Below are 144,179 nucleotides of genomic sequence, written 5' to 3'. Positions count from 1 at the left end.
TCCATATTATGGTATGTGTTATTTAGATCGTATATAAACCAACCAGTGAAAAAAGATAACAAGACAAGGTTACCAAATTAATGCAAGATGATATAAGCAACATACCATGCTACAGAAGATCCAATGTTGTACATACTGGTGTCTGGAATGCTGCTAATAGCATTCAAGTGTAGGATACATACCTCTGGAGAAAGTGTGTGTAAACAGATCTCTACATTAGGTCATTGGGAACTAATATACCAGTAGTGGGTTGCCCCTGGTTTGGACTGGTTTATAGAACTGGTAGTAAAATTAGTGGGAGGCTCTGCCCACTGACCTAAACATCATCAAAACTCTTCTGCACATGCGCGAGCACGATGCGAACCAGTAGTAAAGGTAAGTAGAACCCACCCCTGTAACATACATACAGGGAACACCTGTTGTCGTGTCCCACTCCCACTCTGACGCACGAGTCAAAGAAGTCCGTAACAGACTTGGCAACGAAGTCTTTGCAGCTTGCCAAGTTCCTTCGAGGTTTATCAGGGCAGGCAGGAGTCCAAGTTGTGACTTCAGCAAGAGAGTCCGATATCAGCAAACTAGCTAAGACTTTGCTTGACTCAAGGTTGGAAAAGCAGGTCCTTTATATAGGCTGTGGGGTGTGGCTCCATGACTCAGCATTTATCCAGGCCTGCCCCACCCCTCCTTCTGCTGGCGTCACCTCTCAGATCTCCGGAAGCGAGGGTCCTCCCACACTGAATTGTCTTCAGCTGGATCTGCTGTCACTAATTCCAGCACCTGGCTGGCTTCCTCTGATGGCTGAGCCAAATGAACACACGCTGTAGGAGTGAAGTTTATCGGGCTTGTCCGTTCACTCCTGGAATCCTCTCTGGGCATGGGGCCAGGGCCGGGGGCTGGAGGCATGACAGGCCGATCATCTTCATTATCAGACTTTAAGTCTGATAACAGGCACAGTTGGAGATGGGAGGGGCCCAGCTGAGGAGAGTAGGGAGGACGAGTCACAACACCTGTTTTCACCAATACAGCCTGCCTCTTTCTCTCTTTCTCACTCTCTTTTTATAACAAAACAAAAAGAACTGGTCACACAGTGTAAGGAGTTTAAAGAAGTTTAAAAATTCACCCTGCAACTCCAGAGCTAATATTCTGAATAACATGTGCAGAATCCAATCTGGAAAAATACAGCAATTTAATGGTAAATTAAATAGACAATTTTAGGTTCAAATGCTGCATTAGTAGATTACCAGGTTTTCTTAAAGCCTTTTGCGAAGGAGAGCTACAAACACTCTCAATGAACATACGGGCACTACCAGATTAATGCCTGGATGGGAAAAGTCATTAGTCACCTAATTAATTTTAGCTCTGTATCTGAATAAGGCTTAAGTTTTCCACAAAATAGACAAAAAGCATTTTAAGTACCCAGCGTTGAAAATCACCAAAATTCACATTGCTTTAAATGGAAAAATAAGCATAACTTAAGAAATACAATCTCTTTGAGTTTCTCATCTCAGTGAGATGAAATTCAATAAAGTTCTTGGAATAATTTTTGGTTACTGCGTTGCATATATTTCTATGGAGAAATTGAATTGATTAAATGTTATGATGATACTATACTATAAGATGTTTAACCAGGTAATAATTCAAATGAATATTCAGTCATTCCTGATCAAAGTGCTGACATATGGAGGAAGTAACTATTAAAATTTGATGCACAGTTTGTAGAAACAGCTGGTATTGAAAATTGCCAGAGAAAAATTCAGGAGTTATTTAGTTTTAACTTGTTAAAAGTACATTTATTAGTGGGAGGGAAAAAATGGATGAAAACTGGAAAGTATATGTGATAATTATATTATCACATACTGTATACTTTCTGGTTTTAATCCAAATATCACATAATGTATAATAATTGTACATTGTATTGTACATTGTACAATAAGGAATAATTTCAAAATTACATTTTTTTACTCTATTGTAAATTGTGTAAGATAAAGTGCATTTAAATTCAGTTTACTTATTGTTGATTTCATGGATATACCAATGCATTTTGTTTGTCAACAGAATGGAAGCAGTTTTTTATTGTCTTTTACTAGGATTTTTGGTGACTTTCCAATTTAGTGTACAGCTTTGATATTTCCTCATAATTTCCCATCTAAATACTGGCCCAGCCTCAGCCCAATTAGCTTCTGAGCTAAGGTAAAGTCAGCCAAGGGCTACAACATATAGAAGCTTCAAATGCTATAAAATTAATTTGCTCCAATTGGAGCTTACAACTTTTTTCCCCCAGTAAAGGACACAAAGAATTACGCAGTCCAGCACTGTCATTAATAGAAGAAATTATTTGGACTTCTATTATAAATATTTTGAGGTTTTTTTCTCCTATAACGATACTGTCCATCCCAGTTTCAGATAAAACATTCCAGGAGGCATGAACCAGCGGAGTTTCTAACAAGTGTTACCTATTCAGTTAACCCAAAATCTAAAATACAGGTTTTTCAAAGCTGTTCAGTTGCAAGCAAGTACAAATGTGTCCAAACAAAACTGCTTATTTTTTTATAATGTCAGGTCTGAACCTAAAGATTGCAAAAATCATAAAATTATGTGTTCTTCCTTAATTTTGGAGGAAATTCTTCCATTTTATGGGAAGCAGTACAGTGTTTTAAATGAGAGAACAATTTTGAATGATACAATTTATGGCTATGGAGCACTGAATTTGAAATATCTTCCTATTATTTCTATTCAGGCATTTCACTGAATTATTCCCCCCCCCCCCCAAGGCTTATGTTTAATGTGGCTGTAAAATGGTTTAAACGGTAATTACTCATTCTTTGTAATTGCCAAGGAGGCTATGAGGCATCTTTACTCAAAGTGTAGCAGTTTCATGTAATCCATTGATGAAAGATTTACTATAAGTCTCTGGTAATATTGAACTATGATGGCAATCACAACATTTTGTCTTCCCAATAGGAAACACATACCCAATGAATACACAAAGAGAATCACATTCTTACTGCTTTACAAGTGATGAAAATAAAGTAGTACTTAAAATAGTAAATAGAAACAAGCCATTAAGTGAGCTTTGGTAATTAATTCTACACAAACCAGACAATTTCCCTTTAATGCTACCTATCACTTCAACTTCATGAAAATACATTGTGTAAGAATTGGTTCTAAATCTGATCAATGTTTGGGAAATTGTTCAGTAAAGAGCAAGATGCAGAAACCATTCACCATGTTTTATGTCAATTGATTCCTCTAATATAACATTGTTCTAGGATGATAGAAAAGGTCAAAGTAGATTATCATTCTTAATTGTATCCATGCTATATTCTTACCTATTTTATGTACTCAGATTGGGTACATTTTTGTGTTTGTCATAAGCTTGGTTTTACCCTAAGCATGCTTTTTATAAAGTAGTATCTCTAAACAACAATTATCACTTGTTATTTGTAGCTTATGATTAATGATTGCAACTATAATTTATGATCTATGACCTATCACTTAGTTGTATGTGTGTACGCTGAGACCTGATGCACCAGAAACAAATTCCTTGTGTGTCCAATGACACTTGGCCAATAAAGAATGCTATTCTATTCTATTCTATTCTATTCTATTCTATTCTAGTCTAGTCTAGTCTAGTCTAGTCTAGTCTAGTCTAGTCTAGTCTAGTCTAGTCTAGTCTAGTCTAGTCTATTCCTATCTTGCATAATAATATACTGTTGCCCATATCTCACCAGGTTGGGGAAATACGTAGTGTATTGACACGTACCACAATAATGTTGCTTGCATCATTTCTATTAAAGTTCCTAGACCAGAATTTCTATTTGCATGGGTGCATCCAGAAATCTGTTCTTTGCAAAAGACAAAAAATGTAGAAAATTCTGGAATAATTCTATCATAAGAGAAGACATTGTACTGGAGATCCAATTGAGAAAAAGGTATTGAAAATGTTCTACATTATTAAAATAAAATAATAAAGAAAATAAAGATTTTCAGACCAATATTAATAAACACAATCAACCCTCCATCTGTTTATATTACAAAATGAAGCATATAACCAATTTACTTTAAAAAGTCAGTGAATTCTCTCATAAACGGTGTCGTCACTGTATAGGGTTAAAAGTGCCCTATACTATTAAATGGAAGATTTTCAAGACAATATTAATAAATACACTCTGCCTTCAGTTGGTTTACTGATTTAGATGGGGATATGTCTATCTGCATTTGGGATTCAATTCTACTACTTACTGATGTCTCCATACACAAGTTCTACAATCTCTGCAAAAGCTATTACACAGTAAAATGGTGTGTGTGTGTGTGTGTGTGTGTGTGTGTGTGTGTGTGTAATTGAAACAATAAATTCAGAAACAATTAAAATTTCAGAGACATTTTTCATTGCCTTGCTATTTTTGTTCTTAATACGATTTTTAAAACTTTACTTTTGTTCACAGAAATATGAAGGCAAATGGCTAGATTTATTAATACAAAAAATTATAGGGCGCTCTTAATCAAATGATTTCAATATCCAGTTAATTAACAATTAAAATATATTTCTGGTGGAATAATTTGCCTACTTTAAAAATGAAAAATATCCTTTTAAATAGGGTTAAACAACTATAAAATACAAAAGGAAACTGGAATTATAATCACCCCTAATTGGTATTAAGGGCTATTGAATTCAATGGAACTTACTTCTGAGACTCCACACTATGCGGTACAAAGTTATTATGATATACCACATACAATATTATTATTTTTTTGTTTACATTTATACCCCGCCCTTCTCCGAAGACTCAGGGCGGCTTACAGTGTATAAGGCAATAGTCTCATTCTATTTGTATATTTTTACAAAGTCAACTTATTGCCCCCACAACAATCTGGGTCCTCATTTTACCTACCTTATAAAGGATGGAAGGCTGAGTCAACCTTGGGCCGGGCTCGAACCTGCAGTAATTGCAGGCTTTGTGTTCTTAATAACAGGCTTTGTGTTCTTAATAACAGGCATTACCAGCCTGCGCTATTCACCGGCCCCTGAAAACTGCATATACAAGCATTATTTGTCCAGAAAGATTATGGAAACTACATATTGATATGTGTGCAACTATAAGTACATTTATTGACTTCTTAATTTCATTATCTGAGATTTCTCTGATACGTCAACCAGCCATTCTCAATTGATTTAAGAGACCTCTCTGACATTATGTACAAATTTTCCCCAGGTTTTCTTTTCTGGGTCAAAACGATTTAATATTTAATTGACAGACTCATAACAAGAAGTTTAAAATTAATGTACAAGATAATTGGATTTCTGTACAAAATTGCCAGCAGTCTAGTTTGATTTCAAGCACAAGCAGTGTATTTTTGAAATCTACTTAAAATTTATTTGAACAGACTTTGAATATTTTAGTGACTTGTAAGAACATAGGTCAATGTCTTTACCATCACTGCTAAAATAGCTTCTATTATTCAGCAAAAAATTAATAGATTTACCTGCATGGAAGTTGCATTCAGCAATATAACATTCTTTAACCTTGTAGGAGGATGTCAAGTTTTATTAGTAGCTTTATGACAATTTACTTATTCCTTAAATGACACCATATGCTGAAAGATATTTGCTATAAATCATTATTACATATACTGAACTGAATAACAAATTTTGAGATATGTTTGAACAATCACTCTGTTCTAATTCATGGAATTTGATCATGGTCCAGTAGTTTCACCTTCTTTGATATAAGCGGACAATCTAGCATAAAACTAGCCACTTTTGTTTTTCTGAGATATACAGTAGTGGCCAAAATTTTGAAAACCTCTTTAGAAAGTGTATTTTCTAAAACTAGCTAATAACACCACTTTCTTTTGAAGTAGTACCATAAAATTATATATCAATGGAAAGATAATTTAACCAAGAATGTAATGCAATAACTTTTATGAAGGATTTGCTATTAGAATAGCAGTTACAGTATAAAGCAGAAAAATGAAACACGTAGAAAAAAACGAAATATACAAAAATTATCATGTCAGTTAATACTTAGTTGGGTAACCTTTAGCATGAATTACGGCCTTACAACATCTTCCTATGGAGTGAACCAAGTCTTTTAGTTCTGCAGCTGTTATAATGTGAAACCAAGATTGAATGATTGCTGCTATTAACTGGGTTTTATTGCTTGGTCGCTTCTGACTAACAAGTTTCTTTGGTCGGCTCCATAGATTTTCAATTGGGTTAAGGTCTGGGCTGTTCCCAGGCCATTCCAGCAGTGGAATATGATTATCTTGAAACTCAAAAAAAAAAGTGGTGTTATTAGCCATTAAACCTCAAAAATACACTTTCCCCAAAAGGTTTCCACAATTTTTGGCCGCTACTGTACTGTTTGGATATTACACATAGAATCAAAGTGTTGGAAGGGGCAACTTCCAACACTTCAGGATTTACAATTAGCACCAGAAGTCACTTCAGGATTTACAGCTCTGACAAATATTTTTCTAGCCTCTGAAGACTTCTAGCAAATTAGAACTCACCACCTCATGCGTGGCAATCTTTTTGAACTGGTTGACAATTCCTTCCTTCTATAATACACTAAAATTGTATGAAAACTATGTGTAAACTTCAGTTATATTGTTTCCTGCTCTACTCCCATGCAGATATGGAGGTATCTATTTGATATTTTAAAATCAACCAAAAATTGTTTTGTGTCAGAATCAAGATAATCATCCATGGCAACATTTAAAATGGTTGTGCATTAGGAATTAGGGCCAAGGGATGCTAGGAACTTGTAGCCTTGAAAATAATGCTTGTAAATGCCCAAATTAAACAACTTAATTAATGCAAATGAATGTAATTGGCTGAGTTCTCACATGAGAATCTTAACATCTTGTAAATTGTGTGAAAAGGCCCAAATGTCAGTCAAAAAATTGCTAGTCCATGGCATTTCTCTGCGAGATTTGGCGATCTGCCAAGAAAACCTGAACCTGAAGTCCAAGCACTTGGAACATCAAAAGCTGTCAATCTCTGATTTCTGGAGAGGAAAAAACACCCCCAAAACAAAGCAAGATCACACTGTTATTAAACTTCAAAACTCATGTTTTGTTAGAGGATTAGAAAGAAGACAGCACTTTGGCCATCTTTATTCCTGTAATTTGAATCCATGAATTTGGAAAAGAGCAATCATTTAATACAGTGTACAACGCTACAACCTAGATATTTTTGATGCTATAATAATAATACAATTATTTTTACAATAATAATAATTGTAAAATAACCAGTAAATCAAATCATATGAAATATAGCCTGAGAAGTAACAAACACTTCTTCAAAACTGAACCACTCTAAATTTGTCAATTTCATGTTTGATAAAACGAGACATCTCTGTTTTAAACCTCAGATTGGTTTTGGAGGGCCTGCCTAACACCAGAATAGATTAGGTTTGAGTGCAAGGAGTGTTGGTGGGAGGATGAAAACTATTCATTTAACATTGATATATATAATTTGATGCAGCACGGTGTATGAAATCTGAACACTCTCCTGAAAGTAGAGTTTGACTATTACTTTCTAGAGTCAGATTTCCATTTTGTTTTTTTGGCAACAATTTGGAAATGGCTTACACTTCTTCCTTCTGGGATGTTTACTTAACTTCTTAGTTTAACCTTTAGACCTAGGATTTCTTGAGAGTTGTTCCCCCAAATAACAACTAACTATGATATTGTTTAGCTTTATTGAGAACAGCCAAGGTCAACTTACCGGAGGAGGGGTGACTTGGCGCAGGACGACTTCGGGGGGCGTTGGGAGGAGCCCCGGAGCGTCCTGCTGCAGCGGTGATCATGGCGGCTTGCCGGGCGGCTTGCCGGCTTGCCGGGCGGCCGCGGCTTGCCACCGGCCTTTTCGGCGGTCTGGCGGCGGCGGCAGCGGCAGCGACGGCGACAGGGGGTCTCTGATGTTCAGGGCTCCCTTGGATCCCGCCCGTGGGAGGAAGCAGTGGCGGCCCTGGCAGCTAGCCGGGCGGCTTACTGGGCGGCCTGCGGCTTGCCGGGCTGCCGCCGGCCCTTTTTGGCATTCTGGCGGTGGCGGCGGCGGCGGCGGCGGCGGCCTCTGACACCTTGGGCCCCCTTAGATCCCCGCCCTGATGGAGGAGGCTTCAGTCGTGGAGGAAGATGGATGACGGGCGACTTCGGGGGCGAGGGGAGGAGCCCCGGAGGAGTTGCGCCCAGTGGAGATCTGGAGGGCCTACCGGGCCCCCGTCGGCCTTGTTGGCTTTCTGGCGGCGGTGGCGGCCTGGCTTCTTCGTCTGGCGCTGGCGTCGGTGGAGTGACTGGCGTCCCTTCCTAGATGGGGGGGATGTCGGTGGCCTCATGCGGCGGCGATGGGACGCTTTTGGTGGCGACGGCCGGGCGGAGGTGGCCGGTGGCGGCGGCCTGCCTCGGCGCTTCAAGGCGGCGGACGGCCTGTTTAACATCTCTACCATCGGTCCGTCCCCCCCTCCTTCTTCCTTAGTCCACCCCTGACTATTTATAGGGGGTGGTGAACTGACTGAATGAGTGGTTTTGTTTTCTACCCCACGAGGATCACTATTGACTGCTTCCCATCAGGACTGACTGACAGACTGGTTGTGGTCACTGTATCATCTGTTACCATCTTGACCGGCCCAGGATGGGCCTCCTGCCGGACTTTCTTGGTGATGCGAACGCCACGGCGGCTGACCTTCTTGCCCTGCGAGATGCCCTCTCTCGCGGGTTTGGCCTCCATACTATCGAGGCCCACCTTGAGGACGGGCTTTGGAGCCCGAGGTGGCATGCTAAAAATAGGAGGCTTAGGGCTTTTAATTAGTTGTTTTAAGAGATTTTTAAGGGAGTTTTAATGGGGATTTTAAGGGTTGGGAGGGAGGGATTCACGGGTAGGGGAGAGAACCCGTCGGGAGGGGTGGGAGGTTAGGGCGGGTATTGGGAGTAGCCCGCGGGTGGGGAGCCAGTCCTTGCGCGTGCTCGTGGCGGTTCAGTAATGGGTTCGGAGGTTATAGGGGGGGATTGCGTTCCTTTTGGTGAGGGTGGTTCCATTTGCACGGTAAGTGGGAGGGGCAGATATGGCGGAAGGGGGGGACCGTATCGTTCTGGGGGGGCGCGCGCTCGATGTCTGCAGGCGATCGCGCGCCCCGGTCCCCCCCCCCTCTCCCCTTCCCCCGGTGGGCAAGACCCCCAGAGCCTGGGCCTTCGTCTGATGTTATGCAACGCACGGTCCGTGGCCAATAAGGCCCCCCTAATACATGATCTGATTCAGGGGGGTGCCGCGGATATTATAGGCGTTACGGAGACCTGGTTGGGCACTGAAGGGGGCGTGCCCCTGGTCGAGATGTGCCCACCGGGTTTCCGTGCATTCCATCAGCCGAGGGCCCAGGGTAGGGGTGGGGGTGGCAGTTGTTATTAAAGAGAGTCTAGAGCCGAGGAGACCACTGTACCTCAGATTGCGGGTGTGAATCCTCTTTGTGAGGTGGGGTCATAGGTGTCAGATGGGCTTGCTGGTCACGTACCTGGCTCCTTGCTGCGTGACAGCCGCCCTGCCCGAGCTCCTGGAGGTGCTGGCTGGGGTGGCAGTTGAGACCCCCAGACTTTTAGTCATGGGGGACTTTAACTTGCCATCTTCCGGCTCGTCATCGACGGCAGCTCGGGAGTTCATGGCTTCCATGACGGCCTTGGACCTGACCCAAGTAGTTGATGGCCCTACTCACATTGGGGGTGGCACTCTGGACCTGGTTTTTCTCTGGTCAGTGGTTGAGAGATCTGGACTTAAAGGAAATAGTCACTGAACCTTTGTCATGGTCAGATCACTCTCTTCTTCGCCTGGACTTTCTGACCGCCATTCACCACCACAGGGAGACGGAGCCGATACGTTGGTTCCGTCCCAGGCGCCTGATGGACCCGGATGGGTTCCGGACGGAGCTTGGGCCATTTCCTGAGGGTCTGGCTCACGGCTCGGCTGAGGAACTTGTTGCGGCCTGGGAACAGGCGCGCGGGGCCTTAGACCGTGTCGTGCCTTTGCGCCTCTGACCCGGCGCAGGTCCCAACCGGCTCCTTGGTTCTCCGAGGAGCTGAGAGGATGAAGCGCCGGAGAAGACGCCTAGAGAGTTCCTGGAGGTTCAGCCGCTCGAAGCTGATCGGACACTAGTGAAGTCCTATACTAGGACTTACCTAGTGGCATTGAGGAAGCGAGGCGTAGCTACGCCTCCTCCCTCATTGCATCGGCAGATAACCGCCCAGCCGCCCTGTTTGGTGACTCGCTCCCTCCTACACCAGGGGAGCGGATGACCCGCTGCAGGGACGTGCTGAGGAGTTTAACGGTTATCTATACGATAAAATCGTTCAGCTTCGGGATGGTCTGGACCAAGATTGCGGTGACGCGGGTGAGATGCTCGAGGGTGGTCTTGGCGATATTGTTTGGGATGAGTTTGACCCTGTGGCTCCCGAGGACATGGACAGGTTGTTGGGTAGGCTGAATGCCACCACGTGTTTACTGGACCCGTGCCCCTCCTGGCTGGTGCTGGCCACTCGGGAGGTGACACGAGGCTGGCAGCCGCCCTGCCTTTCTGGACCGGGATGCCCTATGCACGGTCACCCACGCACTCGTGACGTCTCGCCTGGATTACTGCAATGCTCTCTACATGGGGCTCCCCTTGAAGGGCATCCGGAGGCTACAGTTAGTCCAGAATGCGGCTGCGCGGGTGATAGATGGAGCCCCTCATGGCTCCCGCATGACACCCATCCTGCGCAGACTGCACTGGCTACCTGTGGCCTTCCGGGTGCGCTTCAAGGTTTTGGTGACCACCTTTAAAGCGCTCCATGGCATTGGGCCGGGTTATTTACGGGACCGCCTACTGCTACCGAATACCTCTCACCGACCCGTGCGCTCTCATAGAGGGTCTCCTCAGGGTGCCGTCAGCGAGGCAATGTCGTCTGGCGACGCCCAGGGGAAGGGCCTTCTCTGTGGGGGCTCCCACCCTCTGGAACGAACTACCCCCCGGACTTCGTCAGCTTTCGGACCTTCGGACCTTCCGCCGCGGGTTTAAAACATACCTATTTAATTGTGCAGGACTGAGCTAGATTTTAAATTTATGGGTTTTAATTGGGTTTTATTTTTATATTTTAATAACGGGCTTATAGAATAAGTTTTTTAATTGTTTTTATATTGTATTTATGTGTTTATATGTTTTTTAAGTGCCTGTAAACCGCCCTGAGTCCTTCGGGAGATAGGGCGGTATATAAATATGATTAAATAAATAAATAAATAATAAATAAACTAAGGTGTTGCAATGGCTGTGACAGATAATAGTATGAACTGAAGAAGATATTGGGGTAGAGGTGGTATTCAGCCGGTTCATACCAGTTCTGGCGAACCAGTAGTGGCGACCTGTGTGGTCATGTGCAATCTGTCCTATACCGCTGTGTTTTTGATGCTGCACAGATGCATGGACGGCGTGCGCAAGCAAATTGCCGTGTTGTTTGACATCGCATGCATCAGAGGTGGGTTTCAGCAGGTTCTGATCAGTTCTGGAGAACCGGTAGCAGAGTAGTTCGGAGAACCGGTAGTAAAAAATCTGACTGGCTCCGCCCCATCTATTCTCTGCCTCCCAAGTTCCAGCTGATCGGGAGGGAATAGGGATTTTGCAGTATCCTTCCCCCGCAGTGGGGAGGGAATGGAGATTTTACAGTATCCTTCCCCTGGATTGGGGTAGGAATGGAGATTTTACAGTATCCTTCCCCTGCCATGCCCACCAAGCCAAGCCCACCAAGCCATCCACGCCCACCAAGCCACACCCACAGAACAGGTGGTAAAAAAAATTGAAACCCACTACTGGCATGCATGTGTGGATGGCACATGGTCACATTTCTGGTGCTGGGTGAACCAGTTGCTACAGTATGTGTATTTGAGAATGTTACAGAAATGTCTGCTTTCCCTCCCCATCCCTGAAATTAATGTAATACTGTATGATATACATGAAGGACTAGGAATCAAAGCAAATGTTTGGAAACATCCATAGAGTAATTTTTAATTAGGCCAAAAATTTCAGGGACAGAGATCAGAAATGAGTTAGGAATATAAGCTAAATTTCTGCTACTGAACCTGAGCTTGCTGCTTTGATAACAAAAGCAGAAGGAATAGTACCTGCTACTTTGCCAAGTAAAAACCAAACACAGTTATTGAGAATCTTCAGGTAACAATATTGCACAATATTGTTCCTTTTTCATGAACAGGCATAAAAGAACTATAGCTTTTAAATAAAAAAATAAATGAAAAACCACATGACAACATTTCTTAACTGAGCATATTTTTAATCATTGGAGCAGATCAGGGAAACGGTGGAAGTTTCAAAGGTGCTTTTTCAAGAGGCTACAGGATTTTCTGCTTTTTCTTTGAAGATGTTTTGCTTCTTATCCAAGAAGCTGAAGAAACTTCTTGGATAAGAAGTGAAATGTCTTCAAAGAAAAAGCAGAAAATCCTTTTGAAAAAGCACCTTTGGGACAACCCTTACCTGGATGACTGAGAATCTCCATAGATATATGGACATTTCACAATATGTATATTTTTCCCAATATTTCTTCTGAGAAAGAGAATCAGTTTAGTTTACTTCACTATCTGAAACTGTAGATCATGAGCTACAAATAGAAAAACCTCTATCTCTATATAGTCTTGATCCTGATTTAGATCCATGATTTCTTTCCAGTGATTAAAGGATTATTGGCAATGTCTTATGATCCTGTAGGGAGTCCCTGGGGCAGACCTAATTTATTATTTTTTATTCTTTAAAATAAATACATATTTTATATCAGAGGTGAAATCTAGCAGGTTCTGACAGGTTCTGGAGAACCGGTAGTGGAAATTTTGAGGTTCGGAGAACCAGCAAATACCACCACTGGATGGCCCCAGAGTGGGGAGGGAGTGGGAATTTTCTGAAGTGGGGTGGGAATGGAGATTTCACAGTATCCTTCCCCTGCCACGTCCACCAAGCCAGGCCTACCAAGCCACACCACACCCACCAAGTCACACCCACAGAACTGGTAGTAAAAAAAATTTAGATTTCACCACTGTTTTATATATTGCAAAATCTGAAATTGTAAAATGGTTTGCATTTTGTGAAATCTAGCACTCTTGCCCAAGCATCCCAGTATTTCAACAGAAAATCTAACATCTTGTGAGAGTCATATTTTTTTAAAGTAATGCTTTAAAAAAATTAATGCAATTGCTTGAGAAATAGTGACAAGACAGTAAATAGTTCTCATTTTAGCTCCACTTTGTTGATCAGCAAGGGTAGTAATATAGTTCATAGGTGAATTGTCTGAAAATTATTTAAGAATGGGTTTTTGTTTCAATTCTGTTTAAAGTCCTAATGTTGTCTACTAATGCAACATGCAGCTTGATCTCCTCTATATATAATCTGTATGTCTCAAAGTGAAATATAATTCTCTTCAGATTTTTTTAGAAATGTCTAGATAATTGTTTCTTGTAATCTGAAAAATCAGCAGAACAATGTTTCTTTTCTGTTGTTATTTAACTATGGCCCTAAAATGTTACCCAGTTCCTGAAATCTGGCCATTTCCTGCTAAAGCTTTCCAAAATCTCATCTAATGAAAATTATGTAAAATAGCTACAGACTAACTAGATAATTTTAGTCCTAAAGCAGCCAACAGTACAATGCTATCTCACAGCTGGTATTCTGATGGCATTCATATGGGCCTATAATAAAGCATAAAACATTAAAGGCTTTGAAATTACTGATAAAACTATTGATGGCTAATAGAAAAAAAGAATAGAAAAGAAGAATAGAAAGCATGTCTTGTGTTTACAAATTAATGAAAAAGAAAAGAAATATATCCATAAATATCATTACCTGTCATTTTTCTCATTTATTGAATAAATTTAACCTTTTTCAATTCATGCTTAGAACTTGAATAATGATTCTGAATGAAGAAAACAGAAAAATAGACAATAGTTCCTCAATTCCCTTCCCCCAATCAATCAATTACTTATCTATTAAAAGGTAAAGGTTCCCCTCGCACATATGTGCTAGTTGTTCCTGACTCTAGAGGGAGATACTCATCTCCGTTTCAAAGATGAAGAGCCAGCACTGTCTGAAGACGTCTCCATGATCATGTGGCCGGCATGACTAAACGCCAAAGGTGCATGGAACGCTGTTACCAAAGGTGGTCCCTATTTTTCTACTTGCATTTTTTACATGCTTTCGAACTACTAGGTTGGCAGAAGCTGGGACAAGTAATGGGAGCTCACTCTGTTACACAGCCCTAGGGATTCGAATCGCTGAACTGCCAATCTTTCAATCAACAATACTTATCTATTATCTATCTTCAAATTCTGAATACACAAAGAGATGGTGTCATTCTTCTTCCACTCCTAGATGATTTGAATCGAATAATCAGCACTTTCTTGTTACAGAGCTTCTAAGCACCTCCAGAAAAATCTAGGAATGAAAGATCAAGCTGTTTCTTATTGATGGAAGAGAATATATGTAGCCCAAGGTTGAACTGTGGGTACTTTGGTGCTCTCTGAGCTTGCATATTTGCTTACAGATGTGTTCTGTCCCCCCCCCACTTCAGTCCGGGAGACACATGAACTGACTCAATTAGCCAACAATTTAGTCCACGGCAGCTATTAGCTCTGGCAGCAGACCAGCGAACGTCTGCCAAGGTTTTCTTTATCTTCCCTGATGTTACCGGAGCAACCAGGAAGTCAGGAACAAACATCAATCCAGGCCAAATGCTCAGTCAAATAGTTCAGCTCAAGTTTTCTCCAGTCAGTTTGTTTTGTTCGTCATGAAGTAGTAGAGCAGCCCCTCCTGCTTTTATACCCTGTGGGGTGTGGCTCCGTGACTCAGCACTCTCTAGGCCTGCCCCACCCCTTCTTTTATTGTTCCTGCCTCTCTTGTCTACAAAACCTGGGATCTAACCAGGATTGATTGTCCACAGCTGGGTCTGGAAGCGTTGCTTGGGTGGGGGGAGATACAGGAGACAGAGGCCTCATCACCTTCTCCACCTGGCCTGCCTATGGCTCCTGGAGCTGAGCCAGAGAGACCGGCCCTGCAGAGGGGAGCCCCGACAGCCCTTCCCCCTCACTGTCTGAGTCACTTTCTGGCAGGCGGCCAGGCCCGGGGGGCGGGCCTGGAGCCACAACAAGATGTTTCACTACCAGACTAGGTAACATCTTCAGTGCAAAGTTTGCTCTCTGTTTAAATTCAGTGGCTTGCCTCAGGGTTGGTGGGAGTTCTCCTTGGTAGTTCCCTGATTAGGTTGTTATTTACTGCCTGATTATTTGTCTGAGTTGGTTGTTCCTTAATTAGGGTTACTTCTTGATTGGTTGGCGTTAATACAGGTATATTCCCTGTTTATCCAGGTGTTGATTGCTGGAGAGATGGTGTTCTGGTCTTTTTATTTCCTTTATAAGCTTTATTTATTGTCTCTTTTGAATAGTACATAAACACAGGTAATTTTTATTCCTATGTAAAAGTCTTCATGGTTTTATATACTATTATGTTTTTATAATAACATTTTATTAAACTTATCAGTGTATAAAATACAAATATACATATTATGTTTGTGTGTGTACAAAAATACACACACATATAGAGCAAGACATATACACAAATAATATACAAATGCAAAATGGTTCAAAAGTGATAAAATATTTTTGTTTTTGTTTTTACTCCTTTTTTTCTTTTTCACAATTTTCCTGTTTTTTACAAGCATTTCAATAATGCATCATTTTACCATTTGCCCAGGTACCTAATGCAGAAAGACATCCTTCAGACAGCTACTTGGAAACTGAAGGTGAATTCCTCCTATATCAGGTATCTAGAAAAATTGAAACTTCACTGTGTTTTTTTTAAAGAAAAGAGGAATATAAACCATAGGAAACTTAATTAACTGAATTTGGGTTTTGCTTTCAGTTGTTTTTCAGTCCTGAGGAGCACATTTCCACAAAAATGAACCTAATTTATACATACTTTTTCATCTTTAAAACCAATATTCCAATAATATGAACAATATTACAAAATTTTATCTGTGGTTTAACTGTTTGGCTACCATGCATTAATAAATGCCCTAGTCCCATGTTCCTATGCATAAAAATGGATTCAGAAATACAATATATTTGTGATCTATCCCATGAAAAATTGTTTTTTTCCAATATGATCTCTCCTCAACCAACTCTTTTAGGTCTCTCAGAGATACATTACTTGCCTTTGGAATTTTTTCTCCCTCTTCCTCTTCCTCCTCCTCCTCCTCCTCCTTCTCCTTTTCCTCTTTTCCCTCTTCCATTGGACATAATATATCCAAACTAAGAATTGAACCTAATTATTTGTGCCTTGACTGAGAACTCTGATTTTATTTGTTCTATAATTGGTCTACATTCTTCACAAAGAATTTTTCTTCCGCATAGAGGAACAATCATGTTAAACTATCATACAGCCATACAGCTGTAGACAAACCATATGCATATTTTAGCATTTCTCCAGTTACACCATTTACATCTTCCTAGATGACTTCCAGTTCATCAGTTTTTCTTCAACATTATTATTTAAATTATGTTCTTCAACATATGACATTCATTCCCACACCTCCCCAAATCACTACAATACTCCTTATAGTTTTTCTTTAGTTTTATTCCAAACAATTCCACAGCTTCTGTCCTTAATTCTATTCACTCGGTTGGAGGTATCTTATTTTGCTTTTTTTACCCACTTCACAATCAGTGTCTTTTTTCCCCATCAAAACCACTCAGAACTTTTTGTACCTCTTTATAATTGAACCATTTTCTTTTAGTGACTGCATTCTTTGCGATTATAATTTATTATCTATGCACATTAAATCATAATCTTCTCTCACAATTTTTTCTCCCTCTTCCTCTTCCTCCTCCTCCTCCTCCTCCTTCTCCTTTTCCTCTTTTCCCTCTTCCATTGGACATAATATATCCAAACTAAGAATTGAACCTAATTATTTGTGCCTTGACTGAGAACTCTGATTTTATTTGTTCTATAATTGGTCTACATTCTTCACAAAGAATTTTTCTTCCGCATAGAGGAACAATCATGTTAAACTATCATACAGCCATACAGCTGTAGACAAACCATATGCATATTTTAGCATTTCTCCAGTTACACCATTTACATCTTCCTAGATGACTTCCAGTTCATCAGTTTTTCTTCAACATTATTATTTAAATTATGTTCTTCAACATATGACATTCATTCCCACACCTCCCCAAATCACTACAATACTCCTTATAGTTTTTCTTTAGTTTTATTCCAAACAATTCCACAGCTTCTGTCCTTAATTCTATTCACTCGGTTGGAGGTATCTTATTTTGCTTTTTTTACCCACTTCACAATCAGTGTCTTTTTTCCCCATCAAAACCACTCAGAACTTTTTGTACCTCTTTATAATTGAACCATTTTCTTTTAGTGACTGCATTCTTTGCGATTATAATTTATTATCTATGCACATTAAATCATAATCTTCTCTCACAATTTTTTTCTTGTTAATTTTCCCCTCATCCATCCATTCATTTTTCATTCCATCAAACACCCCTTTTCATTAGAATAGCTCCACCCATTTCAGCAGCTCTTTGTAATATTCTTTTCATTCTCAGCTTCTGCAGGATCTTCCATTATAACCAGTTTTTCATTTATTCTGCTGGGAGACCTTTTAATCTATCATCTATACTTTTTCATACAGGACTGATACTTACTCATCTTGAAATCATTCTACTTTCATTCTACTTTCTTTCATTTTTCTTCACTTTTTTTTTTAAAAAACCCTCCATTCTGACATTGCCAGAAAAACACCAATCCTCCTTCTTACAGAAGTTCTCATTACTCTTCACTAATTCTTTCATTCTCTCACCAGACGCAGCAAAAATATTCATTTAAATTCATTCTATTAAACATTTTTTTAAAAAGTCCTTTCCCTAAACCAGTGATGGCTAACCTTTTGGGTTCAGCATGTCAAAAAATTGGAAAATTTATTTATGTTATTTGTCAAGAACGCATTAGGTAATATATATAAGTATAAGCATGAATCAAATACATAAAATAGATACAAATAGAGAAAACATTAGGACAGGGATGGTAGGCATGCTGGTGCGCTTATGCACACCCCTTACAGACCACTTAGGAATGGGGTAAAGTCAACAGTAGACAGTCTTGGATTAAAATTTTTGGGGTTTGGGGAAGAAACCACAGAGTCAGGTAGTGCATTCCAGGCATTGACCACTCTGTTGCTGAAATTATATTTTCTGCAATTGAGTTTGGAGTGGTTCACTTTAAGTTTGCATCTATTGTGTGCTCATGTATTGTTGTGGTTGAAGCTGAAGTAGTCATTGACAGGTAGGACATTGTAGCAGATAATTTTATGAGCTACACTTAGGTCATACTTAGGCAGTGTAGTTCTAAGTTTTCTAAGCCCAGAATTTCAAGTCTGGTGGCATAAGGTATTTTGTTACGAGCAGAGGAGTGAAGGTCTCTTCTTATGAAATATTTCTGGACACGTTCAATTGTATTAATGTCCGATATGCAGTACGGGTCCCAGACAGATGAGCTGTATTTGAGAATTAGTCTAGTAAATGTTTTGTATGTTCTGTTAGTAGTGTGATATTACTGGAGAAGAAGCTACTCAAGATTAGGATTACAAATCTTAATACCTTTTTGGCAATGTTATTACAGTGGGATTTGGCACTTAGATCATTAGATATGAGTACTCCAAGGTCCTTGACAGAGTGAGGATCAACAACAAGGTTGTGTCCACTCAGCTTCTATTTTGTGTTCTGGTTCTTTTTGCCAATGTGTGGAGAATCACCTGGTTCCTGGGAGACTGGCCAGAAGTCTGTTGGGCTCGGGCTTGGCAGGCTGGGTGGCTGGCGAGGCAGTGGTGGCCACCGGACTGGTTCTGGGATTGCCGCTCGGGATGAAGCTGGGCCTGGATATGGCGGGTTGCCCTCACTTCCTTAAATTAGAAGTGGTTCTTTGTGAAGGATCTGTGAAAGTTTTGGAATATTGCAATAAGGCCCAAGAAAAAAAAATAAAGCAGAAAAAATTCATTAAAAGAGAAGAGAAAGAATGGTAAGACATCCACTGACTGCTTTGAAAATGCCTTTCAAATTTGTTTTCACTTATAAAAAAGGATTGGAAATATTTGCTTGACTATATGCTTTAATGTTCAAAAAGAATAATCTTTATCAGTATAAGCAGATATGTATTTTTCAAGCTTTAGTGTGTTTTGCGAAAATCATTGTAGTAACTGAATGCCATTGTACAACATAATTTCTCACCAAAAATGCAATTTAATGGAGAATAAAGTAAGATTTTACGCTTAGGGAAGAAAAAAACCAAATCCACAGGTATAGAATAGGTGGTGCCTGGCTCACCTGAGAGTAACTGTGAGATAGATCTGTGAGATGGAAATTTATCAAACAAATCCAAAGTAGAAATAAAAGACATTTCCTGACAGTGAAATTAATCAGAGGAATGGGATGCCTCCAGAAGTTGTGGGTATATCGTCACTGGAGGTTTTTAAGAAGAAATTTGTCCATAATAGTATAGGGTCTCATGATTGAGCAGGGGTTGGACTAGAAAATCTCCAAGGTCCCTTCCAAGTCTGTTATTTTTTATAAATCTCTCCATTCAGTCTTACCAAGAGAATGGGGGTAAACAATACTTGGAAATGTACATCAGGTCTTCTGATAATAAAATCTTATCTTAGTGGCTAGTATCAAGGGGAAGATGACTTTGAAAAAGCTTCCTCTCTCACCATTACATGCAAGACACGGTGAGGACTGGCTGCAAAGGGAAAGTGAGTGAGTGAGTGACATTGAGTTGACCACGCCCACCCAGTCACATGACCACCAAGCCACGCCCACAGAATAGGTTGTTAAAAATTTGAATCCCATCATACATAGGATTTTTATGAGAGAATACATGATACCTTTGAACTTTTTCCACCTTTAAACCGTGAGGCTTCTCTTAAAAATCTATCATGTTTCTATTTAAATTCTCTGCATTTTCTCAGTTCCTTCCATTTAATTTGCAACTTTCTCTGAATCATGCTGTTAAATATTCTTGGAATGGGCTGCAGGTTTTACTCACACCCCCTTGGTGTGTCTCAAATTGCCTAACGGTTCGACTGGCAGCTGCTCCTGTTTTGTAAGTGGCTGCTGAGTGGGATGAGCTCTCTTTTAATCAACCTACATGCTGTTCACTTACACATGAAATCCAAAATGGAAATAAGCACATGCAAGTATTGAACAAAGGGAAGAAAACAAAACTAGTTGTAGAATTGTCATTAAAAGTTAATGCAAACTGTAATTTAATTATGCTTCACACAGCAGCTTGTAATGCCAAGAAATATGCCTTTAATGCACAGACTGCATCTTAACACACACAGTAGCAGCTCACAGTTAAACAGTATTTTTTTTTCTCCAACAACTTTAGGAAAATGTTTGTGTATGAAAAAACATTAATTTGTGCTCACGTGTTTAAACCTTAGAAGGAAATGGCATTGTAAGCACCATTTGCAGATGGCCCAAGAGACATCTTTCTTCACTGTAATTCTAAGACACAATAATTATTATATATGTGGAAGTTCTCCTTCATCAAAAAGATAAACCTTTAATCATAAAGAACACCAAAGGGTAGGATTTTTTTGCTGAAGGTACACTGACTGGCAAATGCATGGATTTCACTTTTCACTATGGGTATTTTACTGGGTAATCTAAAATATGTCAGTTTTGAAGGACAGGTATATTTTGGAAGTCTCTCACAGGAATTAAAATGAATTATAACAAGACGGGCCAGTTTTTTGCTAACCTATTGCAATATATAGCATCTTGACAAAGATGAAGAAACATACAGTAGCCCAGATGTTCCAAGGAGGAAGAACTAAACGATGGGTACCCATCTTGGAAGTGAGAAAGACTGGTATCTAATGTCTCCCATTGCTACCCAGACTGGGGAAAAGCAATAAATTAGAGCTAAGGGTTGAGGAAGGGTGATGGTGTGGTAACAAGATCAGGCACCAGAGTTTGGCTAGAGTTTGATGGCTGGGAGGAGAATGGACGAGACCAGGGGTGTCAAACTCGTGTCACCTTGCCGTCACATGACATATCGTGATGTTTTTCCCTTTGTGGAACTCAGGTGGTTGTGGCCTGCAAGTGATGCATCTGGTCCCCAGGCTCCCAGTTTTACACCCCTGGTCTAGACCAGGGGTCTCCAACCTTGGACCCTTTAAGACTTCAACTCCCGGAGTCCCTCAGCCAGCAAAGCAGCAAAGCAACTCTGGGAGTTGAAGTCCACAAGTCTTAAAGGGTCCAAGGTTGGAAACCCCTGGTCTAGACTGATCTTTTGGCAAGTCCAAAGATCCTTCAATGGTCTTGTGGATAGCCAAAGAGCCCAGAATGCTATTAGCTTCCCACCAAAGTGGTACCTATTTATTTACTTGCATTTGCATGCTTTCAAATTGCTAAGGTTGCAGGAGCTGAGGCAAGGAATGGGAGCTCACCCCATTGTACAGCATTTGAGTCTCAAATCCAAGCTGTCAGGTGTCTAGCTGAAAAGCTCAGCATCTTTAACTGCTGAGCCATCACAGACCTTCTTAGTATTAGAATGGGCATTGATCCTAAAAGACCATAGAGATCCAAATGTAAGAAACCACTCTTTTTTTTTTTTTTAAATAGCATGCTTTGGCACTTAAGGAAAAAAAGCAGCAACAGCAACAGCAACAATTAACATGGCATAAACATAAGCACAAAATCTATTAGAGTGTAAAGATGACTTTGTTTCCTGCAAAAGGTTAATGGATGTTTCTGAAATTCAATATACTCCTTTTTCTGTCCTTGTAGCATCTTTGAGAGATATGTAGGGTGGTAACATATAGTGGATCACAAGCTTCCTAACAAACAGGAAGCAGCAGGTGAAGCGAAGCAAGATCACATCAAATACCTGTACAATTAGCACAGGGGCCCCCCAAGGCTGTGTGCTCTCCCCGCTTCTCTTCTCTCTGTATACCAATGACTGCATCTCCAATGATCCATCTGTTAAGTTACTGAAGTTCGCAGATGACACAACAGTGATTGGTCTCATTCGAGACAATGACGAATCCGCATATAGCCGAGAGGTCGAACGACTAGCCTTGTGGTGCAACCAAAACAATCTGGAACGGAACACACTCAAAACCGTAGAAATGGTGGTAGACTTTAGGAGAAGCCCTTCCATACTTCCACCTCTCACAATACTAGACAACACAGTATCAACAGTAGAAACCTTCAAATTTCTGGGTTCTATCATATCGCAAGATCTCAAATGGACAGCTAACATCAAAACATCATCAAAAAAGGACAACAAAGAATGTTCTTTCTGCGCCAACTCAGTAAGCTCAAACTGCCCAAGGAGCTGCTGATTCAGTTCTACAGAGGAATTATTGAGTCTGTCATTTGCACCTCTATAACTGTCTGGTTCGGTTCTGCAACCCAACAAGAAAAACACAGACTTCAGAGGATAATTAGAACTGCAGAAAAAATAATTGCTACCAACCTGCCTTCCATTGAGAACCTGTATACTGCACGAATCAAGAAGAGGGCCGTGAAAATATTTGCAGATCCCTCGCATCCTGGACATAAACTGTTTCAACTCCTACCCTCAAAACGACGCTATAGAGCACTGCACACCAGAACAACTAGACACAAGAACAGTTTTTTCCCGAAGGCCATCACTCTGCTAAACAAATAATTCCATCAACACTGTCAAACTATGTACTGAATCTGCACTACAATTAATTGTCTCATAGTTCCCATCACCAATCTCTTTCCACTTATGACTGTATGACTATAACTTGTTGCTGGCAATCCTTATGATTTATATTGATATATTGACCATCAATTGTGTTGTAAATGTTGTACCTTGATGAACGTATCTTTTCTTTTATGTACACTGAGAGCATATGCACCAAGACAAATTCCTTGTGTGTCCAATCACACTTGGCCAATAAAAATTCTAGTAGTAGGTTATATAGCACGGATATTATGTATCAGCACTCCAATTTTCTTTTCTAACCTTACTTGAGAATCCTGTCACTCTTGCCTTTTGTGTCTTTGTAACTAGTGAGAAACAACAACTCAATAAAATACCAGTTTGCTCTAATCACCCCTACGATAGTTTAATTGCTTCTTCTTTTTTATCAGTTCTACAACTCAGCAGAAGAGAGGCCATTCTGATTTTATTACAGATCGGGACCAAGGTGAGGAGCAACAGTTTTTTGTGACTAAGCTAGGATTTATTTTATGGGCCTTTCCCCCCCACCACCACCAAGCTATATTATTTGATTTTGTTACCACTTAGGGTAATTTGTCCTTTTAATGCTTTCTATAAATCTTCTCATTAGCTTTTTTTTATATTTCTTTTGAATAACATTTGAATGACTGCTTTCCCCAATACTAAACCTAGCTGGATTCTGCTGAAAATGTTAGGGCTATCAGATCTAGACTGCAACATCTTGCAGAAGGATTCCAGGGTAGCAAAGATGTATGGAAAACACTTTGTTGCTACCTAGTGATTATCCAGAAAGTTGCAGCCCAAACAGGATAGGCCTGCAACTGTTTTCTTTCCAAATAAGTTCACGTGCTGCAGTGTTTGCACGTTCTGTACATATAAGACTAAAGCCAGTTGAAGATGTTTTACAGATGGCACCTCCCGCTAGCAAGGCTCGCTAAGATGTTCCCAAACAGCTCACCAATTTGCTGGAAGTGTAACAAAGTTTATGGAACATATTACCATCTTTGGTGGACATGTCCGGCCACAAAAAAAGTATTGGGCCAAAATTAAGAAATGGTTGCAAAAAATAACAGATCAACCTATTGATTGGAAACCAGAGACATTTTTGTTAGGAATATGCGCTAGAAATTATACCAAAGAAATAAAATACTTAATCTTACATATGATAACAGTTGCAAGAATATCATATGCACAAAATTGGAAAAAAGAAAATACACCAACAGAGGAAGAATTGATAAAGAAAATCTTATTGTGCCGAGATGGACAAATTAACAAAGGAAATTAAAGAAAAGGAAGACACAGAATATTATGCAATATGGGATAAATGGTACAACTGGCTGGAGATTAGAAATAGTGAACAATAATGAAAGGGGAGAAATCATAAGTGTATAATGTTTGTAAGATAGTGTATAAAACGTATAAATTTAATATTATGAGTGATAGAAATGATAGAATAATAAGGGATAATGGGACAAGAAGGATATAAATATTATAAGGGGAAATGGCAGAAAATGTAAATATTAGAAGATTACCGCTACGAAACAGTTGTAATAAGGGAATATATGTTATATGTTATATGTTATGTTGTGTTATGTTTTATATATATATATATACATACATACATATGGGGGCTTATATATATATATATATACATACATACATATGGGGGCTTGGTTGTGCTCAATCTAGTCTGTGCTGCAGGGGGATTTGAGCTGGTGAGCTGCATAGCTGTTGTTTGGCTTTGTGGTCGTGCTACATCTTCATAGTGGGTGTCAGTCTGCTGCATGAATGGATTGGAGGGGTTTGAAATGGCTAATGTTGCAGCTGCGGTCTGGCTTCTGGTCCTTGGTCGTGCTTCATGATCAGTGTGGGTTTGGGTCTGCTTTCTGGGTGGATGTGCGGTGGTGACATCCTGTGTGGACCTTGTGAGTGTGGGTCTGGTGTCATTCCTCGTGTTAGGGACTCATTTGTCAATAAGGGCGGGTTTCCAAATGGCTGGTAGGCGGGAGGTGTCATCTCGTTTGTTCATGCTGTGGGCGTTATATATATATATATATATATATATATATATATATATATATATATATATATATATATATATATATATATATATATATATATATATATATATATCTATATATAACATAACATAACATAACATAACATAACATAACATAACATAACATAACATAACATAACATAACATAACATAACATCAGAGTTGGAAGGGACCTTGGAGGCCTTCTAGTCCAACCCCCTGCCCAGGCAGGAAACCCTACACCATCTCAGTCAGATGGTTATCCAACATTTTCTTAAAATTTCCACTGTTGGAGCATTCACAACTTCTGAAGGCAAGTCGTTCCACTTATTAATTGTTCTAACTGTCAGGAAATTTCTCCTTAGTTCTAAGTTGCTTCTTTCTTTGATCAGTTTCCACCCATTGCTTCTTGTTCTACCCTCAGGTGCTTTGGTGAACAGCCTGACTCCCTCTTCTTTGTGGCAGCCCCTGAGATATTGGAACACAGCTATCATGTCTCCCTAGTCCTTCTTTTTGTTAAACTAGACATACCCAGTTCCTGCAACCGTTCTTCATATGTTTTATCCTCCAGTCCCTAATCATCTTTGTTGCTCTTCTCTGCACTCTTTCTAGAGTCTCAACATCTTTTTTACATCGTGGCGACCAAAACTGGATGCAATATTCCAAGTGTGGCCTTACCAAGGCATTATAAAGTGGGTACTAACACTTCACGTGATCTTGATTCTATCCTCTGTTTATGCAGCCCAGAACTGTGTTGGCTTTTTTAACAGCTGCTGCACACTTCTGGCTCATATCTAAATGGTTATCCACTAGGACTCCAAGATCCCTCTCACAGGTACTACTATTGAGCAAGGTACCACATATACGGTACTGGTGCATTTTGTTTTTTGGCCTAAATGTAGAACCTTACTTTTTCACTGTTGAATTTCATTTTGTTAGATAGCCCAATGTTCAAGTCTGTCAAGATCTTTCTGTAACTTGAGCCTATCTTCTGGAGTGTTGGCTATTCCTGCCAGCTTGGTGTCATCTGCAAATTTGATGAGTTCCCATCTATCCCCTCGTCCAAGTCATTGATGAAGATGTTGAAGAGTACTGGGCCTAAAACAGAGCCTTGGGGTACTCCACTGCATACTTTCCTCCATGTGGATGTAGTTCCGTTGAGGACTACACGTTGAGTGCGGTTGGTCAGCCAGTTACGAATCCATCTGGTGGTGGTGCTGTCTAACCCACATTTTTCTACTTTATCTAGTAGTAGGTTATGGTCTACTTTATCAAATGCTTTACTGAAGTCCAAGTAAATTATATCGACAGCATTCCTCTGGTCTACTAATTTTGTCATTTTGTCAAAGAATGCGATAAGATTAGTCTGGCATGATCTGTTTTTGACAAACCCATGTTGGCTTTTGGTTATTACTTTGTTTGCTTCTAGGTGTTCGGTGATTCGTTGCTTGATTATCTTTTCCAGAATCTTCCCCGGTATTGAGGTCAGACTGATAGGTCTGTAGTTTCCTGGATCTGTTTTTTTTCCTTTTTTGAAGATGGGAATTACATCAGCTCTTTTCCAGAGGACTTTATATATATATAAAGACTAAAGCCACAGACCTCGATATATGACTTGGCTGTTTGAAGGATTACCTATCTAGTGAACCTGGTGAAATCGGTCATGTTGTATACATTTAGGGTCCCTCTAACCATGCCATATATTGTTACCTAGGAATTGTATTTTCTTTATCTCCTGCTGAAATAGCGTCATTTCCCCCCTACTCCAAAACAATCCATACAGTTCCCACCGTGATGATGTTCAGAAAGTCATCGAAAACTTGGCTTTCCTCCCAGGTTTTGGTCACAATGATGGTTGAGCCCCTCAAGGGCATTTGTTCTTACATAGAGCCTTCTGGATACTTATGCTCTTTTTTTCTTCTTTAATTGTACTTATCTTTTTTTTTTTAATTGTAAGCTTGCCAGATCCTTCTAGAGTTGGGCAGTCTCTAAACTATATCAAATCAATAATAAAGCCAACACTGCATTAAATGGATTATATAACTTATTTATTTATTTATTTATTTATTTATTTAATTAATTAATTAATTAATTAAACTTTTATACCGACCTTCTCCCGAAGGACTCAGGGCGATGTACAGCCTTCATTTAAAACAATTAATATACACACTAAAATAACAATTAAAAAGCTTATTCAATAAAAGGCCGAAATTAAAACCGTCCAATTGACCATATAAAATACCCAATAAAATTACAATTGAAAAATTTAAAATTTAAAATTTAGAGTTTAAAAATCAGGCCAGTCCCGCTTGGATAAATAAATAAGTTTTCAGTTCCCGGCGAAAGGTCCGAAGGTCAGGCAATTGGCGTAAACCGGGGGGAAGTTCGTTCCAGAGGTAGTGCTCACAGAGAAGGACCTTCTGGGGGCCGCCAGCCGACACTGGTTGGCGGACGACACCCTGAGAAGACCCTCTCTGTGAGCGTTTGAGTCTACTCTCTGGGATTGCAGTTAGACAGAGTCCTTACTTCTTCTGCCCTCTTTAATAATGATAATGTTAAAGAACTATGTGAATTAATAGTGTTAATATTACTGTTAACATTTTATGAACATTATAAACATTGTTTATGAATATATGAAATTAAGTCTCTGTCAGAAATAATTCATGCTGACTTAAATGTTTTGACCACAAGTATAGAGATAATTGGTCAGCCAAAGGTTTGCTGAATGAAAATTAGTAAAAGCAACAGAATGCTAGAAGAAAACGGGAGGTCGATCTACACAATGTTTCATGGTGATCTTTTTTATTTCTTTCTCAGCCATGACTACATTGTGGAAGAAGATGTTTTAGTGACCATACTCTACAATTCTTGAACCCCTTTACTAAGAACTGTTTACTTTCTTGTCTAGTTTATCTTTATCTTTAAAATATTTTGATTTGGATAAGCTTCAAACTATTGAGTTTTTTATTGCTAGCTTGGCAGCCTGGCTGGGAGGTGGGAAACTGGGATAGCTTGACTTGTGTAAGCAGTGGGTTGGCGCACCCACATGTGAGTACTTACTGGCCTACTGCTCATGCATGTTGAGTTGTGCACGTGCTCCGCCAGCCACTCACACGACCCAATTCGGAATAGGCCACAGTCCAGTAATGGGCCTCGCCCAGGGGTTGGGGATCCCTATTCTAGGGCACCATTGTGTGAAAAAGCAGAATTCTTCTTTCTTATTCACTGTATCTGAGAAAAGAAAGCATTAGGTATTAGAAAGTGCTTTTATATCACCTGGCTTTACTGATATTTATCTCATTATTATTGTAATGAAAAGGCTCATGGGGTCAGTTTTATATAAAGTAGGTAATCTGTATTTTAGCTGACCCATTATGATTAGTAGTCAGAGGTGATGCGAGTTACAATTCAAGATCATCCCACTTGCATGATAGACAATTAACTATATGTATATTACTTAAATATAATATGCCCATCTGCATCCAGGAAAATTAATATCTTTGCTCTGGGATGGGGTTGAACTACTCCATGCATAATCTTGGGATTCTACTAGACTCACAGCTCCTGCTGAAAAATTAGGTGGCTAGGGCATCCTTTGCTCAACTTTGTATTGTGCGCCAGTTATACCCTTTTTTGGATGCGGAGGCTTTTCACTCGGTCATTTATGCCCCAGTCATCTCCTATTTGGACTGTTTCAATGCACATTACATAGGCCTACCCTTGAAAAGTAGATGGTTAGTACAAAGTAAGACCAATCGAACAATTTGGGCTTCCCAAAGATTGGCACGTGTAATATAAGCTCAGGCACATGAGCTGCAGCCCAGTCTGCTTCTGGGTTCAATTCAAGGTGTTGGTTATGATCTACATGACATGAAGTCAGAACCATTCATTACATCATCCTGTCCCAACCAGTCAGACAGGGACAATATGTTGTGGGCCCCTTCAATCCAATCCAATCCAATCCAATCCAATCCAATCCAATCCAGAATTAAAATACATTTATAAAACAACTAGTATCTTATAAGTGAGATCTAGGATGTAGCCTATTTTAAAAATTATATTAAGTATGATATCTGAAATTACAATGAAGTAAAGTAATTCAGAAAGAAAGCGTTCTGTGCAGTTGCCCCAGAGGTGAGTGCTCACAGAGAAGGACCTTCCCCTGGGGGCCGCCAGCCGACACTGCTTGGCGGACGGCACCCTGAGAAGACCCTCTCTGTGAGAGCGTACGGGTCGGTCAAAACTTAAATGAGTTTTGAGTCTACTCTCTGGGATTGCAGTTAGACAGAGTCCTTACTTCTTCTGCTCTCTTTAATAATGATAATGTTAAAGAACTATGTGAATTAATAGTGTTAATATTACTGTTAACATTTTATGAACATTATAAACGTTTATGAATATATGAAATTAAGTCTCTCTCAGAAATAATTCATGCTGACTTAAATGTTTTGACCACAAGTATAGAGATAATTGGTCAGCCAAAGGTTTGCTGAATGAAAATTAGTAAAAGCAACAGAATGCTAGAAGAAAAAGGGAGGTCGATCTACACAATGTTTCATGGTGATCTTTTTTATTTCTTTCTCAGCCGTGACTACATTGTGGAAGAAGATATTTTAGTGGCCATACTCTACAATTCTTGAACCCCTTTACTAAGAACTGTTTACTTTCTTGTATAGTTTATCTTTCAGGATGAGCTTAAAATATTTTGATTTGGATAAGCTTCAAACTATTGAGTTTTTTATTGCTAGCTTGGCAGCCTGACTGGGAGGTGGGAAACTGGGATAGCTTGACTTGTGTAAGCAGCGAGTTGGCGCACCCACATGTGAGTACCTACTGGCCTACTGCTCATGCATGTTGAGTTGTGCACGTGCTCCGCCAGCCACTCACATGACCCAATTCGGAATAGGCCACAGTCCAGTAATGGGCCTCGCCCAGGGGTTGGGGATCCCTATTCTAGGGCACCATTGTGTGAAAAAGCAGAATTCTTCTTTCTTATTCACTGTATCTGAGAAAAGAAAGCATTAGGTATTAGAAAGTGCTTTTATATCACCTGGCTTTACTGATATTTATCTCATTATTATTGTAATGAAAAGGCTCATGGGGTCAGTTTTAGATAAAGTAGGTAATCTGTATTTTAGCTGACCCATTATGATTAGTAGTCAGAGGTGATGCGAGTTACAATTCAAGATCATCCCACTTGCATGATAGACTATTAACTATATGTATATTACTTAAATATAATATGCCCATCTGCATCCAGGAAAATTAATATCTTTGCTCTGGGATGGGGTTGAACTACTCCATGCATAATCTTGGGATTCTACTAGACTCACAGCTCCTGCTGAAAAATTAGGTGGCTAGGGCATCCTTTGCTCAACTTTGTATTGTGCGCCAGTTATACCCTTTTTTGGATATGGAGGCTTTTCACTCGGTTATTTATGCCCCAGTCATCTCCTATTTGGACTGTTTCAATGCACGTTACATAGGCCTACCCTTGAAAAGTAGATGGTTGGTACAAAGTAAGACCAATCGAACAATTTGGGCTTCCCAAAGATTGGCACGTGTAATATCAGCTCAGGCACATGAGCTGCAGCCCAGTCTGCTTCTGGGTTCAATTCAAGGTGTTGGTTATGATCTACATGACATGAAGTCAGAACCATTCATTACATCATCCTGTCCCAACCAGTCAGACAGGGACAATATGTTGTGGGCCCCTTCAATCCAATCCAATCCAATCCAATCCAATCCAATCCAATCCAGAATTAAAATACATTTATAAAACAACTAGTATCTTATAAGTGAGATCTAGGATGTAGCCTATTTTAAAAATTATATTAAGTATGATATCTGAAATTACAATGAAGTAAAGTAATTCAGAAAGAAAGCGTTCTGTGCAGTTGCCCCAGAGGTGAGGCAGGTTCCCACTCTACTGGCCATTCGGAAGGGCATAAAAACATGGCTCTGCAGCCTTGCTTGGCACTCACAGGGGTGCAGGCAGATATTTGTATGACATTTTTCTTTTGTTTTTCTTTTGTTTGTTTTGGCACCTCTGAGTCATTTTTTGACTAATTGTGACTGCCTGGACAAATCCCTGCAGATTTCTTGGCAAAGTGGCTTGCCATTGCCTCCTTCTCACAGCTGGGACTGGGAGGATGACTGGCATAGGATCACTCAACTGGCTTTGTGCCTAAGGAGGAAATAGAACTCATGATCTTCCAGTTTCTAGCCTGATACCTTAACCATTACATCAAACTGGCTCTCAATTCATAATTAACATTGTATTAACAATGTTATTAATCCTTGAGACAGAATTGTCCATAAGGAGATGAAAACAATGTCACGTAGATGGTAGTTTTGATTGAGATCAGGGGTGTCAAACTCAATTTCACTGAGGGCTGCATCAGGGCTGTGGTCGACCTCGGGGGCCCTGGGTGGCCATGGCCAACTGGGTGGGCGTGGCCATCTTGACACAAGTCCCCAAACTGCTGGCATCTTTCCTCTTTGCATTGGGTAGACCGGGCTGAAGCCACACTAGCACGATGTTTCCTCTTTGCATTGGGTAGACTGTGATGAAGCCACACTGGCCCAATGTTTCCTATTCATATTGGGTAGACTGGGCCGAAGCAACGCAGGTAGGCTGCAGGCTGAAGCGAGAGGGCCAAGTCCCTTACATTTTCCAGGACAGCCCCATGGGTTGAATCCAACCACATCGCTGGCTGAATCCGGCCTGTGGGCCTTGAGTTTGACACCCCTGATCTAGATTATTGCCATCAACTTGAATTTCTGACTTTTCCCCAGAAAAGTCAGAAAAACCAGGAAGCAAACAGGATTATTGGGTGTTCATAACATTGTACTGATGTTACAAAACTAAATGGCCTAAATCTAATGAAGGTTTGCTCCCACCCTGCAAATCAATAATGCTCACACCCTAGGAGGAAAAGGAGAGGTAACCTTTAAGTTCTCTGAGGTATTTAAAGAAATAAGAGGCTGCATGCTTTTTAGAAATATTTGGGTTCCTGATGCATTCACTACAAATATAATTCAGAGAAGCCCTGAAGTTGCAACTTGCTTAGCTTTTGTCTAAATCCAGCTTTGACTTCACTGATACAGACAAATGATATTCTTGGCATAGTCTATAATAGATTTGCAAGTGCTTCCTTTCAGAATGATTTTCATCTTCCTAGCCTAATTTACAGCTCTGGTATCTCGTGGTAATTGCTCAGCCAAGTACCAACCAGGTAATCCTATTAAGTCTATGCTCAGTGAGTGTGATTCCATGGATATTTCAGCAAGTCAGAGGTATGGCTAATATTTGTAAATGTAAATATAGCAAAGTTGCTTTTAAATATGTAAAATAGCAAAATTTCTTGCTTTCCAGATCCCTTTCTGCTTCTGAACCAGTCCCCCATTTAGCTGCCTTTATTTTCAGCCTTTCACACCCAGATGGAAGAGAGAAGCCACACAACCCGTTTAGTTCTTTTTCTTGTACAACTTAAAGTTGTACAGTAGTTCTTTGCAAAGAAACCATCACTCCAAAACCGGTCCTACCTACAAATTCTGTGATTAACTGCACTCTCCTGCAGGAAATTTTCAGACAAATCTTGTCTTTCGCTCCAGTTCTAATGATATTGTTGGAGTAAGGGGGGGAAGGGAGAAATCTTGACGTTGTTACATTTGTAGAAGTTGGTGGAGCTGCCTGTGGTGACAGCTGGGGCTGAATTTGGGGAAAAAACATCCTCCAAAAAGGCAACCCGCAGACACAAAATGAAAGTGCCTTGAAACAGTAGGTCTTAAGAAAAGAGCAGTTTGGTTGCAGAGAATTCGGGCAAGAAGTCCTCGCCAAGCCGACATGATAAGCTCTGATCTTTTCTTGTACCTGCTTGGGCATCATTGCAGACAGCGTGGATCCTACAATCGCTATGACTAAGCGCCTGGCTCCCGTTAACGCATTGGGTAATTCCACCGGAGGCGTGAATATTAGTCCCAGCTCCCAATAAGAACATCGTCGGTTGAGGCTTCTCGCCTTTGTGTTTAGAAATAGCCACAAGCCCTGTGTCTCATCAAAAGCGAAAAGCAGATTAAGCGGCTCACTTTCCTTAGAAGAAAAGGATTTGGGAGCCCAGCGGGAACTAAAAACTCCAATCCGTTTGAGGCGGCATCGGGCTGCAAGCCTAACTTTGGCAGTGATCGGAAAATTGCAAACAAGCGGATCTGGGACCGGGAATTCTAAGTCACTGGGCTACTTGTCCTAAAATCCACGAATTTCATATCACCAGGTTAGCTGTGACTGGAGTTGGACGTTTTTGCAGAGGCTCACAAAGCCCGGGCAAGAAGTGAGATCTATACATAATGCATCTTTTTGCGTTCCCCTTATTTCTGTTTCAAGAAATCTGTTTTTCCTATCCTCGGATCGCAGCTGTCGGGCTCCTGGTTTGGAGAAGTGGCTTTTGTCGTTTGTGACTTCTTGATTCTCAAAGACACCCCTCCCCCTCCTTTAGAAAACGCTCCTGCAAGGCACTGCATGGGATCCGTCGTGACATTATTTTTGGACCACGCTGAAAATGATCATTTGGATGAGGCTTCGCGTATTACTGCCAAGGCGCCTGACTTTTGGCTTACTTGGGAATCTCCGCCGTAACTGGTGGGGCTAAATCAAACGACAGTCGTCGCCTCTTCTTCTTTTTGTCCAGCTCGACTCCGGGTGATATATTTTCTTTGCAACAAATACGGAAGTCATTTAGGATTTCTTCTTCTTCCAGAACACTTTTGTTTTTTCCATTTTTCTAGCCGCCTTGGGGTTTTCTGACTATCTGCCATCTAAATATTTCAACGCCGCAGAGCTTCCCAATGAAAAGCAAATAGATCTGCCCACTGGCTTCGTGGGGAACGCTGCAAAAGGTCTGGTAAACTTCCCACTGGATTTTTGTTTTTTTAAACCTATAGATTCGACTTTTACCGGAGAGGAGGTTGCGCAACTGGACTTTCTTAGCTTGTATATATCTCTCTCTTTTCCTTCGGGCAGCACCTTCGCAAGCAGCAGGTGGGGGAGGATAATCAACACCACTCGCAGAAGCTACGGTTAGATTTCTCCCACCCATCCCTCCTTCCCGGCCCAGCGGCTATTTCTCCTCGCTCACCCCGCCCCCTCCTCTCCCCCTCCCCACGCGGCTCTTCTTTTTGCGTGGATGCCACTGACGGCGCGCGCGAGAAGAAGCGGCGGCTGCAGGCTGGGAAATCCCTGTGTGTGAAAAAGCAGCCGCTATTGCGGACTTTGTCCTTTTGGCGCGGCTGCGGTGGGGGGGACGGGGACTGAGTGAGAAAAAAAAAAGAGGAGAGTTGAATCCGTTTCAAGGGAATCTGCCTCTTTCCCGCTGCTGGGCTTAGGATCGCCATCCCGGCTCCGCCTCCCCTTCTCCTAGGCGATCTCTCTTCGCAGCCGAGTCTCGGATGGTGCCTTGAAGGGTGGAAGGAAAAAAGGGATCTTACTCGAGAAGAAGAGGAACCCGGAGGAGGTCTATTCCCTCTGCTACCTCCGGACGGAGGGAAAGAGATAATTCGCTGCCGCCGGCCTGACACTAAACTTTTATTGCAGTGTCTCCAGCCCGCCCCACTCTTGCTCTTGGACCCAGAAAGACTGCAGCGCGCAGAGCAAAGATTCTTCGCAGGTTGGCCACGCAGGAGGAGGGCGAGGGTGGAAAAGACGCCATCTCTTGCTTGGGGCAGACACTGAAGGGCGCTTGGGAGGCGGAGGCAGAGACGGCGGCGACACCGCCAAGACTGCGCGGCCCTGCGGGGTCTCGCTCCGGATCGCTGCTTGAGAGATTCTCCCGGGTTAAATTGCTTCTGGTCTGAATTGTGATTTCTTTTCTCTCCCCCACCCCTCTCTCCTTTCCTGGTTCTACTACCCCGGCCGGAGGAGACGCACTTTTATTTCGGCTTGATGTGCTGCCACGAAGCGGGCGACGTGAGCTTAGCTGACTTTAAACGGCTTCGCCTTTAATAATAAGGATTGCGCGGCGGGCCCCCAAAGATGACTAAATCCCCCACAGGGTGAGCCCATTTTTGCCCTCTGCCCCCTTCCCTTGTTCTTTCCACCCCTTCTCCCCCGCCGCTCCCCGGAGAAGCCTTTTCTTCCCACTTTGGGGGCCTCACCCCACCTCGTCCCACCCGGGAACCGATGACAGGCCCACCCGGCTTCTTCCCTTCTGTGCGCCGTAATAACTCTAAAAGGCCGGACGAGCTCGGCCTCCAAATTCTCTCCGAAAGACTGGTTGCTGTGTGGGAAACTGGCGATTAAAGCGGGAGGAGAGAAGCCCGCCTCCCTCCCGCGCCGGAGCCTGGGAGCTCCCTGTTGGCGGCCGTTTGCCGTCGCCCGGAGTCGAGCTTTTGCGTCTCTTCTTCCTCTCTCGCTTTTCTTGGCCGGTTATGCAGACTCCCGGCGGCTGCGGCGGCCGCTGCTAGCTGGCTGCTCTGGAGCCGAGCGGTGGAAATGGTCGCTCCTTGCCAAACGGCGGGGCGAGAGCGCGAGCGAGTGCAGAGGGGGACGTCGAGCTTCTGGGCTGAGCGTGTGCCGCGCGCGTGGGCTCCCGGCTGCTCGGCTCTCCACCGTGGAAGCCCTCCCGTCTCTAGATGGAATTAGTGGAGAGCGAAGCCCCTTGTGTAAGGAACAGACATGATCCATGGACGCAGCTTGTTTCACAGTGAGTACCGCTTCCCCCGCGCCCGCCTTGGATTGAGACTTGAACGCGCTCTGCCGGGCACTTGCGTCGGCCAACCCCTTCTCCCTCCTCCTTCCCCCCTCCCTCCGGCGAAAGGTTGTTGCAAACTAGGAGAAGGAGATCAGTTGCGGAAAAAAATGTGAATGGCGTAGGTGTAAATCTTTCCCCTGCCGCCGCCTCAGGCGCTTCCCCCTCCCCCCTCCCCCCACGGAATCGCGAAACGAGGGACCGGACACCCTGAAACCTTGAACTATCGCCGTGAGGAAACTCCTCGCTCGTAGATCCGGCTTGCGATCTAGTCTAGGAGAATCCAGTTGGGGGCAAATCTGCCCCACAAACCCATATGTGGAAGGGGAGAAGGGCGGAAGGGACCGGGAGACCTTGCCCGCTAAAACTCTCTTCACTTTTTTTTTTTTAAAAAACCCTTATAACAGTTAAGCCAGCAGAGATTTTAAAACCGCGCAGAAGTCGGTACATTCTGGAATTTGGCCAATTCCGGTGGGGTGGCGGGTGGGGGGGGGCGCTTCAGCCTGTTATTTGCTCTCGTTGGGAATCCGGTTCTCTGAAATTCACTGGAACTTACTTCTGGGTAACCAGGTTCAAAATCAGAATGGCTCTGTGTCCCTTCTCCTCATCTTCAGTTCCAGGTTGTGTATGTAGATTTGAGTCCCAGGTAGGCTTGAGGATGAGATTTTCACCGAATGAATGGCAAATATCCGTCCCTGGAGCCAGCTGTCTAAATTAATCCAAACTCATTAATTACTGACATTATTCAGGATTAAAACAAAGGCTGCTGAGTTTTGAGTAGTTCTTCCTCTTTCAGGAAGCCCTGTTATTACATTTAAGTCAGTGGCTGGAGATTACTCTTAAATCTTAAAGTTACAGTTTTCCTTAGGTTTCTTTCAGTATTTAAAATTCTCAAGTCGTATGTATAAATCTACATGCTTTCACAAATACTAGTGGAACTGGGAGAATTTTTTTTCATTTAATAGTACTTATATGTCTAATTCCATAACAATTTACTAAACAAATTCAGAAATATTATTTTTATTTAAATAATGAATTTAATAATGAGGTTAAATAATGAATTTAAATATGTTCAAGCATAATAGACATCTCAGCAAACCTAGTACAAAACTGCCTCTAATACCTGATTTATTTGATTAAAAAGATCAATTTCTTTTGAAGGGTCAGTGATGGGCCCTAGATAAATTGGTTTTCAGCTTATTTTTTTCTGTTCTGACTGGATACAGTGTACACAAGCATTAGTATCTTGAAGGAGGCTGTGAATCAAAAAGCTTAATGGGATGTGAAAATGGAGACAGTACTATTCTTAATTTTGGCTTTAAAAGAAAACTGCTTTCTTTCAAAGTATAGTGAATGGATTTTTTTTGAGTCAGGATGGTAGTAGATAAAATGTTCCTTTTCTCCTATCCTATTTATTTGATGGAGGTCATAGAAAATAATCAGATGAAAGGAAAAGGGATTTAGCATTAATTCATTTCTAGTCAAGTGAATAATTTAATTTAAAAAGTTATTTGTAGTTAAAATCATCTGGTTAATATTCAAGTGCTCAGTAGCTAATAAGATGCATAATTTCTCCAATAATGTGCAAATAGATTCATACATTAAACAATATTAAGCTCATTTGATTACTATTAAATAATTCTGCCATTAAATTTAATGGGGTGTGTCCATATCTTTTAATTTATATCATATCAATAGTCATATAAAGTGTATGGGTTATTACTATGTCCATTTTTTTCAGAAGTAGATGAAGCTGAGGAATATCTTCCTGGTTTTGAATTATTATAGTTATTTCAGTAATTCTAAGTCAGGAATTTGGGTTAAATTCTGTTAACTTTGGAATAAATATGGTAGAACATTCTGCAACATAAACCTGCAAAGAATATTATGGTATGATTATGAATATATAGTACATGATTCAATAGTAAAGTACTCATCAGCTTTTCTTATGAACATCTAAACAAATCTTATGTCATTTATATACACTGAATGGTCTTTCACTATACAAACATAAACCTTCATCTAAATATCCATTAAAGTAGGCAAACAGATATTCTCTGGATGTTTTGGACTACAAATCCATAATGCTTATTGCTGATCAGGTTTCAAAACATTAAGAATGTAACAGGTTGACTACATGGTTTACAGTGTCAATTTGATTCATATCAGTGAATGGAGTTAGGCATGAAAAACCACTGGTTTCCTACTTTAGTATAGAGGGATGCATATTTTAATATTGTTTATGATTATTTTCAGAAAGTAGCTTGAGTTTCAATAAGGATGTTTCCAGATAAGATTTCTGGTTTATAATTATAGAATTTTTGTTTGTGACTTTCCTTTCTCATCTCAACTTCCTTCCTTTTCTTGCCACAAATCATTCACTAAAGAGAGAGAAGCAGAAGGGAGTAGGAAAACTCAATGACTTTTGATTGGTAATAGTTCTCTGTTTGAAGTCCCCCAGTTCATAGTATAAATGTCAGAATCTGTCTTTGAAAGAACAACATATAAATCATGGTTTTCTCTTTCTTGTTTTGGAATTGTGGAAATATCATATGCTCAGTCTGCCTATTTAAAAATAAAATTTAAATACTTAGTATATTCCATGGTGGCAGCTATTGTTTAGGAACAAGAAAATAAAATGACAACAATAGACTTCAAGTATATATTCCCTCCCCTACAGCCTCTATCTAACTACACAATTTTTCTCCTTCCTCTGTTTCTTAAATGTACTGATATAATTCCAAAAGCCTGAAATTTCTTTAAAGTGTTTTGGAAATCCAAGATGAATAATGCATTTAGTTAATAGCAGAGTTTCTCTTCACAGTATTTCTTACTAAATACATTTTTGACAGGACAGAAACCTTTTTGTTCAATCAATTTATTATACAGTGGTGTTTGTCTCAGAATATATTGCTGACTTCCAAAACAAAACTTTTGTTTCAAAGGAAAGTGGGTTATGTTGGTGTTATGAAATATAAAATACCGGTAAACAATATTTAACTCAGAATATCATGTTCTCAACTAAGTTCTTTAACCGCTAACAAGCTATGTACATTGATTTGGGCACATATGGGCAATGCCACAATATGAGGCTAAAAGCTCAAGGAATAGCTTGACGTTGGCTGGGCTTCAAACTTGTGAGTATCAAACTCACACGGTCAGGTTGTAAAGTCAACCAATGGCCACTACGGGGAAACAGATTTTAGAACTCTGGTGTTCCAGTCCAAGAATAGTAACAATAGTGATTATTTCTCTAGTTTATTCATACATTGTCTTAATCCTAGAATACAATGGAAAATCCTTTTGTTCTCCAAACCACATTTGGCAACAGGCTGGAAGTGGTATCTGTGTACAGGCATTTCTTATCTGCACGGTTTATTATCTTTTTATAACTCTTACAATACCAAGGTAGGATTATGAAGCAGAATTAAAAGCCCAAGAACTGTGCATGGCAAAATGCTGTGATTCCATCACTTTAAGAGGAGGATAATAAATAAAATAACAAGATAGCAGGTAATATTAAAAATTACTGAGGACCTTATGTAGACCAGAATTGACCAAGCATAAACTAAGTCTGTTTTAAAATAGAAAACTACTTCAGATGTTATGCTACTATTAGAAGGCAAGGAAATTTGAAGCTTTAGAGTATAAGATAGCAAGACAGAAATTGTTAGAATCCTAGAAGTATCCACAGTGGTTTTAGGAAAAATGTGAAGAGTAGCTAGTTAAGGGACTATCTGTCAGGCCTCAGGACTTCTTCAGAACCAAAGCAACGTATCTTTGAAACAGTTCAGAAGGGACATTGGAGGTGTTCTAGTCCAGCCGCTTGTCCAAGGAAGAGATTATACCAAATGACTGTCCATCTCTTCTTAAACACTTCCAGTGATGGAGCAACCACAACTTCTGAAGGCAAGCCATTCCACTGATTAATTGTTCTCACTGACAGGAAATTTCTCCTTAGTTCTAGGTTGGTTGTCCTCTTGACAAGTTTCATCTAGTACTCCTTGTCATGTCCTAAAGTGCTTTGGAGAATACGTTGATCCTCTCTTCTTAGTGATTTATCTTTTAATATTACAAATGGAGGAATTTGTAAGTTTTATAGTACTATCAAGTTTCAATTCAGCCTTATTCGTAACAATTACTAGTGGAAAGTGAATCAATGTAACAAGTTTCCAATGACAAATATTTGTAAATGCTAATGGAATTAGTGAAGTGCCTACTATGGCCATACAGAATCAATTATATAAGATCTGGTTGACTCACCCTTCTATCCTTCCGAGGTCGGTAAAATGTCCCAGATTGTTGGGGGCAATATGCTGACTCAGTAAACCACTTAGAGAGGGTTGTAAAGCACTATGAAGTGGTATATAAGTCTAAGTGCTTTTGCTATCTGAATATTGCTTTATCCTCCTTTTTCTTAGTGGTTTTTAAATAATGTTTGCTGACCTGTTGCAAGACACCCTGAGACGAAAATCTAGGAAAAAGTGGTAATGGGATTCTAAGATTGTAACTAAAGAAAATTCATAAATGATACATTTAAGTTCCCAATAGTTATGGGGCAGCTAATTCTATGAAGCCACTAATGGATACATAGGGGAAGAAATTCTGCAAGTTATTTTTCTCTAGGATTTTCTTAAATTATTGCTTTTAAGTAGCTTGCATGCATCAAAAATAAAAAATGCTATGATCCTAAGATGTACAGATCATTAGATATAAGTTTTGAACTTTAGCAGCATATACCGTATTTTGTACTAAGTGCACATATTTCTTGATTGGCATACCTGTATAAATGGGGAAAGGAGAAAATTATGCTCAATGAAGACACAACAGAGTTGGTGTAACAATGTCAGTGGACTCTAGATGTTAGAACTGAATAGGTGCATTATTATTATTCACCTAATTTTCTAAATACCCAGCTTGATTCTGCTGTAAATATATGAAATAATGTTTCTTGGTGCCTGCAGAAAATGGAATGCAACAACACAGAAACTTTTAAGACAAGTATTCCTTAATGGTATTCAAAAGCCTACTAGCTGGATGAAAGAGAATTCAAAGGGCTATTTATTAAATTCATTCATTGGATGACCTTGAAGAAATACTAAATACCAAAATGCAAACTATAGAAAGAGTTAATCCATTCATGGGATTATTACAAATTATGATTGTAGGAAACTATAATGAATGCTTTGTATGAATGACCAGTTTTTAAAGCGCTCAAACCAAAGCTGGCATTGGTTCTCAATAATTGAAGCTCTGTTTTAAAATGCAAATGGCATGCAATAGTGCTTTCAATAAGGATAAAATTTAACATTTCTTTTCACGTAAAATACATATTGGTAAATGGGCAACTTTACAGCACTTGCATTTCAAATTGTAATAGCTTGTAGCTTAGTAACTCCCATTCACTGCAACAAAAAGGCCTTAAGAGTTGTAAACCTAATCTTGCATAGCTTCTTCTCCAAAAACACTACACTACTAACCAGAGCATATAAAACATTCGCTAGACCAATTCTTGAATACAGATAAACTGTCTGGAACCCATACCACATTTCTGACATCGATACAATTGAACGTGTCCAGAAATATTTTACAAGAAGAGTTCTCCACTCCTCTGTAACCAACAAAGTACCTTATGCCACCAGATTTGAAATCCTGGGTTCAGAAAATTTAGAACTCGCCGCCTTCGACATGACCTGAGTTTAACTCATCGAATCATCTATTACAATGTCCTTCCTGTCAAAGACTACTTCAGCTTCAATTGCAACAATACACAAGCACACAATAGATTTAAGCTTAATGTTAATCTTGATTGCAGAAAATATGACTTCAGTAACAGAGTTGTTAATGCTTGGAATACACTACCTGACTCTGTGGTCTCTTCCCAAAATCCCCAAAGCTTCAACCAAAAACTGTCTACTATTGACCTCACCCCATTCTGAAGAGGTCTGTAAGGGGCGTGCATAAGAGCACAAGCGTGCCTACCGTTCCTGTCCTATTGTTTCCTTTCGTTATATCCAATTAATATAGTCATTACATACTCATACTTATATATATGCTTATATATTGTATAGTTATTTCATGCTTATGCTTATATATACTGTGTGACAAAATAAATAAAATAAATAAGTTCATCTTTGAAGAACATACAGACAATCCTTCTATATACAAAGAATGCAAGTATCATTTGTACATTGTATATTCTAATGCAAATGATACTCAGTAAGCAGCTATTTGGTGCAAACGACTCTTTGAATATAATATCAAAAGACATACCAGTCTACAGAAATGGTGCTTATGCAACCATTACTTGTTCCCCTTATCAAGTATTGTCTTTCCTAAGCTTTGCTAGCTTCCTACCTCAACTTGATTTCTTCTAAGTGTATGTTCATTATAGGGCTACCAGATCTGAGCTTCAAAACTCTGAGTACTACTAGGTGAGAGTAAGGAAACAGAGAAAACAAGAAACATTAACTTTCCATTTATAGTTAAGTCTAGTTCAGAAGGCTGGATGCAAAACAATTTACCCTTATGCATTAATCTGACTTCAGAGCAGAAGAAAATGAAGGTAGTACAGATGCTTAATAGCCAGTGTAAAATAATTAGAAAGGGCCAGGTATGTGAAATTATTGTTACTAGTACTGTTGATTTATTTCAGTGGAAAATTAAACAATTTCTGAATTGGTAGTTAATGTACAAAATAGCTAATTTGCCAAAATAGTTTCAACAGAACTTAAAAGAGTTGAAAATGCTGTGCAAACATTCAAAGGGAAACTTCACTTGTAAGCAGCAGTACATATGAGACAACATACATGCCCAACAGACCAAGTCACATTAGATCTTCAAGTTACCTGATTGTGCCAAGGAGTGGATTTTGAAGGACTTAAAGTGTCCTCCCAGATATTCAGAATGTTTTGTCATTATGAGACTAGCCAAACTATCTAAAAATATTTGTTTTTTAAAAAACAATATTAAAGACAGATAACACTGGAGAATAAGACTGAAGTCTACATTAAGATTTTAAATCAACTGATAACATGCTAGCTTGGAAAGCTCAGTATTAGGACTCCAGTTATTATTAGATTGCAACTTCCAGTCATAGATATTTGTAGGAGAGGTAATAGTGAATTGTATCAACTGGAAAGCAGAATTCTGTACCAACTGAGTCTTCTAGATAGTCTTCAAGGATAGTCTAATATAAAGCAAATGTTGAATAAAATGGAGGAGAGGGTTATCCCTATACTGAAGTGCCTCATGGAACAATCTCTTTCTTATAGCCCCCAACTAGATTGGAACTACTCTTAAGTAAAATGGTGTCTTCCTACTGCTAACTACTGCTGATAGCCTAGAAGTACCATGGAGAGCTACTCAGATTTTCTGCAGGACAAATATATTGTGATATTGGATAGGAACATCATCCAAGATTTGCCATAATGAGTCATGTCCCATAACAGCTTGGTTTCATATTTCATGGGGTCCAGATAATTTCTTCCAGAGTTCTCTGTAACTGATGCTCCATCAGCTTCTTACAATCTTCTTCCAAAAGGGAGATTGAAGAAAAGGTCTTAGTGGTCCTAATTTACTGAGTCCAGAGCAGAAGGCAAACCATTGCCTTTATAAAAACAGCTGTTATCTCCCATCCCTACAGTGAGGTATTGATTATTCCCTAGAGTCAGGTCCCTGTCTCCTCCTTGGAAGATTTTGCCAGCTTGGAGAAATAGGGATGAAATCTTCAGATGGTGGAGATGGTCTCACAGGAAGCCCTATCTACTGCTTTTAGATACATAGCCTCATAAACCTCCCACACAACATTCCAAGACATTACCTCTGCCATCTTAGAACTTGGCCCTCATTTTGTAATCTTGACAAGATTTGAGTGAGATTATCCAAAATGTGTTGGGCTACATGGCCATAACAGTTGATGGAATCATGATGGCAATAATGCAACTGGTTTACTTGTGTCAGATATTGGAATGAAAACTTGTAAAAATGGAGTTTGTCTCATTATATCATTGTTTGTGTGTTGTCAGTTTGACACAGACTTGGTTTGCTGCAGGTGCTTATGCTCTCAACAGTCTGGTCAACTTTTATCAGTGGTATCAGATGGCTGAGAATTGTATAGCAGAAACATCTGAGGGAGGACAGATTGCCTGGCTGTCCAACAATATACTATTATTCAATATTCCTGTGGCTAGTTAAATGTCATCTATCACTAACTATAACCATAACTATAATTACTATAACTATCTGGTGTGCACATAACTGACATAGTTAATACGAAAAGCTCATAAAATATCTTCCAGTTTTTTTTCCTTTCAAATCTGTATGGTAGATTTATGCAGAAGTAAGTTCCACTGATTTTCTTGAGACTTATTCCATGAAAATAGCATAGGATTGCAGCTCTGGCTATATACAGTATTTAAATGGTGTCTCCTCAATGTATCTTTTACTAAATTCTGAGCATTCATGTATCAAAATGTTTCATGCTTAAAAGATAAGTCCATTTATTCCTGTTGCTGTGTGGCTTTTACTATCAATATGTAGCCAGTCTGTTTAGAATTACTATGTTCTTATAAAAAATAAATGCAGCCAAACAACATATACTGTTTGTTCTTTCTTTAGCATTTCCTACTTTGGGTTAAAGTTAACGATAGAAATAGCCCTAACTAATTTCTCATTTCAACTAATATGTTTTTCTTTTCCAGTTGTAGCAAGTTTTATCATCCTACACTGGATTGGGGCAACAAAAAAAGGAGCAGGTATGTTTTTAGAAGAAAATAATCCTATGAACTGGTTTTGTTTAAAAATGTTTAAAACTTAAAATGATTCATGTTTCTCTCAAACAATTTAGTAAGGGGGGATTGTAGTGCTTAGTGTTCTGAACAGGTTTAAAATAGTTTAAAATAAAGCAGACTGTGACATTTAATATTGAAAACACATGTCTTATTTCCAAATGTAGATCAGCACTGAAACATGTTAACCAAAAATTAATGAATAAATTTTCTGAATTTTAATGCAGTTGCAGGTCTAGCATATTTCTGTTTGAATCAGGAGGCCAAAACAGGTAAAATAAGATTGGATCCTAAAATAAGAGTAACATTTCAATCACATCCTGGCCAACAATTATATTATAGTTGGTAAATTTAGAAACGAATGATTACATTTATGGAATCAATGAATTTCAAGCTCAGAAGTCATAGAAAGTGATCTAGTACCAATAGAAGAGAATATTTGAAGCTTATGGTTCAGCTATGTAGTCTTTGGTACTGTCTGAGCTTGGATATTTGCTTGCAGACATTTCTGTAAAAAGATGGATTGGTGACATTGCAAACATTTATGCTTCTTGGCTTGGAAATATGAATGAACAGGTGCTGCTGCTACTTTCAAATGCAAAACAAGCATTTCATCTCCAACAGTTCCTTTCTCGCTAAGAATACAAATGAAATTCCTAACTCACAGATAACTTTTTTTTAAAAAAAGTGCTTATTAGTAGTCAACTGGAATATAAAGTAATAGTAACAAGAATTTTCTGATCTGATTCACAAATTTAACTGAGCCAAATCTTGTTCCACCAAAGTTTATGGAGGAAACAACTGACTGGTTTAAAAGATATGTTCAGCTATAAAGCCTACTTTTACAAAGTCTGGGTTTACAAATCACAAAGAAAAGTAACCCTACCATATTCTGGATTAATGTGATATGTGAACACAGGCAACTTTAACTATTAATTACTATGCATCCAGTATTGCCTATCAGCTCATCTAAAAGATGGATTCCTAAAGATATAGAATTGCTGAAAAATGATTCTGACAGAATTAAAAATGGCAAACATAACACGGATTTGAAGCTTTCTTAACATGTAATAGAAAAAAAATAATTTACATGTTTGATGCTATTTTAGTACATTTGGAATCCTAAATATCCAATGTAATTCTAATCTGATATAATTTATAGGTCTATGAAATACAGCTAGTCAAATTTCTATCTCAGCCCAAAAAACTTCTTAATAAGTAAATAGCTATAGGTTGTCTTCAGAATGCAACAGCAATTAGAACTAGGACTGCTGTTGCTAAGTGATCCATTAGTAAGTGTGAGTCATTTGACTTCACCACCTAGCGACAAAAGTCCCAGCATCTGGTTGCCATCATTAAGCAAGGACTTCATGTAAACGAAATTTCCTGCCAGCTTCTTTGTTGGCTTTGCTTGTGGGAAACTGGCAAGTAATGTCAGAAATTGAGACATAACCCATGAGGTTGGTGTTGAAGGCTCAGATCACAATTACATCACCTGGGGATGGTGTGACAGCCAGAACTTCAAAGATAAGTCCCCCTTGTGTTCAGTGCTGTCACAAGTTTGAATGGTCATTGAATGAGCGGTCATAACTCAAGGACCACTTGTATAAAGCTTGAGAGTAAGTAAACTCATCCTCCTTCCAGTCTACAGATATGGATTACAGCAAGAAACTAGGAGGTATAAATTACTTTCAATACTTTTGCCTGAGCATATTTTGAGTCCTTTTTTTGCCTATATGTAATTTATCTAGTGGGACGTGGTGGCTAGGATGTTGAGCTTGTCGATTGAAAGTTTGGCAGCTCAGCGGTTCGAATCCCTAGTGCTGCCGTGTAACGGGGTGAACTCCTGTTACTTGTCCCAGCTTTTGCCAACCTAGCAGTTTCGAAAGCACGTAAAAATGCAAGTAGAAAAAATAGGGACCACCTTTGGTGGGAAGGTAAGAGCGTTCCGTGTGCCTTTGGCGTTGAGTCATGCCAGCCACATGACCATGGAGATGTCTTCGGACAGCGCTGGCTCTTCGGCTTTGAAATGGAGATAAGCACCGCCCCCTAGAGTGCAACGACTAGCACGTATGTGCGAGGGGAACCTTTACCTTTACTTTAATTTATCTAGTACTATTGCCACACATAACGGAGTTAACTAGCTTATTAGTCAGAGTATTGTTAGGTACTTTATAAAATGTTTTATTGAATTAAAGATATATTATGTCCTCAGCTTTAACCTGATAGGCTTTATTTTTGACAGTCCATGTTTCCTGTACAATTTCTAAGAATTATGTGCCGCAGAGTTTTCCAACCCTACTGACATAAAATTTACAGATCTACCAATATCCCGGATCTTCTCTGTTTCACTCTTTTTGAAGACAGGGATAATTTCTTTTTCCTTTCTTTGGCTTCTGACATTTCATGTTTTGCAGGTTTTCCTAAATTCAAAATGCAGTCTGAGAATCTTATGAGCAAGATTCCTTCAGCGCCTAGGAAGTAACAAAAGAAATGAACTTCATTGAAAAGTTCTTAGATACTCCCTGAGATTTTTTCTGTCATTTTGAAGTTTTTGGCCTGCCCCTGCAACCACCTCATCATGCTTGCTTAATAGAAACAGATCCTTTTCTGAGGAAAAAAAATTACATTACCTCTGAACAATTTGTCAGTTTCCTACACAATCAGTTTTCTGCTCCTTTTTTAATTGCTTGTATGTAAAGACAACTTTTTCTGGCCATCACTTTTAATCTTTGCAATTCTGGGTTTCTTGTATCTGCCCTTCTTTCATAATTAGTCTTTCCTGTCCCTTCTATATGTGTCCTTTCTCATTTTTTTGATTGCTTATGAGCTTTTTGTGCAGCTGCATGGACTTCCTTTATTTCCCCTTTTCCTTTCTAATTGGATTTTTTTATGATTGCATATTTAATATTTCCTTTTTTAGAAACTTCCATTAATATCAAACTTTTACTCTATTAATTTTTCATGCAAGAACAGTCTATTATCATTGTTCTGAGTTTATTCAAATCACCTTTCCTTGCAGCCCAAGGAATATTTTTTTCACTTGTTTTTATATTTCTTAAGTCACATACTCTACCATCATATGGTTGCCTCCTCCAATAAATCCTTTCATATTACTAACTTTTTTTCCTATTGGTTAAATCACATTACATCAAATCAAAGAAGTCCAATTGCTTTCCTCTTTTTATAAAATCTTGTAACCAAAATCAAACAGGAATTTCCTGGAAATCCATATGTAGCAATTGCATCTTACCAGATAACATTGTGATTAAATCTGCTCATTACCATTACAACATTCTCTAATTTGATTTTGGAAAATGTCATCCATAGCTTTTCCTGATTGGATGGTTGGTAATCAGATCAGATCCTTTCAGCTGTGTTGCCATGCTATTTGCGAGGGGGGGGGAATTGTATATAGGTAGAGATACATTTTTTTATTTATAATGCAATTCCTTCTTTAACATACAGTACAATGGAGTTTCTGGAGTATGATGAAATCTTGATACTTTGTTATATGTGAGAGTATCATTAGTTATTTTTTCTAGAAATATCATAACTTTGCATTGGTTATACATACACGCTATGTTATTTTCAGGCAGAAAAATAAGACTATAACTATATAGCATCCTATCCTGCTGTGTTCTGTTCTTGCAGATTCTGCCATTGTTGTTATTGTTTTAAAATTCTGTTTGATATTTTGTATTTCTTTATAGCTTTATAGAAGAAAATATTTGTTAAACTGAGGGGTCCTTGGTGCTCTCTGAGCTTGGTGGTTTTCTTGAGACATTTCATTACCAAACTAGGTAACATCATCAGTGTATAGGCACTGTGCTAGCACTGATGATGTTACCTAGTTTCATAATGAAACATCTGCAAGAAAACAACCAAGCTCAGAGAGCACCAAGTACCCCATTTTCCTTTGAAGTGCCCTTTCTGGTAGTCAGGATAATTTTGACTGCCCTATCAGGCTCTACTAACAAACTCCTGTTTAATGTCCCAAAGCATTTCCAAAAGTTTACACTTGGATTTTCTTCCCTCTTGTGTAACTATGCAAAAAGAAGATCTCATCTTTGAGGTTGGATTAATAAACACAGACCCTGATCCTATGGTGTAAGTAGAAAGTTGTAGCAGATTACAGGTGAAAGCAAGTGATTGCATATCATCTCATCTTCCTTTTTCTCCTTCTTTTCCAGAAAAGCAAAGCAGTTCAGAAGGACAAAAGACAGTTCAGTGTGGAGTGTGGACAAAATACGCAGAAGGAGGTATTTTCACTTCCCCGAATTACCCCAACAAATATCCTCCTGACAGAGAATGTATCTATATTATAGAAGGTAATCTAAGACATTCCTTTCTCTCTCTCTCTTTTAATTGTTCTACTTATGATTATTAAACTTAACCGAGTTTAATAAGCTCAAAAACAAGAGCTTAATCTATCTAGTAAGAATGTATAAATGTTCATTTTTGGAGAGGGACATCGTACGAAAAATTTTTATTCATAGAAAATGCATATGTTTCTGAAAGACTCTGCAGAAGCTTGCAAGCTGATAATCAAATAGAAAGCATTCTCTTCCATTTTTAGACTCAGTAATTTGACAATAAGATTAATGCTGTTACACATCACTCTAATTTTTTGTGGTTGTTTTTGCGTTATAAGAAATGGGATGTTTCATAATATGGTTAGACTTTTGGCAATATTTCAGAATTATTGGCAGCAAATCCAGGTCAGTCACAAAGTGTATCAAGAAAGTTGTAGCCAAATCGTTCTTTGTAAGAAATATGTTTGCATGATGTTCACATTAGATAGTTCCAGGGTTGCTAAAACATTTAAAGTATTTTTTAAAATGTGATACGTAGCATTATTTTTCCCTACATAGACAGCTTTAAACTCCTTATACTGATTTCATTACAAAATAGAGGCCCCTAATAGATTGGAAGCTATATATAATTAATATATATAATTAGCAGAAAATCATGTTTTTACAGTACTTATTCTTTTACTTTTGTGGACATCATGATGGAGGTTTGCTGATCTAAATACACATATATAAAATTATTTACTTAAATGATAAATTATTTACTTCATTCTTCTCACATATAAAGGGAGAAATAAACTTTATTTGAAACAAAGATTAGTTTGGCTCCTATTGTTCAATTACATTTTTTAAAAAAGTATATATTTGATAATTGTTACAGGTAGTTCCTGAGCCCAAAATTTCAGCCCAAAACTTCTATTGCTAACAACAGCGTTATTAAGTGAGTTATGGCCCATTTTATGTCCTTTTTTTGCCATGGTTCAATGAGTCACTTTGCAGTTGTTAGGTGGCTCATGAGGTTGTTAAGTAAATCTGGTTTTCCCCATTGACTTTTCTTGTCAGAAGCCAGCTGGGAAAGTTATAAATGGTGATCACATGACACCCCTGAGCAGTGCAACTGTCATAAATATATGTCAGTTACCAAGCACCCAAATTGCGAATGTGTGATTGTAGGGATACTGCAACAGTTGTAAGTATAAAAACCAGTCATAAGTCAGTTTTCAGTGTGGCACTGTAGCAATAGAAATAGCACTTAGGTTTATATACTGCTTCACTGTGCTTTACAGCCCTCTCTAAGCGGTTTATAGAGTCAGCATATTGTCCCTAACAATCTGGGTCCTCAATTTACTGACCTCAGAAAGGTGGAAGGCTGAGTCAACTTTGAGCCGGTCAGGATCAAACTCTTGGCAGTGAGCAGTGTGTTAGCCTGCAATACTGCATTCTAGCCTGCAATACTGCATTCTAGCCTGCAATACTGCATTCTAGCCTGCTCCAATACTGCATTCTAACCAAGACCGCCACCACGGGTCTTAACTTGTAACTTTGAGTGGTCACTAAATAATGGTTGTAAGTCAAGGACTATAACTGTAGGATACAGTCAGTTCCATTATCCATATAGTAACTTTGAAGATGTACATATTTTTATTTTTTTATTAGCAAAGGTTCTGAATTTCTTTAGGAAGTAGATACCTTGACTATTAGAAAAAGATACAAAATTGTTCCAAAGTATATTGGACAAATCTTATTCACTATGGTTGTAATTCATAAATTACATTTTTCACAAAGGGTTAGGATTCACCTTTTAATAGTACTGATTCTCTCCTTTATTTCTGTAGTTGGGCTTGAACAACTTCAGCCAAAGAACTTCAGCCCTTTATAACAAATACATTAATTCTCTGCTTTGAGGCTATGAGTTCTAGTTCCATCTTAGCCAGAAAGCTGGCTGGCTGACTTTGGGCTAGTTGCTCACTCTCAGTCCAACCTGCCTGAGTTGTTGTGGGGAAATAGGATGAGGGAGTATGTTTACCAGCTTGAGTTATGTATGAAGTAATAAATATAGAATTAAAAAAGTAATAAATAAATAATTTTAAAAGTCCTAGCTGAAATATTGGTGGTGATTTAGTGTTTTGTTCTCAGTCATATCTATATAAAGACAGCAGTATATTACAATAACATCATACATTCTAAAAAAAGTTTTCATTTTTTAATACAATGTGAAATAATGTGTAATATAAAGAAATAACTTGGTCTAGGATGCTTTTTTTAATATTTTGGGAATAAAGAAAATAGGGCTCCTGAAAAATTATCTTTATTTCAGTTTAACTCCTAATTGTATTTCCAATACTTTAATCTTTCACTGTTAACCAGTTCAAAGTTTAGTAGCAGTCTATATAATTTTGCTGTAATACCCACATGTAATACTGAATAAAAATTTAACATTTGCTTAAAATGCATTAAAAATCAAAGAGCTTTGGTTCTAACTTCAGACTGTTGCAAAAAAAAAAAAAGGAGAATTTAATTCTGTCCATTGTAGCTAATCTAAATTGTGTCAAATGGATGTTTATTGCCGTTTTAGATTTTGAGATTCATTTAGCAATGAAGTATTTTAAATTATAAATTCCTTTTATTAGGTTGCTCACTGCTGACTAATGGGAGATATCAAGAATTATTCCAATCCATTTGTGTTATACAGGCTCCCAGTTATGCAGGAAAGATGTTTAGATCAATCTTTCATTTCTAGCCTTTCTGTTAAAATGAAATAGATTTTTTTTTTTTTTGCTTAGCTTCAGCTGTCAGCTACATGAAATTACAGGCTGGTAAAATTAAAGCCTTAATTGTATGGCCCTCTTTCATTGCATCTATTCCTCTGCTTCTTGTTAGAACCCCAAGTCTTTTTAAGCAGATGTAAAACCTCAAGGCAGCAGTTCTATAAGATAATTAGATGAAAAAGATGACAAGACATGCAGGCATTAAGCAATCTTTTCCATGTTATTAGGACTCTTTGAAGAAAGGTAATTAGAACCTAAATTAAAAAGATTGCTAAGAGTTCAAGTAGTAAAAGCTCATTGCAGAACAGCTGTACCACACAACCACTGTAGTTTGCAGCATTTTCTTGCCTATTTGCTTTTACTATTGCTAGAGAGATAAAGAAAGAAGAAACGATCACATATCTTTTTTCTGAGATGACACTTACAATATGGGCTGGTGAAATGAATGAATAAATATGAATAGATAAATATTTGTGTAGGTGTGTGTTTGTAGGTGTGTGTATGTACTGGCCCATATTACAGATGTGTGCAAATATCTACAGTGATTTTCCTTCAGTGTGGTAAAATTGCTCTTGGAGAGCTAGAGATGATGGTTAGAAAAGATCAGGGAGTAAAACCTGGCAAGATTTCTTGGGATAGTCTACTGTACCTGAACTGCAAAATCAGCATAATAACTAAAATGCATTAAATGCCAACTTTGCTGCAATCAACTAACTACTGAAGATTTTGCATTAATCATCACATAATTATTTTGAGCCTAGTATTATTTTGCATAAAAAGAAGAAAAATGATCGTCCTCATTAAAATAGACATCCTTTTTGTGATTTTTTTTAAAAAACTCCAAATTCGAGTGATAAAGAGAAAGCTTTCTAGAACAAATCTGATATTATCTGTTTCCTACTTTTCATTTGGTGTGTGAACCTATTCCTTGACTGAAAGGGTGGAAGGTTCTTAGTGTTTCACAGTAATTCAATCTGTTTTGTTTATCCAGTTTTTAATGAACAGATTCTACACATGAAAGTTGAAATACTTTGATAGTTAACATCTCAAGAATGCAGCTCTGTGCATGCAGCTCAATGAACACTAGCATGTGCAGTATGTCTGCTTTGGTTTATCTGTCAGAGATACAATCCTGGAAATTAAAATGCATTTTTAACTTGAAGTATTAAATGCAAACCTTGTTTCCATTGGCGGAAATTCTTCCTGAACAGTACTTAAGATCTTCCAGAATACTTAAGATGACATGAAACTAGTATGAAGCTTCCACATCCTGCTAGTTGCTAGTAGGTGCCCAATGACACTGACTGTGCCTTGCTGTTCTAGAGGGTTTCCTAATTCTCAAGAACAAATGGGTTACAAAAGGAAGCAGGAGAATGAGGAGAACAAATGGCATTTCCATATATGGACATCTTCCATTGTTTGAAAATTATTCTATTGTTAGCGCAGCACATTTGTGTGATTCATTAGTGACTCCAAATGTCAGTGCATTTACTTTGTTTTTCATTACCAAATAGATTGCAAAAGCCAGATCATAAAGAATGTAATCTGGTTTTGGCTTCTGCATTTGACAAATGACAGATGTAACCTGTATATGGGAATAGGATGCAACCAGTTCAAAAAAATAGATGTTGCTTTTCACATTAAACTTTAGATAAAGGGAAGAATTCTCTACAAGTCCCCAGCAGAAATCGAGCATAAATCTAATCTACAATGTTACCAAGTTAACATCTCTTTAATCACTTTTAATGTTTCCATTTGGTTAAACATGAAAGCATGCAAATTTGTGAAAGCAAGCTCGTTAGGCAGCTATATTTGGGCTACAAAATTAAAAAAGAAAGAAAGAAAGCTAGAGAGCCAGTATTTGAGTTTTCTTTCAATATTACTTCTGCTTTACCATCATAGAATAGGATTTCGATTCCTATGCTTTTTTAATGGATCAGAAATTACGCTGAAAATTCTGTAAATTGGAAAATTTCAACAGTGTTTGACAGAACAGTGCTGCACTGTTATATGGTGGTAGCATATATTTATATGAGAAGAGCAGAGTTTATGAACCTTTTAGAACTATTTGAAATTTAGTAAAAACATGGCACCATAATGGGTAGTTTTGGGTCTTGTTTGTTTAACCGGAATATCTTATGTATGAATGAGATTTAGATGAGGTTCAAGATCACACTGAAGGTCACAGTACAGCAAGACTAAAGGTAGGTCTAAAAGGTTCACAAACTGATTTATCATTGTAGGACTACTGCTACAACAAAAACATAAACATAGATGTTGCTGAATGTAGTTGCTACTTAGGACAGCCATTACAAATAACATTAGCAATATCACTTATACCGCTTCACAGAGCTTTACAGCCCTTTCTAAGCAGTTTACAGAGTCAACATATTGCCCCCAACAATCTGGGTCCTCATTTTACCGACCTTGAGCCTGTCAGAATTGAACTCCTGGCAATGGACAGAGTTAGCCTGCAATACTGCTGCGCCGCCACAGCTCTTCTAATCCCTGTGCCACCACAGCTCTTCAAATAAACAAATATGCATTTTCTTTGCTTTGTTTTTAAAGAAAAAATGATAATTGCAGGAAAAGAAGAAGCAAAGGAATACTTGGATGCCTATGCATATTTTTTAGCAACTAGTCTATACTCTTATTTGTCCTACAATGCAGAATCCAAGTTAAAAAAAAAGTAAGTTTAGTAGGAAAGCCAACTGACATGATTATTGAAATGCATTCTGCTTATGCTTAGTAATACTACCTCTGAGTAGAGTAAGTTACTTTGCTTGAACAAGACCTCATAAAATACTGCAGTACAGAGGTTTAAAAACAGCCCATTTGGAAGCAAATGCATAAAATTACGGAAAGGCTTTGTTTTATTTTTCAGCTGCCCCAAGACAATGTATTGAATTGCACTTTGATGAGAAATATTCCATAGAGCCTTCTTGGGAGTGTAAATTTGATCATATTGAAGTGCGAGATGGACCTTTTGGATTTTCTCCCATAATTGGCCGTTTCTGTGGACAGCAAAATCCACCTAAAATAAAATCCAGTGGCAGATTCCTGTGGATTAAATTTTTTGCTGATGGTGAACTTGAATCTGTAGGATTTTCTGCACAGTACAATTTTACACCTGGTAAGTAAATTTTTAAAATAATTTTAGAGGAAAATATTTTAATATTTATAATGATAGACTTCAGAACTATTATAAAGTTATGCAATAAAATTAAAATGCCAAACTTTTAATATATTGGTAATGGGGAATGGAAACAAAATGCTTTTTTTCCCTCCCCAGAAAACAGATGCTTCTTTTTTCAGAATTCAATCTGCGCATTGCATTTATACCGAGTGATTTTATTTAGTTAACTGGATGTTTATAAATAATTATTTATTTTATTTAGTTAACTGATATATTTATGAATCATCCCACTCATGGTGATATATATATCATGATACAAAAAATAAATAAAGCAATAAAGCAAAATAAAACTACAAAAATAGGAGCCAAAGGTTTCATTACAAGAAAAGTCTTTTTTAAAACCCGCAATTATGATGCCTAATGAAGCATAATAAAGGAAGTATTGTTGTGACCCCAATCTAGGAAGTGATTTTATAACTGCAGCGTTCCTAACAATGTTGAAATCCTGGATGCACAGATGTTAGAAATAAAGTTGCCGTGATGGGTCCAAAACTTCTCAGGCTGGTAATGATCATTATGTCAACAAATCTCAGGTTTTTTTATGACCTTGAAGACAACAGCCAAAGTACCATTAACTTGGAAAGACAGGAAAAAAAAGCTTCACATTTAATCCTTGCAGCACAGGGATATATAGGCCGTGATTGCTCCCTCCTACAACAAGGAGGTGGTTTATTTATTTATTTATTTATTTTTGTAGTTGGCTTCATTCTTCTCTGCAATAAAGTATCTACACTGGCTAAGTGGTGCCAATTCTAGAATAAGGGAAGATTTTGGATTTGGAATTGTGCCAGGCTGAATCATGGCAGTAGAAATTTCCAATGATAGTTACAAATTCTGGGCAAGTAGTATAAGATGAGATAATTATCTAGGCTGTTGCAGTAACCTAAGAGAGGACCTGGCGACTGGAATTAAAAACAAAACAAAAAGCAAAACAGAAGCCTACAATAACATTTTGATTTAATGAACCATTGAGATGGAGGGATATCTATTGATTCTAGTTGTCCATTAAATACAAATGTAAGTGATTTAGATAATTACATAATTGGTATAAAAAGCATCATTTGCAGTAAAATGTCCATTTAACAAGCAGATTGTCAATTCAAACATATATTTTAGTGGGATTGGGAAACACATGAAAAACATGAATCCTACACCTGTTAAGCCATGGTGCATTGAAGCAAGTTTAACTGTACTATGATTTTGTCTGGGTAGTAATCATTAATGGAGTGAAATATATATATATATATTTATGCTGGGAGAATTATGATTACACAGAAGGAAAATAATTGAAATGTTCACTATGTATTGGTTCTTGTCATAACATATTCATTTTGTATATGTAGATCTTGTCAGCATCACAGTCAGCTAGGAAGTTATAAATGCAATTAATTATATGAATGTATTTTCAGTAATATTCCCTGCATAAGAAGTGGAAATACGTTTTAACATCTCAAGAAAATGTTGTACATTCTACTAAGAAAAAAATGGATTTCAGCTCCTGTTCTTTTTTCCTTTAAACATTGTCTTTTATTAAAAACAAAAAACTATTGCCGTGATTCCCCCCCACCCATCTTTTAAACTGCAAATTGTTTTGCCAGTGGAATCCAAGATCCAAAGCATGGGACGCATTCAATTAAGAGTTCTGTGAAACCATCTTAATTGCTGTCTTTCAATTCTGCCTTTCATCAAATTGTCTGATTTTATTTCTGAAAGCCAAATGAGTATCTGCAATCAGGTTTGCGATGAAAGTTTGCAGTAACTATCAGAGATTTCTAAAAGATTCATTGTATGGAATGAGTAGTGCTGCATTCTGAATGTATGTCAATATCCTCCATATATCTCCATATATTTCAGTTGGAAAACGGTGAGCATCAATATGCTGACTTCCAAGGTGGTATCTAGAATAAAGATTGTAGCTTGCATAGAATAGATTTACTTATAAGGAGTAAGGCTGGATTTTCATTCCAGTTGTAGCCAAAATGACTAATATTCCTTAATGTATATGGGATGGGTATCATTAAGATTGATAATCTAGTATATACCTTTTCCGTTTTATTAGAAGGCATACATTTGAAAGCCTCAATTTTATCAATGCCACAGAAGATGGTAGACAGCAATAAATTACTGATTTTTTTTTAAAAAGTATGTTGACTGTGAAACTGAGAAAAAGAAGAGGTGCAATAGAGCTAAATAAAGATGGAGTTAATAAATACAAGCAGAGAAGTGAAGCTAGAGGTTTAACCATGACTAAAAGTGTTGAAAGATATGTCAGAAAATATGAATGGCTATAATTATTGTGGATGAGAATGAAGGTAGAATCCGTAGGTTGGTGATACTTTCATTTAAATTCCAGTGAATTGTTACAATGAAAAATTCGGGTGGGGTGGAACCAAGGATGAATGGATGGGACGGGGATGAATGGATGGGACAACATTCTGAATGAATTTGAACCAAGGGAAAAAGTGTTTTTTGTTAGCTGAACTGAATGAGAAAAGACTGTATAAAAAATGACTAGGCTATTTTGACACCCAATAATGAATGTCTGATGATTTGGTATATATTGGCTTTAAGAAAAAGTGTCCTTGGAATACATGGTTAAACTTTAAGCCTGTTGATAACCTACACGTGAAAAAGGAATGCTTTGAAAAGCATGGTATATTTTAGTTTATGATAAAAGACTAAAAGACTTAATAACGGACACCAGGGCGAGAGGTTCTAACAATTTTTGCACAAATTTGACATCTAAGAGAAGAAAAGATGTTATAGAATCTAGAATAAAATAAGACTGCAAGAAGAGAAAGTGTAAATCTGCAAAGAACAAAGACAATTAGATTAATATCACAATAAGTGGAAGTAGACATAAGGAAAGAACATGTAGAAGTTACTTGGAAAAGAATAAAAGAAAAGTTACAGACTGTCACAACAGTCTGCTGGAAGATGAAGTGGATATGACTATGATTGAGGAAAAAAAGAACATAGATAGAAAAATGATGGGTGCAAAAATGACAAGGAAATATATTGTACAATGTGTATAGAAAGAAAAATGTACTTCCAAAGAACGTAGTCAAAGTAAACCAGAACCAAAATGCAGAGCAATATCGATAGAAGGAAAATTGTTTTGGAATTTGGTGAGAGAACTAAATAAGGAGCCTCCAGTAGAGTGAATTGAATCAAGAATAAAAGTGGTGAAATAATTTAGGATGAAACTGAAATAATTTAGGATGAAACTGAAATAACTCTGAAAAGAGAATTTTATTAGGGAACAATAGTGGTACATTGCTGGGTGAAACCATAACAATTTTTTTTAAGATAATAACTAAATGAAGAAGTTCTAAATTCTGTGAGAATATTGAAAATGGTAAGTCTGCAGATGCATGTTAAGAAGCGTTGGAATTTATTTGCTTCTGGAGCAGTTGTGTTCTTTAATAGTATATGGAATGCTTAGTAACCACTAACAAGGAATTAGTAACAATGAACAAGGAATAAATATATTTATAGCTAAGTGTATAATGAATATTAATGATGATCAGATATTGAAATAAGTATGTTCAGATAGTTTAGTCATATGCAGAGAAAGAATGATGACAGAACTTCCAAACAACCATATGATGTAGAAATGAAAGGATTGTGAAAAATAAAAGACAGAGAAGCCATAGCTAGTTGGAGTTGATGGCATCCTCAAATGTGAGAGTTGAGAGGTTTAAAGAAGAAAAAGAATGTATGAACTGGTAAATAGAACGGTAGAGAATGGTTGCTAGGATAGAAAGGTATGGAGAAATAAAATGAATAGTAATGATGCAACTAAATTTGTTTATATTTCGTTTAATCTATTTGGCTTATTGTTTATTACTTCTTTGTACAGTGTTACTTACCATGAAACAATGTGGGTTAGATGAGTATATATGAATAGTACGTACTTATATGAATAATATGTGCTATTCTTTGTTTGGTAGAAAAATACTTTTGACAATGTATGCTATTTTTATAAAATTTTGATTCATTGCTTTTCCATTGAAGAACCATGTGTTATCGTTAGGCTTATTTTAGCTATAATTTTGATAATTACTAGGTATTTTTTCATCTACCACTATGAAGTACAGATTATGTATCATTCTTTTTTTTATTTATTTTGTCACAACAGTAGACATAAACATTGTCATAGTAAAAAAAACATATCATGATATATATATATATATATATATATATATATATATATATATATATATATATATATATATATATATATATATATATTTGTTTTCTGAGGTTTTCACGGTGTTTGTATATAGGTCTTTGGTTGTTCGGTTTTCTCCGTGTAAAATTGGAAGTGTCTTGGCGGCGTTTGACGAAGTCTCATTCGTCATCTTCAGGCTTCAGCTTCGTGCTTCTGGGAGCGCCCAGAAGCAACGTTGAAGCCTGAAGATGACGAATGAGACTTCGAAACGTCGCCAAGACACTTCCAATTTTACACGGATATATATATATATATATATATATATATATATATATATATATATATATATATATATATATATATATATATATATATATATAGGATATGCATAGCTATATTAATTAGATATAATAAAGAGAACAATAGGACAGGAACTATATTTCATTATCATGTTATTACCTCTCTTTCTATCCCTCCCTTTCTGGACTAAGTCCTTCAGTTACCTTGGTAAGATTTTCAGAATCGTTTGCTATTGCCTTCTTTCTAAAACTGAGAGGGACTAACTCACCCAAGATCACCCAACTGGCTTTGTGCCTAAAGTAGGACTAGGTTTCCTGTTGGTGCCTTAACGACTACACAAATACCTCTTCCCCTCCTTCCCTTTGTGCATCTCTCACTCCCTCTCTCTCCCCTTCTCTCTTTGTCTCTCTCTGATGTGAAATAAGGATATGTAATGTCAACCAAATTTCTGAATGCCAGATATTCCTGTACATTGGCAGTATTGTGTGGCCAGATTAGCTTTAGTTTAAATAATTTATGCATCTGGCATTAACGCTCAAAATATAAAATGTTCTGGAAATTGCTCCTAATAAGATCGACTTGTAAATAAATTCAGAATTAGGAAATCTAGTTTCAGTGCATTATGACCAGTTGGTCCTGACCAGTCTCATTGGATATAATATAGTGAGTCATGATTGCTGTGATATTTCACAAGTGGATTGGACTTTAATTCTCATAATTCTAAAATGACAATTAGCAAGTAAAGGAGTTCACTTAGGTGAGTGTAAGTAGGTGAGAAGCTTCAATTTGTTCCATATTCTGTACATGGTACACCTACAAGTACAGTAGCAAATAATTACAGTGTTAGTTACTGCAGATGTAGATTAAAATAGGATAGTTTATTTTTCCCAATTAGCACCAATAATTTGATTTTTTTTGTTTCCCATCCATGGGAAACATTGGAATCCCTACATCCCTGTTGTTTTCTCCATTTTTTTAAAAAAATGTTGCTTCTGTGAGCGCTCGTACGCTGTAATATCTGACAGCAGGGCTGAGAGAAACTTTGAAAGTGTGCTTCCTTTCGATGAACTGAACCTTGAATCCTTTTGAATCTGTTTCATGCAACAAACACGATCCTTTCACTTCTAAGAGGAATTTCCTCTTAGGAAATCTTCCTTTCACTTCTAAGAGGAGTTTGCTGTCCCCACTCTGCATTGGAGCTCTTCGCAGCTTCTCTTCAGAATTCGCAATATGGAAGAAGGCCAAAATGGAAGCATTCGGTACCCTAGGCACATGCTGAACACTAGTCAGGCTGGCCATCCACGATATGGATCATTGGCTGTCTTGAGTGGCTTAATTCAGGTGGTTTCTTTGCTTTGGAAAAACAAAATCAGTGTTTTGACTGATTATTGTATGAACATGTATTCTATGTTGTAAGCATATGGATTTCCTAAAGAAACCATGTCTTTTATTGTGTGTGTGAAATAATGGACGCAAGTATGATATGCCTCTCTTTCACAATAGGAATTGGAGTACTGACTCTGTACATTTCTGAATTGTCTCCTGTTCCTTTGTAAAAAATTTACAGAAACAGATTATTAGTTTGATAATAATAGTAGGCATGGTAGATTAACTTTGAGCAGAATTTCATGACATGATACATAATATTTGCAGATCCCTTGCATCCTGGACATAAACTGTTTCAACTCCTACCCTCAAAACGAAGCTATAGAGCACTGCACACCAGAACAACTAGACACAAGAACAGTTTTTTCCCGAAGACCATCACTCTGCTAAACAAATAATTCCATCAACACTGTCAGACTATTTACTGAATCTGCATTACTATTAATCGTCTCATAGTTCCCATCACCAATCTCTTTCCACTTATGACTGTATGACTATAACTTGTTGCTGGCAATCCTTATGATTTATATTGATATATTGACCATCAATTGTGTTGTAAATGTTGTACCTTGATGAACGTATCTTTTCTTTTATGTACACTGAGAGCATATGCACCAAGACAAATTCCTTGTGTGTCCAATCACACATGGCCAATAAAATTCTATTCTATTCTATTCTATTCTATTCTATTCTATTCTATTCTATTCTATTCTATTCTAGTATCCCTTTCACTTTTGTAAATTTCCTTTTTTTTAAAAAAATGGTATTATGTCATCCATTTGAAATACTTGAGGAATGATATAGCTGATTCAGTTTTCCCACATCTTGGGGGGAAATGGCTCATTGGTGAGATGTTTAAAAAATTTATTTAGTAAGTTTCTACTTTTAATGGTATGGAATGCTATTTTTTCCTAACTACACAAAGAACTGGTTAGAGGGCGTCTGTTGCTCAGAGCTGAATCAATTTTGTAGTACTGCAGACAGAGGGCCAGACAGAATAAGCTGTGCTTTAAGCTGATCATTTTGATTCATCTGGAATAATCAGATTTCTTTTTATCTTGGTTTTTTCCTCTTGGAATCTGTAAGACTGTGGCCTCAGATGGCACACTATTAAATTCAGTTCTATTCAGTGGTGGAAACCATCTGTGTTTGCATTTGGCTTCATTGATATGAATGACAACAATGTACGCTCTGCCTTCGAAAACAAAAACAGTGTGTGGCACACAAGGAGCAGGAAGGTGGGAGGAATAATTTCTAGGAAATTGCGTGAACATAAACACATATTCTGCCTTTGTGTGTGTGCATACATTCTGTATGTAAAAAGATAATGAGACAAGACATAAGTAGCTTGCAGTATGTTTAAAAAAGAAAATATGTATCTCTATATTCCCATCTTCTGCATTTTGTACTTTTTTAAAATTCAACTTAGAATAGTTTTAGCTAGTTAATTCTGCAGATGAGGCAGAATTATTCATTCTACTTTCCTGCCTTTCAGATATTCAAAGACCACTATGTTGCTGTTACATTAGATATCGTGCCTTGTAAGAAATCAGACTAATAGCAGTGTTGTTCTTGTATTTGTGCCTGCAGTGAGTATGCTATGGTATTTGTTTTGTATTTTGGAATCTCCTGTAGAAGTTTGGAGCAGCAGCCATTCATTTAACATTTTTATTCAAAACTTTTTTATAGTTAATCACTTTGGGTCATAGTCATGTTCTTCTGAATAAAAATAATTCTATAGCATTGAATCTTCTATTTGTATTAATTAATGAATTGATTGGTTTTTTATTTAAATATGTTCTACAGCCATCCATTTTGCTGCAGTGTCTGTGGGCAGTAAATAAATAAATAAAACCAGAAAATAGTAGACTAACTCAGTTAATGAAAACATTTTAACCATAATCAGTATAACATTTCCGAAAAACTATTGCATTGTACAGCCAGTAAACAAAGCAACAACCACAAACCAATCTTAACAGCCTGCTCCAAAAATTTGAAGGAACAACCAGCTTTGGTGAGGATCCTATCTGAGATGTTATGCACTGTTTGTTTCATGTGTTGCTGTGAGGGTGGAGGGTTTGTTTCTGGCGTTCTTGTAGTCTTCGGAGTTTGTTGGTGTGCGTGTCTGTCTTGAGGGTGGTCTGTGTTTCGCCTCCAGACGGCAAGTTGTTTGGATTTGTCCCAAAGTGCAGGGTGCATCTTGTTGCTGAGTTTGAGGTGAAGTGTGAGGAGATCTTTGTTGATTTGATCTAGGAGGAATCTTTTTGTGTGAAGTTCATTTCTGATTAAGGCCAATTCTGTTCTTTTTAGGATGCGTTTGGTGGCTGCAGAGTTGGAGTGGAATTTCAATTGGAAGCATTTGGGGATTAAATTTTGATCGCGGCAGTTTCGTAGGAATGCGAGGTCACATAAAATGGAAGCTCTTTGGACTTCTAGTTTTTCATAGGTCCTGGTCAGATGGTGGATTTCCTCCCCGTAGAGGTGCAATATTTGTTTTCTGAGGTTTTCACGGGTGTAAAATTGGAAGTGTCTTGGCGACGTTTCGACGAAGTCTCATTCGTCATCTTCAGGCTTCAGCTTCGTGCTTCTGGGAGCAATGTGTGATCGCAGCTGTTTCTTCCTTTTAACTGCTAGTGGGGGTTTGAACTGATTGGGTGGGAGCTTGGCTGTGCTCTGATTGGATGGGGTTGTTTCTGTGCTCTGATTGGCTGGGGTGTGTCCTGTGTTGGTGGGGGCTTGGTTGTGCTCAGTCGTGTCTGTGCGGGGGGGGGTTTTGAGCTGGTGAGCTGCATAGCTGTTGTTTGGCTTTGTGGTCGTGCTACATCTTCATAGTGGGTGTCAGTCTGCTGCATGTATGGATTGGAGGGGTTTGAAATGGCTAATGTTGCAGCTGCGGTCTGGCTTCTGGTCCTTGGTCGTGCTTCATGATCAGTGTGGGTTTGGGTCTGCTTTCTGGGTGGATGTGGTGGTGACATCCTGTGTGGACCTCGTGAGTGTGGGTCTGGTGTCATTCCTCGTGTTAGGGACTCGTTTGTCAATAAGGGCGGGTTTCCAAATGGCTGGTAGGCGGAGGTGTCATCTCGTTTGTTCATGCTGTGTGGCGTTTTCTATCTCAATGGCTTCTCTGATTATTCTGTTGTTAAAGTGTTCAGTTTTGGCGATAGTTCTGGTCTTTTTAAAGTCAATATCATGTCCTGTGACTTTAAAGTGTTGGACCAGGGAAGAAGTTGGTTCCTCTTTTTTGAATGAGTTCTTGTGTTCTTCAATGCGTGCACTTATTCTTCTGTTGGTTTGTCCAATGTATGTGGTGGGGCAGGCGGTGCATGGGATTTCATATACTCCTTGATTTTCTAACTCAATTTTGTCTTTGGGGTTTCTTAGGATGGTGGATATTTTTCTGTTTGTGCAGAATGCTGTCTTGATGTTGTGTTTGTGGAGGATCTTGCTGATTCTGTCTGTGGTGCCTTTTATATATGGGAGGAGGGCTGTGCCGTTTTCTTGTTCTCTGTCTTGGATTTTAGTGGGGGGTTCTTTATATATAGGTCTTTGGTTGTTCGGGTTTTTGGAATCTTTGGAATATATATATAGGATATGCATAGCTATATTAATTAGATATAATAAAGAGAACAATAGGACAGGAACTATATTTCATTATCATGTTATTACCTCTCTTTCTATCCCTCCCTTTCTGGACTAAGTCCTTCAGTTACCTTGGTAAGATTTTCAGAATCGTTTGCTATTGCCTTCTTTCTAAAACTGAGAGGGACTAACTCACCCAAGATCACCCAACTGGCTTTGTGCCTAAAGTAGGACTAGGTTTCCTGTTGGTGCCTTAACGACTACACAAATACCTCTTCCCCTCCTTCCCTTTGTGCATCTCTCACTCCCTCTCTCTCCCCTTCTCTCTTTGTCTCTCTCTGATGTGAAATAAGGATATGTAATGTCAACCAAATTTCTGAATGCCAGATATTCCTGTACATAGGCAGTATTGTGTGGCCAGATTAGCTTTAGTTTAAATAATTTATGCATCTGGCATTAACGCTCAAAATATAAAATGTTCTGGAAATTGCTCCCAATAAGATCGACTTGTAAATAAATTCAGAATTAGGAAATCTAGTTTCAGTGCATTATGACCAGTTGGTCCTAACCAGTCTCATTGGATATAATATAGTGAGTCATGATTGCTGTGATATTTCACAAGTGGATTGGACTTTAATTCTCATAATTCTAAAATAACAATTAGCAAGTAAAGGAGTTCACTTAGGTGAGTGTAAGTAGGTGAGAAGCTTCAACTTGTTCCATATTCTGTACATGGCACCTACAAGTACAGTAGCAAATAATTACAGTGTTAGTTACTGCAGATGTAGATTAAAATAGGATACTTTATTTTTCCCAATTAGCACCAATAATTTGATTTTTTTTTGTTTCCCATCCATGGGAAACATTGGAATCCCTATATCCCTGTTGTTTTCTCCATTTTTTTAAAAAAATGTTGCTTCTGTGAGCGCTCGTACTCTGTAATATCTGACAGCAGGGCTGAGAGAAACTTTGAAAGTGTGCTTCCTTTCGATGAACTGAACCTTTAATCCTTTTGAATCTGTTTCATGCAACAACACGATCCTTTCACTTCTAAGAGGAATTTCCTCTTAGGAAATCTTCCTTTCACTTCTAAGAGGAGTTTGCTCTCCCCACTCTGCATTGGAGCTCTTCGCAGCTTCTCTTCAGAATTCGCAATATGGAAGAAGGCCAAAATGGAAGCATTCGGTACCCTAGGCACATGCTGAACACTAGTCAGGCTGGCCATCCACGATATGGATCATTGGCTGTCTTGAGTGGCTTAATTCAGGTGGTTTCTTTGCTTTGGAAAAACAAAATCAGTGTTTTCACTGATTATTGTATGAACATGTATTCTATGTTGTAAGCATATGGATTTCCTAAAGAAACCATGTCTTTTATTGTGTGTGTGAAATAATGGACGCAAGTATGATATGCCTCTCTTTCACAATAGGAATTGGAGTACTGACTCTGTACATTTCTGAATTGTCTCCTGTTCCTTTGTAAAAAATTTACAGAAACAGATTATTAGTTTGATAATAATAGTAGGCATGGTGGATTAACTTTGAGCAGAATTTCATGACGATACATAATATTTGCAGATCCCTTGCATCCTGGACATAAACTGTTTCAACTCCTACCCTCAAAACGACACTATAGAGCACTGCACACCAGAACAACTAGACACAAGAACAGTTTTTTCCCCGAAGACCATCACTCTGCTAAACAAATAATTCCATCAACACTGTCAGACTATTTACTGAATCTGCATTACTATTAATCGTCTCATAGTTCCCATCACCAATCTCTTTCCACTTATGACTGTATGACTATAACTTGTTGCTGGCAATCCTTATGATTTATATTGATATATTGACCATCAATTGTGTTGTAAATGTTGTACCTTGATGAACGTATCTTTTCTTTTATGTACACTGAGAGCATATGCACCAAGACAAATTCCTTGTGTGTCCAATCACACTTGGCCAATAAAATTCTATTCTATTCTATTCTATTCTATTCTATTCTATTCTATTCTATTCTATTCTATTCTATTCTAGTATCCCTTTCACTTTTGTAATTTCCTTTTTTTAAAAAAAATGGTATTATGTCATCCATTTGAAATATTTGAGGAATGATATAGCTGATTCAGTTTTCCCACATCTTGGGGGGAAATGGCTCATTGGTGAGATGTTTAAAAAATTTATTTAGTGAGTTTCTACTTTTAATGGTATGGAATGCTATTTTTTCCTAACTACACAAAGAACTAGTTAGAGGGCGTCTGTTGCTCAGAGCTGAATCAATTTTGTAGTACTGCAGACAGAGGGCCAGACAGAATAAGCTGTGCTTTAAGCTGATCATTTTGATTCATCTGGAATAATCAGATTTCTTTTTATCTTGGTTTTCTCCTCTTGGAATCTGTAAGACTGTGGCCTCAGATGGCACACTATTAAATTCAGTTCTATTCAGTGGTGGAAACCATCTGTGTTTGCATTTGGCTTCATTGATATGAATGACAACAATGTACGCTCTGCCTTCGAAAACAAAAACAGTGTGTGGCACACAAGGAGCAGGAAGGTGGGAGGAATAATTTCTAGGAAATTGCGTGAACATAAACACATATTCTGCCTTTGTGTGTGTGCATACATTCTGTATGTAAAAAGATAATGAGACAAGACATAAGTAGCTTGCAGAATGTTTAAAAAAGAAAATATGTATCTCTATATTCCCATCTTCTGCATTTTGTACTTTTTTAAAATTCAACTTAGAATAGTTTTAGCTAGTTAATTCTGCAGATGAGGCAGAATTATTCATTCTACTTTCCTGGCCATGAGTTCAGATATTCAAAGACCACTATGTTGCTGTTACATTAGATATCGTGCCTTGTAAGAAATCAGACTAATAGCAGTGTTATTCTTGTATTTGTGCCTGCAGTGAGTATGCTATGGTATTTGTTTTGTATTTTGGAATCTCCTGTAGAAATTTGGAGCAGCAGCCATTCATTTAACATTTTTATTCAAAACTTTTTTTATAGTTAATCACTTTGGGTCATGGTCATGTTCTTCTGAATAAAAATAATTCTATAGCATTGAATCTTCTATTTGTATTAATTAATGAATTGATTGGTTTTTTATTTAAATATGTTCTACAGCCATCCATTTTGCTGCAGTGTCTGTGGGCAGTAAATAAATAAATAAAACCAGAAAATAATAGACTAACTCAGTTAATGAAAACATTTTAACCATAATCAGTATAACATTTCCGAAAAACTATTGCATTGTACAGCCAGTAAACAAAGCAACAACCACAAACCAATCTTAACAGCCTGCTCCAAAAATTTGAAGGAACAACCAGATATTTAGCAGATTTCTAGTAATGACATCACAACAGAGAAGACACTACTCTCGGGTCCCCGAAGTTGGCATTGATTAATGGACTTGGAATATGCCCATCCTGTCGGTTTTGGTTGGGTAAGCGGAAACAATTGGAGACCGGCAGTCCTGTAAATTACCTGGCCCTGTGCCACGTAGGGTTCTACAGATGAAAACCGCCACCATGAATTGCATCTGGTTCACTGGAAGCCAATGCAGCTTGCAGAACAGTGGTATTATATGGGTGTGTTATGGAACACCTAAAAACTCCCCATACTGGACAAGTTGAAGCTTCTGAACGTTTCTTAGAGCAGCCCATATAGACCAGATTATAGAATGCAGCCCCAGAGCTTGGCAGTTCTGAGGCTTCTTGCCCCTCTTCCAGACAGGGCAGCAGGAGGCCAAAATGACGTTTATGGGTGGAGACACAGGTGGGGGAGGGGAATTGAAGTTTGGTCGTAAGTCTGAATGGGTTGCCAAGCATCCAAATTTTGATCATATGACCACAGGGACACTGCAACTGCCATAACTTTAGGCACAGATAGCAAGTCCATTTTTTTTCAACAGCACGGTAATTCTGAATGGCCACTGAATGAATACAGTGAATGAATATTAAACTAGACACTGAATGTCTAGCTTAATGAAAAGAAGGACTAGGGGAGACATGATAGCAGTGTTCCAATATCTCAGGGGCTGCCACAAAGAAGAGGGAGTCAAGCTATTCGCCAAAGCACCTGAGGGTAGAACAAAAAGCAATGGGTGGAAACTGATAAGGAAAGAAGCAACTTAGAACTAAGGATTAATTTCCTGACAGTTAGAACAATAAGTGGAACGACTTGCCTGCAGAAGTTGTGAATGCTCCAACACTGGAAATTTTTAAGAAAATGTTGGATAGCCATTTGTCTGAAATGGTGTAGGGTTTCCTGCCTGGGCACGGGGTTGGAGTAGAAGATCTCCAAGGTCCCTTCCAACTCTGTTATTATGTTATGTTAATAGCTGTAAGTCAAGGACTAGCTGTATAGATTTTTTCCAAGAGACAGAAAAAAAATGCATGTGTGTTTTTGGTTTGGATGATAAGAAAAGAATTGTAGAAATAGTAGAAAAAAGTGATCTTTTTTAGTATAAATTTCTGAATAATACTGCAGTTGCAGTTGTTGGAATTCTCAGAAGAATGTTGATAGTGAACCTGGGAAACAGCTGAAATTCAGTAAATTAAAAAAAATGTAATTTGGGTTATATTGCAGAAAACAACTCACATATGTGGTTTAGGAATAATCCTGTGCTAATTTTTACATGGGACTGGAATATAAAACTGTTAATATTTCTAAGTGCAATGATTATTGAAATTATTCCATGTGCATCTGGAACTAGATTACAGATATCATTGTTTATATCTAGCTGTTTTGTGCATTTACTTCTTAGGCTTGTTATTGCATGTTGGGTATTTAAATAACTGCTTTACTTTGTTTTGATTTGCTTTTCCAAAGCTGATATTTGTTTAGGATTATTGGATTAACTGCTTGTGGGATATAAACTCATTCATTTTTATTCACATCTGTCTTGGGATTCTCTTAGTGACATATTTCTGTCATACTAATTCATGTGCAAAATCCCTTAGGTATTTGATAAGTGGATTGTGGTTTTGCTTCTATAGGTTTTAGAATACATCAAACACATCAGAGAGCAGAGATTTTTTTTAAAAAAAAGATCATTCTTTTTACATATAATTCCATTGAGCAAAATCAAAAAGATACGTTAAGTCATTATTTTTGCTCTTTTAAACTGCTTAATTTGTGATACAACTTTGGTTGTTAAGCAGATTAGAAATGTAACAAAAGGGGGAAAAAAGAGGATAAGAACAGGTTATTTGTCCTTGATTACTTAATCTTAATTAAACAATAGTATCATACTGGTGTAATTAGAGGAAATGTTTCTGTGGATCTATGATAGCTTCTGTAACACTCCTTTTGCATCTTTGCAAATGTTCCAAGGGTATATTTCTGTTCTATTTCATATTTGAAAGGGTGCTGATGATGCAAAAGTGATATCCATGATCTTTTGTTCTAGGCTGCTTCCCAAGCAAGTTTGCAGAAAAAATATATATCCTTACTGCTTATGGCAACGGTACTGCATGAGAAAATCTGTAGCAGTAAATTTGTCATTAAATGTAAAGATGCAAGAGGCTTGAGAACATTTTCTACTTTCCTGTTGAAAAAAATACACATTGACATGTTAGGAATAACATATACTTCCAGCATTATTCAAGGCAAAAAGTAGATAATAGCAAACTGTAGCAAACACTGATAGTCTGCTGGCCACCACTTTGCCAACGTTCATATAATTCTAAGATTATTTTCAGTCCTCCCCCACTCCCCAAATGTCCACATAGGATACACATTAGAACATGCACATTTATTTTTACTGTAATAGGTAGCATATTAAATATAAAAATGGAGTTAGTAATGGTCACACATATAAAATTATAAATAGCAATAGCACTTAGACTCATATACCGTTTTACAGTGCTTTATAGCCCTTTCTAAGCAGTTTACAGAGTCAGCCTCTTGGCCTCCCCCAACAGTCTGGGGCCTCATTTTACCGACATTGAACTGGTCAGAACCGAACTCCTGGTAGTGGACAGCATTTATATATCAATAAATTTATATTTATATATTTATATATATATTTAAATATTTATATTTATATATTTATATATCAATAAATTCTAGAGAAATAAGTTAATACATTCAGAAAGATAGATGCAATAATATGTGGAACTTAACTCTGCTATGGAGAATACTATTGACAGCCAAGAAAAGAAACCAATGGATCATTCAGCAGATTGACCCACAAGTCACTTGATCAGACTCAAATTATGCCACTTTGGATACATTATGTGGACACCTAGGTCTCTAGAGAAGGTTACAGTGATGGGAAAGATGAGAAGAAAGATGAGAAAAGGACAGCTTCAATAAAGAAGAATATTTATAGCTCAGAGTTGAAATGAGGGCTCCTTGATGCTCTCTGAACTTGGTTGTTTTCTTGCAGATGTTCCATTACCCAAATGATGTTAGGTAGTTTGGTTAATGAAACATCTGCAAGAAAACAACCAAGTTCAGAGAGCACCAAGGACCCCTCAGGATGGAGTCAATTACAGCGGTGATAGGTGTACCATTAGAAGATATGAAGGACTGGGTCAGGTCTAGATCATCATAAGTTTGGTGTAGTGGTGTAGGTTAGTGGAGCCATTTGGTGTAGTGGTTAAGGCTAGAAATTGAGAGACTAGTTTTAATTCCATCTTGGGCAAAAAGTCAGTTGTGTGCCCTTGGGTCAGGCACTCTCTCTTAGTCCTAATAGAAGCAGTAGCAAATCACTTCGGAATTATTGTCAAGAAAACTTCAGGGACTTGCTGAAGAAGTTTCCAGGAGCCAACACTATCTTGTAGGCATACAGAGTAATAATAGTGACACATTTTCCATCTGTCAATTCCAAAAGGCCCACTGTTTGGATCTGCTGATTCTATATTACTGACGATGCTATGTTACTGATGATATATTACAACAATTTTATTATTAATTTATCTGTTTATTTGTGAAGGAACCACTGCATATGAAAGCCAACACCAGCTCAAGATGTGGTAGCTGCATTTTCATATTTTTGTGTATATAGTAATATCAATTATTAGACACCTCTGGCAGATTAGTAACATCAGAATATGGTTTGTTTTGTTTCTGCAGTTTGGAGAATGAAATTCTGTAAGAAAAAAAAAAGCTGAAATTTCAGGATGATTTTTTGAAAAGCTTGTAATTTTTCCAGGCCATGCAATAATAGAATCAGTAACTCTGTTTACAGATGCAAAAGCCTGCCTCTCTTATCATTTCGCTCCAGCCACATCCTTTTTTTAAAAGGCCTTTGTGTTTTCAGTGCAAACATCTGCATCTGAGAAACCTCTAATATAACCCTTGTATTGGTCATGTAAAAGGTACAACAAATGCAACATGAAATTTGGTTCCAGAAAACATTGAAATATGAGCTTAATTTTCTACAGATAAATTCATTTTAAATCACTGTAGCAGGAACTTCCAACCTAAGCATAATTATTGGGAATTAATCCTCATTCATCCTAATGAGATTGGCTCCTGAATTGGGTCAAACTCCAAGAAATATGCTTGCTGAAAGTATAAATGTGATTATATCTTCAGAAATGTTCATCTGTTAATTTCTATGATAGCTTTATTGAACTATTTTAATCAATGCTGAAGTTTCTCAAACACAAATACAGTGACGTTTAAAGGATGTCATTAGCACTTGAAGTCTGTATTAATTCATATACTGTTGTTTCAGAACACTGCTCGTCTCCCTGGGACACCCTCCCTCTTTGTGTGTGTGTGTGTGTGTGTGTGTGTGTGTGTGTGTGTATGCTACTCTTCAGTGCAAATTATGCCTCAAAATATACTATAAAGATATTTGCCTTTCTTTTTTCCATCTAATCATCCAAACTAGCAACATTTATTTGCTCATCATTTTTGTAAACTAAAATGCAGAAGCTTTATGGAATATTAAAAGATTTTTTAAATCCTTCTGTGAGAAATACATCCTCAGCCCTTTTATTACTGGATTATGCCATATCTGCTGGGTAATTTGAAGGTGATAATTATTAAGGGCTGACATTTTAAGAAAAAGACATCATTTATATCTATGGCACCTCCATTGTTAATGATTCACATCTTGACTTCAAGCCTAGACTGATTAGAATGATAGAATTACTGAATGTATGATTGGAAGGAAAATTGCAGGGATTATATCCAACTCGCTACTCAATGCAGGAATCCACTGAAGCATTCCTGACAGATGGTCATCTGGATCTATTTGAAAAGATTCAAATTATAGATTCTAAGAAGAGTGTTTCATTATTTAATATTAGGGAATCCGTCCTAATATTCAACCCAAATCTCATTTCATATATTTTCTCTATTTGGACATTGTCCTGCCTTAGTCACAAAAAGAATAGCTATATTCTAGATATCTGTAAACTGCTATATCTTCCGTCAGTCTTCTTTTTGCAAGCTGGAGATGCCCAACCCTTTTAACCATTTGTCATAGAGTTTGGTTACTGGGTTCCTTTTCCTCTGTGTTGAATTCAGCTTCTCGTTTCCCTTTTTAATATGTAGCATTTAGGAAAAAAACCCAGTATAATCAGTCTGGGTAACCCAAAACACAATAGAAATAGTACCCTTACTGATCTGAGTGCAAACCTTTGATAAATTAATTCAAGATTTTATTGGCATTTTTAGTTGCTGTTCGACCACAGAGATCTCTAGATTTTGCTCATGTGAACCAATGCCAAAGGAGGTTTCTTCAGGCTTGAAACTATGCGTTTTGTTTTTCTTACTAATTGCAGACTCTTGCACACTGAATACGAACACCTTGGAGTTCAATGATCAATTTTGTCCAGATCACGTTGAAATTATTTTGAAAAGCTTCCTGTTATATGGCCATCTCTTCATGCAAAGTTGTTGAGTAACACAAGTTCTAATTGATTCTTCTCTCTGGGTCAGCCCAGAACTAAAGTTCAAGTATCATATGGATCCAATTGCTCAACCAGCTGTGAATCAATTGAATCAAATTATCCTCTAATGTGTCAACTTATGAAGCTTTCCTGACCTGGTCCCAAGTTGCCTTAGGCAGGGGGATGGAAAATCGCGCCTCACAGCTGCACCGAGGAATTCACACATCAGTCAAAATAAAACATCCTAGCTGCCCGAAATCAAGGCCATCTCCATGGAGACCTGCAATGGCCGGAGGGAGTGACTTCTACGACCTGCAAAATTGCTTTGTTGGGGACTCTGACTGGTGACACACGTTGGGGGAAGGGGCAACAGGGTCAGAAGCAAGGCGTGAACTGGGTGAAGTCAGAATTTTCTTAGTTCGTGCCGACATGGCACTTCTAATAAACAACTGGATTTTTCTTGATAAATGTCTCAGGGCTCCTGCTTTTAGTAGGGCATCGGTCAGAACCTTGACATAATGCACATTTATTCATAGTCCCTCCAAAAATACCATAAGAAACTTTCTTGTATTCCTTAAACTACCAAGTATTCATTCAGTCATAAAAATAAATAAGGTTAGTTTGAAAGGACTTGCTCTTGATAAAACATTGCTGATACCTGGAAATAGTAGCAATATTGTCTAAGTAGTCACAGACGTGATGTTTGACATGTCCAGGATAACTTCATCTTTTTTTTTTTAATAGCACATTTTGAAAAACAAAATTGGCAGTTAGAGTGATAGAATAGAATAGAATAGAATAGAATAGAATTTTATTGGCCAAGTGTGATTGGACACACAAGGAATTTTCTTGGTGCATATGCTCTCAGTGTACATAAAAGAAAAGATACGTTCATCAAGGTACAACATTTACAACACAATTGATGGTCAATATATCAATATAAATCATAAGGATTGCCAGCAACAAGTTATAGTCATACAGTCATAAATGGAAAGAGATTGGTGATGGGAACTATGAAACGATTAATAGTAGTGCAGATTCAGTAAATAGTCTGACAGTGTTGAGGGAATTATTTGTTTAGCAGAGTGATGGCCTTCGGGAAAAAACTGTTCTTGTGTCTAGTTTTGTGCAGTGCTCTATAGCGTCGTTTTGAGGGTAGGAGTTGAAACAGTTTATGTCCAGGATGCGAGGGATCTGCAAATATTTTCACGGCCCTCTTCTTGATTCGTGCAGTATACAGGTCCTCAATGGAAGGCAGGTTGGTAGCAATTATTTTTTCTGCAGTTCTAATTATCCTCTGAAGTCTGTGTTTTTCTTGTTGGGTTGCAGAACCGAACCAGACAGTTATAGAGGTGCAAATGACAGACTCAATAATTCCTCTGTAGAATTGGATCAGTAGCTCCTTGTTAGTCAGTTAGACTTCCTACTTTGGGGAAAAAGAAAAACTTAGCAAGTATTGAAGTCTCCTATTAGTATAGCTTGCTCTTTTGAGAATTTGGTGAGTTAATGTAGGAAAATATACCTAGGAGGGTTTCCAGCAGCTAGTTCAGTAACATATAGTAAGCTGAACAATGGTATTGATTTTTTTTATCCGCATGCTTTCAAAAGGTTACTATATTTATAGATTTCTTCATAGATGTAAGGTCTTTTGATATTTAGTGCTACATTAACTCTATTTTTTTTAAATTCTATCTATATCTTGGATTTTGTGTTCTAGTTCCAACTCATTCAATCAGACCTCTATGATTCAAATAGTCCACAACTTACAACCATTAATTTAATGACTTTTCAATCTTATGACAGTACTGGAAAAGTGACTTATAACTAGTCCTCAGCTTTACAACCATTGCAGCATCCTCACAATCATATGATCAAAATTGGGGTAATTGGCATGTATTTAGGATGGTTCAGCATCCCAACATCATGTGACCACCATATGCTACCTTCTCAGGGAATTTCGGACAAGTAAAGTCAATGGGACAAGCCAGATTCACTTAGTGACTGTGTGATTTGCTTAACGATTGTGGCAAAAAGGTAGTAAAATAGGACACAACTCCCTTAATGAGTCCATCACTTAGTGATGGGAGTTTTTGTTCGGTTCTCTTTAAGTGAAGGACTACCTGTATCATCAGATCATATGTGATGCCCAGTGTTAGTATTTCTAGTCCCCCCTGTTCGTTGTTCAGACAGTGTGCATTAGTACTCAGCCATTGGCGTCTGGACATTTGCTGGTTTCCTATCAATATGTTGGGAATTTCCCATGACCCTTACTTGCCTTGTACTGACTTAGTTCCCAATATCCAAGTTTTTTCTACCTGAGACTGTGCTTTCATCACCTTTCCTGTGATTTAATTTAGTGGAGAATTCTTTAAAATCTTATACAGGACCTTTTTTGTGCTATCCACTATCTAATAAAGCAATCACAAGTTTTAGTAATGAATCCAAACCTGAACTGAAAGCAGGTTTTGGTGTTAGAACTTTATACAATTGGAGTGATTTAAAAGGATCTTTCATTGCACATAACTTTCTAGCTATGTTGACCCTCAGAGTAAGTACAAGCTGCAAGTAGATGAGTTAACCTTCTGCCCTAATTGCTTACTAAAGGCTTGTATCTACTTAGTTTGTATAAAAGATATAACATCTCCCTCAAGTTGAACATGATATGGTATGATCACATATGTGCATCTTCATTTTCTGGCAACAATATGGAAGGATTTGCTGTTGCTTTCATCTGTGTTTTATTTTTTCTAACTTCCCAATCTGGCCTGTATCACTGGAATCTCTTGATGGTCCATCTTATCAGAAGAATAAATTCGATTAAATTGTATCTATTTCTAATGCTTGGTAACTATATGGTGTACAACTAACATTGGGCATTAATAGGTTGTATCTGACAGAACAGGAACCATCCCATCTGCCATTGTGTAGTGAAAAAGAAGTGCTAGCTTTTTCGGACAACTGCTACTAGAAAATCCAGTCTTTTTTCTCCTGATTCTTATACTACATGGATGTGGGTAGGAAATTTTAATACTATTGTTTCTGTTCTGCTTCCAAGACCAGCAGTCTCCTGAATACAGTAGCAACTCTGCTGTGTCAGGGAAATAAATCAAAGCATCATTATATGTCTATGATAAGATAAAAAGATTATTAAATTTGATAATTTGTACAGAACAAGTATTTTCTTACTGTGATATATTGGTATGCCGCAGCCAAAGCAAAATCTCTAGAACCATTGATTCAGCATGTAATATTTAAACAGATTTCTCCTTAGTGTCGAAAGAAGTTCATTGTACATTAAAAGGTCTGAACTGTGTGAAGTTTCTGTGCTGTTCTTGTAAAGAAGAGAGACTGACCTCTTCAACTTTCTTCATCTGTATGGATCTTCTGTTCACATTATTAATTCAGTGGTTTTAGCAAAGGAAAGTGTTACTGGAGAATTTATCCTTTTTTGGAGAAATTGTCCAACCGCAAGTTGCAATGCCAACATAAATCAGGAATTAAGCTTTATAAGGAACTTATCTTCTCTTATAAATAACTTCTCTTCAGCACATATAATTATCGTTTCCATTTCTGTGACTCCTAGTATTATTGTGAATACATGCATACTTAGTTTCTTAGCCTAGCTTTAGAAGTGTTTGAATCATCGGGCTGTTTTAAAGAAATAAGGTAGGCCTCTTTCTTTCATTTTTAGAATTTTTCCATGAATCATTATGACACAAAACATGAGTCAAGCACAAGCAAGTTGTGTGCTATCACGAGTGGGTTCAATTCCATTGGGCAATGTATCACTGCAGTAGCATTTCCAGTAATGAATTTGGCTCCACTACATTTTTATTTTTAGAATGGGGTGGGGAGCATATAAAGAAGAATGAATGAAAAAGATCTTCCATGTGGTTTATGTGCTTTCATTTTATCTGTGAGCCCATTCATGTGTTAAATGCTCATCTATTCTTGCCTGTCAGAAATATTTCTATACCGGTTAGCAGTCTATAATGCACCGGGCTATCCATATGGCTTCATTCAGAAGTATTAGAGGTACGTACAAACAGATCTTGCAATATTGCTGTCAATGGAACTATTCTTGAGCTTGGAAAGCAGAGGCAACAGATTTTTGCTATGATTAACATGCTTATCAATAGCAATCCAGCAAATATTTGTTCTTATTTGTAGTTCCACTCATTTTGTACTTATCCAGATTCTGAAGACTAAACTTATTTATATCAAAATTGAAATTGTTTCCATGCTAACAAGATGGTTATATTGCTCATTATTTCTTTCATCCTTTTTGACTCAAGGGTGAAGTTGACAAGCTGAAAACAAATATATACAGTGCGTTATTCAGTATGTATCATTATGTTGTCTGACTTTTGAATGATAATACCTAATAGATCTTGCTACTATGGCCAAATGTGAGGAATACTGAAATGGCTCCTCATCTTAATAAAATTTGGATCTGATCTAGTTTATTTGATTAGTAAAGGTCTGAATTCAAGTTTCAGAGCCCATAAATAAAATTTGTCCAACTAGAATGACACTACATCATAAGTGTGGGCCAATAATATTTCTCTTTTCCCAACTCTTTGTTCTATTATTTTGATTTTACTTCTAATATACTAGTCTTTTGCTGTAATTTGCAATTCTAAATATATATATATATGGCTAGTCAGTAACCATCAATAATTATTACTTATGATAATCCCATTATTTTCTAAAGGGAGCCATAAATAATATTTCATTTTTTTGTTTAATTTTCATGTTTATTATTATTATTATTATTAATTATTATTATTTATTCGATTTTTATACCGCCCTTCTCCCGAAGGACTCAGGGCGGTGTACAGCCAAAAGTAAAAAACAGACAATACAATATACAATTTAAAATACAAATTAAAAAACTTATTTTATAATTGGCCTAAAAAAACTTTAAAATATATAAAACTAAAACCCCATTAAAATTAATAATAGAAAATTTAAAATCGATAAAATTTAAGCCAGCCCCGCGCGAGTAAAAAGATGTGTCTTCAGTTCGCGGCGGAAGGTCCGAAGGTCAGGTATTTGGCGTAAACCCGGGGGAAGCTCGTTCCAGAGTGTGGGAGCCCCCACAGAGAAGGACCTTCCCCTGGGGGCCGCCAGCCGACATTGCTTGGCGGACGGCACCCTGAGAAGTCCCTCTCTGTGAGAGCGTACGGGTCGGTGGGAGGCATGCGGTAACAGCAGGTGGTCCCGTAAGTACCCAGGCCCTAAGCCATGGAGCGCTTTAAAGGTCGTAACCAAAACCTTAAAGTGCACTCGAAAGGCCACAGGTAGCCAGTGCAGTCTGCGCAGGAGCGGTGTTACGTGGGAGCTACACGTAGCTCCCTCTATTACAAAACATTCCACAATAGGAACATACCTAAAGGCCCCAAAATAAACAAACCACAGCATGGCAATCTAAATATTCCATTAACTTAAGCATTGGTACCATCATAAATGAAGTTTTTTGCTTTAGGAGGCTCCATTCTCAGATCCATTGACTCTATCTCTAAAAATTATAAATGTTGTCTTAATGATACTAGAATGTAATCAGGCTGCAGCTACATCTAACTATCAATTGTTTTCACGTAAAGATAGTCTTCCACTTACTATGACAGTTGGACCTTGAATCTTGATCGTTAAGCAAAGCAGTGATTAAGCAAGATGATTCTCTCAATGACTGGAATCCTGGTTCTTACAGTGGTGATCATTAAGCAACTATGCATGCCTCCTGTGGTGGAGAGGACATGGGCCTTCAACCATACCCAGGAGCCACAAGCCCTCTTCCTACCCAATTGGAGAGATTGATTGTGAATATGATGGTGTTTATTAGCATGTTCACCAGATTTGAGGATCATTCCTCCATGTGCAAGATTTCCCTTCTATGTTGATGTTAGACAAGGGTCAGTGGAATTCAAGAAGGGTTCGATTTAGTCTGTTTGTTGCTACATAGAGACTCTAGGCAGATTCCTCTTTTAACTCTACCCCTAGGTTCTGCCATTCCTCCTACAAAAGCTTTCTTAGCTTCTATCTTCATTGTTCCTGGAATTTGATTTTACTGTTAGTTTATCCATAAACAATCCAAACAATAGTTTATCTTTTTAAACACTAAATATGGCTAGAAACAAATTTTTAATATACCATGTTTTCCCGGAAATAAGACCCTGTCTTATATTTTTTTGAACCTTGAAATAAGCGTTTGGCCTTACTGCCATGTGCTCAAAGGCCTGCTTGTGCTTATTATCAGGGATGTCTTATTTTGGGGAAAACAGGGTACTTTATTAAATTTTTATTAAAATATATATAAAAAAAAACAAATTATGAAAAGGAAAAAGACAGAAATGAAATATGCAAAGGAATAAAGTCTGTTTGGCTGGATAACAGAGCCATTACTACACTGCCCTGCATGGCATCTTTATCACAAATATTTATTATGTTTGATTGTTTAGATTTCAGAGGTTTTTGCAAAAAATTATCCTAGAAAGGATGATATATGTAACTTTAATAAGTAAAAAGGAAGATACAAAAAGATCTGCCTTGGAGTAAATAATGTATGGTATATAGTAGTACCTCACTACTCATCGTTAATTGGTTCTCGGAGACATGATGAGTACCAAAAATGATGAGTACCAAACAATTTCTTCTCATATGGAATAATGTAGTGAGTTACAAAGCAGCTGAAACCAACAAGTTCTAGCTTGTGCATTGAGTACCAAAGAACAATAGGGCAAAATGTTTGCATCAAAATGGGCTGAGTACCAAATTCAATGAGTTTAAAAACAATCAAGTAGCAAAGTACCATTATATAAACCCATCTATGGATAAGCTAGGGACATGGTGGCTCAGTGGCTAAGATGCTGAGCTTGTCAATTGAAAGGTCAGCAATTCAGCGGTTTGAATCCCTAGTGTCGTGTAACGGGGTGAGCTTCCGTTACTTGTCCCAGCTTCTGCCAACCTAGCAGTTCAAAAGCACTTAAAAAATGCAAGTAGAAAAATAGGGACCACCTTTGGTGGGAAGGTAACAGCGGTCCGTGCACCTTTGGCATTTAGTCATGCTGGCCACATGACCACAGTGACGTCTTCAGACAGCGCTGGCTCTTTGGCTTTAAAATGGAGATGACCACTATTTTAGTTTGGCCTACATTTTTCAGTGTATCTGTCAGTATATATGGTAGATGTGATGTTACATTTTTGGCATCTTTGTCATGATCTTGTCTTGCTTAGAGGAAATCAGCAGTTTTTATGTGGTAACCCTTCCTAACATTCTTCTAGGACAGGAGAACTATTCATGCACTTTAGATATTTTTTATGTACAGAATAATGAGGATCTAAACCCTATACTGTGTAAAAAAAAAAGATTTCTGGTTTTATAATGAGCTGCTGGTCATTATGTGCAGAGTTTTCTCTTGGAAAAAAATTGACTGATTTAATTTGAGAGGTTTCTGAGTAGCTGTATCATATTTGGCAAAGTATAAAGTCCCCCATTGCGATTTATTGTTACATACCTTTTCCTACTATCAGCTGTCCTGAAAGTTGATTCAATCATGTGTAAATAAATGTATTGTAAATACATTTACAAATACATTTATTTGCACATACAACATAGATATAAATAAAACAGCATTCCATAATTTTAATCAAAGAAATCAGTATTCAAAATTGTTGGTACTACAACAATACTGCTACAATGCAAAATGTTGGTACTACCATATTCAGTTTCTGATTCTGGGTAGAATTTTCTGGTAGGACACTGCCTTTGTAGCTGAAAGAAGGAATGATTTATGAATGGTTGAAAGCTGCCATTACGCTGAGCAGTTTAATTTGGAGCGATTTGTCTGAATTATTTGTGAGTGTTTAATCTGCTTGCAAAGCATGTAAGGATGTGAGATGTGTGTTTTGTGACTTCAAGGACAGGGTAGTTTCTTGCTGGTTGATCTTGCCATGTCTTCCTTTGCTTTAACTTCTCTGTGTTATCTGTGACAGACGCAGACTATTGATGAGATAAGCACCTGTCTGCAGAATTTTTCAGGCTTCAAGGGGAAAAAAAGAGTATTATTTCTTATTCAAGAAGATTGTAGTAGCTAGACTAGAATGTTCTGTCATTCTGAATGTTCTGCCATGATAATAATTTATCATTTTAAGGCTCACCTATACTTGTGTTAATGGGACGCGGTGCTCAGCGGCTATGGTGTTGAGCTTGTCAATCGAAAGGTTGGCAGTTCAGCGGTTCGAATCCCTAGTGCTGCGTAATGGGGTGAGCTCCCGTTACTTGTCCCAGCTTCTGCCAACCTAGCAGCTCGAAAACATGTAAAAAATGCAAGTAGAAAAATAGGGACCACCTTTGGTGGGAAGGTAACAGCACTCCATGCGCCTTTGGTGTTTAGTCATGCTGGCCACATGACCATGGAGACATCTTCGGACAGTGATGACTCTTCAGCTTTGAAACGGAGATGAGCACCACCCTCTAGAGTCGGGAACAACTAGCACATCTGTGCGAGGGGAACCTTTACCTTTACCTTATACTTGTGTTGATTTTTCAACCTTTGAATATTTTATTTCTTGAAGGGAAGTGAACCAAAACCGAATGTCCAAGGTGAGGTATATTTTTTGTTGCATGTTTCTAATCAAATCTGTATTTTGCATTTTTACTCATGAGTCTTGTTTTTGGAATCCATTGGGTGGTCAAAAATAAGCTGAGAATATTTATCTGAAATAGCAAAACATAGTGATTGACTCCTCTTATTCTATCAGATACTTTTGTGGTTAGAAAGCTGGGAAACAACAAGCAAGGCAAGGGGTTTAGATTAGGTCATGTGAGGACTGCATAATCTAGAGTCAGGAGATGGTTGTCACTGGTAAACTTAGTAGTATCTTATATCAGAATTGAACAGGAAGAGGAGAGCAGTACCAAGTACAATGCTAAATATATAGCTTCACTGCAAAGGGATATATTTTTTTTAAAGGGAACAGATGGGGAAAGAAATGGGCTTAACAATAGCAATTACTTCGAATTATTTGTAGTTATCACTGAATGCAGATTAATTCTTAGGAGATTGGTTTTGTTTATAACAAAGAGATTTTTAAAAAATTGAAAAATGTTAATAAGTAGATAAATTAATCTACTTGTATTGTTATAAAATCTAAGTTAGTAGCTCTTACAAGGTTGGTTTGGTTATTTCATTAATAGCTTAAGATGTTTCATACTTCTTCAAGCCCTTTCATCTTTCAATGAGTCTAAAAGAAAGCTTTGCTTTTGAAAGAAGTCAGGGATGTGTTTGTGATTTCAAAGCCTTCTGCCTTTGTTGTACTTGGTTTCTTCCCTTTGATTTTTGCCCCCTCTGATTTTAGACATTTGAAAATAATTTTGCTTTCCTTGTCACTTAATCTTCCCTGACCTATGCTACTGGCATTAGCTCTGTACTTTAATTTACAGAATGGAGTAGGAAGGAGTCAAAGAATGTGCATTTCAGTTGATACAATTTAGATGTAGCACAATTGATTAATTCCATGTTGGTATTCTCTGTACTATCAGCACTCATCAAGTTTAGGATGCTAGAGACTGGCATAGTAGGGACACTCTTGGTGGAAAGTGACTATAAATCTATTTTATGGTGCTATTGATTATTGGTATCCAAACACCTCATGATGTCTAGTTACATTATGGTTGAGGGTGCTGAACAAGGGTTTCACTGCTTGTTACTGCTATAATTATATGGATTCCAACCTAATCAATACAAATGTACTGTTCTACTTTATTTAAAATAAGAAGTAGGAATGAGTAGGTCCACGATCAATATGTGGGTTGAGATCTGGGTTAAGATTCCAATCTTTCCACCAGAAAAAAAGACTAAAAGCAGGAAAAAAGGGGAGCAATATGCAATGTAACATATATTTTCACTGCTGATAGAGTTAGATTTGCAAGTATGACTGGTATGTAAAAGAAGACCTAGATTTTTGGGGGTACATATTTCCTTAATGTAGTTGCGTCTGGCCAACCTTCTCTGAACTAGGAAGCCAAGCAGTCAGTACTGGTTAGTTATATAGAAAGGAGACCTCCAGAAATTCCGAGGCTTAGAGTAAAGAGGCAAGTCTAAAAATAGTCATTAAGGGATGCAGTGAAAAAACATTTCTGCAACCCAGAATTGTATTACTGGGATAGTTTGCAGATATCATATGCAAATACATAGCGTTGCTGATAAAACAATATTAATGTCCATGTTGAATTGATCTCTCTTGGCTAGCATATTTCCTTCTTCCTTTTGCAGCTGGCCTGACCTTCCAACTTAACTGCCTATCACTGCTGGCATAGTGTCAGTTTCCAGCCTCAGCTACCTGCTAAAAGATTCTTGAGACTCTTCTTTTGGTCTATTCTTGTATCTGCTCAAATATTTACCTGGAATCCTGCAGCACTGCAGATGGGCTTTAGGTCTCCTGGGTCTTGTGTCATTTAATTATTTTGCCTCAGGTTGTTCTATACTTTCCCCTTCAATTCTTTTCCTAAGCTCACTCCAGTCCTTTCTGTAAGGCCCACAAGGGGAGAAAGAAGCTGAATCAAGCAGAAGCAGTTGGAATATGTCAGGTTCAGTCAGACAAATAAAGATAAAGCTAGGCGGGGGAGACAACTAAAAACATTACAAATTATGTCATTGTAGAATAATTGATCCCAATTGTAACAAGGAAGATACCACTGAGCAGGAAAGAGGGGCATAAATGATTCGCAACACTTCCTGCTGTATAAGCTATAGAAAGATATCTTTACAATGGACTGAACTAATCCAGAACTTTGACACTCTTTGGTTCCAAAAGGGCAAAGGGCCACAAACACCCACTGCTCTGGATGCTTTTGTTAAAATAGCCCTTTTGGCTATGATGGTGGTATTACGTCTAATTAGAAAAGGGAAAAGCCTGCATTGCTTTCATTAGACCACATTCCAAAAAAGGGACACTTATTGTATAGGGCTTCTTAGGTCATCCTCTGCTTTATAGTTTGGTGAGATCGTGAAATGCTACAGAGATGGCCCAAGAAGTGCAGAATACCATGTTCTCCTTCTAACCTTTCTCCTGGTAATGTTTATTTATTTGTTTATATTAAGACATTTTCATAGAATAAAAACAAATCAAAGGAAAATGGGAAAAGTGGGGACCTGCCAAAAACAAAAAAGAGAAAAAAATACCCCCTAAAGCCATGGCACACAGAGCCCTCTCTGCTGGCATGTGTGTCATCACCCCAGGTCAGATCTCCGTGGTGTTTCTTTCGTGAGCTTCTGTTTCCCTGCAAACGATGAAACAGAAGCTCACGAAAGAAAAAGATCCTTGTTTTGAGGACTGTTCTTGGGTTGCCCTAGTCCTGAAGATTCTCCTTTTAGACCTGCCTTGCCCATCTTGTTTTGAGAAGTGCTCTTGACCTTTTGGTTTGAACTGTGCCCATGTTTGTGAACTGCGTTTGTGTATTGTTTCATTGTGCCCTTTGGGAAAACTGCTTCTTGTCTTGGACCTTTGCCTTGCTCTGAGCCCTACCCTTGCTTTCTGTCTGGTCTTCTGCTTTGTGGATTTTGTGGTCGGGTAGTTTATGGGCTGTTGTTTGGGGAACTGAGGGTGGAGCCTGAGTGGTCAGTGGAGGGTCAATTGTTTAACCCTCTTGAGGAGAAATAAAAGATTCTCAGGAGGCCTGCCTAGTGTTGCCCACCTGGGTGATAACATAGACAGAGAGACACAGCTGAAAAATATTCATCAGCCTACAGCACTCACAGAAAAGTGAAAATAATAAAGAAGCACAGTCCGAGACCCAGGAATAAGAGAATTGAAACAGAAAATGTTGTGCTGCTTTGGAATTGTAGTCATAGCATTATTAAAACATAGAATTGAGTACCCATGACTTATTTGGGTTGATGAAATTCATAGACTTTGATATAGGCGAGTACTTGTTTATCAAGTTCTAATTGAAAATTGTTTTTTCCAGTAAGAAACAGATACAAACTCACAACCAGAATGTGACAGACACAAATGCCCAATTTGTGAATATATCCGGAATATATTTCATGGCCTTCCGTTTTCATACACAACTCCTTAACTCATATGTTCATCTTCCAATGTGATATATGCCATCATCTGCATTTGAAATAAGGGAAGGCGCAATTGGCAGATGGACACAATTATAGTATCAGAAATGTGTTGTTTCTATTCCTTTCTTTTTGGGTTACAAAATAATATCGAAAAACTTCTGCTTGATTACTTGGGGAAGTAGACTGTCCCACAAGATTCTGATTTGTTTCCCTCAATATTGATATTGACATGAAGATATTGGAAAGGATAATTTCCGGGCTAGGACGAGTTCCATTAATATGCTAATGATAGTTACCTATAATTATTCTTTCTGAGAACTCAGCTAGACGATACTTGAGCTACTCTGAATATAAAGAACTGTAAAATAAAATAAGGTGCAGCTGTGTTTAGAGCAAAGGCTACACTTTTATTGATTCTAGGAGCTGAATGTCAGGATATGTGAGATGCACCTTTTCTGAATGGGACTGCATCCCTGAGGAACATCCCTGCAGTCTGTGGATTCTCCAGCTCAACAGCCATATAATTTCAGTGAAGGAGATAGTCATTTATTAAACTCAGTTGATACAGCAGTGTGTCCCATCTGGGAGGAAACGGGCCAGTGATTCAAGACTTGCGAGTGATCTTTGTCAACCAACCCTTGAAGGTGACCTGTATCTAACTCAAAAAGCAATACTGTTAGTGGTAAGGGGATCTCATTTGAGTCCCATATAACCCCCGTGTTGAAATAACTTCATTTTTGAGCTTTTGAATATCAATGGAACAACTTCTATGGGTCATGATACATATATAATTTAACATATTACAGAACATATTGAATCAACTCTTTCCTCTTTCTAGCAAAATATTATTTATTTATTTATTTTTATTTTTTATTTTGTCACAACATTATATACAGGAACATATATTGAAAGGAAACAATAGGCCTGGAACAGTAGGCACTTTTGTGCATTTATGCACGCCCCTTATAGTCCTCTTAGGAATGGGGTGAGGTCAATGGTAGACAGTTTTTGGTTAAAGCTTTTAGGAGTTGGAGAGGAGACAACAGAGTCAGGTAGTGTATTCCAAGCATTAACAATTCTGTTACTGAAGTCATATTTTCTGCAATCAAGATTGAAGTGGTTGACATTAAGTTTGAATCTATTGTTTGCTCTTGTATTATTGCTATTGAAGCTGAAGAAGTCTTTAACAGGAAGGACCTTACAATAGATGATTCTGTGTGTTAAACACAGGTCTTGTCGGAGTCGGCGGAGTTCTAAGTTCTCTATGGTTATAGAAAAGTCTCATAAAGTTTTTTTTCTCCATCTTTCCAAAACTTGATCTTTTTTCTGAGTTGGATCTCATGCTGCATGATCCAGTCCACATCTGTTCTTGACTGTGCTAGATTCAGTCCTCCCCAGCTAAACCTCTGGGCAATTTTAATAGAATGTAATATATGTAGTTTAGATTTGAACCATGGAGTCGTTGGTGCTCTTTGAGCTGGAGTTGTCTACCAGGGCTATACACACCAGGCAAATAGCCAGTGCTAGCAAATTCCTTTTGATGTGTATTTCCCACCATATGCTAGCTTATCCTCTTGTAATCCCTTTCTCTCCGATATCTCTTCTGTGCAAGATGTAGGAAACCAGGTCAGGCACAGAATAGTTCTTACTAACTGACTGTGATGACTGTAATGGTGAACATGTAACTGAGAGAAAGAGAGATGCTGGTTGCAAAGTTACGTTTTCAGAACAATTTTAACTTCGAATTATTTATGCATGAGGCAGTTGATAAGCAAGCTGTACTGGTACTCATTATTGTATCTTTTGAACTGGAAAATAATTATCTTGAGATTGAAATGCTTTCCCTGAAATTGGTCAATTATCCCTGATTTTTCTTTTAGTGTAACATATAACTATATTTATTATAGCATATAAATATTACAATATGATTGTAACTGACCTATAAGAAACTTTGATTAACATCAAAGATAAGCAAAGTACAAAAATATGTAAAGAGTTATTAATTTAACTTTGTTGTACCCAAATTAAACATGACAATGTCATACCTTGGTTACAGTTGACCATGCCCAAATCACATTGATATTTCAAATTCAACATGGGGTTGTTCTGAGAGAATGGTTAGTAATTATAATTTCAACAAAGTGATGTTGTAAATATTGAGTAGGATGATACAGTCAGAACATAACTACAATATTATTTGCTCTGCTCTGTAAGCTTTGTAAAGGAAAGCTCATTTTCCTTTATGTATGCTTGTTACTTTGCCTGGGTAGTATCAAATAGATCAAGTCCAAGCCACATAATAATGTTTTGTGAGTATAAAGTGGCATTACTTCATGTGTAAATAGCTGAGTTCATTGTTGGAAGAGAAAGGTGCAAATGAAATTAGTGGGCCATTTTTAAAATTTAATAATTAAAAAAATATTGAGCAAAAAAAATTAGCAATATAATTAAGAAAAACTTTTATTTAAATTTTATGTAAAATCATTGAATTATACATTTACAAGAAAAAATATACATTTAAAAGGCTAAAAAATACAAACTAAAAAGAAAAGAAGAAATACTAAAATAATTTTATAAGAAAAATAATACATTACAATTTCCAATTTCACTACTCTTGTATGACACTAAAATAGAAGATCATATACAATATTAAACACAGTATAAAATCCTGTTTTAACATGTGTACAAAATAGAAGGATAAAATTGTGTGTTATTCATAAATATTTCAGTGTATGTCTTCCATTTCCTTCTATTTTTTAATTGTACCATATCCTGATGGTACATGTTCTAACAATTTCAAAGGTTCAAAGATAAAATGACCATTGAGTATTAGTTACCCAAAGTAGTCATAATAACACAGTTGGTTAAAATCTTAGTTTACTTCCTCAGAACTTAATGCATTTTATTTCATTTGTTGTTTTGGGGGAGTGTCTCCTAGCAATTGACTCCTGGCAATTGACTGACTAGTCCCTGTGGTGTTCTTGTAAAGTTTTTCAAAAATGATTTGCCATCACTGCCTTCCTATATTACCCAGCTGGCTTTATGTGCAAGGTTTCTAATCTGATGCCTTAACTACCAACCCAAACTAATTATTGCCTTAATCCCAGCTATAGGATATATTTAACCCAGGAAAAGTAGCATTTGCAGCATGCTTAAGGTTTGTAAATCTGCTAGAGGGGTGCTGATGTGGTATTCTTTTATGTCTGGTTATTTAGTTCTCTTGAAGATATGGGCAGAAGGATCCTCCATTTGATGTGGTAAACCCTTAGTTGTTTAGCAAACTGTGAACAAATGCTATATAATTCTGCTTCTTTTGACAACCCTATTTGTTACATGTTCAGGCTGATAGATTTGAATAATTTCTTGATGGTTCTTGGAACTGAAAGACATCAGGGCAGACAAGTCTTTAAAAGCTTTTGGAATAGGAAACAGAGAAGGGTCTTAGGTATTAGATCTATTTTTCAAGGGAAGTGCAGTAATAAAATGGATGAAGGCGCTAGAGCTGTGATGGCGAACTTAGGGCACGTGTGCCAGAAGTGGCACACAGCACTCTCTCTGATGGCATGCAAGCCATCATCCCAGTTCAGTTCCGCTGCGCATTCACTCGCCTCCCGCTAGCCAGCTGGTCTTTGGGTCCCTGATGTGCATGCGCAGGGGGCAGGGCACATGCGGGGGACCGTGCACTCATGCATGGGGGTGGAGTGCATGCAGGAGTGCTGCATGCTCATGTATAGGGGGGTGGGGCGCATGTGGGTGGCGCGTTTGCATGCATGGAGGGAAGGGTGCATGCTTGGGGGCCCCGCGCATTGCATTTTGGGGGTTTATGTACGTTTTGGGCACTCAGTCCAGAAAAGTTTAGCCATCACTGAGCTAGAGTGATATTGGTAGAACATTCAAAGAGAATCCGACTTAATATACCGGTACCTTACACCAGTCCTGGTTAAATTGTGTTTCCCTTAAGACTTGAATGAAGCTTCCAGAGCCCTGGCATCTAAATTGCAATATTTTAACATGACAGAAGGAGAAAATCATTATATTCATGGAGGTCAATCATTTAAATTACATTTAAAGTAATTTTCATTTAATAAAATGTATACTGCAGTTAAATCTCATTTAACTTTTATATTAGCCCTGCCTTTTTTAAAGAGTGCAGATAATATGCATTTTTAGCGAAAGAGGAAATGAAGCTCGTTTCTCTGTTACTTTCTTGCGCCAGCAGGTAACTATTATATAGCTGGTAGATTTTAGCTGCAGCTGCTGGGTTGGCTGTTCAGATGAGTTATAATTAGTTGAATTTAGTCTGTTTTATGGGCATCATTTTAATTGAATTTTTCTTGTGTGCTTAAATGTATTTGCTTTTGTTAGTCATTACCCTTTGTTGGAAAATTCAGTAAATTAGCAAATTAACCACCTGAGGGTAACTTTGTTTTTTTAAAGAACAAATCTCATTTTAAAAATTCAACTTAATAGTTCTCTTCAGATCCCCATAATTAAGATTGAGATAGATTATAATGTTTCTAAAAGTGTTGGGGAAAACAGGCTAATTTGTTTCTTCTTTGGTTTCACTTTCAGATCCCGAATTCAAAGATCTTGGGGTTTTGAAACCATTGCCAGGTCGGTATGTTCAGTTTTCCATAGCACTTCAAAACCTTTGTATTTGATCTGATTTTTTTCTTGTTTGATCTTTATGTTTTGTTGTTATTCAGTTTGTGAGTTTCAAATGGGAGGATCTGAAGGAATTGTGGAATCGGTGCAGATCGGAAAAGAAGGGAAAGCTTCTGATTCTGAGGCTGTTGATTGTAAATGGTACATCCGAGCACCACCACGATCCAAGGTCAGTTCTGTTCCATTCTTTGATTTGTGTGTGTGTGGGGGGTCATCATTTAAGCAAGTGACTATATTAATACAGGAATTTGTTGCTTTCTACAAATAGCTCTTGTTTAATAAGCAGTATCTATGAAACATGTAGGGACGCGGTGGCTCAGGGGCTAGGACGTTGAGCTTGTCGATCGAAAGGTTGGCAGCTCAGCGGTTTGAATCCCCTAGTGCTGCCATGTAATGGGGTGAGCTCCCGTTACTTGTCCCAGCTTCTGCCAACCTAGCAGTTTCAAAAGCACATAAAAATGCAAGTAGAAAAAATAGGGACCACCTTTGGTGGGAAGGTAACAGCGTTCCGTGCACCTTTGGTGTTGAGTCATGCCGGCCACATGACCACGGAGACATCTTCGGACAGCGCTGGCTCTTTGGCTTTGAAATGGAGATGAGCACCGCCCCCTAGAGTCGGCAACGACTAGCATGTATGTGCGAGGGGAACCTTTACCTTTATGAAACATGTAAATTTACATTCTTTGCTGTACGGAAAAGGTTATAATCGGTGTAAATATTTTGAGTGGTATGGTAGATTTAGAGCAATTTGGCGCCCAGGCATTTTTAGGTTTAGGCCCTTTCCCTATGTATCAATTTATATTACAGTAAACATATCATTGTTTAATATTTTTAAGAACTCCAGAACTTTCAGTTAGTAATTCTGTAATATAAGTACCACTTTTCCAGAATTAAAGAACAATGTTTTGAAAGGAAGGTCAGATCCATACTGTTTAATTGCCCTACCATCTTCTATTCAACCCAAGTATGCTAAAATGCAACTTCCACTGTCCTCTGTAGACATTTCAATTTGTCAACATTGGATATGGTATTCAGATGGGTACCTGATCAGGATAAAGTAGATGGGACAATTAATTCTCATGGTCTTCAGTCTGTGTTCCTACTAATACATTGTAAAATTGCATGTCTTTTTAGCAGGTGCATCATGCTGTTGGTTCGCATTCAACCTGTGATCTATTTACACACCCAGAATTTTTTCACACGTACAGCCAGGTTTTCCCATATTTATTTCATATTTTTACCCAGATGTGGAGCTTCATGTTTCTCTCTATTTTGTTCATTTCATTCCATTGTTCAAGCCTATCTGTGGACCTTTTTGAATCTATATATTTTTTAAACTGTAGGTCCATCCTCCTAAATTTGTGTCATCTTCAGATGTGATGATCATTATCAACTCCTTAATAAAAATGTTGAACAGCACAGAACTCTGTTTAGTACCTTTGACACTCCACTCAGTACTATTATCTAATTTGATATAGGGCCATTTAAGAGCACCCCCTTGACCATATTTCAGTCTATTATAAATGTCTACAGTTGTATCATTTTCTACTTAATGTTGTCATTTTATTAATGAGGACAGCATAAAAAACTTTGTTGAACTTTTTGCTGAGGTCAAAATATTAAGTTAGTCACTCTGTCAAAAAAGGAGATGACAGTAGCATTGCATGACTTGTTTATGGGAGATCCGTGATGACTCTTTTTAAGTGTTGCATGCTTATGCAAAGACTCCCAGATATTCTGTTAAATAATCTGCTAAGGGATCTTGCTTGGTGTAGATATCAAGCTGAGAGGTCTGTAATTTTGCATGATCTTCTCTTTTCTGAAAATAGACACCGTTTGTTCTTGTTCAACCTTCTAAAACTTAACAGTTCCCTGGGAGTTTTCAAAGATTACAATTAGTGGTTCTGCTATCACCTCTACAACTTTCTTCCATATCTAGGATGTATTTCATTTGTTTCCAAAAAAATCAAGTAATTTAAATTAGCTGAGTGATCTTGTTTGGCCTGAGATCATTTCCCACTTTCTACCTGTAGTACCATGGCTTTCTCTTCAGAGAGGAGACAGAACTAAAAAATGCAATAAAACATTTTGCCTTCTCACTATCATCCATAACCTGTTCCTTGCTTTGTTTTTTCAACAGACCTACATCGTGTTTTTTTGTTTCCTTTCCTTTTTTCAGAGCTATCTGAAATAATGTATTTTATTCCTTGGGGCATTTCTTGCAAACCTCAGTTCATTCTCTGCTTCAGCCATTCTCAGCTAGTCCTTACTGATCCTTCTTTCTCTCATTATTTTGTTGTAATTCTGTCTGTCAAGTACAGGAAATCAGAATCCAGGCAATTCAAATGAATAAAAGTTTATTGCATGCTAAAGCGCTCTACAAGAATCCAAACTATTAACGGTCAAAGCAAATTGGTAGTAGATAAGAGTCAACGGAATTTAAGGTGGCTGACTTAGATCACTTATGGGCACAAAAGGAACCTTTGACTCTTCCCTCGGGCTCAGCTTAGTCATCTTCTACACTGCTTCCTGTTCATAATAACTTTTTTTTTAATTATTTCTTTTTGTCACAACAGTATGCACAAACAATTGTCATAGATAAAACAACATATTTTGAAGAAAATATATACATATATGTAAAAAATATGCATCAGCTATATCAAATTGATATGATAAAGGGAACAATAGGACAGGAACGGTAGGCACTTTTGTGCTCTTATGCACGCCCCTTATAGTCCTCTTAGGAATGGGGTGAGGTCAATAGTAGACAGTTTTTGGCTGAAGATTTTGGGATTTTGAGTAGAGACTATGGAGTCAGGTAATGAATTCCAAGCATTAACAACTCTGTTACAGAAGTCATATTTTCTGCAATCAAGTTTGAAGCGGTTGACATTAAGCTTGAATCTATTTTTTGCTCTTGTAATATTGTGATTGAAGCTGAAGTAGTCTTTTATAGGAAGGATATTGCAATAGATGATTTTGTGTGTTAAACACAGGTCATGTCGAAGTCGACGGAGTTGTAAATTTTCTAATCCCAGGATTTCAAGTCTGTTGGTATAAGGTATTTTGTTGTTTTCGGAGGAGTGAAGAACTCTTCTAGTAAAATATTTCTGGACTCGTTCTATTGTATTTATGTCAGAGATGTGGTATGGGTTCCAGACGGATGAGCTGTATTCAAGAATAGGTCTGGCAAATGTTTTGTATGCTCTAGTTAGTAGTGTAGAGTTTTTAGAAAAGAAGCTGCGTAAAATTAGGTTTACAACTCTTAGGGCCTTTTTAGAATAGAATAGAATTTTTATTGGCCAAGTGTGATTGGACACACAAGGAATTTGTCTTGGTGCATATGCTCTCAGTGTACAAAAAAGAAAAGATACGTTCATCAAGGTACAACATTTACAACACAATTGATGATCAATATATCAATATAAATCATAAGGATTGCCAGCAACAAGTTATAGTCATACAGTCATAAGTGGAAAGAGATTGGTGATGGGAACTATGAAACGATTAATAGTAGTGCAGATTCAGTAAATAGTCTGACAGTGTTGAGGGAATTATTTGTTTAGCAGAGTGATGGCCTTCGGGAAAAAACTGTTCTTGTGTCTAGTTGTTCTGGTGTGCAGTGCTCTATGGCGTTGTTTTGAGGGTAGGAGTTGAAACAGTTTATGTCCAGGATGCAAGGGATCTGCAAATATTTTCGCTATGTAGTTGCAGTGGGCTTTGGCATTAAGGTCATTTGATATGAGAACTCCAAGATCTTTGACAGGGTGGGGGTCATCAGTTAGGTAATGTCCATCAAGTTTGTACTTGATGTTAGGGTTCTTTTTTCCAATATGTAAGACTGAGCATTTACTGGTTGATATTTGGAGTTGCCAAGTTTTAGACCAATCGGAAATTAAGTCGAGGTCTTCTTGAACAGTAGAAGTATTATTAGTAGTATTAAATAGTTTGACATCGTCAGCAAAGAGAACACAATAACTTGAGATGAGGTCGCAGAGATCATTTATGTATAGTATGAAGAGTATTGGTCCAAGAACACTACCTTGGGGAACGCCACTTTTGACAGGAACAGGATTAGATATAGCATTGTCAATTTTGACCACTTGTTGTCTGTTTGACAGGACTTTTCAGCAGTTTAGGAAGTATCTACACTGATGTAATCAGATGTCAGGTTGTGTCTCCCCTATATCCTTTCACAGGATTTCTAGTCCTTCTTTCGCACGTTCTGTAGGTATCCAAAAATTCTACTTATGTTAATTTTCTATTTCTTTCTGCACCCGGTTTTTGCCTGACAGTGATAGTGGACTTTGGAGACTAATATATAAAGATGAAGTTATTCATGCCTATAATTGTACTTCTCTCACTCTCTCTTTCTGCAGAATAAACCCCAATTAAGAACACAATCCATACATACGCACAATATACTTCCAGTACATTCACAGAGCTGAAGTAGGTTTCTGAAATCCAAACGGATGCATTAGGGACTAGAGGCGACCATGCCCCCAGATGGGCTACCTTTGTTCATGCATACTCATATGTATAGTTATAATGCACGTATACAATGTCATGCTATAAACTATTTCATAAATTACTTCATGGCAATTCAGACAACAAACACAGCCCAGGAGTGTCTTTATTGTGAAGTGACATTAAACAGAATCTTGCAAGACTGAAAGTATTCTTCCCCTTCTTTCTTTTTAGTCTTTGGAAGACTAGGAATGCTTCTGAAATGCTTCCCATGCTTTTCCCATACTTATGGACTGAACTGATTTTTGACTTGGCTGTGGGTTTTCTTTCTTCAAAGGTCATTCCCACATAACATCAGGCATGCACACATAAAGCCTATCCCTTTTCAATTACAGTTTTCTCAGTTATAGCTGGGTAGGGTGATAGAAGAATCAATGCTAATGCAATGGGACTGCTGGAGAAGGAAACTTCCCTTCCCCCATTGTTTCTTCACTTGCCTAATGTTTCCTGTGCTAATTTTCTGAAAGACCATATCCTTACAAGCCCCCAATGATCATAGGTCCTTTTAATGCGAGAGGAAAATAAAGCTGCACTCTGAGACTTCGATTACAGCAGCAGAGGATTTAATCAGCAATAAAACAGGTACAGGCAATTGGAGAATAAACTACAAAATGGGTATATGTCAAACTCGATTTCATTGACGGCTGCATCAGAATTGTGTTTGAGGGGGCTGGGGCGGCATGGCCAGCTCAACACTTGTCTCAGGGGCGCCTGTGGTGGCCAGAGTGCTTTGCCAGTGAAAACGGGCTTCTGAGCTCTGTTTTCAGATGTGATGGCCCCTGTTCTGCCAGCAAAAACGGAGCTCTGGAGGGCCAGCCTTCCGAGCTCTGTTTTTGGCTGTGATGGCCTTCCGGAACCATCTACCAGTGAAAGTGGAGCTTGCAAGGGTCGCAGGTGGTCCTTCCGAGCTCCATTTTTGCTGGCAGTGGCACTGAGGGCTGGTCCTTTGCTGTTTCCAGGGCGGCCCTGTGGGCCAGATCTAAGCACCCATGAGTTGGATCCAGCCCCCAGGCCTTGAGTTTGACACCCCTGGTATATATGGAGGAAAATATTTTTTTTATTCTGTTGGCATTTATTTATGTGTATGACTGCTTATCTCACATACACGTTTGTCTAGTAACTAATAATTAATAAATAATAAATAATTAAAACAGAAATAAACACTGTAACCAAATCTTTAGAAGAAGTGGGGATTTTTAGATAGGGAATTTTTAAGGGGGGGGAGGGCAAGGGCGGGTATTGGGGGTAGCTCGCCGAGGGAGGGGCCAGTCACTGCGCGTGTTTGCGGCGGGGTTTTAAAAGGTCCGAAGGTTTTGGGGGAGAGTGACGTTCCTGAAGATGAGTGTGGCTCCATCTGTGTGGTTAGTGGGAGAGGCAGATATGGCGGAGGGGGGGGGGGCGGACCGGGAGCTGGGGGCACGGGTTCGGTGCCTGGAAGCGGTCACGGGCTCCCGCCCCTCAGGTCCTACCCGTTCCTCGGGAGGCCATGATCCTCAGAGCTTGGATCTTCGGCTGATGTTATGTAATGCCCGGTCCGTGGCTAACAAAGCTCCCCTGATTTGCGATCTTATTCAGGGGGAGTCCGCGGACCTTATGGGCATTACGGAAACCTGGTTGGGTCCAGAGGGGGGGGTTCCCCTTGTTGAGCTGTGCCCTCCAGGTTTCCGAGGATTTCATCAGCCGAGGGCCCAAGGTAGGGGTGGAGGGGTGGCGGTTGTCATTAAGGAAGATCTAGAGCCGAGGGAGGCCACTGTTCCTCAGATTGCCGGCTGTGAATCCCTCTATGTGAGGTGGGGCCATAGGAATCAGTTGGGCTTGTTGATCGCGTACCTGGCTCCTTGCTGCGTGACCACAGCCCTGCCCGAGCTGTTGGAGGTACTCGCCGCTGTGGCGGTTGAGACCCCCAGACTTATAGTCATGGGGGATTTCAACCTGCCATCAGCTGGCCTGTTATCGACTGCAGCTCGGGAGTTCCAGGCCTCCATGACGGCCTTGGACCTGATTCGAGTAAATGATGGCCCTACGCACATGGGGGGAGGCACGCTGGATTTGATTTATATCTCTGGACAGTGGTTAAATGATCTGGTATTAGATGATATAGTAACAGAACCAATGTCATGGACCGATCATTTTCTCCTTCGCCTAGACTTCCGAACCGCCACCCACCATCGCAGGGAGACGGAACCTATACGTTGGTTCCGTCCCAGGCGCCTGATGGACCCCGAGAGGTCCCTGGCGGAGCTTGGGCCATTTCCTGAGGATCTGGCCCTCGGCACGGCTGAGGAACTAGTTGTGGCCTGGGAACAGGCCGCGGCTGGGGCCTTGGACCGTGTCGTGCCTTTGCGGCCTCTGACCCGGCGCAGATCTCGTCCGGCCCCTTGGTTCTCCGAGGGGCTGAGGGAGATGAAACGCCGGAGAAGACGCCTAGAGAGCACCTGGAGGTCCAGCCGTTCCGAAGCTGATCGGACACTAGTTAGGACCTATTCTAGGACCTACCTAGTGGCAATGAGGAGGCGGCGTCCTTACGCCCCCACCCTCATTGCGTCGGCAGATAACCGCCCGGCCGCCCTGTTTCGGGTGACCCGCTCTCTCCTTCATCAGGAGGTGCGGGATGACCCGTTGCAGGGACGTGCCGAGGAGTTTAGTGGTTATCTATACGATAAAATCGCTCAGCTCCGGGATGGTCTGGACCGAAATTGGGATGATCCAAGCGAGGGAGAGGAGGCACGTCTTGTTGAGTCTGTTTGGGATGAGTTTGACCCTGTGGCTCCGAGGGCGTGGACAGGTTGTTGGGGAGGCTTCACGCCACTACATGTTTACTGGACCCGTGTCCTTCCTGGCTGGTACTGGCCACTCAGGAGGTGACACGAGGCTGGCTCAGAGGATTATCAATGCTTCCTTGTTGGAAGGGGTCTTCCCTGCCGCCTTGAAAGAGGCGGTGGTGAGACCCCTCCTCAAGAAGCCCTCTTTGGACCCAGCTATTTTGGGTAATTATCGTCCAGTCTCCAACCTTCGCTTTGTTGCGGAGGTTGTAGGGGGGGCTGGGGGGGGGCAGCTACCCCAATACCTGGATGAATCCGTCTATCTAGACCCGTTCCAGTCCGGCTTCCGACCCGGATACAGCACGGAGACAGCTTTGGTCGCATTGGTGGATGATCTCTGGAGGGCCAGGGACAGGGGTTATTCCTCTGCCCTGGTCCTATTAGACCTCTCAGCGGCTTTTGATACCATCGACCATGGTATCTTGCTGCGCCGGTTGGGGGGATTGGGAGTGGGAGGCACCGTGTATCGGTGGTTCTCCTCCTATCTCTCTGACCGGTCGCAGACGGTGTTGACAGGGGGGCAGAGGTCGACCGCGAGGTGCCTCACTTGTGGGGTGCCGCAGGGGTCGATTCTCTCGCCCCTTCTGTTCAACATCTATATGAAGCCGTTGGGTGAGATCATCAGTGGCTTCGGGGTGAGATACCAGCAGTACGCTGACGACACCCAGCTGTACTTTTCCACCCCGGGCCACCCCAATGAAGTTGTTGAAGTGCTGTCCCGGTGTTTGGAGGCCGTACGGGTCTGGATGGGGAGAAACAGGCTCAAGCTTAATCCCTCCAAGACGGAGTGGCTGTGGATGCCGGCATCCCGATTCAGTCAGCTGCAGCCGCAGCTGACTGTTGGCGGCGAGTTATTGGCCCCAAAGGATAGGGTGTGCGACTTAGGTGTCCTCCTGGACGAACGGCTGTCGCTTGAAGATCATTTGACGGCCGTCTCCAGGAGGGCCTTCCACCAGGTTCGCCTGGTTCGGCAGTTGCGCCCCTTCCTTGATCGGGATGCCTTGTGCACAGTCACTCACGCGCTCGTTACCTCTCGCTTGGATTATTGTAATGCTCTCTACATGGGGCTCCCCCTGAGGTGCACTCGGAGGCTTCAGTTAGTCCAGAATGCAGCTACGCTGACGACACCCAGCTGTACTTTTACACCCAGGGCCACCCCAATGAAGTTGTTGAAGTGCTGTCCCGGTGTTTGGAGGCCGTACGGGTCTGGATGGGGAGAAACAGGCTCAAGCTTAATCTCTCCAAGACGGAGTGGCTGTGGATGCCGGCATCACGATTCAGTCAGCTGCAGCCGCAGCTGACTGTTGGCGGCAGTTATTGGCCCCAAAGGATAGGGTGCGCAACTTAGGTGTCCTCCTGGATGAACGGCTGTCGCTTGAAGATCATTTGACGGCCGCTCCAGGAGGGCCTTCCACCAGGTTCGCCTGGTTCGCAGTTGCGCCTTCCTTGATCGGGATGCCTTGTGCACAGTCACTCACGCGCTCGTTACCTCTCGCTTGGATTATTGTAATGCTCTCTACATGGGGCTCTACATGGGGCTCCCCTTGAGGTGCACTCGGAGGCTTCAGTTAGTCCAGAATGCAGCTGCGCTGATGACACCCAGCTGTACTTTTCCACCCGGGCCACCCCAATGAAGTTGTTGAAGTGCTGTCCCGGTGTTTGGAGGCCGTACGGGTCTGGATGGGGAGAAACAGGCTCAAGCTTAATCCTCCAAGACGGAGTGGCTGTGGATGCCGGCATCCGATTCAGTCAGCTGCAGCCGCAGCTGACTGTTGGCGAGTTATTGGCCCCAAAGGATAGGGTGCGCAACTTAGGTGTCCTCCTGGATGAGCGGCTGTCGTTTGAAGATCATTTGTGGCCGTCTCCAGGAGGGCCTTCCACCAGGTTCGCCTGGTTCGCAGTTGCGCCTTCCTTGATCGGGATGCCTTGTGCACAGTCACTCACGCTCGTTACCTCTCGCTTGGATTATTGTAATGCTCTCTACATGGGGCTCCTTGAGGTGCACTCGGAGGCTTCAGTTAGTCAGAATGCAGCTGCGGGTGATAGAGGAGCTACTCGTAGCTCCCACGTAACACCGCCTCCTGCGCAGACTGCACTGGCTGCCTGTGGCCTTCGAGTGCACTTTAAGGTGTTGGTTACGACCTTTAAAGCGCTCCATGGCTTAGGGCCTGGGTACTTACGGGACCGCCTGCTGTTACCTCATGCCTCCCACCGACCCGTGCGCTCTCACAGAGGGACTTCTCAGGGTGCCGTCCGCCAAGCAATGTCGGCTGGCGGCCCCAGGAAGGTCCTTCTCTGTGGGGCTCCACACTCTGGAACGAGCTTCCCCGGGTTTACGCCAAATACCTGACCTTGGACCTTCCGCGAACTGAAGACACATCTTTTCATTCGCGCGGGGCTGGCTTGAATTTTATTGAATTTTATTGGTTTTTTAAATTTTTAAAATTTTTAATATTAATCTTAAATGGGATTTTAGTTTTTTATATATTTTAAAGTTTCGGGCTAATTATAATAAGTTTTTTAATTCACATTTTAAATTGTACATTGTATTGTCTTTTTTTATTTCTGCCTGTACACCGCCCTGAGTCCTTCGGGAGAAGGGCGGTATAAAAATCAAATAAAATAAATAAATAAAATAAATAAATAAATAAATAAATAAAGCAAAAAAGAAACAGTTTGTTTAAACATTACAACTTCAGTTACAGTATATTGAACAACACAAATCAATTATTAACAGGTTTCTCCTTCAAGTTTGTTTAAAAATAAAAATAATACATTTGAGTCCTAAAGAAAAAAATGTTTGTCTTTAACTTAGTAAAAATACCAACAAGTGCTTGAATCCAGAGGAAAATAAATTGCATTTAAAATATTTTGAAATGTATATGTGAACTACAGTATGTTATATACTTTTTCTAGCATAAGTTGTACCAAGAGGGTAAGCACATTTTACATTAATTAAGTACTGTAGATAAGATGATTTAGATTCCCTATATAGTTACTGCCATTGATTCAAGAGGCAACTAGTATAGCCATGGATATCCTGATTTTTTTTACTGAACGTATGATGGAGAGATTTTGAGAAGTGGTTCTTATGTTTCCAAGAGTAGACATTGGGAGTGACAAGGGAGACAAATGATGGCTTATGTGTGATGTAATGACATAAATGTTGCACTTATGCACTCTCAGCCATTTAGAGAGAGACATGCAAGTATTTATTTATTTATTTTGTCGAGTACATATTAGAGGAGATCAACCTGACTGCTCTTTAGAAGGCCAGATCCTGAAGATGAAACTCAAATATTTTGGCCACCTAATGAGAAGGAAGGACTCACTGAAGAAGAACCTAGTGCTGGGAAAATTGAAGGCAAAAGAAGAAAGAGATGACAGAGAACAAGGTGGCTGGATGGTGTCACTGAAGCAATAGGCGTCAGCTTAAATGGACTCCAGTGGATGGTAAAGGACAGGAAGGCCTGGAGGAATATTGTCCATGGGGTTGCAATGGGTCGGACACAACTTTGCAACTAACAACAAATGTCTAATTTAATTTAAATTAGACTAAGTAGTCTAATTTAATTTAATAAAGTTAAGATAAAAAAGATTTAAGGGTAGTCAGCTGATTTGGAGGGAATTTTCTTTTGTTTGTCAATCAAAAAATGATGATACAGGACTAAAATACATAATAGGAACTTATTTTAAAAGTATGGATAAAGAAAGTTCCAGATATTCCCTATTTCTTTGAGATATTTTTTTTTGCAAACGTAGAGCTCCATTTGTTTTCATGCATCCTGTACCCTTAAAAAAATAGGGTTTGACTCGCACAATAGACACTGTTCTGAGTGTGCAAAGATTGTAGTTGGAATAGGCAAGCCTGACATGCCATATACCTTATTGCAATAGTGTTTGTTCAGATGTAATTTTTCATCAGACTGGATTAGTTGGAGTTATGTACACATGTTTTTTCTTTCTAGTAGTAGATGACCAAGCAAAATAATTATGAAGAAGTGGAATTCTAATTATGCAACTATATTAGTAGAATAAGAAATATTGGGGCGGATGACATGTAATCTTTTAAAACCCTGAGTTAGCAAATATGACTTCGGACAGCAAAGAGGATGAATACCAGGAGTGCCCCCCCCGTCCCCAAAGATTAAGGTTATGAATATGAGAAGGAAGCCACCCAGAGATTTTCTTTCATGTTTCCACTTTTAATGCTGCTGCTCCAAATCTGGAATGGCAAAGGAAGGTATGAAGGAAAGAATGTTCTTCTCTGATTCCTTGGAAACATATAAATTTAATATATAAGTAAACTGGCTTAACATAAGTCATACATTTTCTAACAATATGTCATGCCAAGAACACCATAGGGGTTGTATAAATCTGTTGCTCATGCCCAGAAATTACAACAGAACCATAATATGTAAGAAAGGTGGGCGGGTCATCAAGACCAGGAACAAATTCTTTATGAGCGTATAAACCGCTCTTCACTTAGAAATGAATAAACCATTTCTCCTTCTTAAATGTGGGGCTTTGTTTTTGTCAGATTTCAAAGTCTTTAATATATTTGAGGGGAGATTTATTACTTTTCCAATAGATATGCTTTTGCTAGCTTCAATGCGATATTTTTTTTTATTTTTTATTTTTTGCCTACAAATGAAAAGTGCAAAACTGTGGTGAACTTTGCTTGAATACAGACAGGCTCTTATGATGGTTTTCTGTCTTGCCCAATCAATCTTGTCAACGCAAATGTACAGTGACTGATGAAACAGGATTTATCAAAAATGATTCAGTATGAAGAGCTTATGAGAGAGTTTTTACTGAATTATTCTGTTATTCAGAATTTGGAGTAATTAATTATTCCTTAATATATGTCATTGGGTTATTGTGTTCAAATTAAAATAAAAAAAAAACCCCTTCCAGTTCACTCTGCATTGCTTTTTTATCATTTTAAAAATACCAACCTTAAAAGTGTCAAGACAGGAATTTAAAACTGTAATACAATCAGGGCTACTAACTACATATGTCAGGGCTGCGGTGAGGTTATTTTATTCTTGTTGGTAATAGCTCTGCCATTTTGTAGTGACATTCCAAAGCTGAAACACCTCTGAAATCCTGTCCTTTATTTTGATCAAAATTACAATAAGATCAAATGGTTCAAAGAGTGGATTTTTCAGACATTTTAAAACAAAACTGTAGAACAGTGTGGATTTTTCGCCCTCAGTCACATAAAAATGTTTCATAAGAAAGTACTTATAATGCAGGACAAAGAAGTGTAGGTTTCTAAAATAAGAAGATACCATTATCATATCAAATAAACAAAAACACTTGCTGGATTCATTTATTTATTTGACTTAAGGCCAGATATTTTTATGTCTTACATTAAAAAATATTTTTTTAAAAAAATGGGTAAAAGAAACCATGTGTGTCCAGCCATAACACACTCCATGTACTACACAGAACACTCAACAGCAGGGGTAGGTAACAGTGGCTACTTTACAACTTGTGAACTTGAACTCCCAGAATTCCTGAGTCAGCTCTGGGAGTTGAAGTCCATAGATCATAAAATGGCCATAGTTGCTCATCCCTGCCCAACAGGGACATGTGTGTGTGTGTGTGTGTGTGATGTCCAGGCAGGTGGGTGGAGCCTCCCGCAGCTGCCGCTACTATTTTGCCTGAACCGGATAGAACCAGCTGAATACCACCACATACATATATATACACACTCTGTTGAAAATAGCACTGTATAATGGGACAAAATATTTACCTATACAGTTTTTGTATCTTAATTAATATGTATAGGTAGGTCTCTTTCAATTCCTCTAATGGAATAGCTATTTAGTTATCTTTAGTGGGTATATGAGGTTTGCACCCATGCTTTATTACAGTGAAAAATTAGAAAATTTTCTTTGTAAAATGCTAGTAATTGTTACTGATTTAAAGGGGAAGATTGAAATCTCAGAACCGTGCATTTTCAATGGGAATTTTTTAAAAATACAGCAATGGTAGAAAAGAGTTGTCATTGTGATGCTACCAATTCTGTTTTTAATGCAACAGCTTAACATAATAATTACTATTATACTTACTTACAATGTTAAATTTAACTAATATTATTATTTATCTTGAATTAATATATAAGAGGACTTGGTGACTCATTATTTTATTATAACAAATGCTTTGGCTAGTCTCTCCTTAGGCAAATGCAAGAAAAAAATGATAAATAGTGATAAAATTTTACAAGAGAATGAAACAACTTCTAGTACTCCAGACAGATAAACTTTTATTTATAATCAAAGGATTCCACTGAAGGTGTGCAATTACTACATATTTATAACTATACTCCATCATATAGCAGTCTTTCAGTTTGAGCCTTGAAACTGAAAGCATAATTGAGCTATTATTACAGCTATTATATCATGCCCCCTTGTAAGTCAGGGTAAGTGATCTTTGGGGAATCAGTAGATCCTTTCAAAATGCTAAAGTTATTTTATAGACCCAGTGAAGTAATAGTCACAAAATGAGGTGAGAGTTGGGATGACAACATCTGGCTTACCTTGTTTGGATATGGCCATTATATAAATGAAGACCACTTACTGTAGAGCTTCAACAAGAGACTTCTGGGGAACAGCAGAACTGCAGGCTGCAGTTGAAAGCTGGACAGCATCCCAGAAAAAGGGATTGGTGATGAAAGGGATTGATGATGAGTTCACTTAGAATTCAGTTTTTTTTTATTTTGTCATAACATTATATACAGGAACATATATTGAAAGGAAACAATAGGACAGGAACGGTAGGCAGTTTTGTGCACTTATGCACGCCCCTTATAGTCCTCTTAGGAATGGGGTGAGGTCAATGGTAGACAGTTTTTGGTTAAAGCATTTAGGAGTTGGAGAGGAGACTTTACCATTTAGTAACTCAAACTTTTACCATTTAGGAGGCAAAGGATTAAGTAAACAAATATGTATAATTAATAAAAATACACAAAACCTTAAATTAATTAAGTTCACTTCCTCTGTCTACAAAAGTATGATTTCTATTCATATAAAAAACAGTGGCAACAAATAGATTTATTGCACACAGACTTTGCAAAATTGATGTACCTCTAATCCTTATCTGTATAATAATTGATTTCTTCTACTTTTTTGGAAAAAAAATGAATTTAAAAGCAGTTTTCCCCCTATGTGCTCTTTTCTGTGCTGGTACTGTTTCCCAATGGTTAGAGAGATAATATGGCTGCTCCAGTGATGGAACCTAAGAGAAGAGTATCAGTTATCAGTCTGTTACTCCTTCATTATTGATTTAGTGGTTAAGCACCAGACTAAAAAGCAAGAGACCGTGAGTTCAAGTCCCACCTTAGCCATGAAAGCCAGCTGGATGATCTTGGACCATGTCTGTCTCTCTTTCAACTCCCATCTCACAGAGATGTTGTTGTGGAGAAGGAAGGAGGAGGAAGGGTGTGTTAGATGCGTTTGCTGCCTTGAGTTATTTGTAAAATAATAAAGGCAGGATATAATTAAACAAAATAAAACGGATACAAATGGTTCTCCATTATTCGGTTTCACTTCGATTGATGGCAAAAACATGCATCCTTAGTCTCTTTCTTTTCTCTAACTAACGTGTGAGGAAAAGCATACTCTCTACATTTCTTGTTCAGTGGGAAAATGTACTTTACCAGTTCTCTTAAGTTTCTGGAACTTGATCATAATGCAAATCTACAAAGAATTGCAACTTAAATCTTGCTTTTTTTCTTATTTAAAAAAATAACTGAGATGAAACACAAAATATTTCTTTTTAAAAGCTGACTTATTGACTGAGAAACAATAACAGTAAAATATTTTTTCCCTTCTCGGCTGTATAGGATATAGCAACGATTGCTTTGAAGTAGTAGCTAATAATTATTTGACTTGAAAGTTAAAGAGCCCCACTACACACCGTTAGTATTTGAGTAAAACCAGGTTAAAACTCCCTAAAGCCCTATTTTCTATTTGTAAGCGATAAATGGTCTCTATCTAAGGAATTGGAAAATAAAATCAAGACTGAAAAAAGTTCTTAAGAATCTCACTAAAGAAATCCAATGAAAAAGTATTGATATTTTAAACATACAGTACCATTTTGGGTCTCTAAAAGAGAAGTATATACTTCTACAGGCTTCAGCAAAATAAAAGGATCCGAAAGAGGAAGAATTGGGTTTTTAAAGATAGTCATTCAGACTAAACCAGAGGTCAGCAACCCACGGCTCTGGAGCTGCATCCCTCTGCTGTGACTCCCTGTCGCCACCACAATTTTGAGAGGAACTTCCAGTTATGGGGATGAACAGCACGGCACACCAGGAAGAGACTCTATGGCAAAGGGCTGGTTTTCCGATCAGATCCACAATTGATAGGGCTTTCTGTTAGGACAGGTAGAGGAAAAAGGATGTCATGCTAGGAGGAGACTCTATGATGGGGAAACTGGACTTCCGGTCAGCTCCAGAATTTTGTGGCTGTTTGAGTGTTTAAGGTTGCCGACCTCTGGACTTTACATGCATTACTAGATCATCTGTTATTTAACACTGATCCCATTTATAGATCAGAACCACTGCTTTTAGGTCTCTTTCCAGAAACTAATACTTTTGGGTTTGGATAATTAATCTCCATCTCATTATAAGTACTAAAATAGCTAAATTTAGAGCTGATTAACTCAGAAGGGAAGAGAGGTAGTTTCTTAAGTTGACAGGATGACCTTTCAAGATGAGGTAGGGTTTTTTCTTAAAAAAAAATATCATACGACCTTTTCTAATTTATTTTTAAAATTGTTACTTTCTCAGAGCAGTTTTTCACCTTGTATGACTTTAAAACATAAAGGAGACATACTTGATTAAAAGTGAAGTTAATTAGTGACTTGATAACCAATTAGCTTAGATATTTTCTGTTTCCTTTTTTAGTTCTGTAAGATTTTTAACCTTGCTAAATGTTGTTACAGCTGTTGTAATTATGACAGGTAACCAATTGCCATGAGTACAATGAGTTTGTTGCAGACGTATAATAGAGTTAGGAAATGTCAGAAGTGATTTAGATTACTTTGTAAAGTAGTATATGTATTAGGAAATTACTCAGGAGAATGAAATTACTAGAAATGCCACAATACTTGAATTAGTTGTACTTGATTAGTCATATGTGAGATTCATAATAAAAGTCTACATTTATTGTAATATAATCTGCAGGTAAGCATAATGGATGATCAAAGCCATGCCTCTTTTTATACAGTATGTATGTCTGTCATCTGTGTGTCTGCCAAGTTTGAATATGAAGTCTAGTTCTCTCTGCATCTCTTTTCTGCTTTTTTTTTTTTGGTGAGAAGAAGGACTCATATATTAGCAAACACTGAATTCAGCCAGCAGATGATAGTTGTGACCACCTGAACAAAATTTCAGTCTTGCTTTATTAATATCAAGGCTATGCATACAGCATTCACAGTGGATAGCAACGATTCCTAGTTCAAGAAGACTGAAATAAAATACATTTTGGTTCCATCACTTTTGAATTTCTTAACTGATTAGAAAATAAACTTTACAGCATTTCCACTCACCTAAAACATCTGATGATCCAGCAAATTATACTGTTTTATTTTGAAGATGTTGCTATTTGTTTTAGGACAAATTGACTTGAGAAGAGCATTCACTTCAAATATCTGTGGGTCATTTTTCATCTTTTTTGGAGCCAAAAATAGGACTGATTATGTGGCCCCATAGCATCAGCACAGTATTGCAGCAATACTGAGTTCCTTTTCAATTAGAAATGCACAGTATTTTCTTGAAGATTTAAGGTTCTTCAAAGCGAAACACCTTTCTCAGTTGTTGGACCCAAAGTTTATAAAGTACTATAAATTTGTTCTTTTGGAAATGGTCCAACAAAAATTGTAAGATCTGTTTTCCAAATACACTGCATACCTAATGCATATCTAAAGCTATTAGACTCTTTGAGCCTGGATGCATAAAGATTGTGGCAAAAATTTGGATTGACATGCTTATTTTGTTAGTTTTTTTTTTAAAAAAGACACGTTTATTTCTGCAGCAGTAGAACAACCACTGATTTCTAGAAAGAACTAGATCTGTGGGTATGAAATTTTGATATTTAAAATGTAGTATAAGAGAGAAAAAAATATTTTCCTTGCAACAGCTTTGTTCTTGCTTCTGCCCCACCAGGTTGTATATTTCTTTGTCTTCGTATCATCTTAAACATTTTTGAGAATAATCAAGAAGATGAGCAAAATAAGATAGCGCTTTGTCCTTTTTTGTGTTTTATCCTGCATGTTAGAAACTATTTGTCATTATTGTACTTACAAAGAAATTAAATGGGCAGGCAGTAAAAGACATTTTTTTTTCCCAATGGAAGAATGTCTCAATTCCCAAACTTCAAATCTTACTTGTAGCCTATTTGGACACAAGGGTTTTACTAAATTATTTTGGACTGATTATTTTAATTGCTGATGCTGCATTAGGTCTGATTAGGCATTGAATGATTCTGCTATGCATTGCTCTGGAGCATTAAAGTTTGAAGTGCAGAGAGAGAGAACACCTGTAGAGGAATTTTGATATTTCACAATTAAATTATAGAAAAGTTAACAAATTCTAGATGGTTTTATTTTATTGTTTAAAAATAAGCAGGTAATATTCTCACTACTTAAAGAAATAAGAAAAGAATGCTTAAATCTTTTTTTCTCTTAAACATTCCTTGGCTTTAAAACAACTGATATTAATTTTGAAAAAAAAAACAGAAAAGAGTGGACAAACAGAAGAAAAAGGGACAAATATTTCTTACGTTTTTCCCCTTTCTGTAAATAATAAGAATAAGAATAATTTAATTTCTATACCGCCCTTCTCCTGAAGGACTCAGGGCGGTTTCCAGCCAAGTAAAAACACCATAAAACATACAATATACAGTTAAAAAACCCATTAAAAAACCTATTCAATTTGGCCCATTAGTTAAAATACACACTAGAACTGTAAAAAACCCAATTAAAATTACTAATAGTTTTATGCCAGCCCTGCGCGGAAGAATAAGGACGTCTTCAGCTCGCGGCGAAAGGTCCGGAGGTCAGGAAGCTGTTGAAGTCCTGGTGGAAGCTCATTCGAGAGAGTAGGTGCCCCCACAGAGAAGGCTCTCCCCCTGGGGGTTGCCAGCCGGCATTGTTTGGCTGACGGCACCCTGAGGAGGCCCTCCCTATGGGAGCGCATGGGTCGATGGGAGGCACACGGTGGCAGCAGATGGTCCTGTAAATAACCCGGTCCTGAGCCATGGAGCGCTTTAAAGGTGGTAACCAACACCTTGAAGTGCACCCGAAAGACCACAGGTAGCTAGTGCAGCCTGCGCAGGAGTGGTGTTACATGGGAGCCATGAGCGGCTCCCTCTATCACCCGCGCAGCTGCATTCTGAACCAACTGCAGCCTCTGGGTGCTCTTCAAGGGGAGCCCCATTTAGAGAGCATTGCAGTAATCCAAGCGAGAGGTAACAAGAGCATGAGTGACCGTGCATAGGGCATCCCGGTCAAGGAAGGGGCGCAACTGGCGAATCAGGCGTACCTGATAAAAAGCTCTCCTGGAGATGGTCATCAGATGTTCTTCAAAGGACAACCATCCAGGAGAACGCCTAAGTTGTGGACCCTCTCCATTGGGGCCAATGACTCGCCCCCAACAGTCAGCAATGGCTGCAGCTGACTGTACTGGGATGCTGGCATCCACAGCCACTCAGTCTTGGAGGGGCTGAGTTTAAGCCTGTTCTTCCCCATCCAGACCCGCACGGCCTCCAGACACTGGGACAACACTTTGACGGCTTCGTTGGGATGGCCTGGGGTGGAAATGTACAGCTGAGTATCATCAGCATACAGCTGGTACCTCACCCCAAAACCACAGATGATCTTGCCCAGCAGCTTCATATAGATGTTGAACAAGAGAGGCGAGAGAACCGACTCCTGTGGCACCCCCCATATGAGGTGCCTTGCAGTCGATCTCTGCCCCCCTGCCAACACCGTCTGCGATCGGTCAGAGAGATAGGAGGAGAACCACCGAAAAACGGTGTCCCCCACTCCTAAACTCCCCAACCGTCACAGCAGGATACCATGGTCGATGGTATCAAAAGCCGCTGAGAGATCCAAAAGGACCAGGGCAGAGGAATAACCTCTGTCCCGAGCCCTCCAGAGATCATCTACCAATGCGACCAAAGCCATCTCCGTGCTGTACCCAGGCCTGGAATGGGTCTAGATAGACAGTTTTATCCAGGTACTGGGGTAGCTGCCGTGCCACCACACTCTTCGCTACAAAGTGAAGGTTGGAGACAGGACGGTAGTTCGCCAAAACAGCTGGGTCCAGAGAGGGCTTCTTGAGAGGGGCCTCACCACCGTTTCTTTCAGGGCGGTAGGAACGACACTCTCCATCAAAGAGGCGTTGATAATTCCCTGGAGCCAGCCTCGTGTAACCTCCTGTGTGGCCAGCACCAACCAGGAGGGACACGGGTCCAATAAACATGTGGTCACATTCAGACTTCCCAGTATCCTGTCCATGTCCTTGGGAGTCACAGTATCAAACTCATCCCAGATGGTATCACCCAGACTAATAATAATTTATTAGACTACTAATAAATAATATAATGTGGTGAAACTATATGAAGAAGCATACTCATTTCTTATTCTGTTCTGAGTAAAATAAAGACCCTTTGATTATTGTTATGTGCATACCTAGACTTGATCATAATGAGTTTGTGATAAGCATACCTGAGAAAATTATTCCACGGGACTTCCAGTGGTGCCGCAGGCATTGGAGACGGTCCTTTTGGACCATCAGCCCCATGATCTTGTTAAAGTCGTTCAGACAGCGCTCATCAGCTGTCTGATGGCTTGGAAACCTTTCCCTTGGCTTGGAAACCTTTCCCTGAGCTGCCAGGCAGAGGTAGAGCTCCCCGAGAGCCCCAGAAAAAATTCTAGGGGCAAAAAGGATGAGAGCTCCCTATTTAAGCCTGGCGAAAGCTCCGGATCCGGGATCCTCTGCATTAATTTATTAATGCAGAACAAAATGTCGCGACCATCTCTGCTATCAAGATGAAGATCAATCTTAATTTACCTTAAGCAGATGGAGCAAAGGCAGGAGGACAGGTTGATATAAGCACCAGACCTCAACTCAATCTTTGAACGGTACTTGAGAAGAAAGGAAATGGCGCCTCTGCTTAATAGGGTGTGAAAATGAAAGTTAAGGAAGTCCTCGTTAGCATCATTAGTGCCCTTAACTCTGTTTAAACTCACTGGATTTTATACTTATGTAAAGAAATGTTAAAGAGAAAAGTTGAAGGATTGCAGAATTGATTTACCCCACCCAAATAAGGAGTTTATGAACAGATTTGATTTTGTTGCAAAGTATAAAGTTTAAGTAAGATGGCTTCTGTGCAATTAAAGCCTGCTGTTTTTAAGGAAACTGGTGCCTCATTAGCTCAAATATATAAATTACAAGAAGAGTTGAAGGAATTTCTAAAGGCTCAAATTTTTGTTATAGACCAAATGTTCAAGGAAATTGAAGAGAAAATAATAAAAGTTAAAGGTACTCTTGAAGCTCAGGACGAAGAAATAAAAGAAGATACGGTAGCAGCATTTAAAAGTTTTCTTGAATACACAAGTCAGCTGGATGAAAGAGTTGAAGAAGTTAATCAAGTTAATTTGGACTTAAAAATAAAATAGAGGAGCTTCAGACTAAGGTAGACACTGCAGATGAAGAACGAGTTTTGTTGCAATATAGAGTAATGGAATCTGCATTGAGAGTGAGAGGTTTGAAAGAAAATAAGCGAGAGAATTCAAAATATGTCTTTGCAGAGGTTTTTGCACAGATGATTGGACAGAAACCTGTAGATCTTAAAAACGCAAATTGAAAACATCTATCGTGTTAATTCATGGGTTGCAAGAGAAAGACAGTTACCAAGAGATGTAGTGATTTATTTTACAACTAGGAAGATTACGATTGAGATTTTACAAGCTTCTTATAAAAATAAAACTCAAAAAAATACAAGAGGTATTAGTGTTAAAAGAAATTCCCTTATTTTAAAAAATAGAAAAGAGTTTGCTTTTTTGGTGGACGAATTTAGAAATCGTCAGATACGGTTTAGATGGGACGTTTCAGCTGGACTAACAGTAAATTATGAAGGAGAGAAATATCGACTTAATATGGTGTTTAAAGCAAGAGATTTTTATACTAACGTATTGAAGGCTGGAACTCCACCACTGCTAGAAGTTAAAATGGGAAGAGAAGTTTGGATGTGGTTAAAAAGTGTGAGAAGGTAGTAAAGCAAATACAATCTAAAGTAGAGGCTGTGACTAAGGAAGAAAGGTTGAAAGCAGCAGGGGAAGAGCAAAGAATGATTGTAAAAGAACAAGAAGTAAAGAAGCAACAATTTCAGATGAAAAGAGCTTCTTTTTATGGGAAAGGGTAAATCACAAACAAAATTTTTGGATATAAAAAGTAGAAAGAATAATTTATAATTGGCTTTAGTAAGTAGTTAATTAAATAAGTATAAAACTCAGGGGAAATTTATATATATATAAAAAAGTACTGAACTGTTGGAAGCGGTGGAACATAAATATGATCACTGTTCACTCTTTTGCTGTAGAGCACTGGATTCTTTGAAAAGCAAAAAGTGATGTGGAAATGCAAGTGTTGGTCTATGCGGTCATGTTCACTGTTCTCTTTTTTATAGATATATTTACGATTCTTGGACTATGAAATGCAGAATTCTAATGAATGCAAAAGGAACTTTGTGGCTGTCTATGATGGAAGTAGCTCAGTGGACGATTTAAAAGCAAAGTTTTGCAGTACTGTTGCTAATGATGTGATGCTGCGTACAGGTCTTGGAGTAATCCGCATGTGGGCAGATGAAGGCAGTCGAAATAGCCGATTCCAGATGCTCTTCACATCTTTCCGAGAACGTAAGACATTTAATAAGAATTCCATTGTCATCTAACACTTAATGGTGTTTTTCTTCATACCAAATAAATATGATGATACTTTATGTGATGACCAAGTAGGATATTTTCTATCAAGTCTCTACAGATGCCCTCTCTCTATATAAAGGGAACCCTAAGTGTTACATAGTGACTTGGATTTCCTTACTTGACAGGAATATGTATTTGAATTAATGAGTTTTAGATGAGGATGAATAAGTTTTAGACAGTTGCCAAGTTATGGGGAATAATGATTTGGTTTTATTCTACAGGTATCAGAATACCTTACTTTGAATATTTAGTTTTAGACATAATTTAATAAGAAGGATTCAGAAGACAACCGGAACAGGTTTAAGGAGGGATGTCAGGCTAGAAACTCTAAATCAGTGGTAGTCAACCTGGTCCCTACCGCCCACTAGTGGGCATTCCAGCTTTCATGGTGGGTGGTAGGGGTTTTGTCTGATGTACTGAAGCACTTTCTTTTTTTTTAATTTAATTGACTTTAAAAAAAATTCATAGCATTATTTAAAAACATTTTCATTAGGTTTTCATAAAATTCCCCATGACAATTTAAATTTCTGAAAATATAGTATTTGTATCGCCCGCGCATAAATTTAGTTCACATTACATAAGTGAAACTAAATGGCGCTATAGTGCGACTACAAACAAAAGAGCCTCATCCCAGAATAGTTCGTGCATCTCCCCCCACACCACCAAGCTGTAACAGACAAGCCAGTAGCTGGTGCCCCCCCCCAAACCCAATCCACAATGCGTGAGAGGCATGTGCAGATGACGATACATGGTGCATTACTATGGAACTGGTGGGCGGTTAGAAAATTTTACTACTAACAGTGATAAAAAAGTGGGCAGTAGTTATAAAAAGGCTTACTACCCCTGCTCTAAATCATAGGAGAAAATTGTGATATCCCTGTGATAGCTAAATTCTGGAGGACCTCCAGAAAAACCAAAATATAGAGTTAAGCAGATTCCCATGAAAAGAGAATGAAGGAGTTTGGAATGTCTTCAAAACAAAAAGACCATGGGTTTATGTGATAGTACTCTTCAAATAACAGAGAAGGAATTTCATTGAAAATCAAATTTATTTTCTACTCTTCGGGACACAGATTAATGGATTTAAGCTCTAGAAAGACAGATTCAATTTTGTTTTAAAAAGCCCTTAATAACAGCAGTTATTATGACATTGGAACCATTGTTGTTATTCAAAGAGGATGTGGGATCTCATTCAGCTGATAGGTTAAGCAAAAGCAGAATGACTGTTGGTCATGGGTCATTTAAATTGTATTTCTTTACTGAGCAGTAAGTAAGACTCAGTGGTCTTTATTGAGCAATGGGTAAGACTCTGAAATCCTCCTCATACAATCTTAAGAAAGCTGTTCTTGTCTTTTGCATATTGAATTGCATATATCAACCCACACACTTGATGCCTACAAGCTAATTAAATGCACTTAAGTCTATGCAATCAAACTTATTGAAATGTCAGTACCAAATAACTAAAAATAACCAATATTCACATGGTAAGATTTAGTAATGTAATTGTATATACATCGAATAAACCAGATTTATAGAAGACAAATAGTCAGGAAGAATTCCCTTCTGAGGAATTGATTGTCAAAGACTGGAAGAAAACAATTGATTAACAAAAATGGTTTATCAAGTGAAATTAAATATATGTGGTTTAAAGTTTCCCATCCCTTTTTTCAAATGCAAATCTGTGCTCATCTTTTAAAAATGTACTTATCCAACTAAGTGTGTATTACAGAATGGAAAGGGATAAATGTTTTTCTGGAAGAGATTGATAAAAAGAAAATTGAGAATCAGCAGTTAGGAATGTGCCAGGAAAGCTGCTTATTTCTGGGGGGTGGGGAACCACCAACAATTATTTGACATACTATTTTCTGATAACAGAAGATGCCATTTAGTACAGCACTCTGAAAATGTATCGAGAAAAGTTTTCTGCGTAACTTGGGTTAGGTTAAATGATAGTTTACAGTTCCCACGTTCATAAATCAAGCTCACCTTAATCTCTGCATAACTCTGATGTTGCTCCTAAATATTTTTTTCTATGATCAAAACTTTCTTTAATATTCAGTTTTATTTATTCAAATCAAAGACATTTTGTCTTATTACCTTAGAAACAACTGTTGAAAGCATTGAGGATTCAGTATTTTCTAGAAGTATATTTCAAAAAAATGACACCACTTTCTGTCTTTTAAAACCATATTGTCTGAGTGATTGGGTTTATTTTTCAGCTATATTATAGGCTGTATAAGAACTAATGCAAGGAAGCTTTCTATTTACCTAAAGAGCTGCCAGAGGTATTTTTTTTTTATTTCTGTTTAGGGAATCTTAAGATGTTTCTGAGGTACTTTAGTGGATGTTTACCAAGCCAAATTTTGGAGTTTAAGATATTTAAGATACTCATTTATTCTGCAACCTTGAAGCATACTGTAGTTTAATTCTAAGACGAGTTTTGAACTATGGTATGAATTGCTTATCTATTACACACTAGGTTGGTAGATAAAAATAGTAATGGCATATAATGCATAGTGACAAATTAAATTACTTATAAAAATGTGGTAATAATTACAATGGGTTAACAATATGTAGACAGTAAACACAGGGTCAATCAAAATGGACTCAAATGTCTATACACCAATGCACAGAATATGAGGAATAAACAGGGTGAATTAGAAATGCAAGTAAAGGAGGGCCATTGTTGCCATTACGGAAACTTGGTGGGATGAAACCCACAAATGGAACATACAGCTAGAGGGATATAAATTATTTAAAAGAAATAGATCAAATAATAGAGGAGGTGGAGTTGCACTATATATAAGCAATAACTACATCTCTACAGAAATAGAGCACAACAATGATCAAAATTATCTTGAATGCATTTGGGTCAATATTAAAGAGGGGGGGAATGACATTGCCTTAGGTCTATACTATAGGCCACCCAACCAAAGAGAGGAAGTAGATGAATTTTTTGCTATTCAGCTAACTAAGGTATGTAGGAAGCACATCACAATAGTAATGGGGGATTTTAACTACCCTGAAATCAACTGGGAGACAAACTCTGCACCAAGTGGAAGATCCAACAGGTTCCTAACAAACCTAGCAGACAACTTTGTTTCCCAAAAAGTAGAGAAGGCAACAAGGGGATCAGCCATATTGGACTTAATTCTCATTAACAGAGATGAAATGATAGAAAGTGTTGAAGCTACAAAAACCTTAGGGGCAAGTGATCACGCAGTATTGGAATTCAACATTATGCAAACACAAGTAGTAGAACAAAGTCAAACTAGAGTTTTGGACTTTAAGAGAGCTAATTTCAATAAACTTAGAGAGAGCTTGAGAAGGGGAAGCTCTCTCAAACAACTCAAGAAGCTTGGGAAATTTTGAAAAGTGAAATTATAAAAGCCCAGTCTAGCACCAATGAAGAAGAAAAATAATAGATCTCAAAAGAAACTAGCTTGGCTGCATAAAGAACTATCTGACAAATTGAAAGACAAAAAGGACAAGTATAAAAAGTGGAAAGAGGGCAAATAACTAAGGCAGAATATCAGCAAATAGCCCGAGCCTGTAAAAATGAAGTGAGGAAAGCTAAGGCTCACAACAAACAAAGGCTTGCGACAAAAGTAAAAAATAACAAAAAAAGCTTCTTCCAACATGTTAAAAACAAGAAAAAAGTCAAGGAAACAATTGGCCCATTGCTGGAAGAAAGTGGCAAGAAGGTGACAAGCAACAGGGAGAAAGCAGATCTACTTAACTCATTTTTTTGCATCTGTCTTTACACAAAAGGAAAAAACAATCCAACCTATCAAAAACAGCACCACAAAAAACAGATTAGGAACACAAGTTAAAATAGGGGGGGAAATGGTAAGTGAACACCTGTCTACCCTAGATGAGTTCAAATCACCAGGACCGGATAGATTACACCCCAAGGTTCTGAAGGAACCGGCAGACGAGATCTCAGAACCACTGAACTATATCTTTCAAAGATCCTGGAGCACAGGGGAACTGCCAGAGGACTGGAAAAGAGCTGATGTAGTTCCCATCTTCAAAAAAAGAAAAAAAAAACAGATCCAGGAAACTACAGACCTATCAGCCTGACCTCAGTACCAGGGAAGATTCTGGAAAAGATAATCAAGCAATGAATCATTGAACACCTAGAAGCAAACAAAGTAATAACCAAAAGCCAACATGGGTTTGTCAAAAACAGATCATGCCAGACTAATCTCATTGCATTCTTTGACAAAATGACAAAATTAGTGGACCAGGAGAATGCTATTGATATAATTTACTTGGTCTTAAGTAAAGCATTTGATGAAGTAGACCATAACCTACTACTAGATAAAGTAGAAAAATATGGGTTAGACAGCATCACCACCAGATGGATTCGTAACTGGCTGACCAACCGCACTCAACGTGTAGTCCTCAATGGAATTGAATCTACATGGAGGGAAGTATGCAGTGGAGTACCCCAAGGCTCTGTTTTAGGCCCAGTACTCTTCAACATCTTCATCAATGACTTGGACCAGGGGATAGATGGGGAACTCATCAAATTTGCAGATGACACCAAGCTGGCAAGAATAGCCAACACTCCAGAAGATAGGCTCAAGATACAGAAGGATCTTGAGATACTTGAACATTGGGTGCTAACAAAATGAAATTCAACAGTGAAAAAAAGTAAAGTTCTACATTTAGGCAAAAACAAAAAACAAAAAACAAAAATGCATAGGTACCATATATGTGGTACCTTGCTCAATAGTAGTAACTGTGAGAGGGATCTTGGAGTTCTAGTGGACAACCATTTAAATATGAGCCAGCAGTGTGCAGCAGCTGCCAAAAACCCAGCACAGTTCTGCGCTGCATAAACAGAGGGATAGAATCAAGATCTTGTGAAGTGTTAATACCACTTTATAATGCCTTGGTAAGGCCACACTTGGAATATTGCATTCAGTTTTGGTCGCCACGATGTAAAAAAGATGTTGAGACTCTAGAAAGAGTGCAGAAAAGAGCAACAAAGGTGATTCTAAAGAACGGTTGCAGAAACTCAGTATGTCTAGTTTAATGAAAAGAAGGACTAGGGAGACATGATAGCAGTGTTCCAATATCTCAGGGGTTGCCACAAAGAAGAAGGAGTCAAACTATTCTCCAAAGCACCTGAGGGTAGAATAAGAAGCAATGGGTGGAAACTAATGAAGGAGAGAAGCAACTTAGAACTAAGGAGAAATTTCCTGACAGTTAGAACAATTAATCAGTGGAACAACTTGCCTGCAGAAGTTGTGAATGTTCCAACACTGGAAATTTTTAAGAAGATATTGGATAACCATTTGTCTGAAGTGGTGTAGAGTTTCCTGCCTGGGCAGGGGGTTGGATTAGAAGACTTCCAAGGTCTCTTCCAACTCTATTATTATTTTTATTATTTACTTTATTCATTAAACATGAAACTCAGTCAACTGAATATTCAAAAATGCATCACAAATACCATTGACTGGTGCTGATGGTTGATACGGGTTGCTGCCAGCATCCTGTGTATCAACCAAGTACATCATTATTACTACTACTACTACTACTACTACTACTACTACTATTATTATTATTTGGTGGTATTTTCTACTTTCCAAACTATAGACCATTCTGAAGAATATTATATTACTGAAGAATATTATATCAACATTTTGGGAAATGTGTATATATAGTTGGTCTAAACAAACACAACATTAAGTGAAAATACAACAGCAGAGGCAGATCGCATTTCACATCATCTTCATAAATCATTGCATTTAGCAAGTTCATTTTGCTAGAAAAGAGGGAACTATATTATAACAGGATGGCAGGGAAAACTGTTTGTATTGTTATTTTAAAATAGTTGGCAACCTGCCTTTATCCTACTAATTTTAACACTCTGGTAATGTGTGAATATTAATGTAAGTAATTTGAAGAACTGATTACTGAGAGTTAAAAGTTGGGAATTCCAAAACTTTGATATGAAAGCATTGGAAGATGTCATAAGAAGAGGAAAGATGGAAATATGACTGTGGCGAGCACTTAAAATTTCAGATTTCAGAGGACAGACAAATTTTGGAAATAATATTTTTCTCTTGGGCATTGCTGTTGTTTGGTCACTAAGTTGTGTCCAACTTTTCATGATCCCATGGACTACAGCATACCAGGCCCCGCTCTCCTTCACTACAGAAGGCTTTATGTCCGTCTTTAAGTTTTTTGAGCCCAGCAGAAGCAAAATGGAGGTAATGTGAATTGTGCATGTGTAAAAGAAACCTACAATGTATAGGAGTGAAACAGGGACATTTATTCAGTTATGGGCTGCACTTTTTAAATATTACTTTTAATTGAGAGACCATGGAGTTTAATGATGAAACCAAAGAGGCAGAGTTGGAATGTTGTGCCCAGATTTTTAGTACCAGAAGATAGTATTATGGCATGTAACTAGGATCTAGTGTTAAAAGGCAAAAATAGTTTACAAGTGAAGTAGGATGGAGGGTCTGTTAGTTAAAGGCTTGTACCTCTACAGTTGTTGGCCAGCTAAGCCACAATACCAATAGGCAGCAGGAGTGCACAACATTAATATACCAATGTACATAATACATACAAAGAAGTTGTTTTACTGTATGTAATAATAGAGATTCAATCAAATTTTCATAGGTTAGCTATGAAACTGAAAATTGTCCTTATTACTGTATCAATGCAGACTTTCCAAAAATCCAATGACTTGGTCTAAATAGTCCTATTAAAAAATGCAAGAACTCAAGTTGGTTCCTGCTCAGTTGCTGGTGAGCTACCAAGAAGACTTTCAACACTGACGATGCTGGCAAAATGTCAGGTTACCAAATTAGATCATAACCCATTAACCTTGATGCTCCTCATCACTATATGTCCTTATTAGCTTGATTAAAACAAAATTCATTTTGTTCTGTTTTTAAAAAAATTATTTCATTATTTATGTATTGCCTTGACCACCTTGATAAATAACTTAGGGCAGCTACAGTATCTAATATTCCTTTTGTTCTCTCACACCAACCTTGTAAGCAGTGGTGGGATTCAGCCGGTTCGCACCTATTCGGGAGAACCGGTTGTTAACTTTCTAAGCAGTTCGGAGAACCGATTGTTGGAAGAAATCTTATTTTGGTTTTTTCCACTTTATAGGGCTAATCCTGTAAGGAAGGCAGGAAGGAAACATTCTGGTGTTGTTCCTAGCCTAAGTTTTATTGCCCTGCTTACAGAAACTGCCTCTCTGGTTAACCCTTATTACATTGTAACAGTAATGTGAAGCGCCCATCGGTGTGAGCAACATTAAGTTGGCCACACCTACACGGTCACATGACCACCGAGCCACACCTACCCAGCTGGTCATTAGAGCAGAGAACCGGTTGTTAAATTATTTGAATCCCACCACTGCTTGTAAGGTAAGTTGGACTGAGAGAGAATGATGGGCCCAAAGGCCCAAAGTTGGGCTAGAACTTTTAAGTTTCCTGATTTCTAGCCTGGTGCCTTAACCACTATACCAAACTGCTGTATTGAAGTAACAAAATTCCACATCACAAGAATTTTCACAACTTAGCTAATGTAGGGTGGTTTGTTTGTTTTTTTGGTTTTTTTACTACAACTGAGAAATAATATACGCACATGTATATAGCAGCACTTTCACAGTGGGAAAGAGTGAAGGACAAAATGATGAAAGTAGGGTTGTATCGCAATGAAAGTCCTCCCTCTTTCTGATATGCATCATGTTGTTGCTTGTATGTATTTATTTACAGATAATCCTTGACTTACAACCATTTGTTTAATGACCATTTTTCACACTTACAACCATTGCAGCATCCCAATGGTTATATGATCAAAATTCAAATGCTTGGCAACTGGCATGTATTTATGTGATCACCTTTTGTGACTTTCTGACAAGTATAGTCAATGGGGAAGCCAGATTCACCTAATGCCCATGTTACAAATTTAAAAACTGCAGGGATATACTTAACAATGTGACAAGAAAGGTTGTAAAAGGGGGCAAAACTCACTTAACAACTGTCTTGCTTAACAGCAGGAATTTTGGACTCAATGTGGTCATAAATCAAGGAGTACATGTATTTATTATTTATCTATCAAACTTAACATGCCATCCATTCGCCCGTATATATCTCCTCATTTTTCTGGTGTGTAGCAAGTGGCATCTATAATAATGTGATTATTATTGGATAATGGTAATCTGTTAGTACTGACCACTAGTAACTGGGTTTGGACTCTCTTGAATATATTTGTGTTTCTTTGGAGTCATCACCACCAGTATGCCATGTGCAAGTAATCTTTAGTTAACAATCATAATTTGGACTGGGAACTTTGTCACCAAACAATTTAGTTGTAAAGTGTGTTATCACATGACCATGCCATCTTACAAAGGCAATTCCGCTTGTGGTTGCTAACATGAAAGCATATGATTGCTATTTGCAACTCCTTGCTGGCTTCTGTATTGACTTTGCTTGTTGGAAGAAAGCAACGAAGGTCGCAAATGATGATCACATGACTACAGGATGCTATGACTGCCATACAGGATGCTATGACTTGGGTGCCAAGCATCCAAATTGTGATCACATAACTGCAGGGGTGCTGAGACAGCTGCAACCGAGAACTGGCTATAAGTCTTCTCATTGTAACTTTGAATAGTTGCTGAATGAATGGTTAACCGAGGTCTACCTGTAGTAGTGTATTGTAATCTGTGGAGTCTCTGTAGACATGTATATGTCAGGGAAAATTTTTATCATATCTAAGTACATATTTTGTTTTATAAAATTGTAAGGATCTACACTGTTTTACTTGATATAAATATTAAATGCCATTATTGAAATAATTGCTATATGCATTGATTTTATTTCTTTCTCAAATGAGTCTATATTGAAATCATTAGGTTTATTTAATGGCGTTGCAGAGAAATATACAAATTGATTTTACATTTTAGGGAATTGCAATAGCAAACAGAGAATTTCTGAGTTATTGAATCATTGTAATTTCATTTCATTTGCCATAATAATACATTAGAATGAGATTATCAATGATGAGCAATGCAGCAACTATGTTTGTATATGACGGTTTAATTCTTGGAGGTAGTTGGTTCCTATATATTCCTAAAAGATGTTTATGTTCTTCTTGAACTCATTGTTCATTTCATTTCATTGTAGTATATGGATGCTGTATGTTTAGATAGATATAATAATTTTACACTACTACACTCATGTTAAAAGCACCTACCAAGGTACTTCCGGATTGGATGGGCATCCCCATTGCCCAGGGGACCCCCAAGCGGGTCCTTTACATATCCTTGAAGAATAATTTTATGATATTATATTATTTATGATTATAAATATAATTATATAAAGCCATGATTTATGAAGAATCATTGTTTAGGAAAAACCTTCAAAACTTCAAAAACTATGAATTAGATGGCCAAATATTAAGGAAAAAAATATGACTGCATAATATCACTAAACCAAAATGTACTTCATTGATTAAAAAAAAATCCTTTGATTGTGTCAATCATGTCAAACTATGGAATGTGCTTAGAAAAAGGGGAATCTCAGAACATCTCATTATGAGAAACCTATGTACAGGTCAGGAATCCACAGTATGGACAGATCATAATGAAATGAAATGGCCCTGGATTAGCGAAGGAGTATGACTACACCTAAAGGTATAGATCAAAATAGTATAGCTTATGGCTTTCTCTGTGAAATCCTATGGAAGTGAAATTTGGATTTTGAATAAACAGGATAGAAACTTTGGTGTTGGAGGAGAATTAACAAGAATAGCTAGAAAAACAAAGGAGTTCAGTAGGACACAAATGACCAGGTTCACATTATCATATTTTTGATACATTATGTGAAGACTTAACTCTTTGGAGAAGTATTTAATGTTGTGAAAGCTGGAAGGAAAGATGAGAAGAAGATCTATAAGGGGCGTGCATAAGAGCACAAACGTGCCTACCATTCCTGTCCTATTGTTTCATTATATCCAATTAATATAGTTATTACATACTAATGCTCATATATATGCTTATATATTATATAGTTATTTTCATGCTTATGCTTATATATACTGTTGTGACAAATAAAATAAATAAAATAAAAATAAATAAGCTAACCAGCAATAAGGTGGATGGACTCAGTTCCAATGGGAAGGAGTGTACTGTTGTAAGACCTAAAAAATCATACTTGGAGCAGATCCTACTAGAGAAAATCTTTCTACTTCTTAACTAAAAATCAACATTGACTTGAAGGCACATAACTACTCAACAACATAATAAAAAAAAAAGTGTCTATATTATTTACTTTAAAATATTTCTTCTTTATACAACTTCTCATTGGAGTATCCTTCTCATACTTTGGACTGCTTGGATAGTAATAGATTGGAAAAGACTAGGACAGTTTTCTTGTGTCTGCAAACAGTTTCTTAAGCCTTCTCATTGGAACAGCATACCAAAATCCCCAGATGAGATCTGCATCAACCCTCCTGATCTTCTATAAGGGCCTTGAAGACCTAGCTCTGCTAATGGGTCCTGGGCCACGAAGGGGGTGGGATAGATGGGTAGCACAGGTGAAAATGCTCCTGCTTCGGACTAGATCGCCCGATCCGGTAGCGATGGTGGTGGGTGGTTCGGAGAACTGGTAGCAAAAATCCCTGCACCCCCCTACCCACCCCAGCTGAATCGCACAATCATCAGAGGCTTTTTTTTTACTTTTAAAAGCATTTTTTTCGACGGAAGAAAAAATGCTTTTAAAAGTAAAGAAAAAAAAGCCTCTGATGATCGTGCGGCTCAGTTGGGATCGTCCGAACCCTTTAAAAGCATTTTTTTTACAACCTCTTCGGCCAAAGAGATTGTAGAAAAAATGTTTTTAAAAGGTTCTGGCAATTAGGCAACTCAGCTGGGATCGTCAGAACCCTTTAAAAGCTTTTTTTCCTCTGGCGATCCCAGCTGAATTGCCTGATCATCAGAACCCTTTAAAAGCATGGTTTCTACAAGTTCTTTGGCTGAAGAGGTTGTAGAAAAAATGCTTTTAAAAGTAAAAAAAAAAAAAGTTGGCCACACCCACCAGGTCACATCACCCCCCGCCCCACCAAGCCTCCCCTACAGAACTGATAGTAACAAATTTTACATTTTACCCCTAGTGGGTAGTGTATCACTCTGGAGATGGTTAGTAGATTGAGAGAAGACTCCACATCACACCATGTTCTTCGTGTCCCTTTCCCAACCCCAATCTTTTAATGATAAATTTTAGTATAACTATGATTCTTGTTATCACTGTTTTTTTTTATTTCAAAGTTTCTAGTTTTAAGGTTGTTAAGCTGCTCACAGTTGCCTCTAGACGAGATGGGAGGCACATAAATCCAACAAACAAAAAAACAAACAAACTGGCTTCTAGCTCTATCTAGTCATTGTTCTTCCATCATAAGTTAGAAATAGATGTTATTGCATTTTATTTGTTCGTACTTCCTGTTGTGTTCTATCCAAACTAATGAGATGACATCACATCAGGGGTTTTTTTTGGATCACAGTTATACAGACTTTCTAATCACTCTCTTTAATTGCTTTTTTAATTGTCACACAATTTCCATCTAGAATATTTTGAAAATAAAGACAGTATGTCTTAAAACTAACGATACAATGCTCTTGACTATATTATATATAATGGCATATCAAAGAGGCCAGGTCAGTACATCACAAAGATTATAGCACTGCTACTTTATTGATCTATAGACTGAAAACATCTTGAATATATGTTAGAATTTTCTTCTGCCCATCTTACACTGAACGGAACCAAGGCTTTTGCTTTTGTGTCTTTCTCATCATGTCTTCTCCATTCTCAGATGTGTTTTGTTTTGCTTTAAATGCTTCTGCATATCTTGATCAAAATTATATCTGCAATCTCCTGCAATGGCACAAACATTTACCATCAAGTTAATTTCAATTATAATTTTAAGTTGATTTTTTTTGAACTTAACATTATTGTGTTGTATCTTGTGGCAACAACACAACTATATATATTTTTAATATTTATTGTAATGAACTGTTAAAATTGCAGTATCACCATTGGGTGATTTTAAATAAGCGATGTTGCAAGAAGAGGAAAAGAAGTCAGACTAATGAAAGGAGAGTTGTGTTCCAAACTTGCCCCACCCTTTTTCTATATGTATTACAATATCAGATACATGCCTGAAAAAGGTAAGTTTGCAGCACAATGTGCCATCCACAACAGCAGTAAAAGCTGGGTTGGTTTCTTATTTCAAGTACTTCATTGCCACATCACAAGGTGAGTTGCATAAAAGATGAGAAAACACCTTTATATAGAATAGAATAGAATAGAATTTTATTGGCCAAGTGTGATTGGACACACAAGGAATTTGTCTTGGTGCATATGCTCTCAGTGTACATAAAAGAAAAGATACGTTCATCAAGGTACAACATTTACAACATAATTGATGGTCAATATATCAATATAAATCATAAGGATTGCCAGCAACAAGTTATAGTCATACAGTCATAAGTGGAAAGAGATTGGTGATGGGAACTATGAGACGATTAATAGTAGTGCAGATTCAGTAAATAGTCTGACAGTGTTGATGGAATTATTTGTTTAGCAGAGTGATGGCCTTCGGGGAAAAATGGTGGACTGAAGACAACTCCGTGACAGGACGCCAACTTGATGATCTTTGGCCAGTCACTCTCTCTCAGCCCTAGGAAGAAGACAATGAAAAACCACTTTCAAAATTTTGCCCGAACATTTCAGGAATAGTCAAGGCAGTCACCAGGAGTCAATATTAACTTGAAACCAGATCTATCTATACTACATAATATATATCTATGTTCTGTATGTATCTATCTACCTCCCTCAGAGAAACAGATGAACTGCAAGTTAATTGGTGGTTCATCTGCAGAAGATTTATGGTATTATGGGAGGAAGGGGTCTCAGTCTAGACAACTCATTGGAAATATGTCCTCCCTATGAGCCACCTTGCCTTCTTATGAGCTCTGTAATTATTTATTTTTAAAGAGTGTAGATACTTTGCATTTGACATGGGGCTTGCGTGCAAAGAAGGGGTCCCAACAATGAGCTATAATGAAGACTAATGTATGCACTAATGCAGGGGTCTTCAATCTTGGTCCATTTAAGACTTGTGGATTTCAACTCCCAGAGTCCCTCAACCAGCAAAGCTGGCTGAGGAACTCTGGGAGTTGAAGTCCACAAGTCTTAAAGGGACCAAGGTTGGAGATCCCTGCACTAATGTATAATAATTCTTACTAATGAAAATAAATATAAATATTTCTCTCTTGAACTTGCAATAAAGAGCTAATATGGTTCTTGTTAATTCTATTGCCTTTGACATCTTCAACTGATATTAGAAGAACCTCCTGTCTGTCCCCAGATTTGCCGAATAATTCCTTTGCAAGGGGGCTTTTAAATAATCTATCTCACTGAAAATGGATTCTATTCCATTCATAAAATATAGTGGTGGGCGCTAATTAGTCTAAGTCTTAATATTTAAGTCAATCACCAAGAAATACTACACTGGATAAATATTTTCTGTCATTGTACATTTAACTACTTTGTGCACTCTGAGGTAAACATAAGAATTTGGATCCTTAACGAAAGCCTTGTGTTCCCGGAGAACTTTTGAGGAAGCAAAGAAAATGACATGAAGATACTTCTTCATGTAACTTTTTGTTACTATCATTAAGGGTTAAATTGCAACCTATGACCATCATTTGTGTTGTAAATGTTGTACCTTTGATGTATTTTTTTCTTTTTTCTTTTTCTTTTATGTACACTGAGAGCAGTGTAACAAAACAAATTCCTTGTGTGTCCAATCACACTTGGCCAATAAAAAAATTCTATTCTTGCAGGAACTTTTACACTGAGTGATTTTGGAACCTAAAGTTAGTTATTGGTGTGCAACAACATACTGATTTTCTAATTTTTTTTACACACAACCTTATATATTTGAGTGGTTGTTCTATATTCTTGTCCTCAATCACTTACTGTGATTTAAACAGGAAACATCTGCTGTTTTTCTTGAAACCTGACAGTAAAATTAATTCATATCCTTGGGGTTTAAATCATATGTGTAGCTCCGTTAGACTTAGGTTGCCACCTTGTGACCAGTGTTTGCAACAGAAAATCATAATTTTCATTGTTGGATTAGATCAGATTACCCTGTAAATTAGATTTTTTTCATGAACTGTGAACATTTCAAACTATTTCTGGTTAACCTACAATGTGGTTATTCCCTGTGGAATATGTATCTTCTTATTAGACTAGTGCTGCCTTTGAACTGATGCTCTATTTCTAGCATCCAATACATCAGCCTGGATGTCCCTGGGACACAGTGGGACAGGTTGAGATCTTTGTTTCAAATGAGAAAAATATGTACAAAATTTCCTGAATTTATCACTTTTTTGCTACAATACTTTTCCTTCTCTTACTGTGGTTCTACTTGTGTTTTGTTTTAAGCTTGTAGGCCTGCTAGAAATTATTATCATAATCTCACTTTCCTTGCTTGGCCATTATTGCCATTCTCCAGAAGAATAGCTTTGATGCCCGTTTTTCTCATTAGATGTTGTTACGTCTCCATTGTTTATCTTGTCCAACAATTTGCAAAAGAAGAAGGTTGACGTGAAGCTGGCAAGGCAGTAGCTTTTGATAGATGGTCCTATACTGATAGCAGAAAACACAGGTATAGAAAATGAGTGAGCAGTAGGACGAAGAAGCATGGGAGATCGCATGTTAGATAATCCTAACCCTAACCCGTTTGTATACAACTGAATATAAAAGTCGTTGGCATGTATACCAGAGCACATTTAGAGCACACTTCTAAGAATGTCTATTTGTTCAATGCCCTTTGGTGGGATTTACTTTCAGGAAAAGGTGTAGAGGAACCGCAACTCCTTTTCCTGTTTTTTGAGTCTTTTGGTAGTGTGTGGATGTGGGGGGGGGGAGAGTTATTTTGTTCAAATGTAGGAAGCAAAGACTGCTTTTAGAACTCCCTTTGCTATTCTTCCTGTACTGTTTTTACAAGTACTAATAATACAACTCAGTAGTCCTCAACTACTGGGATGCCCACAAGGAATTGAAAAGCAGCATTGCAGCAGATATTATCAGTGGGTTATTTTTTTTCAATTTCATTACTTGAAGAGCCTGCCCTGACCTCAATAAAAGCTAAAAAATGTTATTATTGCTCTGATGTTATTCTTAACAACGGACTTTCATATCAGGATCTTTGATATAGGTTATCAAATGATTATAGGTTATTGAAGGATTATAAGGAAATGCCATTCATTTCAGATATCAAAATCTCTGTCTGTCTGTCTGTCTGTCTGTCTGTCTGTCTGTCTGTCTGTCTGTCTGTCTATCTATCTATCTATCTATCTATCATCTATCTATCATCTATCTATCATCTATCTCTATCTCAGATGTTCCTTCTTAAAAGCAAACACTGCATTAGAATGTAGTTGAATTAAATCTATTAATCTCTTTTCATTTATCATTCCAAATTATTATATTCGCCTTCTTTAATGCTATCTATATTTGGGATAGCGTTCTTCCAGGTATTCATATGTCTCCTCTCTCTTCTCCATGGATGTTGAGAAAGTTATCCTCCCATACCTTGAGATTCAACAGGTTCTTGACTCCTATAAGGTTTTTTGTTGTTATGTATGGTTTTTCTTCTGCATGCATATGACCTCTAAGTTTCTAATTTCATTGTTCTTATTTTTAAGATGTAAACCTCTCAGAATCATATGAAGTCAGGCAGCCTCTACACTGTATGACTAAATAAAAATAGAAATGATCATGGGGAGTTCACTGTCCTTGAATCCAATACAAGGTTATTTGTAAGATATATGTTAAAGTCTGCAGAGATGTTAATATAGCTTTGAAACACGTCATTTTTCCCCTTAGTGCCACTTAAAACTTCTAATAGCAGCATTGTGGTAATTATTCAGATAGCCATCAAGTTGCATGAACATAAAAATATATAATTATTGATTAAATAATTTAGAAATGTTCAGTGACTGAATAATCTCCACTGGATTGTAAACGTCTCCTTGAGAATTTTGGGTTTCCCTGTGAAGCCTAATATAGAGTATATAGCCTCCAGTTACACTTTTATTCTGGGGCTTTAGTAATATTAGCAACTTGATTTTACTAGTTTGTGAGCCTTAGGCAATTACGCTTTACCTCCTGCTCAGGGACTGTGAAAATTCAATTTCAGAAAGGCAAGTGTTTCTGCATTTCCTTACCTTCTTACTTTAAAAAAGTATATGTGCTTGAACATGTCATTGAAATTTCCTTCATTACCATCCCTAGTTTATATCTATAAGCATCGAGTTGTACTGAAGCTGATAGCTTCTTTTAAAATGCATATTAACTATGTTAGATATTGTCATCTTCCTGTATCTCTCTCTTACATTTAGATAAACACATTAAAGTGATTTGTAGTGAAGACATGAATGTGTTTGACTGCAGGTGTGAAAACTGCATTTTGAATCCTAAATTTTGTTTATACAATAGTGAAGCCATTATGCTGATTACATAGAATTACAGCCATCTGGCCTACATTCAAAATATAAAGTTTTTTAGATCCAATATTGCAATTTCTAGATCCAATTTTTAGATCCCTTTGCTTGGTTTTGTATTAGATTTACTAATAGCTCTATTGCTACTGAGTAGGAGAGTAAATTCACTGTGCAGTCCTGCTAATGCATTTTTTTCCTTCTCTTTTTAGCTCCCTGTGAAGCCAACACATTTTTTTGCCATAGTAATATGTGTATTAATAATACATTAGTCTGCAATGGACTCCAGAACTGTGTATATCCATGGGATGAAAATCACTGCAAAGGTAATGCTAATCATATGGATTAAACTTCCAATTAATGCCACAGTAGTTTTAGTTTAATTATTTGAAACTCACAGCGTAATTATTCTCATGCTTTTCAATGAATGCATAAGACTATTTATCACGCAGCTCTAAAATTTGTTAGAACTTGTTTCAAAAGTTATTACAAAATGAACAGAGCGTTTAATAGCTAGAGTGAAAAAGTCCTATATTTTCTCTGGAAAAGATAAATTGTTGGACTTCGATCAGTATTTGGATAGAGAAATACTATCACTTGCGGTTCCTCATTTTGTTCTGGTGCTTAATATTAAGTGCTTGTGAAAATATGCACCATTATCAAAAGAGTACTCATAATATAAATTTACAGTTATAATGAAATACAATGGCTGATTTGTAAAATGTTGCAATGTTTTGAGCTATTCGCGGCTATATGGGACAAAACCAGAGCATTGGTATGTTAAAAGTAAAATATATAACACAATAGCAATAACAAAGAATGTACATGTATGAAAAGTAAAAACATACAAACTTTTATGTGTGTATCTTGAATGTGAATAGTAAAATATATGCCCTTGCCCTTGTGTAAACCTGCCTTTGTTTCATGAGAAAATAATTCAAAAACAGCAGAGCAACTCATTTCTTTGCATTGTTATGGGAAATAAAGCCAAATTTTTCTTAGGATAAAAATCCAACTTCCAATGACAACTAACTCTATTATACCATGTTTAAGTGGAATTTTCTATAATCCATTGGTTTCTATTGTGAAAAATTGAAACCTAAACTAAAATTTCAATCCTAAACTTTATCGTACAGTTTGATAGCAATTGTTTTGCCATAGTTCTCTAGATTTGAGGATTTCTGTATCTGCATTTGTCTTCATTATAAAGAACAAGAGGGATAATTTATTTCAGCAATAGCTTCCATGGTTATTATGCTTTTGAAAGCTTTTTGGAGAAGGGTAAAGGGCATCATTTATTTAGGAAGAAACAGAAAAAGCTTGCAAAATGCTTAGCCTTAACTCATAATGAGCCAAGCAGAAGAAATTGAAGTGTAATTCAAACAGAGGATTTTAAAATGGCAAATAATCTCTCAGAAAAGCAGTTATAATTTTATGTTTGTTGTAAATGCAAGCAATCTGTCCACTAATTGATAGTTTTAAGTGCCTGAATGATTGTGATGAGGCAGTTCTATTAGATAGCATTTTTCCATGCCTAACTGTTCAAGATTAATGTTATGAGAAGAACAGCAGGTCTGGTGTGGTTTGCTGGCTCTGTTCTACCAGTATCTTCCCAGAAAGTATGGCTGGCTTACACATTTAGAATTCTATACACAGTACCTATCTATACATAATTGTGAATTTGACTCAAATGTTTGATTCAATGAAAAGATAAGGAGCAGGACTGGGCAATCATGTGATTCAAAAGTTGGAACAAACATACAGTTTTACTGTCCTTTACAACATGTTAGTTTCCTTAGGCAATTAACGAGTGAAGAATTGCCAAACAACTGACTTTTTGCCTTCATCTTTTCAAAAGTGGTGCTGACAATATTTCTATACTCTTACGAAACAGATGAAATAAGAACAGGTTATTTTTTACAACCAAATGCTGTAGGCTACTGGATTATGAAGAGCATTTCCAAATATGCCACTGATCAGAAGCAGAAGTCCCTGCTAGCAAGTCAGAAGCGATCAGTATTTATTCTGAATATTAATTTTATTTCAAAGCATTCTCTCCTTGGGATACCAAGCTGAATAAAACCTTAACACATAATTCATAGCCTGCTAGGACAAGTGGCAAATCATCAGCGTATTACTAATTTTAATTAAGAAGTGCAATACAAAGAGAAGGGAATAAATTTTTCATTAAAGAGATTTGAATCTTGATCCTGGATCGTTTTTGAACTATATTAGTTCTATAACTAGTTGTAGTTAGAGAAGATTTGAGAGGGATGGCTTTTATGGTAAGTTTTCAGAAGATTTCTTTTGGAAATAAAAATGTTCCTTAAAATGTCGAAGAATGGCTGAATTCTTCACAAAGGTTGAGCAGTACTGACAACAATGCAGGACAACACAGGCAAAACCAGGGGTGAAATCTACTTACCTTCCTTACCAGTTCAGAAGTGCATGCGCCGTACACACATCACATGCACACACAAATCTTCTGCACATATGCAAAACCTGCGCATGCGCAGAAGATAAAAAACACAGAAGTAATGACACCCCTGGAGCTTTGCTTTGCCATCACTACCAGATCGCCAAACTACTGGCCATGATCGCTACCAGATCACGCGATCTGGTCCAATCCAAGAGCATTTCACACCTGGGCAAAACCCTTTTAAGAAGCTGTTACCTCTTAAATGGACCTTTTGCCCAAAATGGAGAAAAGTTGGATACTTCTAATAGAAATAAGAAATAAATAGATTTTGTTTTTCCCAATTAACCCTGAGACCCTCCAGTGCTTGCTGGTATTGCTTGCTTATCTTCACATTATGGGAAATTGTCTCTATTAATCTCTGTAATGAATTTAAGAATAAAACTATGGTTCTGAATTTTGAATTAATAGAAAAGACAAGCACAGTTGTATTTGATTAACACTCATGTTACCCAGAACTTACTTTCCATTGACCAGTCAGATGCTTCTAAGAAAGTTACAAACAAGGCATTCAAACAAGCAATTTCTTCCCAGCTATCACTTCTTTCCACCTCAGCAACTACTGTAGTGCAGGCAGTTCTCAACATACAGCCACTTGTTTAATGATCGTTTGAAGTTACAATGGTGCTAAAAAAATGTGACTTAACAACTGTCTCTTGTACCTATGACCACAGTCCTCACAGTTATGTAATCAAAATTTTGGCACTTGACAACTGGCATATATTTATGACACAACCACTTTTTCAACCTTCCCATCTGGCTTTCAACAAAAAAAACCCCATTTCAACCTTCACAGCTGGCTTCTTCACAAGAGGCAGAAGCCAACTTTGCTTAATGACTATGGTGATTCCCCTAATAACATCAACAAGAAAAGTCATAACATTAGGCATGTTAATTTGATGACTCATTTAACAAATGCACTGCTTAGCAACAGAAGTTTCAGTCCCAATGGTGGTCATATGTCAAGGACTATCTCTATATGTTTTATCTGGCTATTAATATTAAAAGGTGGACTTCCTTTATGTTATGAGAAATTTCCACTCAACACCATTTGATAAATGAGCCTCTTCCTTTTTCTAAACATTAGAGCAAGTAAATTCTTGAATCCTAACTCAGAAATAATTTAGAGGAAAGTTGATTCAATATGAAATGGGGTAATACAGTTGATTAATTGCATGAGGACTGCCAAATTCTGCACCAGTTGTAGTTTTCTGAATATTCTTGAAGACCATCCTGACATTTACTAACCAAAAAGAGAAACAACTAATGAAAGTGCTCCTTCTTTTACAGCAAGAGAAAATAATCCAAAACTAGGCAAAGTTCCAAAACTACGCAATGTCACTGAATATTCATTCAGTTGTCACAAGTAGGTCCAGTAGGTGTGGTCTTTGATTTATGAAAACAAATGTTTTACAACCTGCATAGGATTGCTTAATCTGTTACACTGGTAAAGATGTAAGGAACACATTATCTCACTACTAAAGTAATTTGAGGACTCTCTATACTTTCTTTCATCTAACTACATAAACTCATAACTGTTTCTTTTCATTGCCCTAGTTCAGAAAAAATAAAGCAATTTCTACAGATGTACAATAATAACTGAAGTAAGGTGGACAAGATAAAATGTTACTTTGCCCTAAACGTAGATTGGGGGGAGGGGGGTGTTTGAATGATTATAATCTCAAATTTCATTTTAACTCTTTAAAATCAGTACAGAACTTTCTCAGGATATGCTTTAATTTTCACACGTGCTCTATACTTTTTTCTCTGGTGGATTTTCAAATATGCTAAATACATTGATAGACATGATTTATCTCAGTCCACTTTGAACTACATTATCTCTCTTCTCCCTAACGTCCTTTTGAGTAATAAATAAATTGTCCCATGGACAAACACTTGATTTTATCCCTCCTGGAAAGAAAAGAAAATACCCTGGCATTTTATGGCTTGCTACTTTTCTTAAATTGAAAACATTTTTGTGGTATATATTATCATATCACAAGATAACTTCAATGAATAGAAAATCTTGACCATTTCAATTTATTGCACAAAAGTTTGATCATAAGCGGTCTGGAAAACCTTCAATTTTCAAATGAAAGATGCATTCCTTTGCTAGTAAAATATTGAAACTATAATGATGGGAATATATTTATTCATGTATAAGATAATTTATCATGTACTGTATTATATTTAAACATAAGCATGAGTCAGACCATTTCTCCCATCATATTATTCATACAGTAATTGCAGCCATCAATTGAAAATATAATCATTGTAAGATGCTCTCGTGTTGAATAGGCAAAAGTGGTTTCCTATTAGAAGTTTATTAAACATTTAAAAAATAATCTATGTTAGACCATCCATATTATATACATTCTTATCTTGATATAAGAACAATATATATCTTCAGCAAAAATTACAGATCCATAATAGAAACATTTAACAAAAATGTGTTCATAATTTTCCTTTAGGATAAAGTGTAATATAAAAATATAACAAAAACAATAATAAAATATACAAAACAATAATATATTCCAAACTTTCCTCCCTCTAAAGTCCCCAATAGTATTACATATGGTTTTACTATATCCTAGATTCAAGTTACTTAATGAATCTTGGTTTTTATTTCAGTAAATGGCTGGCCTCTTAAAAGAATTACTTGAAATAGTTAAAAAGTTGCATAGTAGTGGTTTTTTACCTTTGTCAAAATATATTTTGAACCAGTTTCTTTTAATGGATACAATCATAAAAAGTCATATATTTATATTTCACACTTCTTCTAAGGGAAGGCGGACATTAAGCTGGAGTTTTAATCCTACCTTTTTCAAGGTCCAGCTTCCAGTGGTATACAAGATTACTTCCTATACTTTCTAGAGGTTTAGTCTAAAATCATACAGGGACATGAAAACTTATGTTGTTAATTAGTAGAATGGAATTAGAAAGAAGCATCCATCTCATACTATAGACATGGGATGTCAAACTCGTGGCGACATGTGGTGTATTGGGTCTTTCTTCCCTTTCACTAAACTGGGCGTGGCCAGCACATGATGCATCCAGCCTGCGGGCCATGAGTTTGACAGTCCTGCTATAGATGGAAGGGATATGAAAGTGACTTGAAAATTAAACGTGTTGAAGCATCTCAGTGGCCATGGCTGTAAATTGTGGTTCATCTAGATTGACTCTTGATCTAATCCAAAGAGCAATAAAACAAATAAACCTATAGCAATTTCTTTAGCTTTATCAGGAGATTTTTGGTCTGTAGAGCTGTCCATTGAACTGAAGGCACACGCACTTCGGAATAGTTTCATTTTAACTCTGTGCAGTGTCATTTTAACTCTTAAGATATTAATGGAAACCTATTTGATCTACTTTCAGATTCCAGGACCAGTTAAAAAAAAGATTTGTCCATAGATATGAACGTTCCAATGCCCAGACTAAGGAAGAGATAACAATTCAACTTTTCACTCTGAAAACCAGGTTATTATTTTAGGGAATTCATGGTAAAAGACTAGCTATCCCCTCTTAGGGATGTCACCATAATGGAGAAGTTTGGAAAATCTGTCATTGCACTTTCGAGGATCTGGTTAAAAAGAAAAAATTTTTTTTAGTTTTCATCAGATTGCAAAAATGACATTATTTCACCATTATTATTTTTTTTGTATACTTGATTTGTACTTTACAGAAATGCAAATTAAAATTGTGAGAAAATGAATTCTAACTGTAGAATGAATGTATAGCCAACTATTTGACTTAACAAAGGTTTATAAAGCTGGAGCTAATCCAGAGAATTGAAATCAGTTTCTGATCAGCAAAATGCTGTCCTGCCATATAATTCTGTGTTTCTTGTATTCTTTCTTATAATCAGTTTTATAGTCTTCAAATGTATTGGGACATAATTATCAAAATGTCCAGGTGTATAGCCATGAAATCTATTGAAACTTGAAGTTGCAACACATCTGGACAGAATCCAGTTTGGAAAGATTGAGAAAGAATCATCATGGTAACAATCCAGAAAACGAATGGTCATTTTTTTTTTAAAAAAAAAGGTGGATTTTAATTTTCTGTTTTATTTTTTTATTCCCTTTCCCACCTCACAGAAAAGACAAAAGCCAGCCTGTGGGACCAGCTTACAAATACCAGTGGGACAATCATTGGGGTGACTTCTTGCATTGTGATCCTCCTTCTCATTATCTCTGTTATAGTCCAGATCAAACAGCCTCGTAAAAGATTTGTCCAGAAGAAAGCAGACTTTGATCAAACAGTATTCCAAGAAGTTTTTGACCCTCCTCATTATGAGTTATGTACTCTCAGAGGAACAGGAACTTCAGTGGACCTTGCAGATATTGCAGATGACTTTGAAAATTATCATAAACTCCGTAGATCATCTTCAAAATGCATTCATGACCACCACTGTGGATCACAACTATCTAGCACTAAGGGCAGCCATAGTAATCTTAGCACAAGAGATACACCAATCTTGACAGAAATTCAACCCCAGCCTGCAAAGCCCCTTATCCAGCCTATGAACAGAAGAAACATCCTTGTCATGAAGCATAGCTACTCACAAGAAGCTGCAGATGTGTGTGAAATAGATGAAATTGAAGAGGTACCAACCACGAGTCACAGGTTGTCCAGACATGATAAAGCTGTTCAGCGGTCAGTATCAATAGATTTTTGATGTGGACTTTTGCATGAAGACTGGGTTCAGCTCTTATTTTCTATTTATTTATTTATTTTCTAATACGCATATCCGTTTACAGTCCAACCATTGTTTGTGAGCCATCATTTTTCTTATTCATGATGGATGAGTATTCTAAAGAGGGATATTTTTTTTGTTTTTGTTTTCTTTGGCGGGAAGGGGGTAGAGGAGGAGAAGGTGCTTTTGATATCATCCCATGACAATAGCCAAGAATCATTTAACAAGTCAGTGATTCTGTTTGCTAAGAATCCAAAATTGTCCTTATTTATATTTTTAGGCATTTACTACGACTTCTAACCCAATACAATCCATGGTAGTATTCCCTGGCAATTTTTGGCAGATGAAAATAGGTTCTTTCTATTTACTGCTATTTGGCATAAAGTAGCCATGGAGACAGTGGTGGGATTCAAGTAATTTAACAACCGGTTCTCTGCCCTAATGATTTCTTCCAACAACCAGTTTGCCAAACTGCTCAGAAAGTTAACAACCGGTTCTCCTGAAGTGGTGCGAACTGGTTGAATCCCACCACTGCATGGAGACCATTACAGTACCAGGCTTTACTGTCTGGCTTTGATAATCAAGAAATAATGAAGTTTAAACTTTCCTGTCTTTGACGGTTCACCAATCTAGGCTCTAAAATAGTTTTAGTTCTGAAGTGCAGCCTTTATCCTTTCCATACATGCACACACTCAAGAGCTAATTGTATGAAGGAATTTATAGCATAGAATGGTCAAACAAGGAAAGAGTTAAGCAGCTCTTCCTAGGGAAGCTTATTTAATTTTTAAAGCAGCTAAAGAATACTGTTGATTATAATTAAGTTGCGTTTTGCATGTACAGTAGATACACTTATTTTGTGGAAAATTCTAATTGCAAATATTCCATTGGCTGTCTTGACTTTCTTTCTTTGTTTCTGATCCTTCTAATACTGCTCCATCATCAAAAATTGCCTCTAATGTTTTCAGGCGTGGGATATGGTGTCTTATTATTTTAATTTCATTAAATATAAAAATTTATGAAAGTGTAGATAAACTTTTACCTAATGAAGATATTTTTGATTTAATTAAGGACAATTTTCTTAGAAAAATTAGCATGCAGAGCTGATTCCTTAGGGAGCTTGAATGTAATATTTTCTCCTTCCAGATTGTAGGGAGGGATAAACCAATGAGAAAATCCCTTCGCCTTCCCTTCATTGATCATGTTTCTTTTATACAGCAAAACACAATATTTTGAAATACGATATGGTGATTTCTGTAGTTGATTTATCGTTACTTGTCTTGTTTATTTGCGATTTAGACTAGGGGATAATTTGTATGCTTTAGCTTGATATTCTTTTAGATTTGCTTATGAAAAAAAAAGTAGCAGAGCAAAAGCTTTCTAAATCAAATATGGCAGAATTACTGTTTCAAAGAAAATTATGGGGTCTCTTTTGCTGTGAAATGCACCCTGCATGCTTCTTAATAAAAATGCTTAAAAGATTATGAGTAAATATAAAGTGAAAAATATTTACATGCAATGTACTTGGAAACTGCCAGAAACCTTTGATAGGTTTAGGCTTTACATATGCATTTTATTATTCTCCGTATTATTGTGTTCATATGTTCAGTCTTTTCCATCTGCATAAAAGCTAGCCAAACCTGGGGTGTCTACAAGACACAGGAGGAATAAAACAAGTTAAATTGGTGGATACAGCCATGTGATTGAAGCCCATTATTATCTTTTTTTCTGCATTGCTTGACATACCCCTCCTCACTGCAAACACCCCAATCAAAAAATCTCAGCGCACTTTGTCAATTAGTTGCACCAAGCCATTTTAATGGACTAATTTTAAAGGATTGATAGTTAATAAGAGCATTGTTTTTGCCCACCAGCCTACCAGTTTTAGGTATCTTAAATCAATTTGCCTTAATCTTTAGATATGTTTCAGTAAAGAATGTATATGCATGTATTTCTTTTTTTTCCTATGCAAACATTATTATGTTGAATGAAATAGCCATAACATTCCAGGTTCTGCCTCATTGGGTCTCTAAACAAACATGAATCTGAGTACAACACAACTAGGGTGTAAAAGACAACTGAAGGTAAGTGAACAACTGAATATATTGTTCTCAATTCACCATCTCTGCATTTCATATGTTTTCTTCGAAAAAAATCTGAGATCTTTTTTTTTTATAATTTGGTTTTAGTGATTGTGTGTTTTGGCTTGTTTGAAAAATGTTGCTACTCCGTGAATGTACAAAGATTTTTAAAGGGTTTGCTGTAATTTCAATAACACATACAATTTATTTAGTCACTTTCCTCCATTCCATTATAACGTCCTGCAAAATATGATTCTGAATATTAAGCTTGATTGTTAAGCAGCGGTTTGGCATGGCCATTCACTTTTATTGTGATTCTTTTACAATCCAGGGTTTAAAATGTTTCAAAATAACTTCCCGCCTGCAGCTTACACACTATAGGACAGTGATGGTGAACCTTTTCGGCACCGAGTACCCAAACTGGAACGTGTGGGCATGTCCATGCATATGCATGCAACGGAGCACCGGAAACCTGAAGAGCAGCTGGCTGGCATGTGCATTCCTGTTTTTTGGCTGGCTTTTTAGCCATTTTCAGGCCATTTTTTGGACGTTTTTGGAGTATTTTCCAGTGCTCCAGTGCCTGCGAAGAGCAGCTTGCCAGCATGCATGTGCATACCGGAAACCAGAAAAGCAGCTGGCGATGCTGCGTGTGCCCACAGAGAGGTCTCTGTGTGCCATCTTTGGCACGTGTGCCATAGGTTCGCCATCACGGCTATAGGATAATAAAGAACCTATTTTTTAGATCTATGTATAGTCATAATTGATGGCATGCTTATTTTAGGGAAGTTGAATTAATATGCAGATTATTTCTTGTTTATCCTCACGTTCCACTGAAGCTGGTTTTACTCAACGCCTATTGGCCATCTTCATGAAATAGGAGTTTGAACTTGTTTCTTATTTAAATCTTAGAACTCTTATTCATTTTTTCCAAGTTCTTATTGAAATCTTTTTCCATTCCCACGATAACCTTGTTAGCTATTTATTTTGACTGTTATGAGTGGCACTTACTGATGCACTATAGTGAATGTCGTCACCCAACAATATACAACCACATTTGGCTATAGTCCAAGATCTTTAGGCCAAAAGTTTATTTTATTTAATCTATTACAATAAGTTAATAATAGATTTAACAAACTCCTTGTCCCTATAAATGTAATATTTTTGTCCTGTGTCACTTTGCAAACCACAAATTGGTGCCATTTTTTTTGGTCCACACACTAGTTTTGGTGGCTGCGTGTGACCCAGGAGTTCATATTCTAAACACATGATTCATGACCGTTGAAAAGATGAAGGAAACAAGAATATGTAACTAAACGTATGGCCTGGGTAATAAACTACAAAGGAAGTGCAGAAAATTAATTTCTAAGACCCAGGAGGAAAAACATCTCATGTCTTGAACTGATTCTACTTCTCACTTTATTTTAAGGAGACTTCTATACACTTAGTTTCCCTTATTACTGAAAATAAATCTAGGAGATCAGTATACACTTCAGAGGTAACATATAAGTCACAGAATATGTAGGCAGTTTCAAACTATGTGTATTAAGTAAAGTGGTTATCACTGAACAGTAAGATACACCTAGTGGCATATTTTGGGAAAGGAAGGGACAAAGGCCATTGTTTCATGCATGCCAAAAAGAAAAATGATTTATTTTAGTGCTGCTGATCATTGTGAAAAGATCTTTCCTGAAGAAGATAGTTCTATATTTTCATTATTGTTTTAAAGCTTGGCTGAAATGAATTTAAGTTTGTTTATGTGATGAGATAGATAGATAGATAGATAGATAGATAGATAGATAGATAGATAGATAGATAGATAGATAGATAGATAGATAGTTTACTTGGAAATTGATTAATAGTGGTAGCTAAACCAATATTTTAAATATTTTGTTAGTTTGTCTGCATCTATATGATCTAGATTTTACATGTGAATTTATGTGTGTATGTATGTGTGTGTGTGTGTGTATACACACACACAGACATACGCACATATACATATATGCATATACATATGTGTGTGTATATTTATTTATTTATTTGTCACAACAGTATATATAAGCATAAGCATGAAATAACTATACAATATATAAGCATATATATAAGCACAAGTATATAATAACTATATGAATTGGATACAATTAAAGGGAACATTAGTACAGGAATGGTAGGCACACTTGTGTTCTTATGCACACCCCTTACAGACCTCAGGAATGGGGTGAGGTCAATTGTAGATAGTTTTTGGTTAAAGCTTTGGGGATTCTGGGAAGAGACCAGAGTCTGGTGGTGCATTCCAGGTATTTCATTTCATTCCATACACACACACACACACACACACACACACACACACACACACACATATATGGAATTTCATTCCATATATATGTGTGTGTGAGTGTGCGTATGTACACACACACACACGTATATACATACACCTATTCAAAAATCCTTCTTGCCCCTGGCCAATGAATCTCTTCAGCAGTCTTCTGTTCATCCCTTCCTGTAAATTATGTGCTCATAAGTGTTCTTATATCCAAATTCCAATCACCGGAAGTGATATTCTATATGTGTCATGGTTTCACATGTTTTTTTGCCTTCAGGTAGCCAAACCTGGAGTCGGGGCATATATCATACTACCAATCGCAAGTAGTTTTGTTGCTTAAAACCTTAAAAAAATCCCAATGGACAAAAACCTTTGTCCATCTTCTCCAGATATTTCATTAAATCCCTATTGATGGATGGATGGATTTTTGGACCTAAGGCACAAAAGCAGATCCATGTGAGCAGTTTTCATAATTTTACACAGAACTAGCTTCCACATAAATTACATTTCTTTTCATGGTTGAATTCATGGTATCTTATCTATGTAACATCCTTCTTATGTTACAGTATTTTACATATTGTGTCAAATAAGATTCATTCCATTGAACTTGTTATATGTTTATTTTTTCATAATGTAGATTGCTTCAGAATAGTGCATCCAGGGTGATTTTGAATATACAACTGTGACTTATGAAAGTATCAGCTCTGGAACTACAAGCTAGAGATGTTCTGGACTCCAATGAACTACTCCGATTTCGTGGGGGGGAAAACCATCAGTTAATAATAAGCAAAATTAATGAATGGCAATAAGACCCTTATTACTATCATTTATTGTAATCATATTTTTCTTTTATATTGTTATTTATTTTGTTATTTGATTACGAAGAAAAGTTATCCACTTTCAGGAACAAATGATTAAATCAGGTATTTATGGATTCATAACCACTTCAACAGAAGTATCAGTTAAAAACGTATCTAATGATGTGGCAGAAGGTCACGCTGAGAAATTGATCTGCATGTATGTTGCTGAATATTTCAATCGGCAAAAAAAATGTTTGAGATTCATTGTAAAAAGCATGCATTCATACTTACTGCTATTCCAATCCATTTCTTTGTGTCATATGCTTGCTAATTGTAAGTTTTTATATAATGATACATAAAACAATGTATAATAATTTCTTAAACTGAGTTTTGCAGTAGTCTTTTATTTACTCTAGCAGTTAAGTAAGGATTTATAGTACATTTGCTGGGTCACATCTAAATGATGAATCATTTTTAGTAGCTGAAATTTGGAAAGTCATCTAGAACAGGGATCTCAAAACTTGGCAACTTGTGGACTTCAACTCCCAGAATTCCCCAGTCAGCATACAAGTCTCAAAGTTGCCATGTTTGAATACCCCTGATCTAAAAAGGGAATCAATCAAGTATGAATAAATACTGAACTTATTTTTAATTTCTCCCAAGAAAACCAAGTAAATATCTTTGTTTGTTTGTTTGTTTGTTTTAAAGAATATTGCACACAGTACTTTTTGATAGATTACATTAGGAATAATGTGTAATGTCAAATACCGTAAGCCTTGTTCCTTATGAATTACAGAATTCACATGTCATTTGCTGACCATTTCTATCTCATTGTCATCCCAAATGTTGCATAAGAAGCTCTTTATTCACTTTATCAATGTGACATATTATCTGAAATATTGAAAGCTCAAAAGCTGAAGTTCACAGATGTTGAAATCTCAGAATCATTGTGGTTTTGAAGGGTGCACACAGATGGGTGACAGCTGTCAGATTCAAATTAAAACTGATGGTAAACTATCAAATATTGTAAATTGCTAAATGTAGTCAGTGTTGAAAGTTATTATAGATTGATTGCAATTATTTAATATTTGTAATTTTTTAAAGTAAATTTCTATTACCTCAAATAGCATATTTTTTAATGTGTACTTTGGAGTAACTACTTTTATAAACAAAGCAGTTGAGTAAAAAGTGTTTCCCTCATTGGCCTCAAAGAACAGAAGGCATTCAAAATAACTTTAAAAATATATATTCACAAACAAATCTCATGATATTCATTGGCACTTAATCTCAAAGTCTGTGACATTTGATTGCACTTCCAGTATAGAGTAGAAGTTATGCTGGAGGAAGAAAGAATGGATATATTTGTGTGTATTTATGTAAATTTTATTAGCGGTAACATTGACTTAAATTTTGAAGCTTCTACTGCAAAGAAACCCCTCTTTTAAATAGTCAATTTGCTTGCATTTAAACTAAATATTGCATAGATCAGTGAAGTGGGGGGTTACGGAGTTACTGGAAATCTTGGAAAATTTCTGAAGTGCACTTTATATTTCTGATGGACTGTGGTGATCACTATTCAGTGTTTAAAATGTATGGCCTCATGTAGTACAAGTCTTTGATGCTATGTCATGTCATGAAAGATGGCTACAATCTGAAGAGAAGTTTCCTTGAGTTTGATTCGATTGAGGCAAGCTCTCATTGTAACAAGAACAAACAACGAACTCATTTCATCAATGCTCCTCTAATTCGCTCTGGCTTCTCAAAAACCAGAGGAACTTTTTAATCATTCAGAACATTGCCAAGGCAAAGCAACAAGAAGACTTTGAGAAAAAGGAGCCAGATGGGTTATCCTTTAATCAATTAAAGAAAGAGAAAGTCTGTTGTTTCTTGGACTCCCGGGTAGCCTAGTCAAGAATTTAACTGAAAATGTTTAAGTATGGTAAGTAGTTTCATCCATGCTCATGCATGTTTGTGCACTTTTTTGTGGTGAGGGCTAACTTGACAATGAATGTTAAAACCCCATGGAATTGTTTACAAAAACTTTGGTTTTATTTGAGAAAAAAAAATGTCTCATGTAACTGTCTGGAGAAAACATGTTTTCATTATGATGCATTTACATGCCAACAGTATCTCAGATTAAAAATACCTTTATATAAACAAAAGCCTTCTATAGTTAACTAGTTGCTGATCATTGGTTAAAACTGCATAAACAGATAAACCATCTGTAAATAGAAGAAGAACCTCTTCTTTGTTATCAGTTAGATAATATTAAAGCAGCCAGCCACATGGTCCTGTGGGATGGTATCTCACACAGATCAGTTTTTCTACATCCATCTTCTGAGTTTTCTGCTTCTCATTTCCATGGAACTTTCTATGACTTCTGGAAGCTGCTGAAAACCCTGTTACCATACCTTCTGGTTTAACTAAACTTGCCCTGGTTTGGCACTTGGCTTCCAACCTTGGCTGGAAGTAGAACCATACCAACCTGCAGCGGAGAATTGTGGATATAGAGGTTAACAATTTACTCTCCCCTTCAGTTTGCACAGGCAGAGGGGGAGTGGATTGAAATGCCTAAACTTGCAGTCTGGCCATTGCAGTTCCACATGCAACGATATCTGTATAGAAGCAGTGGTTTAGCTGTCTCTCAGAACTGACTCCTCCTCTGTGCAGTTTTGAAAGTCCTCATTAGCCTAATGATCACAACCTTATTTAGCTGAGCTGTAGTGGTGCAGTAGTTAGAATGCAGTATTACAGGCTATTTCTGCCGACTGCCAGGAGTTTGATTCTCACTGGCTCAAGGTTGACTCAGCCTTCCATCCTTCTGAGGTGGGTAAATGAGGATCCAGATTATTGGAGACAATATGCTGACTCTGAAAACTGCTTAGAGAGGGATGTAAAGCACTGTTAAGCGGTATATTATTATTGTTGCTTGGAAAAAAGGATGGTTATAATGTTTGATATTTCAAGTATTTCAAGTCTAAGCATGCTGTTGTTTTTCAGCAGCAGTTTTAATTTTGTTTTGCTATAATATCCAACTGTCTGACTTTGCCATTACCAGATTCATAAAGACCTATGTATTTAAGAGTCAGGAAATTAATAAAACTAAAAATAATTATTTTTAGTGATATTATCCAAGTGTGTTGGCTTAGCTTAAATATTAATCATAGCCAAATCCAGTTTAAAGGTAATTTTTGACTGTACAACCAATCAGGCTGATGTAAATCCT

At 37.8% G+C, this 144,179-nt stretch overlaps 1 protein-coding gene across 1 annotated transcript; it reads left to right on the top strand.

Moving 5' to 3' along the window:
- The first annotated feature begins 35,386 nt into the window (after positions 1 to 35,386).
- NETO1 (neuropilin and tolloid like 1) lies at positions 35,387 to 142,427 on the top strand. Its single transcript, XM_058178197.1, has 10 exons — positions 35,387 to 35,540; positions 44,288 to 44,341; positions 48,568 to 48,705; positions 54,340 to 54,588; positions 89,593 to 89,634; positions 89,727 to 89,854; positions 111,740 to 111,968; positions 128,796 to 128,909; positions 135,157 to 135,715; positions 140,791 to 142,427. The coding sequence occupies exons 1-10, from the start codon at positions 35,513 to 35,515 to the stop codon at positions 140,837 to 140,839; spliced, it is 1,590 nt and encodes a 529-aa protein (XP_058034180.1). The 5' UTR covers positions 35,387 to 35,512; the 3' UTR covers positions 140,840 to 142,427.
- The last annotated feature ends 1,752 nt before the right edge of the window (positions 142,428 to 144,179 follow it).

This window comes from Ahaetulla prasina, chromosome 3 (assembly GCF_028640845.1).
Source record: "Ahaetulla prasina isolate Xishuangbanna chromosome 3, ASM2864084v1, whole genome shotgun sequence".
In the NCBI taxonomy this organism is placed as follows: Eukaryota; Metazoa; Chordata; class Lepidosauria; order Squamata; family Colubridae; genus Ahaetulla; species Ahaetulla prasina.
This window is presented reverse-complemented; position numbering and strand designations above follow the sequence as displayed.

Bases quoted from the DNA above. Each gene is read 5' to 3' on its own strand.
- NETO1 (XM_058178197.1), top strand. From the start codon at position 35,513: ATGATCCATGGACGCAGCTTGTTTCACA. The intron at 89,855-111,739 runs GTCAGTTCTGTT...TCTTTTTTATAG, and splicing joins GAGCACCACCACGATCCAAG to ATATATTTACGATTCTTGGA. The intron at 111,969-128,795 runs GTAAGACATTTA...TTCTCTTTTTAG, and splicing joins CTTCACATCTTTCCGAGAAC to CTCCCTGTGAAGCCAACACA.